The 144179-nt window shown below is 38.4% G+C and overlaps 7 protein-coding genes across 20 annotated transcripts; 5 read left to right on the top strand and 2 right to left on the bottom strand.

The window, feature by feature from the left end:
- Nucleotides 1-20823: 20823 nt before the first annotated feature.
- amigo1 (adhesion molecule with Ig-like domain 1) lies at nt 20824-26889 on the top strand. Its single transcript, XM_017467064.3, has 2 exons — nt 20824-21518; nt 21938-26889. The coding sequence occupies exon 2, from the start codon at nt 22053-22055 to the stop codon at nt 23532-23534; it is 1482 nt and encodes a 493-aa protein (XP_017322553.1). The 5' UTR covers nt 20824-21518; nt 21938-22052; the 3' UTR covers nt 23535-26889.
- Nucleotides 26890-33880: 6991 nt separating this feature from the next.
- Nucleotides 33881-42777, bottom strand: sypl2b (synaptophysin-like 2b). Its single transcript, XM_017468961.3, has 6 exons — nt 42623-42777; nt 42354-42428; nt 40633-40754; nt 40303-40510; nt 36169-36360; nt 33881-35053 (listed from the first exon to the last, which is right to left on the bottom strand). The coding sequence occupies exons 2-6, from the start codon at nt 42420-42422 to the stop codon at nt 34931-34933; spliced, it is 714 nt and encodes a 237-aa protein (XP_017324450.1). The 5' UTR covers nt 42423-42428; nt 42623-42777; the 3' UTR covers nt 33881-34930.
- A 4826-nt stretch (nt 42778-47603) lies between these two features.
- Nucleotides 47604-68619, top strand: sort1b (sortilin 1b). Its single transcript, XM_017467726.3, has 20 exons — nt 47604-48181; nt 51214-51273; nt 52015-52088; nt 52239-52341; nt 52611-52772; nt 54261-54334; nt 57390-57439; nt 58415-58542; nt 58681-58825; nt 59897-60052; nt 60713-60819; nt 61772-61874; nt 62767-62938; nt 63852-64042; nt 64403-64592; nt 64930-65046; nt 65220-65328; nt 65450-65568; nt 65664-65796; nt 66360-68619. Exons 1-20 carry the CDS (start codon nt 47936-47938, stop codon nt 66372-66374), a joined length of 2454 nt encoding a protein of 817 aa, XP_017323215.2. The 5' UTR covers nt 47604-47935; the 3' UTR covers nt 66375-68619.
- On the bottom strand, nt 68310-75746 carry ngrn (neugrin, neurite outgrowth associated). Of its 6 annotated transcripts, none has more exons than XM_017467745.3 (5): nt 75607-75746; nt 73016-73272; nt 70987-71097; nt 70744-70848; nt 68310-69392 (listed from the first exon to the last, which is right to left on the bottom strand). In XM_017467745.3, the coding sequence occupies exons 2-5, from the start codon at nt 73231-73233 to the stop codon at nt 68786-68788; spliced, it is 1041 nt and encodes a 346-aa protein (XP_017323234.1). In that variant the 5' UTR covers nt 73234-73272; nt 75607-75746; the 3' UTR covers nt 68310-68785. The 6 variants fall into 6 exon arrangements, with proteins under 6 accessions (XP_017323234.1, XP_017323232.1, XP_017323233.1 ...); XM_017467743.3 differs by lacking the exon at nt 75607-75746 and adding an exon at nt 74393-74520; XM_017467744.3 differs by lacking the exon at nt 75607-75746 and adding an exon at nt 73805-73867.
- nfyal (nuclear transcription factor Y, alpha, like) lies at nt 74853-85125 on the top strand. Of its 6 annotated transcripts, XM_017467738.3 has the most exons (10): nt 74853-74888; nt 75645-75741; nt 78956-79036; nt 80537-80683; nt 80822-80953; nt 81058-81160; nt 81885-82039; nt 82491-82667; nt 82859-82966; nt 84302-85125. In XM_017467738.3, the coding sequence occupies exons 2-10, from the start codon at nt 75667-75669 to the stop codon at nt 84362-84364; spliced, it is 1041 nt and encodes a 346-aa protein (XP_017323227.1). In that variant the 5' UTR covers nt 74853-74888; nt 75645-75666; the 3' UTR covers nt 84365-85125. The 6 variants fall into 6 exon arrangements, with proteins under 6 accessions (XP_017323227.1, XP_053536303.1, XP_017323221.1 ...); XM_053680328.1 differs by lacking the exon at nt 84302-85125 and having other exon boundaries at nt 78956-79033; nt 82859-83882; XM_017467732.3 differs by lacking the exon at nt 84302-85125 and having other exon boundaries at nt 82859-83882.
- Nucleotides 85126-87629: 2504 nt separating this feature from the next.
- Nucleotides 87630-114159, top strand: ahcyl1 (adenosylhomocysteinase-like 1). Of its 4 annotated transcripts, XM_017467729.3 has the most exons (18): nt 87630-87731; nt 87974-88172; nt 100084-100201; nt 101611-101754; nt 102413-102513; nt 103524-103626; nt 104010-104104; nt 104331-104437; nt 104629-104745; nt 105648-105711; nt 105833-105921; nt 107099-107169; nt 108169-108263; nt 110410-110508; nt 110596-110664; nt 110758-110836; nt 110930-111050; nt 111857-114159. In XM_017467729.3, exons 2-18 carry the CDS (start codon nt 87993-87995, stop codon nt 111861-111863), a joined length of 1659 nt encoding a protein of 552 aa, XP_017323218.1. In that variant the 5' UTR covers nt 87630-87731; nt 87974-87992; the 3' UTR covers nt 111864-114159. The 4 variants fall into 4 exon arrangements, with proteins under 4 accessions (XP_017323218.1, XP_017323219.1, XP_017323217.1 ...); XM_017467728.3 differs by having other exon boundaries at nt 87668-88172; XM_017467731.3 differs by lacking the exons at nt 87630-87731; nt 87974-88172 and adding an exon at nt 96110-96210.
- Nucleotides 114160-117355: 3196 nt separating this feature from the next.
- On the top strand, nt 117356-143897 carry kcnc4 (potassium voltage-gated channel, Shaw-related subfamily, member 4). Its single transcript, XM_017467045.3, has 5 exons — nt 117356-117614; nt 117896-118690; nt 134978-135914; nt 136020-136196; nt 142252-143897. The coding sequence occupies exons 2-5, from the start codon at nt 118073-118075 to the stop codon at nt 142317-142319; spliced, it is 1800 nt and encodes a 599-aa protein (XP_017322534.1). The 5' UTR covers nt 117356-117614; nt 117896-118072; the 3' UTR covers nt 142320-143897.
- The last annotated feature ends 282 nt before the right edge of the window (nt 143898-144179 follow it).

Below are 144179 nucleotides of genomic sequence, written 5' to 3'. Positions count from 1 at the left end.
AACAGATATAATCCAATCCTCTAATCGGACACAGCATTAACAATAAAGAAATCATTCAGAAATCATGAAGCTTCTCAGTAATAATAAACAGTAATGTAGTGAGGGGTTTTGAGGAAGCTTTAAATCCAATATATTAAAAAAAAAAAACATACACCACAATATGTCTATATAAAAGTCTGTCAGTAGCATGGATAGGTATAAGAGATTTATTTTAATGCAGGACAAAAGTACATTATTGTATCCTTAGCTGAAGCATACATCTGGAAGAGCATAGAGGGGGAAGGTTGCCTGCACATATGCATCATAAAGATTCAAGGCCCCTGACACCATTTGAAAGGCCTGGAATATTTCACAAGTTCAGCACCAAAGCTGTTTTGTTGTAGCCACAAGAGCAAGGACCAATGAAGCTTCCTGAAAGCAGCTTTTAAAATTTTTATACCACTATTAAATTTGGATGTTTGAACTGCAAACACATTCATAAAGTATAAGTATAAAAACATATCCCTTTCGTCCATTGGACACTGCATCGAAAAAGAAAATGCTACTCTTTAGCCTTATTCTGATGTCTGTAAGAACGTACTTGTGTTGATAAAACCTTTCAATCTGCATGGCAATTAATTAATACAGGAAGACTGAATTTCCACTAAGTTTCTTTTCCTATGAACAGATGTTTTGTCTGGCAAGATCATATGGCTGCATCTTTGGATCATTTATAGTTTATTTATAGACCATTAAATTTCATGATATGTGAATGAGTTATTACAATAGCGCATTTAATCAGACTGCAGGACCAGGCTGATTAAATGGGGCTAATGTATTTTTTTCCCCCTTCCAATAAGCTCCCAGTAATCACAGAATGGAGACACATTGATATGATTCATACCAGCAACACTGCAAAGAGACTCTCCCAAAGCACATGATATAATTTCTTGATGTACTCCCCCCCCCCCCCCCCCCCCCCACCACCACCACTAGAGGCAACATATGTTTTCTAAAATCAAAAGTGATGAGTTTGTTGAAAAACTGGAGTAGATGGGTTTTAGGCTAGATATTTATCAGGGGAGAAGAAAGAAACAGAGACAGAAATAAAATCCCTGACTAGCACCTTTAAAGCATGGAGTTATTCTAGCTCTCCATGCTCCCCAAATACATCTAGAACACTGTATACATCTTTGTTTGTACCTTGGGGAAATACTGAGAAAAGAAGGAAAAAACATGGAAACTATGAAGTCTTAACTATCCAAAAAGCCTTCAGTAAGCCCCTTTGTTGTGTATAGCCACTCTCTGCATGCTCTTGTCTTTTGTATAGCATTAAAGTATTTTATATCAGTGTTATATGTATATATTTGTGTAATTTTATAATCATAAAAGCATAGTTTTTTTTGCATAGGTGGCTTGTTAATATTTTTTTGTACTTTTAATCAAATGGTCTTTTACCATTTAGTTTATTTAATTTGATCAAATTATCATACTTGGGTTATAAGTGTCTTATTTAGGTTGGTGAAGTTTGGGCATGTGTGTAACACAGACTCTTGGCTTAGGTGTGGATCCATGTAGTGAAATTTATTTGCAAAATCTAGGTTTACAAAATGCATTAATATTACCCAACTTTGATTGCTTGGCAATCCAGATCCAGGATCAATCTCAATAAATAGTTAAAACATAGCAGGCAAAAATGTGCATAGGTGCACATTAATATCAGATAGTATAACAAATGGATAACACTTTAAAGAACACATATTGGGAGTTAATTAAGGCCTCATTATTTGTTTAATAGGGCTCAAATCAGTCTTCCTCTAAAATGTGTAATTACTCTATACTGCCTTGGTCATTATTTTAAAGAAAAATGTTTATCTTTTTATAGTGGATACACTTAAAAGTTTAAGTGGCAGCATCAGCCACTGAAACCTAAAAATACATATTATTGGACACTGGTTTAATGTCAGCCCACTTACTGCATCTATCTAGTATATTTCTCCGAGTGATTTTAGTCTTTTTTTTTAATATTACTGAAGCACTTTGCAAATTGTGTTTCATGGTTTACTGACACCCACTGGAATTAGCTCTTCTTACGTGCTAGCGCTGAGTTTTTTTCTCCCTCAGTCACTTGTGCTAGTGTTTTAAATTAAGTAATGGTTTTTAGTGAGTCCCATTATCAAATGGTGTGATGTGCATTTCCCTGAGTAGATGTGGGAGTGTAAAGTTTGATCATTTGAGTGTAAGTGTTACGGGTGTCCATCACTACTATATGAACACTTTGCTACATTTTTTTCATAGACTTATTTCTTAATACTGAGTATAATTAAAAGTGTAATTAGTGCATATAGTGAATAGGAGACCAGTTAAGATTTTTTCCTGCTTGAGGACAAAGAAAACATGGTAGATGTTCATGTGGATCCTAGTTCACTTAAAAAATGTCAAATTTATCAAAGAATCAGCAACAAGATGACATTGTGGCTATATAGATAATGACTCTGACATTGTAGCCTATGATAAACATAAGATATTACTTTGGGTTTGATAAACGTGGTGTCTAACAGTAAGTTTGTTTCCTTTATTAGCAAAAGGTACTGTAAATGTCTATCTAGCATATTAGACCACTTATATTATAATAGTGAAAATGCAGAGGAACCAGGAAATATATCGGGTTATTAAAAACTGTACCAAAAATCACATGTAATAAAATGATTGTATATTATTTCAACATGGAGTTGTCAGTGTATGACTCTTATTTTGAAACCCACGGGTATGGAGAGGGAGCCACCATGAGTGAGCCACACTGAAGCAGGCTCCCGTTCTCAATCCGTACACTCTTGGGACTTACTGCCCAACATCAGTGTCCTCTCATAGCGGAATTGAAGAGAACTCCTACAGCCATTTTTTCAAAATCTACTGGAAAGCCATCCCAGAAGTGTAGAGGCACAAAATCAATATTAATGCACATACATGTAGATATGATGCTCCAGTGTCCACATACTTTATTTAGACTTACTTACCTAACATTATCAGTGTAAGACCAAAAGTATGTGGACAATGTCTTACACCACAAAGAAGGGTGATGGGGAGAGGAAGCAACAGAGTGAAGCAGCTATGTGATAAGTGTAACTATTTGTCCTAAATGGCATGGAAGGTGAGACTTGTGGTTGCAAAGGGAGACTTACTGGTTCTTAACAGCCCTCTAGCATCCCATTTTTCATTAAATTGTCCCTATTATGCTATATTAAAAGTGCGTAATTTTGTTTTAGAGGTCTCATACAATAGGTTTACATGCATCCAAGGTCAAAAACACTTTAATTTTCTCATAATTTACACTGCAGCATTACCTCTTTTTCTCAGTGTCACAAACAATTCACTCACGCTAAACTCCTGCTTTCTATTCTGCTCTAATTGGTCAGATGTCCCAGTCTGTTTTGATTGGTTTACTGCTTACAGCACGTGTCGGAAAGGAAACACCAATTCCCATATCTGAATTTCAGCTCAGTAATAATGTCTCCAGTTTTACCTTCAATTTCAGCCAGAGTCCCATAGTGATATAAAGGAAGATCAACCCGGACCATCATTGCAAACATGACACGAACAGGACGTTTCTCAGTGATAAGTACATGTTGTTCGCAAGCAGCCAATGAAGTCCAGAGGTGGGGCTTTTTGTTACAAACCTACGTTGGTTTGTGCAGGAAGAAAGTCTGGAATTACTGACGATTCCTTTCAGCTGTTCAGACTTTTTACATTCACAAACAGCTATACAACACACCACATGAAAGGTAATATCTGAAATAGCATAATAGGGGCACTTTAAAGTCAACTGAATGTGTATTGGTCTATTGTAAATTACATCCATGATGAGTCATAACAAGAAAGTATAATTTAGTTTGAGTCTGAGGGAACCAAATGTGTCTGAAGATAGCAATAGCATAAACACACAAAAAAAACCATGAATCTGTGGTTGAACAGTGGGTAGTGTTGCCACCTTACAGCTCCAAGGTCCCAGGTTCAATCCTGTGCTCAGGTTACAGTTTGAGTGTAGTTTCACATGTTCTCCCCATGTTTGTGTAGGTTACCTCCAGGTTCTCTGGTTCCCTCCCCATTGTCCACAAATATGCCAGGAGGATATGCACTTACTTGAAGCTAAATTAATGAATATCCAGTAAAAATGCTCAACTCTGCAGCTGTGTGACCCTGTTACTCACTGAACATCCAGGCTAAAGCCAACATCCTATAGCTAAAGGCTATACCAATATTCAGTGAAGGATGTTAAATTTAGAAATGTCTCTGTCAGTGACAAGTGCTGGTCTGGACAAGCATAATTTTACAATAAGTATACAATACAATAACATTATTATAATACAACAACTATTTTCAAATGATTGTTTGTAGCTAAAATCTTAGAAACAGAGCTGTTCAGATGGATGAATTCAACCAATGTTGGAAAAAATTCTATGTTGGCAAACTGAAAAGAAGACCTACTTGTTTGTTGGATAATGCAACTTCCTGTTTATCATATGATATTTATTTCCCTCTTCCTTTAGCAGGGAAAATAGGTTTCAGTAACAGGGTTGGACATGTATGGGGAACATGGCTTACCTGTATAAGTATTATTACTTAAAATAAGTTAATTAATGTTTTCAACCCTTAAGGGACACACTTTTTTAATTTCATGTTATAAATGTTTTCATGTTCTGTTCATGCATTAATTGAAAATTTATGGTTGGACAAATAAAGATACTCTGTTGGTGTTTACATGGTTACTATTTAAATGTTAGCAAAAATGTGGAAAAACTGAGAGGATTCATTGTTCTAGTATTGATAACAGGTTTTCATTAAATGCGACTCATTTAATAATTTCAGAAAATTTCGCATTGTTGATGTATTTCAGAAAAGTACTAATGAAGTTGAGCTCATATAGAGGTACATATGTTGCATAATTTGCAAATACATAACACAGGATTCATGAAAATGAAGTAATTCACAAAATTAAAATGTGAAACAAGATACTCAGAAATACAAAATTGGACACATTTTTTTAATTTATATTATTTGTGCGATTTATATTATTTGTGCATCTTATTTTATTTATTTGTGGATTTTATTTCTGTGGAAATAATTTATTTGCAAATTATGCAATAATTATGCATTTTCAGTTGAATTTGGGGAAACCACTTGAAGCATTCGTTGTGTTGAACCATTTCAATTGCTTTTGTTTGATTTGTTCATTGCAGACAGCTGAAAGCTGAAAGTAAATTTTGACAATAAACCTGATTTGCAATGGGGGTTGAATTATTTTGATTGTAACTGTAGGTATATAGCATATAATGTATATTGATAGGAATAAATGGCTATCAACAGACAGAGAGGAAGAAATGCAGTGGAAAGATTCATATAATTTTTAATGGATTTATATTTAACATCCAGCTGTTTCACATTGATTATTTGCTATACCATATGCATAACTTATTTTTGTATGTATGATTCTCTAGCATTACCTTCCATCCAGCAAATGTGAAACATGAGCCATGTGGAAAAATGAATGTCCCCTGTGTTTATTACAATAATCTTCCACTTGTTCAGCATGTCCAAGCACTCCAGTGTGGTATCTCAGATTAATGGACGAAGCTTATAGTGCAGAGGATGCCTGTAAATCCCGTAAAGCTCATTGTAAGATCTGGCGGTTGGGTGCACGAGTACTGCAGATGATGCTCGTCTTTCCATAATACCAAGAAACAAATCTGTTTAATTTTCCAGAACAGGGGAAAGTGCACTTTTGCTCTTGTAGGAAAGGACTGATAAACAGCTGAAAGATCTATAATAATAAAATGCTCTTTTCTGCTCAATTATGCATGCTATTTCCAAAATGTGAAACTAGTAAAAGAGCAGCCTAATAACTGTGTGATATATTCCAGCTGAAGCCATTCTCTCCATGTCGTCTGTGTCCTCATTACGTAAGCTCTGTTAGTGGGTCAGGAACAGACTGTGCCCTTGTCTTGAGCTCTAAGATGATTCTTTTGCAAATTGATTTTTAAGGACACTGAGGAATACTGTTTAAACTTATACTATGTGGTGCCTATAATAGCAGAAACTTGTATGTGAATTGGGGACACAATAACCTTGAATTTTAATTTAATTCATTACTAAAATAAAATGCTGATCTGACTACATTGCCCAATTTTCTAAATATTTGCATTATAAATATTAGAGGTGCTAAATGATACTGGGTAGAAAATGCAATGAGGCCGTACCAAGCTTTTATTTTCTCAAAAAGCAAAATGTTTTTGTAATGGAAAAAACCCTCCCACAAACCATGTTGGGTGTGTATATACTCTAAAAAACACTGGGTTAAAAACAACCCAAATTGAGTTACTTTTAGCCCAATGGTTGGGTAAATATAGGACAGAAAACATTTTGCTAAACTAACTAATCCATCAAGCAAATGGGTTGTTTTTCAACCCAAAGGATGGTTTCATTTTTAGAAAAAACGCTGGTTAATTTTATTTCATAAATGGGTTAATATTTCATAAATGGGTTAATATTTTCAGGGATATTTGTAGCCTTTGAAAATGTCAAATATGCCACATTATAAACAAATATGTCAACATGGTATCTCCATTATTTATGCACAAGATAATAAATGTAGCTCATAAATGTATCGCTAGATCTGTTAAAGTGGTGTTTATATATAGACTTTGAAATAAATGACTCAGATAAGTGATATATTTAAGATGCAAATGTTAGATTTTAATCAAAGATGGATCAAACGAAGGAGATGTTTAAAACATCCAACAAACTGAATAAGTATCTTACGATCCCAGTGGGCATTAAAAACAAGTAAGCCAAAGCTAACGAAGATAGCAGTGCATTTAGTGTCATGTAAACTGGACTGTTATTGCACATTTTTGCTTTTTCTAGTGTATAGTAATGGTTTTACTGATAAATATATTGATACGAACCTTCACTCAATCACGTGTTCATTTTTAACACACCTGCATGTCTAGTTAAGGACAACACATTTTGTGCTGCTTTCAACACAATCAGTGTGTTAGTACATTTAACACAATCAGTGTGTTAGTACATTTAACACAATCAGTGTGTTAGTACATTTAGCACAATCAGTGTGTTAGTACATTTAACACAATCAGTGTGTTAGTACCTTTAACACAATCAGTGTGTTAGTAAATTTAACACATGCTGTGTGTTAGTACATTTAACACAATCAGTGTGTTAGTACATTTAACACATGGGGTGTGTTAGTACATTTAACACAATCAGTGTGTTAGTACATTTAACACAATCAGTGTGTTAGTAAATTTAACACATGCTGTGTGTTAGTACATTTAACACAATCAGCGTGTTAGTACATTTAACACATGCTGTGTGTTAGTACATTTAACACATGCTGTGTGTTAAACATTTCCACACAAAGCTATTACAAAATAACACAAAAATAACACAGATGTATTGTTTATACATTTTCCCCTACAATTATCCTAAAATGTAATTTGTTTGTATACTAAAATGTTCGCAAAATAAACAAACAGTTGCATGAAATTCAGGTGACATTTATTAAAATAATTGAAACATTTGACAGCTGTAAGAATTGGAGTTGAGGAATCTTCTTACAAATCTCCCTCCATCTGGGAAGACAAGAGTCTCAGTCCCTTCCATTTAAAAATCTGTAAAAAAAAAAAAAAAAAAAAAAAAAAAACAAACACGAGTGTTGGTTAGTTGTTAGCTATAAAATATGGACAAATTTGTCCAGAAGCCTTTGGGCTTCAATTGAGAAATTGCATTACAGAATCCCAAATTGTGTAATTTTGGAAATGTGACCTACACCCTCCCAATGAACAAAATGGCACTGTAGACTCACCAGGAAAATCTAGCTGACTTGCGAATATTATTTTCCAGCCTTTAGCATCTCACTGCCAAGTTTTTGCACTACCTAATTAAGTCAACCAACATTACAGAGATACTGGAAAGCAATACAGCATGGAAATAAAACATCCAGTATCTCACAATATGAGAATAAAGAATTTATTATACAGAAATGTCAACCTGAGAAGAGCTCTAATCAGATAATTAACTCAAACACCTGCAAAGGTTTCCTGAGCCTTCAATCTCTCAATCTCTCAGAGCTGTGTTTGTAACATAAAAACATATTTGTAAAATAAAATTTTATTTGCAAGTCTAATTTTATTTATTCATCAATTTAATTTATTTTTATGAAACTAATAACATATAATTGTGGATCTCATTCAATGCATTTGTGAGTTTGGTTAATTTTTGTAAATCTCATTACATTTATTTGTGCATTGTAATCGATTTATTTGGCGCACTTATATAGCGCTTTTATCCAAAGCTCTTTACACTGTGTCTCATTCACACACACACTCACACACCAATGGTAGCAGAGCTGCCATGCAAGGCACTAACTTGTCATCGGGAACTTGGGGTTCAGTGTCTTGCCCAAGGACACTTCAGTATGTGGAGTCACATGGGCCGGGAATCGAACCGCCAACCCTACAACTAGTGGACAACCTGCTCTACCACCTGAGCCACAGCTGAGCCACAACTGCAGTCCATAGGATGTAGAAGGGGCAGATTTTGTGTTTTGGTATTTAGTTCTGTCACACAAACCTGGTAATAGAGCCCACAAGCAATAGCAACATCTGCAGTATACATATTTTGCAGCCTCAGGTAACAAACATGGACATAAATCTGCAACAATTAATTGTTGCAGTAATTGTTGTTAATAGTAATTGTAACAAAGACAACCTTTAACCACAGTGTTTGGCCTCTGCACTTTAAAGTACTGTATTACCGTGCACGTTATCTTTTAGCACAGATCACCTGTGGGAATATTAATCACTTTATCATTTGTGATTATTAATAATGCATTGTCTGAGAGTCTCAGCTAAGCATCATTTCCACAGTGATGCATGCTGTAAGTCACCATTATAGACCCAGAAGAAAGTCCAAGAGCCATGGTCTCTCTTAATATTGTATGAGTTTCTTAAGTACATCACCATTTGGATCTACAACAAGGCCATCATTTCTACTATTCAATTTTTCTTTCACTCATTCTCTCATTCAATCTATCATTGTCAGCAGTGGGTCTGAAGGAGCAAGCCATATTACATTAACCTATTTTGCATACATAATCATCTGTAATTTCTGAGCATATGGAGGACTCCAGGCTAGAGACCATCTGCCTTGGCCTGCATTTAATAATTAAGCAGATGAGTGAAGGGTGATTGATTTAGCCCAAATCATCACTGTGCCACTCAATCCAGACAATGCCACAGCCATCCATGGCCTATAAATCAAGGAAACATAATTGACTATGCTCTTTGAAAGGGTTAGTGCGGACACCCTCTCTCTCTGTCAGCCAATCACCGACTTATACAGCTCATCTACATCTCAGAAGCCACACAAAACTTAGTGTGAAACTAAGCCAAAAAATTTTTTGACATTGGTAAAGTAAGACGTGTTTTGTCCTCAGACTTTCTACAGGATAAGAACTATTTCACATGTATTTTTGAAGTGTGAAATTCAAAACTCAATAATCCCACATATCCTCTCCCAGTCTTTTGGATGATTCAGATGATTCTGGTTCTGTACATCATAGACGCACTGTCTATTGTGGAAATATATTAGATTAATCCCAGTTATTTGCTATAAAGTAAGATCTTGGAGGCCACAGAGTATTTTGAACTATCCCAATCTGGCAACCCTGTCATTAACTGTCTGTCCGCTCCTCCTCCTCCACTCAAAATGTTGCAGTTGCAGTACAGCGAGTACAGTACACAGTGAAATGAAACTACATTCCTCCAGGACCATGGTGCTACATAAAAGACACAGGACAGTACAATAACTACTAAAACAGGACAATAGGCACAGTAAGAGGCAGGGTAGAACACCAAGGAATTTGGTGCTCTTGACGATCTCCACAGAGGAGCCGTCGATGTTCAGTGGAGAATGGTTGCTCCATGCTCTCCTGAAGTCAACAACCGTCTCTTTTGCTTTGTCCACATTCAGAGACAGGTTGTTGGCTCTGTACCAATTTGTTAGTCACTGCAACTCCTCTCTGTATGCTGACTTGTCATTCTTGATGATGAGACCCACCAAGGTTGTGTCATCGGCGAACGTGATGATGTGATTCGAGCTATGTGTTGCTGGACAGTCATGAGTCAGCAGAGTGAACAGCACAGGAATGCGCACATAGCCCTGGGGGCCCCCTTGCTCAATGTGGTAAGAAGGGGGCAGCAGGGTCTTAATGTGCCTCAAGACAAGCCTCTTGAAGCACTTCATGATGATTGAGGTTATAATCTCAGAGGTTAAGTGAATCAGGGCTTTACGGAGATTAACATTTAGGTGACAGTGGGGCTCTGCTCCACCTGCCCCTATGGATGAGCCACCACAACAACTAAGTTTTAAAAAGTTGCATTATAATCTTATAAACATAGCATGGATGCCACAGCATAGTGCCACATGCTATAGTAGTGGTCGTCAACTGGGGAAAGTTTCACATGAGGACCCAGCAAAATATTTCAGTGGACTCTACAGAGTATATAAAAATTGCTGTAGCAAATCAGATGTCTGAAATAAATAAACTGGCCATAATTCAGCAAATCAGTTTTCTTAACATGAACCAGCTCAGCTCCTGTAGCAGATCCTAGACTGTGGCTTGTTGCAGCCAATCACATGAATTTATATAAATGATTTAGCTAAAGGCAGCTCAACTGACAAGAGACTAGCTAAAGGGATAAAGACATTAGGTCAGAAAGGCCATGTCATGAAATAGCTTGTTTCAAAAAAAAAAAAGGTGTGTGCGCATGCGTGTGTGTGTGTGTGTGTGTGTGTGTGTGTGTGTGTGTGTGTGTGTGTGTGTGTGTGTGTGTGTGTGTGTGTGTGTGTGTGTGTGTGTGTGTGTGTGTGTGCCTTCTGGCAGGGATGCTGTGGTCACTGGAAATCAATTTGACAATGGACTGTTATGGTACACACATCATGCTAATAAATCTCAGTCACAAGCAGCTGCTTCCTTATCATTAAGTCTCTTTAGTTCAATATAGGGAAATATTGCACTTCATTTTCTAACTGAAAATGCCAAGCTAGCATAAGATATCTCATATTATTTTACCTTCATGCACACAGCTACTGAATTGTAAGGTTACACAATAATGATGCTTTAAATGCTTCGTAATGTAAATGATTTTGCTGTACACAACTCACCAATCACTTTAATAGGAATGTCTTTAGACCTGCTCCATCATGCAACTTTAACAATCAGCCAATCATATTACAGAAGCACAATACATACAATGCTTTAAAAAGGATTTCTTCTGTATCTGTGTATATCTCATACTAAATAGTTTTAGATTTTAAAACGAGATACAACACAAAACAAAGGCAACCTGATTAAACACACAATACAGTTTTTATTTATTTATTTATTTATTTATTTATTTATTTTATTGAAGAAAAAAAAAATATCCAACACCTATCCCCTATGTGAAAAACTAATTGCCCCTTAAACTTAAAATCTGGTTGTACCACCTTTAGCAGCAATAACTGCAAATAGACACTTCCGATAACTAGAGATCAGTCTTTTAAAGCACTGTAGTGGAATTCTGGCCCACTCTTCTTTGCAGAAGTGCTTTAGATCAGGGTTTTCAAGCATGAACTACCCATTTAAGGTCCTGCCACAGCATCTCAATAGGTTTAAGTCACTACCTTAACTAGGCCACTCCAAAATGTAAATTTAGCTTTTTTTGTGCCAGAGATGGACTTACTCCAATGCTTTGGATCATTCTCTTGCTGCATACTCAGTTTCAACTTACAGACTGAAGACTGGACATTCTCCTTTGGAAGTTTCTGGTAGAGAGCACAATTCATGTTTCCCTCAATTATTACAAGTTGCCCAGGCCCTGAAGCAGCAAAGCATCCCCACACCATAACACTACCACCACCATGCTTGACTCTAAGTATGATGTTCTTTTTGTGGAATTTGGTGCTGGTTTACACCAGATGTAATGAGACCCCAGTCTTCCAACAGTTCCACTTTTGACTCATCAATCCACAGAAAATTCTCTCAAAATATTTGAGGATCATCAAGGTGTTTTGGCAAAATTCAGATGATCCTTTATGTTCTTCTGGGTTTTCAGTAGTTTTCACCTCGCCACACTTCAATGGATGTGATTTTTGCCCAGTGTCATTCTGATAGTGGAGTCATGAACAGTGACCTTTATTGATACAAGAGAGGCCTGTAGTCCTTTGATGTTTTCTTGGCTCTTTTGTGACTTCCTGGATGAGTAGTTGCTGTGCTCTTGGAGGGATTTTGGAAGGTTGGCTACTTCTGGGAAGCTTCACTACTGTGCCGAGTTTTTTTCCATTTGGAGATAATGGCACTGTGGATCACTGTGGATCTTTGGAGTCCCAGAGCCTTTGAAATAGCTTTGTAACCCTTCCCAGACTGATGTATTTCAATCACCTTCTTTCTCGTCATTTCTGGAATTTCTTTCAATTTCTGCATAGTGTCTTACTGGATAAGACCTTTTAACCAACTTCATGCTGTTGAAAAAGTTCTATTTAAGTGTTGATTTGATTGAACAGGGTTTGCAGTAATCAGGCCTGCCTGCGTCTAGTCCAGCAACAACCGTACCGAGCAGAAAAGCACCTTAGACCACACATCACTAACACATTCCTGCAAATTCATTTCCAGATTACTATCCTGAACAGAATACTTAAAAATGTATGAGTCCAAATTGTTAAGGAGCTCCTTTAACAGATGCTAGCTGTGTAGAGAGCAATCAAGAGACCCCTGAGAGTCTCATCAGATCTCATGACATAAGTATGCTGCAAGGCTTATTGTAATGATCAAAATGGAGCAGTGTCTCTAATCATGCACAACAGTTACTTACCATAAGCACTTCAAACTCATTGCTCAATGTCAAGATCATCCTCTCCAAACGGATAGAAAAGAAGGTCATTAGATAACTATCAAGGGAAATATCTCATTTCATATATACTTTCAGCTGTAATAGACCTTGTCTATGCTCTAACCAGAGAAAAAAAACTCTTCTCCCCAAAATATGGTAGAAAATATCCACTACTAGAGTACATTTAAAGTGACATTTTACCTGCAACCACAGGCAGAGAATCAGAGCATGGGCCATGCTTTATTCTCTTTGACACACTTCCAGCTATTAGTGCAGGACGTGGGTGACTAGCCAGCACAGTCTGCAAAGTTGCTGGTTTCCTATCTGCATTCGCTAATGGACTGAGATGGATCTATCCGACCGGAATGAACATTGCTGGGGGGGGGGGGATTTAATAAGGAATTAGCAGATGCAGGACAGAAGCACTGCTTCAGGCGGTACAATTATAATAGCACAGCGTTGTGACTATAGGCTGGTTGTTTATGACAGAATGTATCTAATACCTAGCTGACAGAAAGTCAATGAGAGACTGACATTTCATGCCTTTACAGGGCTTAATACAAAGAAGTGCAATGTCTGGCATGGACAGCCAACTTCTGTTGCTAAGCACTTGAGTGTTAAAGGACACAAACAAAGGGCTGAATATGTTCTAAGCCCAATTATATTAGCTATTAGTATACCGTATGTTGTTTTGGACTCTATAAACTAGCAGCCATTGACCAGCAGCTTTGACTGTCCAAGCCTCCAGAATGCATCCCTGTCTCATGGTGGCACAGATTTTGTTTGCTGTGCCTTTGTTTATTTAGTAATTAGAGAGAATTCCTGTTGAGCTGCTTGGCTGTTCTTTTGGTGGATCAGCAGGTGGTTTCTATCCAGTTAGTGAAGCTTGTGCTGCATCCACATCACTTCTGTAGATGCAGCTGGTGAATTTATGTAGACCACTTCTTTAACTGCACTTAAAATGTGATTAGCCAACCTTGTGGGCATTAAAAAAAGGGCTTACTTTACAATTTAAAAAAAAAAAAAATACAGCTATCCTATTACTGGGAAAAAATTCAATGAATTCTTGCTTGATGCTTGATAAGCTCATGCCTATATGGTAGAAATTGGCCATTTTGCGCTTCCTTATACAAGCGCAAGTAAAGCATTTTTAAAAATAATATTAATTTTATTTACACATGGTTACACATTTGAAAATCTCACAGATATACAAGTAAAAAATAAAGGACAACGTCAGTTTGATCTTGCCAAGATTCAACAGCAAAGCTCACAAATCCAGATACTGCAGTTAAAACATTATCACAGAGAAGCAATAACAGGAAGAAAAGCTTAAAGTCAACAGAAGAGCGACCGAATATATCATTTAAAACAAGGCAGGCTTAAAAACTGCTTACTGACATGTTCCAATATCAATTTTAACAAATCCATAAATAACTGTTATAGAATACAAGATTTTATGTCTGAGCAGTCTGTCTGTTTTGGCGACTAAGCTCATAATCATTCATGCTTTTTCATACAGAACAATGGAAAATTAGATTTTTTTGTCATTGCCAAAGCAAACACTATAGAGAACTTTCTTCAGAATCTCTTGTTGGATGGGTTTTTTGGGGGGGTTTATTTGTATGAGTTGGTTTCAAGTAACTTTCACCCAAATATTTGCATGGAGAAATTATCCCAATATTGGATCATGAATGTATTGATAGAAAACGTTTCTACCATCTGTAGTTGTTGTTATAGTAGGTTCTAACAGCCTATGGGATCATGCTCTTTTGGTTGACTTTATTTTCCTCTAACAGGCTTCCAATGACAACAATATTTATTGGAGATGAAGTGATGTGACCAATAACAACAACATTTTGAGAGCTTGAAAGCGTATTTTATTATGTGATTAGAAGAAAGATGCTATTTAGACATTATCTAGATAAATGCACAATGCTGATATCCTATTGCATCTGGAAGTGCCTAGTTGCTACAGTAGGCAGGTTCAGAACATGGTGCAAAACATGACAAAAATAAACGTGCATATCAATATCTGAAAATATCTTTCTAATCCAAAATTTGGATTGCAGCCACATCAGCGGGTTTGATCTCCTTCAGGCTGTTAAGTTCAAATTACATGTAGCATACATGGAAAATACTTGAGTAACTATATTTTGTTACTATATTTACATATATATGTAGCCATCTGACTGCACTTGAATTTCATTATGAGTGCCCCTGGTTCTACCTCAGTAAAATGTTTCTGTATGCCGGAATAAGCAAAGACTTGTATAAAATGAGGTGTCTCCTTTGCTTCCCTAGAAGCCATTAACTCCATCTAATTTATTTATTTATTTATTTATTTATTTATTTTTAAATTGCTCATTTTAACTGGCTATATTTAACTAACTGTTTATTCAAGTCCTCCTGGGAAATTACAATATCAAATGTGTTAAAGTCACGTTCATCACAGCAAAATGGCCATGTACCTTCTCTTAATTAACTACAAAAAATACAGCAAGGTTTTCAAACTTTACTTCTTGAAAATGAAGAACAGAGAATGTGCATCAGATGTGTTTTGTTTTTTATGCTTTGAATCAGTTTATGGAGCCACTGTAAACTTTATCGTTACATATTATAACATAATTGTACAATGTTATCGTATTTTGTGCAGGCAGTTAGCTTGTTTTATTGTAAATTAAAAAACCTGACAATAACTTGCTGCGTTTTCTAAACACATAATAACTGAAATCAGCTTCTGAAACGAGTAAACATTCCATTTCAACAAATTTATCATCAACTACAAAGGTTGCATCCATTGATTTCAGTATATTTTCTTACTGACACGCCACCAACTAGGAAACTCGGAGCTCAAAGAAAATCCCAGGTTTCACACTCGAAATTACGACTTTGTGGTGGCTTTCATGTGCATTCAACTCGTTATTACGATCTTTCCAACATGACTTGAAGGCACCATAAATTAGTCTTGTTTCTTTGCTAATGCCAGGTTAGACTAGCATCAATTCCAGTAGCTAACAAAATGGCTAGAGAGCAAGTCTCCCTCATAGACATATTTTTAAAAAGGGGGTTCTCAAACATTTTTCCTTGTTTAAAAAAAGGCCAGATTTGAAAAGGTTGTCTATTAGCCCTGTTCTTATGCTGGTGCCTGTGTCTGTGCAGATTCATAGAGAACTGAAAGAAGTCAATGTACTGAGTTCATGAGATCCACTTAACATGACCCCATATAAACAATTCTCTACATTAGCTCTGCCACATTTTAAGAGAAAGTGAACAACCTGTATATTGTGTAAGAAAAAGTTCAGAGAAATTCTGCTCAAGTGGAAATATCAATTATGTGTGAAATTCTACTCAATTAAAAGAGGACGTATCCAGCTAAAATGTACTTAAGTGAAAGGTTTTTTTTAACTTACTTTTTTAGTGACTACAGATGATGATTTTTGAACAATGATAAATGTGACTGAATGTTTTAAACGAAAATGTAAATAAAAGGGTTCTGAGACCATTCTATTGATTGGTGGAGTACAGAATATAGTAATTGGCTGGATGAGAGGAGAAGAGACCTTTGAGATTTGTAACTAATATTTAAGGTCTAAATGAAAGTGTATAGACCAAAAAGTAGTTGATGGGTTTTTTTTTGGGAAATGTAATTAAGCAAGAGAGCAAGTATTCAGTTCAATAGCACCTAATTAAAGTATAAACGTCCCCAAAATAATAGTTAAGTATTAAGGAAGTACATGTACAATTTCTACTTTCTTACATTACAGTTGCTATTACTCAAGTATTCGATAACACAAAGCTATTGTGCTATTGCAAATAAAATATCAGATTCGGACTAATTTCAAATAATTTGCTATCAAGTACCACTGAGCCGAGGTTACGTGCATAAAGCTGGATATGAAACACTAGACTTCCTCCCAGCTTGTGTTACAGATAATCCCAGATCATATTCCCTCTCATAACCCCCCCCCCCCCCCACACACACACACACACACACACACACATCCCTGTTACAGCTGTTGGAAAGGCCTCTGATCAAATGAGAAAACTGAGAACTACCACCAAATGAAGAACACCTGCAGTGGTTCCATGACTCACTTAAATTCTTTTAAAAATAAAACTATTTGTTTTATGCTTTTAAAAGCCAATTGGGTCTATTATTCACATTGTCTTCATGACAGGTGCAGTGAGGTAGGCTCATATAACAGCAATACAACCAGCTCAGCACACACAGTGTATAAAAACAAGCACACATACACACAGGTGCACTATGATATATATGACCACTTTAGGATGAATGTCAACTGGACATAAAACCCTAGATCATGTCCTCATGTCCTTGGTCAAATTACGGATTGCTGTAATCTTGTCTTTGTTACAGCTGTCTCCAAGAGCTCCAATCATATGCATCCTCTCCAAAGATGCAATCCAATCTGTGTGTTAAATATGTCCATTTCAGCTCAATGTCTCAAGGAAGCATATGGGTATTTATAGTAAATTTATTATAATGAAAGATCAGGTTAAAAGAGGAAGGCATTATAAAGGAGGATGTAGAGGCTCATGTTTTTTTTTTTTGCTGGTGTCAATGCAGGCAATAAGAACAGAACTTCAGTATTCAAGGCCTTGTGCCAAAGTAGAGAGGGTCATCCTTTTACATCCTTCTTCCCCACCATCTCAAGCCATGCAGACATCCCATTGTCCATCAATACCACTGCACATGGAAGATCAGTTTCCAGGCAACAATATCCCATTCACAACAGGAGCTGGAGTCCAACAGATCAATAATCATTTAAATTCCAAAGTACTGCATTTACATGGTCAAGTTAACTAAACATGAGAAGTATACTAACAAACCACGGTGAGTCTCAGTCCCTCCAGGATTTAACAATTTTGGTATCACAGAAATGAACACAAAATCAAGCAAACTCATCAATATTCGGAGGAGCTTGCAATTTTTCTAAATTACAGCTGATTTCCCGCAGATTTGGGCCTAAATGTTTCATGTTATGTCAATCACAACACGCATTCAGCCAAAGCCGTCTTCGATTAACGTGCATCGAACATAAGTACAGCTAAAATGCCTCATTTACCAACAAATATCACAATTTCGCGCAATTGCAATTTTGCCAATTCAAGTAGTTTTCCACAAAAACGCACAAAAAAACTCTACAAATTGCATCGCAAATTTTGATAAAGGCACGGCAAAATCAAGCGTTTTTGTCCGCAACAATCACAGATATGAACAGATATGTTCATTAAGAGCTGTGAGACATAGTTGCTTTTGACACGTCATATTCTTCCCTTGTGTTTTTCTCTACCTTCCAAATAACCATGTAACACAAACAATGGTTTATGAACATGGCCACCATTACAACTAGCTTTGCATTAAAACCTCATTCGCAATGGCCTCAAGATTACGGTATTATAATAAGAGTTATACTGTGCCTGATCTTAAAGTTTATAAGTAATTTTGTGTGTGCAAAAAAAAAAAAAAAAAAAAAAACACAACTCTTAGTAACAGCCTGAGAGATCTGTATTCACACTTATAACTTTACACTCAATTAACTCCTGGTCGATTAGACACACATTGGCCTGTCACATCAACAGTATCTATCTTATAATTAACACTAATTAAAACATACATGAAGAGGTATCTTATGGGATCTGCTCCTTAATACTCATTAGTAAAGAACTAAGAACCTAGTGTTGTGAATGGCCCTTGAAACTGGTCTTGAAAATGATTAGCTTGTAGCTGTATGAGAAAAGCCAGAGTATTGCATTTATTTTGCAAATCTTATCAGAACTTCAATACCCACAGACATCCATCTTATTACTCATTACTCATTACTCATTAATCTGGAGTATATTATGTATTAACTAATATTGAGTTAGTGCAATGAAATAGGAACTCTGAGTAAACATGGGATTTCTAAGGCTTTCTGACAGTTTAAGACAGTTTTTTTTTCTTAATTATTGGATTTTCCTTTAGGGATTTGACTTAAAACATAACTGTAGTGGCATTTCACTACCAGCTGTTCCCATGAGAGATTTCAGGTTTATATATGATCTCAGTTTTAAAACCTTTACATTTTCACAGAAGCAAATAATATTGTTAAGCTAATGACATTTTCTACGCTTTGTGCCACTGCGGTGGATGATAAACATTTAGAAATGAGGGCAGAATGCATTGGACAAAGCCCACGGCCGAATTTAGCCTAATATAATGCTGTCTCCCAGGGTGTAATTACAACCCCCCATGAGAATGAGTGTGAGCAAGCTGTGGGAGCTACTCTCTGTTCCCCAGCTGGGCCTGTCTAATGTGAAGAGAAGAGAACTCCCTCTCTCCAATCCAGTCCAGAAGCTGGGGCTACTTAACTGCTTTCATGGTTTACTTTAATTTCAAGAGCTTCCTGACACGTTTGTGTGTCACTTGTTTGAAAAAATATGCTGTATATTGATGATAGACCATTCATAAATGAAGAACGCCAAGTCCTGTTCCAAAGCTAAGCTAATGTGGGCAGCAAGCCATAGTTATAACATTACTCTGTCACTGTATTGGGGCAAAGGGGTGTATGTTAATGTTTCTAAATTATGTTTGGTATTTTTCCTTCTACTCTATACAGTTTTTGTCAAGCTCGAGCGTCCTGATTCTTTATAGTATATTACCATGGACATGGAGAGCCAGTCAGGAAGCATACTAAATGGTACATATAGCATACATTGTGGCTGAATAGGTACTGATCTGGAACAGGGGTGTCACGCGTACAGTCCTGCGAATAAATTTTTGGAATCCATGTTCTATCTTCTTGTGGACCCGCAAATGAATATAAAAAAAATCCGATTCTCTGTTATTTTGAGTTCTGCTATGGCCTGGCATCCCATCCAGGGTGTATTGTCTTCTCACTTCTCACAGTGTTCCTGGGATCAGCTCTTGATTCACCACAACCCTGATAAAACATTACTGAAAATGAGGGAGTGAGTGTTATATCTTGAGTCCTGGTATTCCACTAGAGAGTAAAATAGAGCAATAACCTCAGGGCCATAAACTCTGGTACTGAAAAAAAAAAGTGCAAAAATATCATTCTTCATTAGCAAAGTAAAAATTTATACTGTAACTATGTTTCTTTCCAAAAGAATGGGGGGTTTTCACAGATAAGAGGGTGAACATGTATGCAATTACAAACTATGTTGTTGTTGTTGGGGGGTTTTTTTGGTTGTTTTTTTTTAGCAACACCAGCTTCATGACTAATCCCAATTAAGTCCATTTAATTTCATTGTTGTAACACTCCAGAAATGGTGCTTAAGGGAGGGGGCCAATACTTATACATGCACGCCATAATTCTGAGTAATCATTTGAAGTCTGTTTATGAGTTTTGTAAATGATATATGTTTAATATTTTTACCTTTCATTTTTGAGCAGTTGTTGATGTGTTTTTATGTAACATCCATGCTGAAAAACCCCCGAATAGAAACCATTACAGAAACTCTAATGGTTATAATGGGAATTGTATTGGTTTTAATGGAAGCTATAATGGTTATGGTGGGTCTCTACTGATAAGTGTTGGGGTTCTATTGGTGGTATGTTGATGTCTAGTGGAAACCAAAACAAACCATTAAATCCTAATACAATGTGGCTCAAAACACACTAGGCCTACATTTGTTAATGGTTTTAATTTTATTTGTAGTGGAAACCATTACAATTTCTGTAATGTTTCTAATGGGTTTTTTTTTCATCAGGGATATTGGACTAAGTATACGGTGGTCCATTACCTAAAATGAGTTTAACACCCATGTTCTAAGATTTCCGAATGAATGTTTTTTGAACAGAAAATACCCAAACCTACATAGAACAGTTCAGGGTTTTGTTTATACAGCATGTAGCAAACCACCCACTAGAATAACAATAACCACGTGACGGATGTGTTCCTGTCAGGATCAAATGGCGTATCGGTAGGATTTGGAAACGATTGCACAGTTTCAGAGGAAGTCAACGTTTGAGCAGTCTATGTGAATGAATTCAAGGGCGCAACATGAGTGTTTTGTTTTGCTTTTTTTATGCGTGTGAGAAAGGCTGAGCGAAAGCGCGCGACTGCTCATGCGCCCCGGTAAGTGAGTGCGCGTGAAGAGATGCTGCTCATCAGATAGTCAGTGTGGCGTCTGATCGGGCGTCGAACAGAGCTCATTTCTCATCCCGACACACTGCATCAACAAGCCGCATGGATCTTCGGACGCTTTGGCTAAACTGACATCTGAAATGGATTTACTGACATCTGCCATAATACGTCTCGATTATAAGAAGACCGGCGACGCGCGCGTCCTGTCTTTACGTAATGTCGTAACTATTTGCGCATTTAGCCTTGGCCGTGTTCTGCGATAAAAATAAATAAATAAAATAATAAAAAAAAACTAATTCGGCTATATATATATTTTTGGTCTCCCGGAAGAGAATCAGTGTGTCTCCATCTGGCTTTTGTTTCTGAATGGGAAAAGCGTGGCACGTTACTGTGATGGGCAATGGATAAACAAACACCGACTCTGGACTTTATTTACCTACAACCCTTGATGTATCATACCCCGAGGCGAGACATTCTGGAGGTAATCTCGGATTACATGCACAATTCGTTGTGTTGTTGTTGTTGCTTTGTTTTTGTTTTTGTTTTAGAACATTGTATTACATGGGCACGCTGAAAGATGGGACAGTGCATATGGGAAATGGTGCAGTGCAACGCTGCTGTTTAGGAGCACTACAGGCCATATCACCTCACCTTTCCTATCCGAAGTGTTTTTATTGATTGTTGTGTGCAGGACGTTGCTCTGAGAATATGAATTTGCTTTCAGAGGTAGTACGCTTCAATTGATCTCCTTTATGTGCCAACTGCTTAAATGCCTCTGGTTTGTCTGTATGCATGCAAGAGTAAGAGCATACACTTTTCTACAGAAGTGCCATAAATGTCTAAATGCACCCTTCGATTTCAGCAATACATGATCTGTTTTGTTTGGTTTTCTGTTTTCAGCTTCAACTCTGCAACTCCTTCAGCTCAATCAGCTAATCTCTTGACTACATGTAAGGAAGTCTAGTACAATTTATATCATCATCGAACTAGATTTGACTCTGAGAGAGTGGAAGATATGCCATCCTTCATGGAACTGTTCATTAAGTGGGCTGTCTGTACTTCCCTGGTTCTTATCTGTATACCTGGGACTTATGGCTCAATAGTGAATTTCCACAAAACATGCATATGTGCAAGTAACATTGTGAGCTGCTCCAAAATGAACTTAACTACTGTGCCATCTGACCTGCCCAAGTACACAGCAGTGCTTGATCTGAGCTATAATGACATCACCAGGCTACGTGCAGAGTGGACCACATACAAGCTCCCCAAACTCCACAACCTTTTACTGAGCCACAATGGCTTGCATTTTATCTCTACTGAAGCTTTTGTTTATGTTAAGCACTTGCGCTACTTGGACCTGTCGTCTAACAGCATCCGCCAACTGGACGAGTACATCTTTGAACAGCTAGAGTATCTAGAGGTGCTTCTGCTCTACAACAACCACATCTCCCAGATTGACCGCACTGCCTTCACAGGCCTCAGCAAACTACAGAAGCTCTACCTGAGCCAGAACCAGGTGTCCCGCTTCCCTCTGGAGCTGGTTAAGGACAAGACTCGACTGGAAAAGTTGAGCTTATTGGACATGTCTTCCAATCGGATCAAAGTCCTCCCCATTCAAGATCTGCAGGATCTGCCAGCCTGGCTCAGGAATGGACTATACTTCCATAATAATTCGCTCAACTGTGACTGTGAGCTGTACAGCTTGATGGCACACTGGTATATGCGACGACTAAACTCTGCTGTGGATTTCAAAGATGAAATCACCTGCATACTGCCAGGACCTGATAAGAAAATTGTGCATGTTTTTGAGCTAAACATGCATATAAATTGCAGCACATATAATGAATCAGTGGAGGAAGCATTTTTGGAGCAGTCTCTGGTCCTCAAGTGTGATACGCGGCATCGGGACATGTCCAAGACTTGGATGTTACCTGGCAATGTAATAGTATCACCTGGAAACAACCAGACTGCTGTGGTTCTACCAGATGGCAGCTTGGAGATCAGTTCAGTAAAACTCGAGGACTCTGGTCAGTACACCTGCTTCGCTGTAAGCGAATACCTTAATGAAACCCTGTATGTGTGGGTGAAGGTACATAACTTCACTTTTATTGGAAACAGCGAGACCCTCAATACAGCATACACAACTCTGGTGGGATGCTTGGCCAGTGTGGTACTGGTGCTCATCTACCTGTACTTGACCCCTTGCCGGTGCCGCTGCTGTCCAGGACAAGGGAAGTCCAAGAACCAACATGAGGATAGTATTCATTCATCTATGCTCAGCGCCACTCCAACACATGAGGATCTGGCAACCAAAGCAGAGCCCAACAGACATGTTGCCTTCATAGATCCCAAGGACCTGCAGGGCCAGAATGGGAAAGTGAATCGCAATCGGGAAGAAGAGCTGGAGGACGAGGCTAAGCATGGGAAAGGAAAGAGAAAGAAATCAGTGGCGGACTCTATTAGCTCAGTCTTCTCTGACACACCCATTGTGGTCTGAGTGGATCCTGTCAAGAGTTGAAACTGGGCAGCCTTCTATGATGGATGCAAATTGTGTGAGGCTTGTCCAGAGGCAATGAGTTGTTGAGACGTCTTTGGAAAAAGAGCAACAGAAATGCAGTTTGCACCCTTCAGCATGTGGCTAATTAAAGACAGTGTTATATAGCTTTCCTATGTGTATTTGACAAGGACAAGTTAGAGAAGCCTTTCCAGCATTTTAATCTGTAGCACTTAAGTATATACTGTGAAAAGGTCTTGCCATATACAGTAAGTGGACTTTTAGTAACGTGTCACTGAGAAGTGGGGAACGTGATAGGGAACATGGCAAAATTCATTTATCCGTGAACAGGCACTGGCAAGCCTTATTATTTAGTAAAATTTAAAACAAATAAACCATATATTTAAACCATATATTATGATTCTTAGACTGCTGAGAGTAGAAAGATTATAGCGTTGTGTCCTGCAGTCTTTAGTACTTACAATATTTATGCCTCCCTTCCCCAAATGTTAACTTGCCAGCATCACCACTTTATATATAGACTTCAGTCATGAGTCATTGCTAGAGGAGTGGCATGCCATTAAGCACCATTACGGTGAACACTGAACACTGTCAAGTGCATTTGAAAGGACGTAGCAAAGATTTGAATGTGCTTGTAGAAATTCAGCACCTCTAAGCTTATCAGTACGTCAAAACGTAGAGGAAACCTAGGTCAGTTTTAATAGCAAAGTAGTACTGGAGAAGAGAAAATCCAATTGTTGCATTACAGTTAGATTTATAGTGGTTGTTGTTGTTGTTAATAAGGGATCAAATGTAAAGTGAATAGGTGAGCTATTTGACATTAAGCCAAAGTTAAACTTCACTGCATTGCAATTCCATAGACACTTGCAATAATGTCACAAGACTACAGCTGTTGCTGAATTTTAGAACAAAACATGCTGGATTTTAGGACAAAAAGCTAAAACATCTTTTCAATAGATGTCGTCTTCTAGCATTCTGTCGCGTGTGATTATCGAACGTTTGGGTAGTTGTAGCACCAAAAATGATGATGACATGCCAGCTGCCGTGATCCCCAAGGATCACTGAAAATTGATACCAGATGCACAATAGCATTTCTTGTAATCCCCAGCTTAAGAGTAAATTAAATCAGCATGTTGTGTGCACAGCAAATGTATACCTTAAACAGTGACTCCTAATCACATTATTACTGCCATTCTCTGTCAGAAAATATGGCCTATTATTTGCACAATGCCATTTGCATGAGGCTGTCTGTCATGACAACCAGAGAGAGAGAGAGAGACATTTCCTGAATGCTAATAACCTCTTAAAATAGAATAAGGCATCTCTCTGCTTTTCTGTAGTACACCAGGACAGTCCACAATGCAAAAACCAAAACTGTTTTTCAGACATCTCTGCTTCTCAAACATTCTCAAGTTCTGGGTTATTTGCATATTTTGTTAGCTTTAGTCATTGCTGAGTCATCCATTGTCAAAATATTTTCTAAATGATTCTAAATGATCTTTAATTACACCATAAGCCCCCAAAGATGATTGTAACCTTGAACAGAAAAAAGGAGAGAGCCATGTTTTTTTTGTGGGGGGGTTGCGAAAAAGTTTAATCTGATGTTTTTATTATGCATGTCACTACCCAATGTCACATAGGCTTTAATGAACGTGATAAACACAGTGGATGAGTTCCTCAGATATAGCACACAAAATGTCCATTTCAGAATGTTGGATCAGCGTGTATTCCCACATAACATGCATTCTATGTAGCATTCAGCTGTCATACCCTGTAACTCTATCCCGACACCATAACCATTTCAATACTCTGGCTTCACGTTTGTCTAGAGTGAAATCAGACGGTAGTTTGACAGCCATATCATTCTTGTTTTCACCCAGCTTGGGTGAAGTCAAAGGCAGGCTAATTCAAAACTCATTGATTCTCAATGGTAATAATATACGGAGGACATGAACAATGGAAGTATTTTAGAGCATTCCAGTTACAATCTCTGTAATAAGGGACTAAAACCTTGAAGATTCTGTTTTCTGAAAGAGGGGCAAGCCCATCTGGTTTGCACAGCATCATCTCAGGAAAAAAGTATTGGAAAATGAGAGCAGCTATGATGGACAGCGACAGGCAGTGGGCAGTTCAGGCCTATTAAACGCCTCCTCAGCTGAAGCCAAAATCCTGTGACGTCCTCACCATCGTGATTTCTATGGGAAGAGGCCAGTGTCTCTGTTGCTTTCAAACATGCTTCACCTTGGCAAGAGACCCAACGCCCAAACAAGATCTAATGGCTTTTCAGCCATTGTCATTTGTTTTCCTTAAGTATCAGTCCTTGGATGTTGTTAGATGGCGGCAGTATTCTATTAATCTGTTTATCATTCAGCAGTTTATGGGCAGTACATCTGTGCTTTTGTCTTTTGCTTCAGTGTCTGTTTAAAAATGTTTACCTTGAAGACAGTGTTTTCTTAACCAGCAAGTCATTTTTGTCTGATTTCCTTGTTCTTCTATCAGAAGTGCCCAAGTCACTCCTGTAGTTTAATACTGCTGGCTCTAATACTGACACGTATAAGGTGTATCAATTTAATACAGCTGACTCTGATGTGCAGATGGTCCCGAAGAGCCCGTTTAAGTCAATCATGTGGGTTAAAGCTGAAAATATCCTGTGGGAAAGTAGATCACAGGAAGCATATTGGGCCACATTCTTCTTTATATAGTGTTCTTTATGCTGTTGTCTGGATTCCACTTGTGACACAAAAAAAAATGGAGCTTTTTATAACGTTATCTGTTGTAATTTATGTTTCTGTCATATGAAATCTTGAAGATATGTTTACAATGTGTCTCAATAGGTCTGTATATTAAAATAAGAAGTTAGTAAATAGAACAGAAACTTCAGTAAGCCATCACAGACTGTACCTATGGAGGCAACAAAGCACTGTATCACTAAGCAGTAGGTTATATGCTCTTTTTCAGGAATACACTGTTATATGTAGAGACGTTTGTGACAAAAAAAAACCCAGAGAACTGCCTTGACTTTACATTATGCGCCTCTAATACCTTTTCGTTAGGATAATGTATAATGTAAGCACACTAAATTGTGTATCAGTGTACCTATTTCTTACCTAGCCACTTTAATCCTGTTTGTGAATATGTCCTATTTGTTTTGTCCTTTTTTTAAGTGCCGTATACTATATGTAACATGTATGTATTATTTCACAACTCTGTATGTCAAGTATTTTATCCTGTTTAGTTTTGAATCTCTGTCTACTAGAGACTATTAATATAAAGTGGCTGTGTCTGTCTGTTGTCTACAGTGGGATATACAAAGAATTTCACAATCATTTCAGCAAAAGTGCTTGTCTTTAGTTTTTTTTTGTGAAAGGAAAACAGCAAAGAGTCAAATATATCCAGCTACCGGAAAATATCCATTAGTGCAAAGTGAATGTCTTGAAGGTAGTAAAAGCCTCACAGTGGAAAGATCACCTATGTCGCAGTAAGCATATTATGAGTGCAATATCCATCAGATGCTGCGGAGTGCTGGTCCTGTATTAGAGAGGTTCTGCAGTATCGAGTCTCTGTGGTAGACTGCAGAATGTGTCTGAAAGTAGGGTAAAGCTTAAGCCAGAGCTGTAGAGGTTTTATTACAGACACTTACAATGATGGTAAAAATTATTTGCAAAACTAATAAAAAGGTTACAGCTTCATTTTGGAGTCAGCTTCGCTTTTATGGTTCAAACCAGCACATTTACTCATTATTCCAATTATATTATTTCATATAGAAACTTCAGTCATCTTCATTAAAGTCACTTCGTAATTAAGACACTCATTTATTTTCCAATTTATCTGCAGAACAACCACGCTAACACTTGTGGTCTATCAATCAAATAATATATATTTATTAGCGATACAATTTTAGAGAATAAGGATAGGTAAAGTAGCTGTCTGGAGTCACAAGTTTTGCTTATGTCGAAGTGGGTGTCCTCGGAGGACTCTGGTTCGCTCTCATTCCCAAATACAAATTCACAAAATACGGTACATTTTATTTCACTGACACAGGATACAGCTGAGCAGTCGAAGGTTTCAGGCCCTACAGTGGCATTTTTACAATGCTGGGATATCAAGGCACGACCTTCCAGTCATCAGCAGATTGATAGCCCACTGCCTTCATCACTGAACCACCATATTCCATCTTCACTATATTCTGAAATTCCTTTATATGGAATTTCATTTGTCATTCATGACACTGGTAATTAACATAGATATGTATTTTGAACATTTAACTGTAAATATATGGTTATAGTACTCAAATATTGTCTGGAAACACATCCAATTATTGCCATACTGTTGTCAGAAGTATGTGGAAAGTTGGCCTACTTCAACAGACCTTGGTAGTGAATGACATACATGGTGGTAATGCCATCTCCTGGTCTCAGAGCATCACTACATGTATAACACTGACGGTGAATAATATAGTGAAGTGTTTGGGATTTAGTTATGTGTGAACGCTCTTTAGCAGAATAAGGTAGAACCTGAAACATTTCTATGTTTATATTCAGGCAGTCATCCACCACATGCATGAATATATACACAATGTAGTGCATTCTCTCAGTCGCATACTCTATATGCACACACACACACACACACTTATCCTTCTGGGCTGCATTGTGAAGATTTGTTCACCCTGTGATGGTCGTGTGTTGAGTTTTAAAGCAGATTACCAGCTTTGACTGTTGAAAAATGAGAAAATGACCTACAACCCATCAAAATTTCAAGGCTTTTTAACTCCATCACACCTGACCAAATTGTTAAGGGCTTAACAATCAGCTAGGAATTAGGCAAACTTAAAATGATGCTGGTCGGTGGGCTCCAGCAGAGGTGAACAAATGCAAGGCCTGGTGTGCTCTTGGCCAACTCCTAAGAAATAAGCAAAACTCCTAAGTAAAATTGTCTTTAAAAACCTAAACAGTAGTCATCTCTCTGGGGCCTCATATGCTCTTGGTGGCCTTCCTGAAAGCGGGTCTCTGAGGGGTCAGATCCACAAGTGACCTAGTTGATGGCAAATCTCTCTGTCCATTTGGGACTGAAGAGCTGCTCAGGGAGGAAGCTTCCAGGGTGTTCCAATAACAAAAGCATTAGTTGAAGATGTGGTCTTGCCAACCAATCAATGAGCAGGATCTTGTGGCATAGCTGCTGAATTCTGTGCAATCAGCTGTAATGGAGAAAAGGCTTATGGTGAGGCCATTCATGGGGTAGCACATACTGTGCAAGGGGGCTGTCCAGTTCTGCCAGAGAGAACCACAGTTGGAACAGTTGGCTACTTGGCAGTGGTGAAGACATTCAGCTAAAGCTCCTTTACAGAATTGTACAGCCCTATAGAATGGGCCTACTTGAGGAGATGTTGATCATCACAAGGTTTGAGCAAGCCAAAATGTGGTGAGAACAATGATTCCAGCTAGAGAATATTATTTGGTTCTACTGTATACTTGTATATGGATATAATGACAATAAATGTCTGTTCTGACCTTACACCTCTGTAGCACCACACTACCTGTAAGGGAAATGTCCATGGTGATTATCTCTCTCTGATTTTGTTAGGAAAGTCCTGTCTCTAACAAGCTTGTCTGTGTTGTTTGGGTTCCAATTATAGGCTGAGAAAGAATGGTTGCTTCATCAAGTCTAGAGGAACCATTGCTGTGGTTGACATTATCAGTCCTAGCATTCTCAACAGAAGCTCCTACCCCACATGGTAGCCTGGCTGAATGTATTTAAACATCATAATACTATTTGCCACATATTGGAGAGAAAGGGTGGCTAGTGTTCTGAATCTAGTTTCATGCTGATTTATTGTGTGGCTTGCTTCAGTGTTAGGCAGCTTTATTTTAATTCACTGTGAGACAAAGCACTGTAATGTGTTCAAACATGTTGGACATGTCCAAAGTGAGTATCTAGGGATAGATCTGCACAGCTTGAATTATATGTCACCCGTAGTATAAGGTATGGTCTTAAAGAACCAGTTCAACACTCTTAAATCTAGAATTGGGTCAAAATTTCCATCCTACTTCTGAATAAGGAACTTGATTGGACAGGGTGTGCAGTTTCAATTGCACCCCTGTCCAGGAGAGATCGGACTCTTTGTTACATTTGTTGGTGTTCCAAAATCATTGCAGTGTGCGTCTGTTCAGGTATGTCAAGATCTTCACAATTAGTCAGAAGCATAATAGTGCTGTGGACCTCATGGACACTTGGGTCTTATGTATCAAAATAGTTCAACTTTGCCCTACAAATTTAAGTCAATATGGTGGAATGCTCTTGTGTGATAAATTGCCTTAGCAGGGCACATGACAAGTTGCAGGAAATGAAATCCGCAACTGACTGTACAAATTAGAGAAGCATCATTTCAAAGACAATGGACCAGGGAAGGAGAATGGTATTCTCAGCAGCGCTAATTGGCACAGAACTACACTACCCATCAGCCCCAGTATGTCACATGTCTCACTAATCTCTATTACATTGTCTCGTTATGGCTTGTTAGCAGGCTTATGGAGTAACGGAATACATTTAGCAGCGTTACGTAATCAGGATACAAGAAACTGATAAATGTAGTCTGTTATAGTTATGTCAAAAAACAAAGCAATCAGATTACAGGTACATTTTATGAAAAATGGGAATACTATCAGGATTACATTTTTTTCCATTTAAAACCCAATGAAATCTTTTGACATAACGCAATATAGATAGCAGCTTGATTATAGTTCTGGTTCTCTCTTGCCAGACGTGGCTCACATGAGTAACCTCCTGGTGCAAAGTTAATTTGGTAGAAATGAACACAAATTGCTCTCTGAGATGCTTTTGTTAGGGTGACCATACATCCTCTTTTTCCCAGACATGTCCTCTTTCTCTGACCTTAAAAAAGCGTCCGGCTGGGATTTCTAAATTTGAGAAAATGTCCAGGATTCGGCTTTAGTTTCATTATGATATGCTTATGGTCCAATACTGCATCATGTGTGCGCATGTTTGCATTGCTTTAACCTTTCTCTGTAATTCCCACCTTCTCGCACACCAACTGATTGATTATAAAAGGCTTGAAGCAACTATTGGCCAAATTCCTGCCTCTCAACAATTCGCCTACTCTCAGTGAGTGTGTGAAGGTGCAGCGCTGCTGTGTATGCCATCAAACATTTGCTTGACAATAGCAGCAAATGAAGCTGTCCTGAGTTGATACAATACCCATGGCCATATAAGGTTTTTTTTTTAATTTCATGTTATCACATTGATTTGTATTACATGGCCATTCAAATGTGTAAATGATGGCAGAGTTGGCAGAAGGTACACTCGAGGCATCTAATATTTTATTTTATTCCATGGACATTCCAAAGAAAGTAGGAATATATATATATATATATATATATATATATATATATATATATATATATATATATATATATATGTATGTGTGTATGTGTATATATATATATATATATATATATATATATATATATATTTATATATATATATATATATATATATATATATATATATATATATATTCCTCCTTGCTCTGCTGAAGAAATTGCTCTACCTCCTTGCTGTGCTGAGGACGCCACTGTGTCTCCTTGCTACACTGACGATGTGGCTCTGTCTCCTTGCTCCACTAAGGACATCCTTCTACCCCTCTGCCCCACAGAGTACACCATTACGACTCACAGCCTCACTATAGGCGTCACTTTGTCTCCCTGCTACACCTCGAACGTCACTACACCACACAGCTCCACTTCAGATGTCAATGTGCCTTTCTTCTTTGCTAAGGATGTCGCTCTGCCTTCTTGCTCCGCTGAGGACGTGGCTCCTCTCCCCTGCTTCACTGTATACCTCGCCCCCCCCTCTTCATAGAGAATGTCACTGCCCCCTCTGGCTTCATGCAGGATGTCACTTCCCCCTCTGGACTCATAGAGAATGTTGCTCCCCATATTGGTTTTGTGATGGCCATCACTTCATTCTTGTGCACTGCCTTAGATGTTGCACCACCCCTTAGCTATGCAGAGGAGATTGCTCCACCTCACTGCATTGTAGAGGACATCATGTCTCCTGCCAGCTATGCTAATGGTATCACGCCCAATGAACCCTGTCAGCCTAAGGGCCCTTATAAGCTAAGAGACATCTTGCCTGGCTGTCCACGACCCCTGCTTGACTATATTTTGTGCTTCGGGAGACATGCGTTAAGGGGATGTTCTGTCATGGCAGCGCCAATATGCGCAGAACTACACTACCAATCAGCTCCAGCATGTCACGTCTCACTAATCACTCTCACCTATGTCTTCTTATGCCTTGTTAGCAGCACTCTCCAGTCTTTCAGTGTTTCATAGTCAAGCTTCTGTTGTAATTGTCATTTGTCGTGTGTGCCTCAGTATCACTTATAATCTGTATGTTTCTTGCCTCATATCCACTGCTCATGTTTATGGTTCTTGTTTTTTTGGTTGTTTTGTTTGCACTCTACATAATAAATTATCTGTACTTGCTTCCATCTCCAACTAATCTGTGACACCCCTGAACTTTTCCAAATTTTGTAACATTACAAACTGCAAATGAAATGGACTTAATTAGGATTATCCGTCATGAATCTACAGAAAATATCCCATAATGCTGAAGTAGAAGAAAAGTAAATGTAGATTGCAAAACTATTTACAAATTTAAAACGTAAAATCTGAAGTCCCATAATTAGTTGATTGGAGTCCTGTAAGCAATTAAAATGTCATGTGACCTTTATATGTAAATACAAGTTTCTGGAAGGCCTCAGAGTTTGTTAAAGAACTTACAAACAGGACCATGAACAAACAAAGTAGTTCTCAAAACAAGTCTGGGGCAAAACAAGTTCTAGAAAAGAATCAGTCAAGGTTTAGTTATGGCATAACTGAGACTCTGCCTAGAGGAGAAGGTCCACCAAAAGTCAGTGTGTGGATAAGGGGGGGATTAGTCAGAGAAGCAGCCAAGAGGCTGGGGATGTTGAAGGTTCTCTCTTCTGAGGAGTCCAAAATTGAACGCCCACAGTGAAGCATGGCTGTGGTAGCATCATATTGTGGGGATGTTTTTTTATCAGCATGGACTGGTCAGAGTTGAGAGATTGAGCTAAATACGGGGCAATCCTAGAAGAAAACCTGTTCTAGTCTGCAAGAGACTAGGATGGGGGTTCACTTTCCAACAGGACAGTGACCCAAAGCTACATACAGTAAGAGTGGTTCAAAACCAAGAATATAAGTGTGTTAGAATGACCCAGTCAAAGCCCAGACTTCAATCTAATCAAGTATATGTGGCAAGCTTATGCTGTTAAGGATCCACATGTGCAAAACTGATAGATGCTTGCAGCTGTAAATGGTTTTACCAAGTATTGACCCAGTGGAGTGGACGCTTATGCAACAAATGTCTGGGTTGTTGTTTTTTTTTTGCTTGAGTGTTTAATTAACCTTGTATCACAATAAAATGATTTTGCACTTTTGACCATTAGGCATATTGTGTAAATCCAAAGGTAAAAATCTAATTAAGCTAATTTTCATTCAGGTTGTAACACTAGAAGGTAGAAAGGTTCAAGGGGAGTGAATAATTATGCAAGGCTTTGTACTTTGATCTAGTCTAAAGCCTGACTGAAATGTTTCACCGATTTTATTTAGGAGAAAATCACTTGGCTGTTTATGTACAATTTTCTCTATAATTTTGCAAAGAAGGGCACACTGGAATTTTGACTGTAATTACATGTGATGGAAGAGTACAAGTTGTGTAGTTGTTGAGTAGTGGTCTTGTAGTAGCCATTTTAAGTGGGTCTGGAAAGCAATCTGATTCTAATGAGCTGTTTACGATATTGACAACCGTGCTACAGAGACTAATATCTGTTTAAAGGAGAAAGTTGGATCCAGGGCACACGTTGTTGACATTATTTGCAAAATAACAGAACATTTCATTCATTTTTCTAAAAGAATTTAGCATTCCATGGATGGGTCATTTCTGTATGTAATACACCACTAACCACTAATTTTTGCTGCCAGTTTTTTTGCTGCCAGATTTTGCTATTAGTAATAATCTTGGAGAAGTACTTACCACAGCACACAAGCACTAAATTGTCATAGGAATATAAAAAAAATACAGCATCAACCAACAAATTACCACCAGAATCACTAAGCACATCACAAATATGTCAATATAGACATATTTAATGTGCTTCATTGTGGAATGTTCCTTCAATCCTCACAAAACTTAACCGTCAATTTCACAGAAAAACAGTATGAATCATTTTTGCTTTCGTTTTAACAAGATTCCTAACCACATAATGAAATAAATTTGCTCTTACAATGCAATACAAAACAAAAATTTTATTTGTTAAGACACATTTGGATATCACACATGCATAACAACTGAACGAAACACTGTTTAATTTTCCTGGGTAATGGATGGACACCTAATTGTACAAAGGCATTAATGGGGGACAAATATTCATCAAAATACATAGCAAAGCAATAACTTTGCTTGAGATGATGGATAAAGAAATGTAATTGGTACTGCATTACAAAGTAATGTAATGAGTTATTACAAAGTATTTTTGGAAACTTTATAAAAAATAAAAAATAAAAATAAAGCACTTTGAATCTTGTGACCTCATTAAAAAAAACAAAAAACAATAAATGTTAAGTAAGAAATGGTTCATATCATGAAAGACCTGTAGGAAAAACTAAAATAAAAATAAAATAAAAAATGTATTCAGCACAAATTCATACTGTAATTCATATTGTGTGTTTCTGCGACAGCTGTCCCCAAACAATCTATCAGCAACTAAAGCTCATTTCATGATTCCCCGTCATCTCCTGTCTTTTAAGAACTTGGAAAATTTCATGTCAGGGGTTTTTGTGATCTAAATCCCCAAATACGATGATTTATTGAATTTTTTTGTGAAATGCATAAAGTTTTGTGAAAAGAAAAAGATCAAAATACAGAACAGCACAGAACTGATCTGCATTGACAGAAAGCACTAGGCTGAAGTTGCTGTCAATAAAGAAGGTTACACCAGTCACTAAATATCAGGCTTCACATTCATTCTTTTTCATCCATGAACCATGTATTCAATATGGCGTGTGTGTAAAGTGTGTCTATCTTTCTGATGCACATTTGAGTCATATGCGTGATTATACATATACATTTACTCACACTTGATTCCTTGAGATTGACTGAGTAATTTAGAGTAGTTATATGGCAGTGAAATAGTTTGAAGTGAGTGTACTGCACAAAGACTTTGTAGAACAAAACCATGCTTCCTGTGAGTTGTAATGTCACACAGGAAGTTTAGTCACTAAACCACAACTGTCTGAACTACAACGCATAATGTAGGCACAGCCTTTTCTCCTACTCTTTTGTCAAGGCTGCCTTGTTGCTTCTTGCTGAGTGGCTGAAGGACCGGCCTGTGTATGGAAGTGTGTCTCCTTAAAGATGAACCAGCAGTTTCCCGCCCATAAGATGAGATTAAGAAACCCAGAAATCTAGAAAAGGAGCAAAAAAGTTCTTAAGTGACAGATGTTTTTACAGTTGAATCACATCCATCCATCCATCTTCTACCGCTTACTCCTTTTCAGGGTCACGGGGAACCTGGAGCCTATCCCAGGGAGCATCGGGCACACTACAGACACTTTGGACATGCCAATCAACCTACCACGCATGTCTTTGGACTGGAGGAGGAAACCAGATTACCCGGAGGAAACGGGTGCTACTCGCAGCACGGGTAGAACGTGCAAACTCCACACACAGAGCCGCAGGAATCGAACCCACAACCCTGGCGGTGTGAGGCGAACGTGCTAACCACTAAGCCATGCCAGCTACTATGACTATTTTCATGGCAGGAAACAGGTTAAATTGTAGCAAAATATAAAGAATTTACAAAGGTTTTATAAAGTTCAACTTCAGTGTTTTTGTTTGGTATTAGCTAGTAATTTTGGTGCTAATTTTGAAGTGACTTGGGTTCCTTTTGGCAGATTTGGCAACCCAGCTACTGACAAAATGAGACCACACCTGGTCATTGGAAGCACATTTGAGATGCATGCTGTCCACTTGTGATCTGATCACCTGAGATGGATGTTAATACCGAGTCTGAAAGGGGCTGATGTTAAAACCAATTATATAAGTAATTACTGTAAATATACAGTAGGTACAGCATTTTACATAGCAATTATCTCCAAACCTGACATCAGTATCAATTAACACTAAACAGAACAGGCTGGCTAAGTCAATACTAGCCATGTTTCTTAGTTAACAAAGCATTAAATTTCAGTTATACCCACAATATTTACAATCCTAGTAGCTTCATAAAACCAATCCATGCGCTTTATGGTTAAAGTTAAATATCTTCCTGTCTAAAAACATATATAGGTGGCAAGTATGATTATTGGCTAAAAATCCCTGTTGTTGCTTGCATACTCAATCACAATTACAACTAGATTTTGAGAAACAGTTATACCTAAAATGCCTTATAAAACACAGACAAAAAAAATCACATTATTTTTTTTTACTTCATATCTACTTAGCAGGTGCCACAAATACAGAGTAAAAAAATCAGAAGTTTATGACATCACACTACCTAAAGTACTCAAAGTAGTCTTACCACTGAAGAATTGAGGGGGCCTAAAGTAGGAAGGGCGCCCGCTGTGCACTTGTTTGTGGGGATCTTACAGACATTGATTAAAGAAAGAAGTTTTGTTGGACTTGTAGTCCATTTCACATCAGTCAGGCCTTTTCCCCAGGCAGAAGAAGCCAACAGCCACAAGAATGTGAAGATTCCAGTTATTAGCAGATCCTGTGGAATCAAGGTAGGGTTTAAGTGGTCATTCATCTAAGATAACACTAATGATTGCTGTAAGCATATAATCTGCATGGTTTTACATGAACATCTACCTGTAACTTACACTGTATGGTCAAAAGTATAAGGACACCCCTCCTAATTATTGAGTCCAGATGTTTCAGTCACAGGTGTATAGAATCAAGCACATAGCCATGCAATCTCCATAGACAAACACTGGCAGTAAAATGAGTCATACTGAAAAGCTCAGTGACTTTTAGCATGGCACCGTTATAGGAGGCCACCCTTGCCACAAGTCAGTTTGTGAAATTTCTGCCCCTGCTAGATCTGCCCCAGTCAACGGTAAATGCTATAATTGCCACAAAGTAATAGACCATGCAAACACAGAGTGGGGCTGCCGAGTGCTGAAGCCTGTAGTGCTTAAAAATAACCTATTCTATGTGCATCACTCACTACATACAGTGACAAGAAAAACTATATGAACCTTTTGGAATTTCATGGTTTTCTGAATAAATGTGTCATAAAATGTGATCTGATCTTCATCTAAGTCAAGGGTATTGACAAATAAAATGTGCCTAAAATAATAACATAAAATAAATTCTGATCCCTCATGTCTTTATTGAACATATTCATTCAACATTCAACATGGCAGTGGAAAAAGTAAGTGAACCCTTAGAATTAATAACAGGCTGACCCCCCTTGACAGTAATAACCTCAACCAGGCGCTTCCTGTATCTGTGGATGAGACCTGACCATCATTCAGGAGGAATTTTAGCCCATTCTTCCTGGCAGAACTGCTTTAGCTCCGTCATATTCTTTGGACGTCTCATGTGTATGGCGTTCTTCAAGTCATTCCATAGCATCTTTATTGGGTTGAGGTCTGGGCTCTGACTCGGCCCCTCCAAAAGGCGAATTTTGTTTTTCTGAAGCCATTCTGTTGTGGACTTGCCCCGTTGTTTTGGGCGATTATCCTGTTGCATCACCCAACTTACAGTAAGAATGTAAGAATGTCTGTACGTCAGCTGAAACTGTGTAGAAGTTGCATCACCCAACTTCTACACAGTTTCAGCTGGCGTACAGACATTCTTACATTATCCTGAAGAATGATATACTTGGGAATTCATCTTCCCCTCAATGATTGCAAGCTGGCCAGGCCCTGATTCAGCAAAGCAGGCCCAAATCATGATGTTTCCTCCACTATACTGTACGGTTGGGATGATGTTTTCATGATGATATGCCATGCCCTTTCTACGCCAGATGTAGTGCTGTGTGGTTTTTCAAAATAGTTCAATCTTAGTTTCATCAGTCCACAAAACATTTTACCAATACCGCTGTGGAGTGTCAATGTGCTCTTTTGCAAACTTCAGGCATGCAGCAATGTTCTTTTTAGTAAGCAGTGGCTTCCTTCGTGGTGTCCTGCTGTAGATACCCTGCTTGTTCAATGTTTACGTATTGTAGACTCATGAACAGAGATGTTAGCCAGTTCCAATGATGCCTTCAAATCTTTGGCTGTCATTCGGGGTTGTTTCTTTACCTCAATGATGAGTCTTCGATGTGCTCTTGGTGTCATTTTGACTGGGCGCCCACTTCTTTGTAGAGTAGCAACAGTTCCAAAGTGTCTCCATTTGTAAAATGTTTGCCTAACTGTAGACTGGTGAATTTCTAAAGTCTTTGAAATCACTTTGTGACCCTTGCCAGCTTTATGTAAATCAACAATTCTTGATCGTAGATCCTCTGAAAGCTCTTTTTGGCGAGGCATGGCTCACATAAGCATGTGTTTCTTGTGCAGAGCAAACTCCAAAAGTTTGAGGGGTTTTTATCAGTCAAAGAAGCTGTAGTCCACACCTCCAAACTCATTTTCTTAACGGGACTCCAGGTGTGCCAAAAAAAAAAGAAAAAGAAAAGCTTTTTTGAGGTCATTAACGCAAGGGTTCACAAACTTTTTCCACAAGCACTATGAGGTTTTTTTGGTTGTTCTCAATAAAGACATGAAAGATCAGAATTTTTTTTGTGTTATCATTTTAGACACATTATATTTGCCAATACCCTCGATTAGATGAAGATCAGATCACATTTTATGACAAATTTATGCAGAAAACCATGAAATTCCAAAAGGTTCACATACTTTTTCTTGCAACTGTAGTTCCAAACTGCTTCTAGAAGCAACATCACCACAAGAGCTGTGCAATAGGAGCTTCATGCAATAGGTTTCCATGGCGGAGCAGCTGCACACAAGTCTAAGATCACTATGTGTAATACCAAGCTGGAGTGGTGTAAAGCACACCATCAGTGGACTCTAGAGCAGTGGAAACGTCTTCTCTGGAGTGATGAATCACGCTTCACTATCTAGCAGTCTGACGGCTGAATCTGTGTTTGGTGGACACCAGGAGAACGCTGCCTACCAGAATGCATAATGGAAATAGTAAAGTCTGGTGAAGGAGTTATAATGGTGTGGGACTGTTTTTCAGGGTTTGGATCGGCCCCTTAGTTCCACTGGTCATGTTGATGCAATAGCATACAAAGAAACTTTAGACAATTGTATGCTTTTTTGTGGCAACAGTTTGGGGAAGGCTCTTTCCTGTTCTAGAGTGACTGTGCCCCTGTGCACAAAGCGAGGTTTGAAGACAAGGTTTGACAAGTTTGGTGTGGAGGAACTCCACTGGTCTACACAGAGCCCTGACCTCAACCCCACTGAACACTTTGGGGATGAACTGGAATGTCGATGTGAACAGGAGGTCCAACAAGCTCATACAGGTGTGATGGTCAGGTGCCCACATACTTTTGGCCATATAATGTAGTTTAGTGTTTAAGTTAGAGTTTTTGGTTTCTCAGATGAAAGGGTGGTGACATACAGCCTGAGATCTACATGCATATTCATTCACACCCTCCCCCACCAGTATCTCTGAACCTGTGTCCACTGTAGACTCAGATTCCACTTCTTGGATGATTGGATGATAGTCCATCCACCTCAAAGTTCAACATGTTGTGTATTCTGGGAGGATTTTTTGCTTGTTAGTTAGTTTGCCACACACTTATGGCACATCACACCATTTTCTGCACACTGCAGAGTGGTTATTTGAGTTACAGTAACCATCCAATCAGCTTGAACCAATCTGACCATTCTCATTAACAAAGATATCCCTTACAGAATTGCTGCTCACTGGATTTTTCACACAATTCTGTATAAAAAGACTGTTGTGCATGAAAATGCCAGGAGATCAGCAGTTTCTGAAATGATCAAACCAGCCTGTCTTGCTTCAACAACCATGCCATGATTAAAGTCACCAAGGTCACATTTCCACCTTTCTGATTTATGATGTGAACATTAACTGAAGCTTTTGACCTGTATGTGCAGAATTGTATGCACTCTGCTTGGCTGACTTGATAATTGTACGAACGTGCAGGTGTACAGGTGTTCCTAATAAAGTGGACGGTGATTGTATAGCTAGTTCTCAAATGCCTCTATCTGTTCCGTCACCTCTTGCACCTGCTGTCTACAAAACACACCCTTCTACTTCTTCATTTACACATAAGTGAGAACTTCTACTGCAACATTAGTTGCCCAGAGGTTTGAACAACAAGCAACTCCATCAGGTCACTTGACCTGAAACTAATGTGTGCTTCTTTTATAATGCCACATATTGTTCACTTTTTGATAGGCACATTGCAATTGCTCGCTGATAAATTATAAACAGGAAGTGTGCCACTGGTTATAAATAGACCTACTCATTTAACCCAAGTTTTACTTTCAACTGCAATGTACACTAGAAACAAAAAACCCCACATATTGTACAAAACAAAGAATGGAAACTATTACTCTTACCCAAAAGCAACATTCTGTCACCATCAAATTAGTTTGATATAAATTTAAAATGACTAAAGTCAAGCCTAGTGCAGATTTCAGTTCATAAAGTGCTTAATACGCTAAAGCAGACTCACAATCACAGGGCCACGGTTTGACTCGCGGTATACATGCTGGTAGCCAACATACACCACAAGTATGCCAGTACAGTACAGGAAGGCCAGGACTCCAACTGCAACAAAGAACTCAGCTGAAGATGAATGATCTCCAACCAGATAGTACTTCTTCATTTCTGTTGTTCTGTTGACTTCGCAGGTTGGCACATCAAACCCAACTTGATTAAGTCTGTGTGAAACAAGACAAAGTGGGGTTTGTATTTTCCAAAATAAAGATAAGGCCAACTGAATATATTCAAAATACCTGGTAGTGTGCAGTACAAAAATGTAATAATGTTTAATAACATTTACCTAAAAGGGTATCCGAAGGAGATGTTGGTCTCATGGATAGAAGCATTCCCTTGACATTGGATATTAAAGCTTGTGGTGCCGGAATAATGACCAGTCGACGCAAATGCAAAGATGGAAAATGCCTGAGGACACGGTGCACAAAAACAAACACAGTAAGAGCAGCACATGTCACAACATAAAAAAAGAAGCCACTGAAATTGGACAAATGCCTTTGGTCAAAAGTAGTCAAATGACTGATATGTAATGATTATATGTCATAGTTCCACAGTGGAGTCAACACTTAGTAAGTAGAAACGAGGGTGGAAATTGCATGGGGATTCTGTTGAATCTTTAGTCATTAAGAAGAATACCTTAGGGACAATATGAAGGCCTCATTCACTCTCAAATGAAGGCTTAATTATTTCCTCCCTTCAATGGCATCCTTCCACACAGGAAGCTTGGGGGTTTTAAAGTCATCAGTATGTCCTTCAAAACCTCATAAATGTGGAATTAACATCTATTGTGCCTGGGTCTAAGAATGTAATGTACACTGAGCAAGGCTGGTGTATTCACCAGGGAAGCAGTGGTTTCGAAGGTACCAGTGCTATGGTGGTTAAGTCTCTGAGCTATCGATTGAAAGGTTAAGGGTTGAAAAACCATTTAGCATGGCTCTTAACCTACTCCCTAGGCACCATATTCACTCAATCCTCTGATTCTTCCAAGCTAGGATATGCAAAGAAGAGAATTTCCTCGTAGCATACATGTGTATACGTATAATGATGTTAAGATTTTCCGCCTGTGTGGCAGTTAGCTCAGAGTGTAATGTATCTGAAGGAAATACCACATCTACTTTCATGTAAAGATAGAACATTTCCACCAAATAAAAGCAAACACCTTTCCCATGGAGTGAACAAATCAACTAACTAGACTAGAAACACGATCAAATGTAACACAAAAAAAAAGAAAAGAAAAAAAGGGAAGTATCACAATAAGATCTGACATTTGTAACTCGTTTGCGTTCGCTGTGTATGACAAGAGCATTTCCAAAAACAGGGCGTGTTCAATAAACACCACAGACATATAGAGAAAGTAATGCACATCATTTCCTGAAGGTGTAAAGAAACAGTAACTCAGGCCTAAAGAAAGAGACGAATACACAGCACAATCCCAGTGCTGAATTACAATCCATACACTAGGTCTAGCAGGATGCGTATAATCACTGTAAGAGTGTAGAGTTTATAACGACGCTGGGGATTGTGGGGAAGAGTTGTGCAATACAGGTTTTACTGTACGCAGATGCAGTCTTGGGTGTAATGCAAAGAATTCATAACACTCTTTACTGTGACTGAGCTTTATTTATTTGAAAATCATTGTACTTTTAAAGTGCACTTTGACAGTGCAATACATTTACCTTTGTTTGAGTATGTCTAAAAACACACTGTGTGTTTCACTGCCTGCATTAGGCACTATTTTTCATCCATTAATTCGACTTCAATCTCATATGGCTTGAACTACACGTTTTCTTTAAGTAAGTCAAATAATTACTGTAGCTTTTTTTTTTTTAATTATTATTATTTTATTTTTTACATAACAACGTTATTTCCTAACAAATCCTGAGCTCCACAACAGTAAAGTACAACATCAGAGTTTATACTTGATTTGACGATAAGACAACAATATCATATCACTATCTAAGCCATCTTTATTCCAGCAACGAAATCTTGTGAAAATTTGCAACTTACCCATTCTAGGACTCGTATAAATCCCAGCGGCTCTTTCAAAGGTCTGATATCTAACAAGAAAGCTGACATTATTTTCTGAAAGAGAAATGGACAATCAACTGAATTAGCCACTTCACTCAACTTTATCTAGGAAAAGATGAACTGTTCTGCGTCTAGGATGTGAATACTTTCCCCCCCACACTGTTCTTAGTAGCTACATGCCTGCCTAACATTCTCCATATTACACACTGTTAGTTTATTAGAAGGGATTAATTAAGAAAACCCAATACCTCCACACCGCTGATGGATCAGATGCTTGAAAAGTTGTCACTTATTTTTTCTTTTCTTTTTTTCTTTTCTTTTTTTTTTTTTTTAAACTTTTTTTCACTTTTGGCACAGTGGTGGTCACGTGAGTCATGACGTCGCGATCTAGGGATGGACGAGTGAGGAAAAAAGTAAAGGCTCAAGAGGCGGCGCGAGACGTGGCGCGTCTCGAATGCGATTGGCCGTTGTGGAAATTATTCAAGTCCTTCGACAAGGCTGCTATGTTACTTCCGGTTTCAAAAGGATATACCGCAACATACGGAATCAAAACACGGTTCACAAGCTATTTAATGGGCACTTAAAAAAAATTAAAATAAATAAAAAACATACAGGTGCATCTCAAAAAGTGAGAATATCGTGGAAAAGTTCGTTTTTTCCCCCGTAATTTAATTCAAAAGGTGGAACTTTCATATTTTCTAGATTCATTACACATAAAGTGAATTAATTTTTTTTGTTTTAATCTTGATGATTACGACTTACAGCTCATGAAAATCAAAAATCCAGTATCTCAAAATATTAGACTAAAGAATTTATAATACAGAAATGTTGACCTTCTGAAAAGTCTGTTAATTTATGCACTCAATACTTGGTCAGGGCTCCTTTTACAGAAATTACTGCATCAGTGCGGCGTGGTATGGAGGCAATCAGCCTGTGGCACTGCTGAGGTGTTATGGAAGCCCAGGTTGCTTTGATAGCGGCCTTCAGCTCGTCTGTATTGTTGGGTCTGGTGTCTCTCATAGATTCTCTATGGGGTTCAGGTCAGGCGAGTTGGCTGGCCAATCAAGCACAGTAATACCATGATCAGCAAACCAGTTACTAGTAGTTTTGGCACTGTGGGCAGGTACCAAGTCCTGCTGGAAAAGGAAGTCAGCATCTCCATAAAGCTTGTCAGCAGATGGAAGTATGAAGTGCTCTAAAATCTCCTGGTAGATGCTGCATTGACTCTCGACCAACATCAGCAGATGAAATGGCCCCCCAAATCATCACTGACTGTGGAAACTTCACACTGGACATCAAGCAACTTGGATTCTGTGCCTCTCCACTCTTCCTCCAGACTCTGGGACCTTGATTTCCAAATAAAATACAAAATTTATTTTCATCTTCCCAGTGATTGTGGTTGTGTATTGAACCAGACTGAGAGATTAAAGGCTCAGGAAACCTTTGCAGGTGTTTGAGTTAATTATCTGATTAGAGCTCTTCTCAGGTCGACATTTCTGTATTATAAATTCTTTATTCTAATATTTTGAGATACTGGATTTTTGATTTCCATGAGCTATAAGCTGAAATCATCAAGATTAAAACTAAAAAAGGCTTGAAATATTTCACTTTTTGTGTAACAAATCTATAATATATGAAAGTTCTACTTTTTAAATTAAATTACAGGTAAAAAGTACTTTTCCACGATATTCAAATTTTCTGAGATGTACCTGTACAGTGATATGTGTTTCTGATGTTCTAATAAAATAACAAGCTGCAATGCATACCATGGCTTAGTGGTTAGTATGTTTGCCTCACACCTCCAGGGTTAGGGGTTTGATTCCCACTGTATACTACCTATTATAGATTATTATATTATATCTCCCTGTGCTGCGAGGGTTTCCTCAGGGTACTCCGGTTTCCTCCCCCAGTCCAAAGACATGCATGGTAGGCTGATTGCCATGTCCAAAGTGTGAGTAGTGTATGTGATTGTGCCCTGCGATGGATTGGCCCCCTGTCCACGGTGTACCCCGCCTTGTGCCCCATGCTCCCTGGGATAGGCTCCATGTTTCCCCGTGACCTTGAAGGAAGGATAAGCGGTTGAAGATGGATGGATGCATACCATGGGATTTATTTCTTGTTTACAGTACATTAAATATATGCAGCTTGCACTCATGATGGTTAATGGAAACCTTTCATGTGTGTAAAGACCGTCAGAATAGTTTTTGCCTTCTATATTGAAATGACAGTATAGACAATACACTACGAGAAAAACAAAGTGCTCTGGACAAATGAAAAGAAAAGTCAAATCCTGCATATCGTCTTCTCTTTGTTTGTGTAAATCTATTTGGATGAAGAGGGGTGAAGAGCCAGACTGAAATAGAGGTATGGGGCAACCATCTTCATACATGTCCTACAAACCTAGTGATACACGTATATCTCAAAAGATCCTCTTTCGAGGAATTTGTTTAGTATTCTTCATATGACATATTATAATATAAGTCTGATCTTTACAAACACCATAGTGTATCACTATCAAGACTCAACCAGAGCTCTAAGCTACAGACGAGGATTTCACAAATAAAAGCAAATTATCTACACAGCAAGAACATCCAATGTTGATGGCCCTTTTTTTCAGCACAGGATGTTCTTGCTGTGCAGATAATCTGCTTTTATTTGTGAAATCCTCGTCTGAAGCTTAGATCTCTGGTTTGTCCCATCTACACTCTGCAACACTTGCCATCAGATCTCTCAGGTCTAGTTTGATTGTCATAGTTACAATTCAGGTTCTGGGTTACATATAAACTCCTGTTTCTGCAACATTAACTTGTCTTGCCTATTTACTTAGTAGGCTGAGCTGTGTTTCACAGCTATTTGTGGCTGCCTTTTGTGTTTTGCCTTTGAACTCGATCAATCATATTTTGTCTTTGGATCATCTTTTCATCACTGTATGCCTCTGATAGCATTTACCAACTATGAAATGTTTACTGGACACTTGGATCCTCACAGTTCCAGTTTCACAGCCTAGATAAGTCTAGATAAGTTCTCTGAAGCTTTGGAACACATGCTTTGTAGTGGCAAGCACACAATGATTCCTATTATGCAGTTATCACATGATTGCAGTCATGAGATATCCAATGCTACGGAGCCTGCCCGCAAATCACATGAGTACACACAATCTAATCACCAATGGCATCTGACACACAAGATGCACAGTTAAAACACAAATAAAAGATCTGTGAAGGTTTAGTTTGATGGTATTGGTTGCAATACGTTTAATTTATGTAGTGTTTTTCTCAAACTCATGGTCGTTACACAGAGTCAAATAGAAAGTAAGTAACAAATAAATAAGCATCACATACAAACTTCTTATACAAGAAGACATTACAGAGATAAGAGTAGTTTGATAGTGGTACATTGAGCTGAACAAAATGTTTATTTTCTTATTTACATTTTTTGATTAGATTAGCAGTTTTTCTGTTTGGCACATTTACTTCTTTTTACTTCCAGTACTCACTGTACCTCATACAATTATTTGCATGAAATAAACAGAACATGTGAGAGTGTAGCCTACTATTTCAAAGTATATTATTCACACGTCTGTTCTTCATTATATGGAGTATTTTGAGGAATGCTGTGTTTGAAAACTTTTCACAAGACACAATGCTAAATGAAAAGAAGATTATAGGGAGATGTGGGCAACCAGTTGTGAACTCTGGCTTGACTCTGGGGGTTGCATAACTCAGGGCCAAGAAGAAACAAACAAGTACACACATACATTTTGAAGTGGGCAACATGATCCATCCATCCATTTTCTATACTGCTTATCTTTGTGGGTAATGGAAAACCTTGAGCCTATCCCAGGGAGCATCAGGCAGAGGGCGGGGTACACCCTAGACAGGGTGCCAATCCATCACAGGGCACAACCACATACACATTCACACACTTTGGACATGCCAATCAGTCTGCCATGCATTTCTTGGGACTGGGAGAGGAAGCCCCCCACCGGGAGGACATAGGGTGGCAGTGGGAATCAACCTCAACCCTGGGTTAGTGAGGTGAACATGCTAATCACTAAGCCATCGTGCACCTTGGGCAATATGATAATTAGAATAAATGCACATGTGTAATAATAGCTTGAGGATAGACATCGTTTTTTGGTGCTGTTATTTTGATAATGGACACCGAAAATATACACACTTTCCCCACTCTGATAACTATTGGTTACTCCAGTGAATGAATAATAGTAAGTCTATTTGCTGAATTGAAAGCTTTAAGTGTAACAAATTGGGACGATTTATACAAATTATTGATTATTTGCACCTAATATTTATACACCTGTTAAGTCATGGATGACTGCTTAAGTCAGTCCAAATACTGGTGTGAACATAAAAAAGGAAAGTGGGTACATGCTTTAGTTACATTTTGTTGAATTTTAGGGGATATTCAATAATTGTGGCACGTGAGGTTCACATGATCTCAAGATTACACAAACAACAAATAAAAAACTTCTTCATAGTGTGTTGCTTTTTGTTTTTTACTGAAGACAGGACCGAATCAATGTAACGTGTCATCTCTTTACCTAATAATTTACTTGTATAGATATCAAATTAGACAGTATTCTTCTTCTTCTTATTATTATTATAAGATCACACATGCAAGTGTATACCACATGTCTTTATGAATTGTTAGTAGACCAATGGTTCCATAATCAATTCAAATGTTCAACAGTAATGATTAAAACAGGTTTTGAGGCGGCTGTGGCTCAGGTGGTAGAGCGGGTTGTCCCCTAGTTGTAGGGTTAACGGTTCGATTTCCGACCCATATCTCCACACGCCGAAGTGCATGTGTGGAAAAAAAGTACAGACCATTGATTATTTTGTCAGGTTTTACAAACGGTACAGTGCCAGTTCAAATGAACAGTATTTTTGGGCATCTACTACAAAAAGTACAAGTTATAGTAACACTTTATTTTTTAAATTTAAATATATTTTAGGTGGGTAGATAGATCCATCCTGGTTAATTGTTACGTTGTTGTTGCTGTTGTCAGATGCCCGGATGTTGTCGGAGCACCAGGATTCTTGTCTGTGTGGTTATTCAAATGAATGCGGCGCTCAGTACCGACATCTCAACCAAACCCGACAGAGCTCATGCAAACATGAGCACAAACGTACGCACCAATCATAACCGAGTCGTTCGCCACATCAACCAATCAGCGCGAGGTCTTTGCAAGGTGCATAGATACTTTCATCGCTGTACCTTTTTGTTACCTAGTGGGGGGTCCGAGTGCAGTAGGTTTTTTTCTTACGATTATATTTTTGACATCATAATTCTTTTACAGATTTGGAATAGTTTTAGTTGTAGTTTAGAAAGCGACTTTTGTTTGCTCAAAAAAAACCAACAAAACCCTCCAACTCATTTTATGCTAGAAGCGCGCTGAGACTGCGATGAGGAGAGATAGCTCCGTGTCACAGCCACTGTGTTTTTATTGATGTCGGCGGCGACACTGGGTTACAGTCGCGTTTTGGCAATTTAGTAAATAACCAAGACTCGTGCAGGGAAAAAAGCACTAGATATCAAAAATGGCACGGCAGTGGCACTTTATTTTAGCATTATTTTTATTTCCCGCGGTGTATAGTTTGGATTTCGGCGGAACTAGGGTGTCGCGTACCGCGCACTCTCTTCACATGAACGCAGCGGGTAAGATCAGGTCCGCGGTGGAGTCTTCACATCAGCATACCATAAAAAAGAGAAGCGCAGATGACGGAGGAGACACCTGTAAGGGTCTACAGGGATACAACGACAAATTATCCAACAACACTCACATTGTAAGTTTAAACCGGCTCTTCCAGTTACTCCCGACTCGCCTGTCATTTAACCTTTGCTTTTTGCCGAACTCTCTAGTCAGGCTCTTTGACTTTCAGTTACTGTGCAGTAATAATACATTGATGTACTAATACAATTCCTCTGTTTTTATTTGTTTTGTTTTGACTTTTATCATATTTACTTTTTTTTGTTACGTGACACTGAAATGTTGTTCTACATTATATGGTACTTTATAATCTCTTAAAAACGACATATTTCCTTATGATTCCTTATATATGTGCACGCGCCCTATTCGAAACATTCTAGAAGTTTTTAAAAAGCACCATTGTAACGGCTAAATCTTCCACTGACCCTTCTGCTCTTTCCTCTCCTCCTCCTCCGAGCATATTCATGTGCTCTTTACAATAATAACAGAATAACTTTCACATTGTTGTGTGCTTTAAATGTGATATTTTTTTTTTAGATGTACTATTATTTCTGTCATACGGCGACAGCTAATAAAGTACGGTTGCTTTATTAACATGTTGCTTATTTACTTAACATGAGTAATAGCTTGTTGCGCATTTTCTTTTAGCTTCACCCTCCTATGGTAAATAAACCTATAACCTTGGACTACACTTCGGGTGAATTGCATTTTGGAGGAGATTTAGCTGCCTGTCAGTTAATATTAACTAACTTCGAGGATAGAACAATTTACATCTCCTAAAAGCTTTAAGATGGTGAAATGTGAGATCACCATTCAAACGATTTGAGGCTTTCAGTTGAGAACACAATATTAATAGCCACCATCTTTAAGATTTGTGTCTGTGGTCGTTTTTAACTACCATTTCACTTAAGGATGACGAAAAAGAAGCTTTAAGAAAGAACAGAAAGCGCTAGGCATGTCAGTACAATGAGTTTATTTAGTTTGTATCTAAACAGGGAAGTACGAGTTACACATGAAGCAGACGTTCTGCGTTCCACCCATCAGAGTCTGGGCCAACCGGCATGGCAGCTCTTCAAACCTGCTCCTCTGTCTCAGAGGCCAACCGTCACACATAAAGATTTCGGCCATGTTAATGAAAATATTCTCAACACCCTGTTTGCTTACAAGTTCACAAATTGTTTCTCTTTCAGTTCAGAGGTGGCTTCAGAGCAGCTCAGATATCTGAAGGCATCTGACTTCCAGCGGCACTTTGGGTCATTTTCTCTGGCCAGATTGAGACAGCTGGGTAGATGAGATTAGAGGATTTAACTGCTGTGTTCAGGGACATAAATGCCCTCTGGATTGAGGAAAAAAAGAGAGTATTTTAGTCTTAGGTACATGGTTGTAGACTCAACATCCATCTAGACATCTGTTGTAGACTTAACATAACGTAATGCTTTAACTCATAAGGAGTGTATATATTAAGACCCTTTTAAGTTGTTAAGAAAGGATTAAGCATGAAGGTAATGTGATAATCCATTATCATATCTAACAACTAAATAATGTAATTTAAAATCTCCTGATTTGGGTGGTACCACAAAGGATGCATCTTCTGTACTTTTAGTATGATTCTCTTTCCTGGAATGGTGTGTGTGTGGTGTACTTTCAATGAGCCAAGAAACACTAAACTACATTTTCTGAGATTTTAACAGAGGTGTTCGAGTCGCACATCATAAAAGACAATGTTAGCATCCAATCATTTAAATTGTAGGAGAAAACTGCTTAAGTTTTGAGCTTTTTCTGCTATTTTAGTCTTCCGGGTTTAAAATCTCATCATGTCACACGTCACAGGCAGGGACATGGTACCGTACTATAGTACATCGATGACGTGTCGGTGTCTCATAATTATGGATGAGACTACGTGTTTTTAGCCTCTGAGAAGACGCTGTCTCTTAATTATTCATGACAGCACGTGGTGCTTTTCTACAACAGATATAGATGAGACAGGTGTTCAAATGGGTCGCAAGTGTTTATTTCAGTGGTGTAAGAATTCGAGTGTGTTGCATGGCTTTCCCTAGACTCTGGCTGCGGGTGGTTGGTTGGCCATCAACTACCGACGCATCGAAACTGTTTGTGTGTAGCAAGCATTTTTCTCGAGAGAGCTACGAGAATCGGAGAAAGGTGGACTTCGGAATTGCTCATGAAAGCTTTTAGACTAAATCTTTAATGTTACATAAGTAAGCTGGGTATGAATATATACAGGGTGTACATAAGGGACTATGTATTCCAGCACCACGTCGGTTGTTACTTCCTCAGTTTGTGTTTGTGGAAGTCCACTTCTCGGTTAGTCGTCAACACTCGTCATCACCAGTATTTTTTAATTTGTTAATAAAGTGTCGTGTGTGATGTGCTTGCCCTGTTTTCTGATAAAGTCCATCACACCCTAGAGACAGCTTTCCAATCCAGCCATGAGAATGATTTCAATACGTCGTTCTTTTGGCAAGGAAAGATATATATATATTTATATATATATATATATATATATATATATATATATATATATATTATAAAGATATATACTAAGAAAATACTAAGTATGAAAAAAATTTAGAAGACATTTTGATAAAAAGTTTAAATTTCCCCTATGTATGGAGATATATAATATATACACTAAAGGTAAAAAAGTTGTACCCTTGAGGGGGGCACCCAAGCGACAAGGAAAAGTACAGTTTGATACTGTTATTTCTGGGAGTGCAGGGTTTGAGCTTGATAGTATTCATAGACCCTGACCTATTTGCACTACCATGAGGATGTTTAAGATGGAGACTATGAAGCACTTTGTAAGTCATTCAGATTAAAGAGTGCCTGCTAAAATCTTTAAATGTAAAATAGTTGTGAACGCTAATATCATTAACAACATTATATGTAAACTTGTCCAATCACGGCCCAGTTTCTGTAAAAGCATAGTGAAACTATGATAGAGTTAACTGGTAGCAAGTGTACAATGTGATGCTTGCTCCACCAGCAATTGTCTTTGTGCTACAAAGATTTAATTTTTTTTTTTTTTTCTGTTTTGCTATTGGTTCAATCATTGTTTAGTATTGTTAATAATTTATTTCTCACTTGCAGAGCACATTTAATGATCTCAGTGGATCAGTGGCTTTGGCCTGGATAGGAGATGGAACAGGGGTGAGTAAATAATCTTCAAGTTATTCCTAATTAATACATGTTTAATATATACTGGGGTTTAAGTTCATTTTAATGAGATGAGAGATGTTCTGTGAAGTTATTCTTACAACAATAATCAGCTGATAATTGTCCTAGTGCTCATTAGTTTGATGATGCATAACTGAACCAGAATAGACACACTTATAACTCAAGCAGTACCTTGTGGTTTTTCTTGTAAATTGCCCGAATCATTATTTTAGAAAACAGAACTGTCAGCATGTTTAGGAAGAAGTCCAAGAACTGTCTTCTTGTAAAATGAAAGCTTTCACAGGCTGGTCATCGGTTTAGCGGTGTGGTTAAGCTGCACACAAACTGCTTCCTGTTTGAGAAGCTCTTACAGCACAAAATATTCATATAGCAGTGAATTAACTGTTTGTCCTCCTTTATAGATTGCTGAATGAACAAGGTTGTGTTACTTTGTTGTGCTTTTTTTTCCCATGAGGGAGGATGAAAATTGAGTTTTCTAAATTAATGTCCATTACTGCATGCCCTCATTACATTGAAATGTATAGAAAGCTGTTAACTTTTATGTAGTTTTAGTGTCCTGGAACTATGTAATTTCCATGCGTAGCTACAGTCATCAAATTATATCTTCATTACACTCCATTGACTTTTTTTTATTATTGTGTCTGTGGTACGGAGATTTGAGGATGCTTGCTCCTTGGCAGTGCAATATAAGTTATCTCTTTTTCTCCTTGCCAGGTTGTGCTGGCCTTGACTACATTTCAGATGCCCATTTTCTTGCTACGATTTGGCCAGTCCAGACTTTACCGGAGGTGAACTACATCTTAATATGGCCAGATTTTCATACTTCTTATTGAACTGCATCTCTGCATGTGATTTTGTTTAACATGCTTTCTATTATTGTTAAATGAGTTTTTTTAAACATCTGCATGTCGGTATCTCTTTTTCTTTATCTGGATCAGCGAGGACTATGGAAAGACATTCGAGGACGTCACATACCTTATTAACAACACGTTTATCAGCACTGAGTTTGGGATAGCCATTGGCCCTGAGAATTCTGGGAAGGTGAGGGGGGTGATCTAGTAATGTCCAGGATTTGGTAACTGAGCTTAAACAATTAAAAATTCATTAGTACCAACCATTCATCAAACATTCATTTCTTTTGAAATTAAGCACTATATACGCAGGCAGGCTTAACCGGTTTGCTTGTTAAATACGAATACTACTATGCTTAAACTTTAGCACAAATACACCAGGGAGGATTTTGAAGTTACTGCTTCAATTAAGGACTGTGTTTTTTTTTTTTGTCATTTGAATTTTGCCTTTATTTCTAGGTGATCCTTACAGGAGATGTGTCTGGAAGCAGTGGATCCAGGATCTTCCTGTCCAGTGACTTTGGGAAAAGCTTTAGTTCGTTGGACCTGCCTTTCAACCCTCGCATGCAGATTATGTATAACCCCGAAAATTCCAATATCCTTGTGGCCATCAGTCTCAAGGTGAGAGAGAGAGAGAAAAAGAATCATGATGCACACATTTTGCAACCTGCTAAATCGTCTGTGTTCACTCATATTGGTTTTATTCACACTTCATCTATGACAGCCTCTTGGTTTTATCATCACATATAAGTTCTTCTCTTCCTTATCAAGCATAGATGATTCTGAAGGACTTTTGGGACTGTTGTTGTACTTTTTGTTCTTCTTGTTCTACTTGTTCCCCTCCCTCCTCCTCCAGAGCAGCCCAAACAATTCTTTGAATGCTGTTATAACATATTTGGTACAGAGATAGGGCATGCTCTGCACAGTTTTGGGGTGTGTCCTTAGGGGTGTTTCCAATTCCATCGTTTTTTTCCAATTCCTTTGGGCAAATCAAATCCAGCAGTCATGACGAAACCTGCATATTGAGTTGTAATATTTAAACATTTCAAATATATTGTTTACCTCTCTACTCCTCAAAAGAAAATTTTAAAGATTTTTTTCATGTCTTCATCCATCTTGATGCACACACTATATAGACTGAGCAGCATAACAGTAGCTTTTTTATTTATATATATTTTTAGGTTTTTAGTCATTATTCACTAATTAGTCCTGCTTGCAAAAGTGTGCTTAGACCCCAGTCATCACTACCTGTTATTACCAGTCATTACTACATATATTATGTTTGGTGTTATGCCATGACGCTCTCGAGTTTTTGAACCTGATTGGTCAGAAGGGTTGAGTCATTTTTTTTCTGACAGTATTTGCTGGCTGTAATTCAAACGACCTTAATCTGCTCGTTCCAATACATCGTTCTGGTTTCTATGGTAACAACTCACAGGGACTTGTATGATAGATGCACCACATAATCTAAATCTAATAATAAACAGATAAAAAAAAAAGATGATTTGTTATTTAACAAGATCTAAGCTTTCTGTTAGGAGACGTTTATATAACTTTGGCGTCTCAGATTTCAGCATGTTGTAACAGCCAGTAAGTTTTCTGCCATGATAAAGTCTTGGGGACTGAGGAGTTTGTGCTTCCTGGTTCTCTCTAACATGGCAAGCTGCATTATTTTTTTTTGTCTTTTTAATCTTAAGAAATAGAGAAAGAGAACAAACTAACATCTCGTGGTTGTTCCACAACATTACATGCAACTGTAAACTGTTAAAAAGCATTAAATGTTGTTCATTAACAAATTAAAAACAGCAATCTTTGGAAAACTGCTGTGGTATAGGAGGAAAAAAAACATTTTCTGTTACTGGAAAATAATCCAGATTGGGCTGGCAACAATAAGTTCGCTTCACGTTGGGCAGCATCACATCATTGTGCTGTGGATTGTTCTCCTATAATAGCTCGGCTTGCCATGTTTTATTCCTTACTTATTAAGCTTCCAGTGAACTAATACAGTTAATACAAGATTGTACTCTTTGGGAATGTTTCTTGTTCATGTATTAGCTTGCAATCTTACAAAAGTGTTTTCAACTGGGTTTTTTTTTGTTGCTGTTTTAGAATGAGCTCTGGATTTCAGGGAATTTTGCTGCGACATGGAAGAAAATCTACGAGGCTGTGTGTGTGGTGAAATGGTAAGAGCCTTTGAGCCATTGCAAACTTGAGCCTGGATGGTCCTGACTTCAGTTACTAAAATAAACACTCCAATATAGCTCTTGTAGCACAGGGGTGATAAACTCTCTGCTAAGTCATCTTGTTTCCTACTTGACACAACCTTGTTAAGTCAGTTGAAACTTTATCTATAAAGAAATAGCTTCATGTCCATTCACAGGAATTGTACAGGCTTTTCCTCTCTTAAAAGGAATATTCTCATGTGTTGTGACCTTACACTAACAAGAACATGATCTAAGAACATCAATACTCTAAAAGAATGTATTGTAAAATAAATGTTTGACTAAAATGAGTAAGTCAGGGACAAGCTCTCTTTGTTTAACTTTATATATCAAACAAAGGGCCAGTAGTAGGGCTGTTTACATTTGAGTTTCTCTGTGTGTTTACCTCTATGGTGAAAATATTCTGCTGCCCTGTCGCCAGTGCAAACTCCACTCCACTGATAGACGTGTCCTTGCCTAGAACAACTTGTAAAATAGGTCAGGATCAGGTTGGCAGCTCTGCCAATACAAGAATCAAAGCTTCATCGCTAAGGGAACTTTTGAAAAGAGTATTTGACACCCAGGTGTGCGAGAAGGCTCATGTAACCTTCCTGCATTTCAGTAGTGAGACGTCAGAATGAGTCGTCAGTTTCCTTTTAGATCTGCAGAGCTGTGTGTGAGGGTCTCCATTAGAGACAACTGGCCTCATTTAATTGTAAATCCTTTGCAAGAGCATCGACAACCCCAATTCCAAAACAGTTGGGATGCGGTGCGAAATGTAAGTAAAGGTAAATAAAAACAGAATGCAGTGATTTGCAAATCTCATAAACCCATATGTTATTCACAATAGAACATAGGAAACAAATGTTTAAACTGAGTAAATATACCATTTTAAGAAAAAAATAAGGTAATTTTTAATTTTGTCTCAAAAAAGTTGGGACAGGGGCAACTAAATGCTGGAAAAGTGTTAGTAAAAAGAAACAACTGGAGGAACATTTTGCAACTAATTAAGTTAATTGGCAACAGGTCAGTAACATGATTGGGTATAAAAAGAGTAACTTAGAGAGGCAGAGTCTTTCAGAAGTAAAGATGGGATGGAATCTGGATGAAAGCATATGTTGCTCCAAAACCTGTATATACCTTTCAGCATTGATGATGCCTTAACAGATGTGCAAGCTGCCCATTCAATAGGCACTAATGCACCCCCGTACCATCAGAGATGCAGGCTTTTGAACTGAGCGCTGATAAAAAGCTGGATGGTCCCTCTCTTCTTTAGTCTTCTTTAGTTTCGCGGACTATGGTTGAGTTTAGTTTAGAGTCCATGGTTTCCAAGAAGAATTTCACATTTTGATTCGTCTGACCACAGAACAGTTTTCCACTTTCCCTTAGTCCATTTTAAATGAGCTTTGGCCCAGAGAAGACGGCAGCGTTTCTGCCTCAAGTTCACATGTGGCTTCTTCTTTGCTTGATAGAGCTTTAACCAGCATTTGTGGATGGCACAGTGAACTGTGTTCACAGACACTGAGTTCTGGAGGTGTTTCTGAGCTCATGCAGTGATTTCCATTACAGAATCATGCTTGTTTTTAATGCAGTGCCGCCTGAGGGCCCGAAGATCACGGGCATGCAATTTTAATTTTCACCCTTGTCCCTTCCACACAGAGATTTCTCCAGATTCTCTGATGATGAGATATTCATAGTCTTCACAATTTTACACTGAGGAACATTATTCACAAATTGTTCCACAAATTGTAGATGCAGTTTTTCGCAGATTGGTGAAACTCTGCCCATCTTTACTTCTGAAAGTCTCTGCCTCTCTAAGATACTCTTTTTATAAACAATCATGTTATTGACCTATTGCCAATTAACCTCCAGCTATTTCTTTTTAGTAACAATTACTTTTCCAGCCTTTTGTTGCCCTGTCCCAACTTTTTTGAAACGTGTTGCGTCCATCAAATTCAAAATTACCTTATTTTCAAAATGGTACTCAATTTAAACATTTGTTATGTTTTCTATGTTCTATTGTAAATAACGTATTGGTTTATAAGATTTTCAAATCATTGCATTCTATTTTTGTTTTCATTCATTTACATTTTACACGGCATCCCAACTTTTTTGGAATTGGGGTTGTACAATACAACAAAGAAATGTTGTATAGGTTAAAGAAAATCCAGTTCGTTCGGAAAAAGGTTTATGTCCTATGAGAGCTCTCAAGTTTGTGCACATTTGCACACACAGAAACGCGCTAATGTAAACCTCAAATCGTGTAATCGGCATGAGTTACTGCAAATTTTTATACGGGTTACATTAACAAGTTTAAGTAACTTGTTTATTTCAATTGCGTGCACAAATCTCTTTACAAGTTGTTTTTAAGTAGATTTGTTTGAAAAGTTCATTTTAATTACTTGAAAGAAATCAATCCAAAAGAACTGGCTAAGCTACATTACTGGAAAATGTAGCACATTCCACGTTTAGGAGTCACTCTAGCTGTGCTGTGATTGCACTTGGTAATTACGGGCGATTTTCCATTTATACATACACACATGAGTATGAAGAAGTTCAGCATTGCAGAAACGTCTGTGAACATGGCTGGAAATCTTCGTTTGGTTTGCTGTACGAAAACATTTGCACACAACTTTATGTAAAGATTGATAAATGAAGCCTAGTTATGTCCAAAGGTTTGTGTTACTTAAGCGGCCTGCAACCGTGCTGTGGTGCTTAAGCTGCAGTTAGTAGTTAGCTATGCTAAATCAACCTACTTACAATTAATTATTTAGTAACTTAGAATAACTACTAACCAACATCCAAGTCCATTATTTAAGCTTGTGGCCCGTGATTTCTCCTTCCAAGAGACGAGCAGAGAATTTACTTGCTACTTCTTTCAAAGCACAATCTTTATTCCAGCAACCAAATTCAGGACATTTGTTTATATTAAAATGAAGCTGTACCCCTCCTGTGGGAAGGTGAAGCAGACTGCACATCTTTAACATTAGGGATTGTGTGTGTGTGTGTGTGTGTGTGTGTATGTGTGTCTTTGCAGGGGAGAAGACAATACACTCTTCTTTTCCACCAACCTGAATGGATCCTGCTGTGAGTAACATTTATTGTAGCAGCGTTGATCCATGGTGTGGCAAGATGGGAATGCGTGAAATTGTTTCCTTACTTGAAAGCTCTTCAATAAATTAATGCTCTATAAAGGAGTTTCTGAAAGCTCCATTTGATTACCCAGGTGTTAGCACCAAACATGATAATGTGATCACATGAATATATTTACAGAACCATAAAATTGTGCAGTATGCAGATATATAGTGAGGTTTTATCTATAACTATTACTATGCTAATGGCCATTTTAATCACAATTTTTTTGTGTCTGATGTTTTTAGTGATTGCTGAATGTATCTTAAAATAAGCGAAAATTCTAAATATGGTGTTCAAGAAATGTAAGAGATGGCATCTTGTAAAATCACAGAGATTTCTGTCTAGATAGGATTAAAATGATCATATCACCACTGGGATTTGAACGTATCGCCCACATACTGCTGATCCAGATGGAAATAAAATCACAGTAGTATCTCTTAAATATAGAATTACCCCAACTTTAATACCCCAAATGAATAGGGCTAAATGGTGTATTCCTGTTATTTGGCCCCATTGCAATTAACCTTAATATACTTTGCTAAGGAATTCAAAGAGAAAGCACATTAGGATCTCTTGTCCATTTTTTTTCTCTCCTCTTAAAAAAAAAGAAAAGGAAAAAAAAGTAAACTGCGCTTAACTTGTTCAGTGTAATCCATTTTGGATTTGTATGGTTCTTTCTTTTATCTCTCTTACTTTTTCTATTATGGAAATTATGAAAAAAATGTGTATAGCAAAGCATGTAATTACATATTTACTTACTACTAGATAGTGATCTGTCTTGAAACTCCACACTCTCTATGATGAAATGTGTCTTTAGTTCCTTAGTATAATGAAGTCACTGTAATTCATCCCCAGAGACCTACACACTGCAGCATTAAGACCGTACCAGAAAAAACAGTTTAGACTCACCGTGTTTCTGTTTTACAGATGACAGGGGGCAGCTCGTCCTGATGAAATCAGTAGACCATGGAGAGACATTTAAGACAATAGCTGAAAAGATCTACTCCTTTGGGATTGGTGGCCGTTTCCTCTTCGCCTCAGTCATGACTGGAACAGTAAGCATTACACCGTCATAGTATGAAGGCGCTGTATGTGTAAAGATCTCAGTAATGTTCGCAGTAACCTGCATATGCACAATTTATTTCCATGAGAGTTTTATGTGGTGTCTTGACTAAAAAACATGTCTCACTTAGGGAATGATGCGGATGATCCATGTGTCCACAGACCAGGGTGAGGAGTGGAACATAGCTCAGCTTCCTCCTGTAGGTCATGAGCAGTTCTACTCTATACTGGCAGCCAATGACGAAATGGTCTTTATGCATGTAGATGAACCCGGGGGTGAGATTTTTTTTCTCAGTCTGTTGTTGCAAAGTAGCATAATAAATAAGTATTCTGATAGTATATCAGTAAGATATTTTTCCCTATGTTGAGCATGTAAATAATTAATGAGGGCAGGTGGCTTTGTCCAATCACAGAGCACTACTTCGTCCAATTACAGAGCAAGTATATTGTGCCAGTGAAAGTCTCAGTGTCAGCGTTTATAATACCTCAGGCACACTTAATTAGTAGCGATGCACCGAAAGGAAAATTCTGGGCCGAAACTGAATATTCAGGACGCACTTGGCCGAAAACCGAAACGGAAAAACCCATTTTAAATTTGGTTTTTTGTATTATTGCGTTAATATTAGACTTTTTAATTAATTTCATTATTTTAATGAATCTGAATTGAAAAGCTACAAACCAATGAAATGATCACATTTTTATTATTTTATTATTATTAACACAGCAAAACAAAAACAATATTAAATATATTATTCTTCATTCAGTTCTGTAACAATCAAATTTAACAGATTTTTATTTTATCCAATTATTCAAATAATGTAACATTAACTATTATGATATGCAAAACAGCAGTCAAGTAATGAACTCGGCAACTCGGATAACTGTCGGCTAGATCGAAAATGAAATCTGAGCAGTGAGGGGCAGGACAGAGCATGGCGGCTTATATTTTTGGCCTTATTTGTCTTTCGGCCAAAAACCTAAAATGCCGTTTTCAGCCGAAAATGTTTGGCAGCCAAAATTTTGGTGCATCCCTATTAATTAGCATTAATTAGTTAGTGAGAAATAGTATCGATGTTATAGTAGCACACATTACATTAGAGAGCTATCTACAGAGCTATACACTGATATAAACAGTTACTTTTGTGTTGTGACGATGCATTGAAGTGATAAGCAGTGGCCTATTGATAGGACTCGATAGATGGTACAGTATGGTACAGTAGGTGTGTATATATGCTGTTTTAATTAAATCTGTAAAGACTTTAATGTAGGAAACAATATCATGGAATAATTCTATTAAGTATATGATGTAGTATTATTAAAGCTCACATATTGTCCTGCTGTCCTCAGACAGTGGCTTTGGTACCATCTATGTGTCAGACGACAGGGGCATGGTGTACTCCAAATCTCTAGAGCGCCACCTCTACACGGCTACAGGAGGCGACAACGACTTCACAAATGTCACATCACTCCGAGGAGTGTACATGGCCAGTGTACTAGCTGAAGGTATGATTATAGTTGTGTCCCAAATGATTTACTATACATTATGCACTATGTACTCTACCATCAAGTGTATACATTTTACTAACATTATTTTACCAACTGGAAGTATAAGCCATTTTCTAGTCAATGGCAAATAATGTCAAATGCACGTAATGCGACGATGCTAGCTTTAGCAGTATACTAAAACGAGTCAAAGTAAACAAATTTCTTCATTTCACTGTTTGTCAGTATTACCTTTTATGCCCAACATGACCTTTTTTTTATTCCGAGTAAATTTGAGCCAGCATCAGCACTAGCCCCTAACCTCTTCTGCTACATAAGCAAAGTTACGACCGTCGAGTGTATGAAGCGTCCAACATTCCACACTTTGTTTTTTTTTTTTTGGTTGAATAAGTGCATCGTCTGGGTACTTGAAACGCTCTTCTTTTTGTTGGAATTTTCAGTGTGAACGCACTACTCACACTATGTATACTACAAAATGGCACAGAATAGTGCGTAAGTGTGTGATTTGGGATGCACGTTGAGTGTTATACATATATTAAATGGTAGGCTAATATATGTTCGAATATATGTGTTTTATAGCATGATTAGTCAAACTAGTACAGTTTTACAAACCACCTTACTAGACTACTGATTGATTTTTTCCCCCTCCTGCTCTTGTAGACGACTCTGTGCAGACCGTGGTGACGTTCGATCAGGGAGGCGAGTGGGTGCCCTTGAAGAAACCAGAGAACAGCCAGTGTGATTCCACAGCTAAAGATACAAATAAGGTGAGGGCCCATGAAAGATAGAATCCCGATTTATCGGCGAACAGCACTTTACTGTATCATAGAAACATGCAGGAAATTATTTAAAGCTACAGGATGTACAATTTTGGAATTCTGCCCTCTCCGGTAGAAAAATGCCATTCCAGGCTAACTATGGAAGAACCCTTCATAACATGGGTTGTGCACTTCTTCCTTCACTGTGTGTATTAATCACACAGCTGCGAGTCTACGTATTCGGATAAACTTCATGGCTGTGTTCCAAACTGTGCACTACAATGTACACTAAGTAGTATACTGAAATAGTAATGACACCGGTGATGTAGTAATGTCATATTTAGTACAGTAGTATGGAGTTTGGGATGCAGCCCAAGTATTTGTGGCTCACCATTTGTTACCACGACTGATAACTTTTGAAATACAAAAATACAGAAATCCACCAACACATTAGTCACTAGCTAGCAAAATCACTTGACAACGATATAACTTTCACAATAGGGATAAATTACATGACTATCATCTATCATTCACTAGTTTCCCAACAAATTAAGGGATAAAGAAATGCCTTATCTAATCAACAAGCTAAAATATTTCTTACTCGCTCACGTCCATTTGCTTAGCTTACTCTCTCTCTCTCTCTCTCTCTCTCTCTCTCTCTCTCCTGATTGGCTGTGGCTCCCGCCAGTCACTTTTGTGCTTGATGACGTTCTTATGTGGCACAATGACATTACACAAATCTGAGCTGGCATATGACAAATGCATACAAAATTTTATCCAGTTACAGCCCGACACCCCTGGCACAGTCTCACTTAAAGCTACAGTATGCACTGTAGCTTTAAATAATTTGTCTGCTTCTCTGTTGCTTGAGTTGTTTGCAATAGAATGTGGATTTTCTAAAACATTATAATGTCTAGTATATTTGTGTGCATTAATCTGCTTTTCATTTCTCCCCTTACAGTGTAGTCTTCATATTCATGCTTCTTACAGCATCTCCATGAAGCTGAATGTTCCAATGCTGCCTCTGACTGAGCCTAATGCGGTGGGACTGATAATTGCTCATGGTACTGTTCTCACATACACGCAGTCATACACTCACGCAGCTTTGTAGCGTAAATTCACATTTTGTTTACTGCACACATGGTCAGTAGGTCCAGCCGGACTCTTCTAGCTCCATTTCCACTAACAAGGTGCTGGTGCTGAACCCTAAACCATGCTGCACATTTTCAGTGCAAAAGACTAGGCACTTGGTTTGTAAAATTGGTTCGGTTCCAGGAACAAAGTTCTTTTTTGTTACTGGCGTTTGCAGTGAATTAAATAGGACATGCATTGCTAATGCTAAATCTAGCAACAAACCTGACCCTGTAGGATAAGCGGTATAGAAAATAGATGGATGGATTAGTAAGATCTCATATCTGATTTGGCTTGAAACAAGTGGAAACTTGAGCTGGTTTGCAAAAAGATTTGCTGGATTCCTGAACCTGCACTGGCTCCAGCACAGACACATTGTCAGTGGAAAAAGGGATGATCCTCTGCTGACAGTTGTTTGCCCTCAAGCTAATCGAAGAAGAGCAACACATACTAACCCTTTGGACAGTGTTTGACCTCAATCCATGAAATAGATGTACTTATGTCAGATACGATTAGGCCCTCTAACTTTTGAATGTAATTGAAGAAATGGAATGAGCAAACTAAGGCACTAGCTTTATCTTGGAAGTCTGTCACTCATAATCAGTCGTTATTGCATTTTGTATGTTCACATAATACACATACACATCTGCACACTTAATTCTGGGATACACAGTTATAAAGTCACGTAATATAGCCTGAGATAAGTATCGAAATTACTAATACAGGTACCAGCAGAACTCTATAGTGCCTGTAGTGGGATAACAGTATTTGCCTGTCTTTAATTCGCCCTGGATTTGACACTGTCAGTACTGCTCTCACTTTTAGGCAGCGTCGGCGATGCCATCTCAGTGCTGACTCCCGATGTATACGTGTCTGACGATGGTGGCTACACATGGCTGCGCGCTCTCAAGGGCCCCCATCACTATGCGATCCTGGACTCAGGAGGTTTGCTGGTGGCCGTGGAGCACAATCCCAATGTGCCAATTTCTGAGATCAAGTGAGTACCATGGCTAAATGTTGAGTTTGGTAAAATAAAAAAAGTATGTTCATGAGATGAGATTCATGTGCACATGACATTCATGTGCTCCCTTATCACCCTTAATCTTTGGGCTTTGCTACCATTAATGCAGTGGTTTTGAGGTTTTGATGCCCATCGACATTGCCATCAATTATTGTCATGGTTCAAGTGAATGATTAAAACTTTACGCACAAACAATTATAGATTTTTTTCACGTTTCTCTAACAAAACTTTAATTTTTATTTAAGTTTCACTGAAACGTTTTGATTATTTATTCTTTTTTTTTCTTTAAAATCATATATGGCAAATGTATTGGCACAACTAGAAACAACGCAAACAAAGCATCACCGCGGAAAAAAAATCTAATAAAAGAATCACCCCCCCCCCCCCCCAACCATATCCTGTTTCCTGGCATATTAACATGAATTTGCACATCTATAAAACCCCGTTGTCGCCCACCAGCATGGAAAAAAACGAAGAGCTTTATACATAGAAAAGATAAACCGTTGCAAAATTTGGTCACAGCAACACAAAATCGGTGTTCTGCTACATTCATCTCAGTATCTGATTTGAACTATATTTAAAACGTGTGGTGTCTATTAAAGAGAGAACTTTGATGAGCTTAAAATGTTCTACATGAACAGTAGAACATGTTGACTTTTGTGTTCAAACAATTCTGTAATTGACTTTGTACTGGAAAAAATATTAGCCCTTTTTTCTTTTTTTAAATAATATCGATCTTTATAAGATTTTCTGTTTTATTTGTTGTAACACATTTATTTAGCATTTTTATTGTTTGAGTCAGTTCTGAGGAAATTTTGCACTCGGTTGTGTGGGCCATGAGTCATAAAAAGCTGCAAACCTATGTACTTAACATTTTCTCTTTCATCAGATTTTCCACAGATGAGGGCCAGTGCTGGCATGTGTACAACTTCACCGAGGAGAAAATATACTTCACTGGGCTCGCCTCGGAGCCGGGGGCTCACTCCATGAATGTTAGCATTTGGGGCTACAGAGATTCCCTGCTAAGCCAGTACTGGGTCTCCATCACCATCGACTTCAAAGAGCTGCTCACTCGTGACTGTAAGTCATTTCAGATTTGGTCTTAGAGATCTCTTGCACTGTAGACTTTAGTTATCAAACATGCATGATTGGGCTGACCAAAGCCTTCAGTAGCAGCCTGGTCTGTTCGAAGTAAAGTCTGCAGGATGGTGCTTCTTCAGCATTGAGGGTGATGAGTCATATAAAGTATCTAAATATAATACAATCTGAAATCAGGGCCAGTACTAAGAGTGAGCAGTCTACTGTAACATTCTTTGAAAGTGGCTTTCCTTCATCATGCTAAAACGGAACTGATGCAAGTGTTAAAGTTCACATTTCTCTGACTCTCACGGTTGCCTGAATGAACCTCAGTACATATTATTCTTGATTTCTTATTGTCAGGTGATGATAACGACTATGTGCAGTGGCTGGCACATTCAGATGACATCAGCGATCCTACTGATGGCTGCATGCTGGGTTATAAGGAGCGTTTTCTGAGGCTCAAGAAGGACTCTGTGTGTTGGAACGGACGTGATTATGTCATCACCAAGCAGCCCACGCCTTGTACCTGCACACTAGATGACTTCCTTTGGTCAGTGTCCACACAAAATTTGCATATTTGCTTAAAGATTCGTCTTTAAATGTCTATATTTGCAAAAATATCATATGAACAGCAGTTAACATAGTTTTCAGTCTGTTTGTACATTTTATCTGGATGTATATTTATACATTTTTTTTTATTTTGGGTCTAGCGATGCACACCTCTAGTGTAATATGTTTGACTGAACAGTGCAAATACTTCCATAGGAGCCAGAACCTCATTCTAATTTACTCTAGTGGATTTGTGTCCAAAACAAAAACGGAAGAAATGTGAGATCTTATCACTTTAGCGTTCAAAGCTTATTAATGCTTTTCTCTCTATCTCTCAGTGACTTTGGATATTACCGTAAAGAGAACAGCTCAGAGTGTTTGGAGCAGCTTGAGCTCAAAGGCCATGATCTAGAGTTCTGCATCCATGGCAAGAAGGAACACCTACAGACCAACGGGTAATACGCCTTCCTTCTCTCATTTACTGCACTATTCTGCCGTCCTCTGTGCTCTCACATGTGTTAGCTGCAAAACATTCGGTACATCTTTTTTTTTTTTGTATTGACAACAGACAGAATTGAGGAAACCACATGACGTACTGTATTGCTATAATAACTCTTCCTGTCACCAGGTATCGGAAGATTCCAGGAGATAAGTGTGAGGGTGGCCAAAACATTGAACGAAAAGTGACTGATATGAGGAAAAAATGTGTCAGCGATCTACTGGATCCACAACTGCAGGTGAAAATACAGAAAGATCAGGAATATAACGAAGTGACATGAATCAGATAGTAAACGAGTGTGTTTTGTCAAATCGTCCTCTAACTGCATTTGCTGTGTTTTAATCCAATGTTTCTGTTAGACTCAGGAAGCAGAGAAACCCAAGCACTCTGCCGTTATTATCGTGGCGGTCATCGCCGTCCTGCTGATCGGTTGTGTAGCTGGGGCTCTTTTTGTGAAGAAGTACGTCTGTGGTGGAAGGTCTGTTCGCTTTCTTCCTTGAATCGTTCTCGTAAATAAACTGTTGTGCTCTCTACGTGCGAGTTATTTTAATATCTCTTTGCTGTGCTTTGCAGATTCCTGGTGCACAGGTACTCAGTCCTGCAGCACAACGCCGAGGCTAATGGCATAGATGGATTAGACGAGCCTTTGGATACGAACGTGGTAACCCCACACCCAAAGGTCAGCTTCCACGAGGACTCGGATGAGGTACGGTAACAGTCACCCACAATGCACCAAGGTTACTGGGTTAACACAGGTGCCAATATCTACAGTTATAGTTATAGCATCTATGATGTCAGTCAAGTATGTGGGATGTGAAAGATGTACATTTGCTTCTAGTAGCAGTTACTTTCTAGGTGACCTGTGAATTAACAAGCCTCCATCTTGTGAACCAATAGAAACCATGATCTCTTTGGCCTGTAAAAAAAAAATGGAGGCGATGCTTATTATTAAGTAGCTGTAATTTTCCACAATGTTTTCTGCTACTGTTGTGTGGCAGCATATGAAAAAAATATTATCCGGCTTCTCCACTTATATGCTCTAGGGGTTTTGTGGTAAAATATATTTTTTTTCTCTATGCCTGGTAGGATTTTCTTGTTAACGATGTCGGCACATCTGGGTTAATAGTATCAATGTGACCTAGGCAAAGCAATGTTTCCAGGAAGCGTAGAAGGATTTTTGCATTTTCCACTTGCATTCAAAGCATTCTTGGATGAATCCACCACTCTGAAATCAAGTCAATGTTTTTTTTTTTTTTTTTCTTTCTGCAGGACCTTCTGGAATAACAACAGTGAGTCAGCACCAGCAGAAACTGGGAGCTCTCTGTCTCCTTTAATGCCTCAGGCATCTTTGCTGCTGTTTCTATTCCTGCTCTAAAGCACAACCCAGCCTCGAGTGTCTTCAAGCCTCGAATAACTTCGCTCTAGTTCCTGCTTCTTTAGTAGGAGTGAATTGCAGTTTTGTTACAAAAGCATCTCATGAATTTAGCTGTGCAGCCAGTGGTTAAATGACTTGAGCTAAGATAATCTCTTGCCTAGGGAGCAGGCTCCATAAGAGGACACTATCTCAGAATTAACAGCGGGGTATTTGTCGTGGCACTTAACTCTTATACAGAATGCTTCATCTTCTTTAGTAATATATGCAGTTCAGAATCAGTGTGGCCAAGTGTAGTGTATGAAGTTAGTCCAGGGATAACAGTGAATCATATCGCCTCAAGATTGGACAGAAGCATGAAATATGACTGTGATATTAGATATATTTTTGATATTAGATGTTTTTCCCCACCTCTGTTATTTGAATATATGATCCTATCAAATATAGAAGGTTTATCAAGTTGAATCACGTTGATCAGAAAGCAATACGATGCATAGATACAGCGCATCTGCATGTATCAGCATACTCATAGGCCATACTTTTCTCCATTTCTCAAAAATGGGGAAAGGACTAATTTAGTTTACTTCGAATAATGCTACTGTGTAGACGGTCATTATAATACTCCTTGTGGCTGTATAGATTATAGACCCGTCATTTAGAAGGTTAACTTATTTTACCCAGTGGAAGGGAAGAATTTAAACATGGACTTGTGTAAAGAAACGTGGTGGTTGTATGTGTAAGTATACTGTATATGTCCTGAGATAGTTTTATAGAAGACAATAATTTTGTGACGTTTTTGTGATGCTCAGCAGTTTTTGCACTGTGAAATAGAAAACACAAGGTAACACAAGGCCGACGGCTGCTTTTGTAAAAACGTCCAGTTGCAAGCACAAACCTGACTTTCCAAAGCCCTGCTTCTAGACGGGAGTCATAAAAAGTGTAAATGTTCTATCAGGGTAAACGTGAAGGAAACTCGTCGTTACACTCGAAGGTAGCACAAATATAATGTCTGACTTTTCCACATTTTGAGTTTGTATACTCAGGTGAAATTACCAGTAATTCCAAAAAAATTTAGCAATACCTTGTATTATGAGTAGCTGACCGTGAGATGTGAGATTAACGAATGCAGACCTGCCCCATTGTGTTTAACTCACGACGATGAAAGATTTCTCCCTCTCTGTAACAACCCAGGCTAAAGCTTTCGTGATTTTTTTTTCTTCTTCTTTCTAAGTCTGACTATTCAAATCAGTAGAACGTGACGCCTTTTCAGAACTTACAGACCTAGTTCATTCAGTGTTTGTTTGGTAGATTTTAGCTGCAGTATAACAAAACCGTTCTGTCACCTGCCTATTTTTGGTGACCCTTGGTGATTCCTTAAATGAATGCTTTGTAGTTAGCCGTTTTCTTTAGTATTTACAAAGCTGAAAGATAACTACAATATCTTCTTTATATATATATATATATATATATATATATATATATATATATATATATATATATATATATATATATATATATATTACACGACAGTTCATTCTCAGTTACACAGATATTAAGAGAAGTAATAATGGTGTGTATGTTCATTCAAGTGCCTAACGTGAAGGTATGTTTACCTTCAGACAAATAACTATTAAGCCCATCTTGTTAAATAATTAACTGTAAGGAGGCGGATTGTTGTCTCTTTAATCATTTACTCAGTAGTCGGAGGTGTTGGAACGGATTAATATGTCGCTTGATTTCTCTCCGTAAGGATCATGCGTGAAAACTGAAGGATTCTCATGAGGTTGAGTTTGATCTGTTACAAACAACTGGGGCTTAACAGTTTGTGATTTTTGGAAATCTATATATTTTCCTTTTCTCTGTTGTGTTTTAGATTTCATTTTAAACATGTACTTCTATGCATGCTATCTTAGCAAATAGGTCACATCGCACTCGGGTGGCGTTCGGGGTTAAAACTTGAGAGGACGGCAGCAGCACAAAGACTACATGGGTTTCCTACTTGAAGTAAAAATGTTTTGCTTTCTGGGTTGTAATACTTTTCTTGCCTTTGATAATCAATGTAAATACCATGAAGCTGGCTTTGTAAATATAAAACTGCAATACCTTTGTATTGGCCATTTTTGCTCTGTATATCTGAAATAAATAGACTCCACCCCATTTCTTTTTCTATTCCTCTGACATGACATTCATTTTATAATGTAGAACTATTTCTTACATTTGCATTTTATATACAAGTTCATGTACCGTTTGAGGTTAATATTTAATTATTATTTCAAACGTTCCCTGACAGTGCATTTAATATTCAATTCAAGAAACAGTTTATTTAGATCCTGTACAAGAAGTTGCCATCGCTGTCGTAAAACTCCCTGCCCTTTTGTTCTACTGCGCTGGGTTTTTCCTGGAGTGTGTGGATAAGTTCCTCCAGTCCTTCGTCTGTGAAAACCACTCCATCCCACTCCTCTTCCTCCTCCACTTCTACACCTCTCTCTTTAACACCTGTCGGCTCTTGCCTCACAGCAGGCTGCTCCTGTAATGTCCCCTGAGCCACTGCTGATATCTGAGCTGTCCTTATTGAAGGGGATGGAACGTTAGCAGCAGTTGGAACCAGTCCTGTCACACACTCTGTAGGTGTCAGAGCTCCACTGGTCAGGGCAACGAGTGTGCTCGTGTTCCCAGAGGAAATCAAGGCTGGTACACTGCTGGTGGGTAAAGGCAGTTGTGATTGGCCTTTTTGTGACTGATTCGTTTTATCGTTCTCGAGGAAGGTCTGTCTGACTGTGGTTAACACTGTGGCATCCTGTTTAAGCCTCCTCTCTGGAGGTGGGGTGAACTTGCTGTGAAGGACTCTGTAGATGACATCAGTGTTAACGGAGAAACCCTCCGCTAATCTCTGCACCGTCCATTCCTGTGGTGACTCCTGCTTTAGGTACCTGAAAACAGATCTTCAAGTCAGTTACTTCTAAGGAAATGGTTAATAAAACCTTCCCCAATATCTGTATAAATCAGATGCTGAAACAGCTTTAATATTCTCATCACTGTATAAAAGCACTGCATGTAGATCATTCCAGTGGCACGATTTGGTGTTTTCCCTGCTCTAAGGCCCTGTTTACACTAATGTGTTTTCGTTTTGAAATGAAAACGATCCTCATCCACACGAGGATCGTGTTTCAGAAACAATCTACGTCCACACTACATGACCAAAGACACAGGTCACATGACCATTCATGCACACTAGGCATGCGCATACATGTGTAAACAGCAAGTTGGTTGCTAGTCCAAACCGGAGTTCCATGTAGGCTTACGCCGCTTGAAATGAGATTTGTTTCTGATTGCTCTAATCATAGCTTGCCTCTTGCGCATGTAGGTAGCTGCAGTATTATAAAATACAGAATTTAACTGCACAATGGCTGCTAAGAATGACAACAAAGCAAGCAAAGTTTGCAGTTCAGTCTCCGTGTTGTGGTGCACATGATCAAGGTAGCGTAATGGTTACATGGTAGGGGCTTGACGAATCAGGGAAGGATACGCAATGATCCAGAATAGCTAATCCGGGCGAAATGTGGACGAAGCTACGCCTTTCTTTTCAAAAGTCTTCGTCTTGGTCTGTTTACACTGAAACACGAGCCCAGAGTTTTCAAACTAAAACGGGGTCTTTGGCGTTTCCAAAAGTCTCCATTTTCGAGGGTCGAAAACGCCGGAGTAGTGTAGATGACAGGTGTAACCGTAGCAAAAGTTATGCGTTTTAAAACGAAAATGTTAGAATTGGGAATGTTGGCACCTGGCTAGTTCAATCAGTAAAGCATGACGCTTGATCTCAGGGTCGTGGGATTGAGCCTGATGTTGGGCTCCAATCCCAGCCACTGGGGTAGCACCACACTCTCAGTGCTGGTCCCAAGCCAATTAAAATAGGGAGAGTTGCACCAGGAAGGTCGTCAGGCATAAAACCTCTACCAAATCAAATATGCGGATCGTAAATCGGATTTCTATAATGAGATGTGAGATTAATGAATGCAGACCTTCCCTAGGGTGTTTAACTCATAATGATGAAAGATTTTTCCCCTCTTTGTAACAAACAAGGCTGAAGCTTTCACAATTTCATTCAACTTCCTAAGTTTGACTATTGAAATCAGTACGTGACGCCTTTTCAGATCTTCACTGTTTGAGATCAAGTTCACTCAGCCAGTACGTTTACATGGACAACAATAATCTGATATTAACCCGATTAAGACAATACTCTGATTAAGAAACTACCATGTAAACAGCAATTTTTTTAACTGAGACCTTTTAGTTGGACTCATGTTCCACGCACATGAATTGAATTGGGCTTTGGCTGAATGCGCGTCATCATGGTCACCTGATCCGTCTTGGTCCAAATCTGTGGAAAATCTGCGTTCATTTTTGAAACAAAAAAAACGCAAACTCTTCAGAATATTGCGGAGTTTGCTTGATTTTGCGTTAATTTCTATGATTGCAAAATTGCAAACTCCTGGAGGGTCTGATTAATATAGAGGACTCCTACAGTACCTGATCTGCTGAATGGCATCCCAACTTAATCTTCTTTCCGGGGCTCCGGCGCTGCTCAGCTTCCGCCGGATCTTGTGAAATTTGGCAGACTTCTCTCTTTTCCTCTCCTCTCTGCACAGTAAGCAGATAACAGAAACAAATAATCAGTGACGACTGGAGAGTCGCTAGTTGAGCAATGCATTATATCACAAGTGTTTAGAGTCTGTAATACCCGACTGCCTTCATGCCATGTTCCCTCCGAATGCCAAACATCACAAACAGAAAACTTGCACCACTGTCATTCAAACCAAAAATACTAAATGTTTGGCCTTTTTATGTAATTTATTGACAACATACGTATAGTCAGTCTGCTTTTTGTTTCCCCTCCCAATGCATTTGGGGGAGGGGAGGGGGTGCTTTTTGCGTTCATCTTATGTAATCACAACTTCACATGGAGAACACAACACCATTCACCATATTAAAAAAGAAATTATTTTGGTGCTATTATGTGCAGCAGTGGAGCTCTTCTGTGTTCCACAGAATCCCCTGCCACTCATGGTACACGTGTGTTGTGGAAAATAATGATGTCGTCATCAGATAAAACATATGCACGGGCTACTTTACTTGCTGACGGAGTGCAGACCAGAGTACTAGTTGCGTTCTCATTCCTGGGAATCGTGGCACAGTTTCAGTACTGCGGTGCGCTTCCCGGTCCGCATGACTGCTTTCACATGACCAATTTTTCACGCAAACCGTCCTCTGTTTCAAACTAAACTGCCAGTGTGAAAGCCCCCTTAAGGTTGTGCACCAGGATTGGGATCCTGTGGGACGCAAAAAAATCGTCACGATTCGGGCAGATTATTCTTTCTTGCAGGTGAGATTTGGTGATCAGATATGAAGCTCAAGGGACAAACAAAGGCCATGTTCATTAACATGAGAGTGTATATGGCTCTTGCACCATTCATACATCATCAGTAACTCTGGTCATGGTCACAGTAGTTTGTTAGAGTGTAGTACAAACAAAAGTAACTGCAGGAACAGGAGGGATTAGTCAAGAGTGTCTGTGAAAGTTTTCAGCATTACTTCGAGAGCAAGTGGGAATGGGATTCAAAAGACAATCCTGCGCACTCCTCTACTCTGTGTGATCACCTGACACGGCTGTCACTGATAGTTTGTATGAATCTACAGCCTTGGATAAACAGAAATCAGCCCCAGCTTTGCCTCTTCATACTATTGTGTATTTTTCTTACAACCGTTGTAGGCACTGTTCATATCACCTTAACGTCCCAGTGAAGCACCTCGAAACACGCAGAATCATTTGGTGTTGCCGAAATTTAAACTAAACCAGGAAGTCACAGTGGGATGTATCGGGTAGCTCCTCCCCTTTTGAAATAGCCATTAACGTTTAGCTTTGTTTACCCCACCAAAGCTGTACTTGACAGTTAATACCATGGTGTGACACTTCGGATTCTAGAGAGCATTTGATTGGACGGAAAATCGGACGAGAAGCCAACGTGCAGAATGATGTCATCAAAATTGTTGCTCTGTATTGGTGGTAGAGAGAGAGCTTATAGATCATTGGTTTTCAAAGTGGGAGCCACGGCCACCCTGGGGACCACCAGGCGTGCCAGGGGGGCCTCAACAATTTTGGTATGCCCATCCCTCCCACTATTCCTAATGTAATGTAATGTAAAGATGCAAGATGTTATTATTAATTAAAAAAAGGGGGATGTATTCAGAAGTCTGTATTTTTAATGAGTTTTAAAGACATCTTGCAAAAGGGGGGCCTCAGTCAAATGTTAATGCCATTTGGGGGGCCTTGCCCTGGAAAAGTTTGGGAACCCCTGTTATAGATAACCTTAAAGCAAACATTCGTACAAAAAACCACAAAACTTACATTTTGTTTTCATTGGGACTTTAAGACATTTGTTAAGCGCAACTAATCTGACGCTGATGACAAAAATGAAACCTTATACTGATCTACGAAAGTTATACCAGCCACCCTGTACATAATCGTGCTCACATCCCAAATTACAGCCACAGTACTCACTTCACAAGAGCCTCCAGTTTGGATTCCACTTCATCCATGTCAAGGTCATCCTCTGAAAAGTCCTGCTGCTCTGTCCTTCTGTTTCCTGAGAGGGAATGACTGTGAGTAGCAGAAGCCGTCCAGCTCCTGGCACTGCGACTGGCATGGCGACAGATCAATACTGGAAGAGAAGCCAGCCTCACTGCCACCGGGCCGGCCATGCTGAACATTGTGAACATGCTGATTCACCAACAGAGTCTGGCACACAGGATGATGAGCTGTGTTAACAAGACAGACAGACAAATAAATAAATAAATATTTCTTAACAGCAACGACATGAACGTCTTAGTTATATAGTATTTAGATCATAGTATAAAGACCAACTCCACTTTTATTGGGATTTTATTAAATACTCGAGAAACATATTCATGCTATACTATACAATGTAAACTGTGTATTAATTTAAGAAAGCGACAGAAAAACAGCCAGCTTACCAAAATGCCTTATAATGGCAAAACCCCGTAACAAGTCAAAGAATTTCTTTTTTTCTTAACTCAGTAAATAAAACACACACGTGAATAAACACTTCCATCAGCGCTTCTCCATGTTCGAGGTTATGTATGTTGCACCGGAACTACTTCCCGTGCGCAGAGAACACCCACCATATTGGAAGAGGCAATTTGCAAACCAACAAGGCTAGGAAGCTGAAAAATACGGCCCAATTCGCGCATTTGCGCACTATTCTATATTGTTTTGTAGTAGTGTGCGCACAGTGAAAATTCCAAGTAGAAAAAAATGCACTTTAAATACCCGGTTGATGCACTTGATAAACCGAATTTTTTTTGGACACTTCATGCACTCAACTGTCGCAGCTTTAATTACGTGCATAGGGGGCGGGGCTATCTGACTCCGATGTTGATCTTATAAAATTCATACATTACAGGGTTGAGTACATATTGCATAAGTGCATAGTGCGTCATTTGGGACACAATTATAATAATATTTGCTATAATTTATTTTTGTTCGGTCGATTTTTGTAAACAAATTAATGAGTATAACAATACATTTTTAACAATAAATATGTTATAAATTTTGGAATTTACTATCTATACTGCCAGCAGCAGTGGGACGAGTTGTAGGCTAAATGTGCATTTATGTGCCAGGCTTTTACTTCTATCGACAAATAATAATAATAATAATAATAATAATAATAATAATAATATTCATAATCATCATAATCATCATCATCACCATCGTCATTATCATAAATAATTTTAGAGGATACATGGTAGTATTTACATAACAGATATCAGCAATAGCAAGATTGTAAAAAAAGAATTACATTTTTAAAAATCAGTTTAATAAAAGATTATGTGAAAAAAACAACGATATATTCACCATAAATTGATCAAGAAGACAACCGCAGCTACTATAAATTACACTGTTATAAACAAACCAGACAAACTAATCCTTGTACTAGATCACAAATCCATCAAATCAACGACATTATACTGAAAAGTTGTCCCTTCTAAAATGGCGGCGCAGTTGACGTATTTGGCTCAGTCCCAGTGACGCGTGCCCGTTTGTTGCGTTTCCGCTCCGTTTCACAAGCAGTCTCTTCTTTCTGAGTATTTTCCCCACCCGTCTTCATCGGAGTTCCGATTGGCTAACAGTATCAGACCTTCTGCACTAGGATTGGCTTGCAGCATCTATCCAATAGGAGGACAGCCAATCTCGGCTCAGAAGGCGGGATTTGTTTGAATGCGGGTGGAAAACATTAACGTTTCTTCTCGGCGTTGTTCATTTGCGCCATTTTGTCAGCAAAGCTGTGGTGATTGGATTTTTGAGCTCTGTACTGGAGCCAATCAGAAGGGAACCGGACAGCTGAGAAACGGTAAAGAGTGCGCGGCTCGAGAGGAATGGTGCCTCACTACACCGATTGGTTTGTCATTGACCAACCAAATGACTAACTCGACAGAAATTCAGAAATCAACTCGGTTCCGTGAGGAATAAGAAGCGACACGGTGGGGATGTAAACGGGGATAAAATGGAGGACGCTGTGTTTGAGCTCGCGCTGGCGTTAGAGCTCGCGACACAACAAAAGAGCTCATTTAGCTGGTTAGCTCCTTTATCTAGTATAGTTTCTGTACCTAGTTAGCAAACAGAGACGCTAACCAGTTAGTAATTTAACAGTCCCTGTAAAAATAAATAAATAAATAAATAATAACCACCAATTTCCCTCGGGATTAATAAAGTATCTATTCAAAATTAATCCTTGAATGTAAGAATCAAGCAGTTAGGTTTGTTGTGTCGTTTATACCTAGCATACTAGCTATTGTGTTATATATATTTATATATATATATATATATATATATATATATATATATATATATATATGTATATGTATAATGTGTGTATATATAAAACAGCAGCAAAATAAAGTTCTTGTTATTCTTACTACTTAATCACTTGGACTTAAATGTTATAAACTATAATTCACATAGTCAGAGATGCAGATGTAGCTACAATGAGATCAGATCCTTTGGACAGTTTGAGCCGGATTGTGGGCTGAATAACTTGTCATGCTAAAAAGTCTGGCCTGTTTCCATACCTGTGTAATGCATTAATAAAATGCTCCTTCTGTTCCAGATCTGTGAAACTGCTGGAGAAAATGGAGCAGTACACCTCCACGAGCAGTGGGGAGCAGATAGTTGTACAAACAGCGAATGGACAGATCCAGCAGCAGGTAAGCAAAAGAGGGGAAAAGTCCACCTTTGGTCTTAATGTAACTATAAAGCGAGTAGAATGACAAACATGTACAACCGTCACGTACAAACACAAATGGCGGGGATGCATCACTCGCGTTTCCGCTCAATTTTCAATGCAAAATCAATATCAAAGTTCAAAGTATTTGAGAAACGTCACAGACTGTGATTTTGTTAATGTCCTGTATTCGCTTGGCTGTTTTGTCTTAAGCCGGGTTTACGCTGTATGATTTCAGCCACGATTTGGGCGTCTGAGACAAATTTTGAGAATCCTGAGAGATTATAATCCTAGGCCAAACTGTAGTCTTTGATCGCTAGTTAGACACATTCCCCGACAGCCGATTAACATCCGTTGTGATAAAATAATTTTTCCTCCGATTAAATTCTGGCAGTGTCAGAAGATTTGAGGCACATCCTGTGGCTTCTCCTACTCCGTACAAGTCTTCTTGTGTGTGTCTTGACCATCGTACAGTCCTACATTAATGACAACCGAGATAATACAGTGTGACATGGTTTAAGCCGGGTGCACACGGTGTGATTTTTAATAGTCCTTTGCGACTGTTTCTTGTCAGACTGTACAAACATGATCCCCGCTGTAAGCCATGTCATACAATAGGATCTCATTTGTTATTAACGTCAGACTGTACGACGGTCAAGATGCACGCAAGAAGACTCATACGGAGTAGGAGAAGCCACAACAACTTAATCGGCTGTTGGGGAACATGTCAAACTGGCGATCAAAGAGTACAGAGTTTGGCCTAGGATTATAGGAATCTTCTAGGATTCTCAAAATTTCTCATACGACCAAATCGTGGCCAAAATCGTACAGTGTGAACCCAGCTTTATAAAGAAATCGGTGTTACAAGCTTTTACAGCAACAAAGAAGGAAAAAATTACAATGGACTGGATCAGGACGTAAATGGGTTAAATCCAGTTCAATACAGACTCAGCACTTCGAGTTCGTACAGACCTGCCAACCTTCCCAGTATGAGTTATTCCTCAAAAATAAGCAAAATAAGAAATCCTGCTTGATTTTTGCACTTAAAAGGTGTGCCGACGTAGTGGCCTCGCATACTGTCAAGGTAAACTGAATATTTTGAGTTCATTAACGAGAAATAAAATCTAGCAATGTGTATTTGACTTAGCAACCGTTAGACATAAGTAACATCAGTTTCAACTCTTAACACTTTACAAATAATAGTAATGCTAACTAGAAAGTGATTCTGAGGGACATTATACAAGCAATTTATAAGAGGACTATACTGTTTTTTGTGTCATTTTCACCTTCCTCATCAGGGAAGCTATGCATTATTCCTCTTTTGGGTTGGCAGGTTTGTTGGTATCAGCCCCGGTGCATCCCTAGATTGTGGTCTTGGGTGTGTGTTTATTTTATTTTTTTTATTTTTTATTTTCCCCAATATGTGCAACATACACTCGCTGAGCACTTTATTAGGAACACCTGTACACCTAATCATCTGTGCAATTATTTAATCAGCCACTCATGTGGCAGCAGTGTACTGCATAAATCATGCAGATATGGGGAGCAGCTTCAGGTAATGTTCACAGCAACCATCAGAATGGGGGGGATTCTCAGTCCCTGCGTCCGAAATCGCATACCGTGACAGTACATACTGAATTCGATGCAGTATGTACTGCACGGCGGTTGAAACAGTACGTACTAATCAGTATGTGTGTGTAGTATGACTACAGTCCCAGACATACTACATCCACCATCTTAGCATTGTCCTGTGACTTTCGACGTCTTCACAAACACAAACATTTTTAACAAGTTAATAATTTATTCAGGTATTGTTAAAAAAGTCCTGTTTAACCAAGGTTTAATATTTAAAAAGAGCCGACGCTGTCTTCCACAACTTATTAATTTTTTTTTTTTCTGAGCTCATCCGCACCAGTCCATAGTGTCCATCGGTTACACACGCCAAAATCTCGCCAGAAGCAGCACGCCATCCGGGTATTTCTCACTTATTGAGAATTCGGACACACTACCTTTCTGGCGTACTGATTTTCAACTACTGTGTAGTAGGTAAGTATGCGGTTTCGGAGTCAGGTAGTGATTTTGACTGTGGCATGATTGTTGGTGGCAGACGGGATTGTTGGTGACATTTCTACAACTGCTGATCTCTTGGGATTTTCATGCACAACAGTCTTTAGAGTTTACTCAACTTTTGATGAGAGAGGACAACAAAGAATGGCCAGGCTGGTTCGAATTGATAGAAAGGCTGCAGTAACTCGGATAACCACTCCGTATAAGTGTGGTGAGCAGAAAATACGTAACCTGGAGGTGGATGAGCTACAACAACAGAAGACCATGTCGGGATCCACTTCTGTCAGACAAGAACAGAAAGCTGCGGCTGCAGTGGGCACAGGCTCACCAAAACTCAGTTGAAGACTGGAAAAATGTAGCCTGGTCTGGTGAATCTCCATTTCTGCTGAAGCACACAGATGATAGGGTCAGAATTTGGCTCTAACAGCATGAATCTATGGACCTAACCTGCCTGATGTTAACCATCCAGGCTGGTGGAGGTGGTGTAATGTGTGAGGAATGTTTTCTTGGCACACTGGGCCATTTAATACCAAACAATCATCGTATTAATGCCACAGCTTATTTGAGTACTGTTGCTGACTTCCATTCATGGCCACGGTTTATCCGTCGTCTTCTTTTTCCAGCACGATAATGCTCCGTGTCACAAAGCGAAAGTCGTCTCAAACTGGTTTCATGAACATGACAATGGGCTCAGTGTTCTTCAGTGGCCTCCCCAGTCACTGGATCTGTCCAATAGAACACCTTTGGGATGTGGCAGAACAGGAGATTCGCAGCATGAAAGTGAAACACTGGCGGGAATTGTGTGATGCAGTTATGTCAACGTGGACCAGAATCTCAAAGGAATGTTTCCGACATCTTGTTGAATCCATGCCACGGAGACTTGAGGCTTTAAAAATAAATAAATAAATAAATAAAAAATAAAGAGCAAAAGGAGGTCCTACCCAGTGTATCAGTATCCTGTTCTTAATAAAGTGCTTGATGAGTGTACATAACTAATTTATAGGCTTTATGCATCCAAGACAATAATCCAGTAGCGTACCCCTTCACCAGGCCAACACTAGTTTTTATACCCCAAGAACCAGGTGTAAAGGTGAATCAGGAGTGATCTGGTTATATGGGCTTATTCACAGGGCACAGTCACAGCTGTACAGCTGCAGACCGAAGCGCCTGTCGTTACAGCAGCTGGTCAGCAAGTGCAGACGCTCCAGGTAGTTGTGAAAACTCCTAAGCTCGTAACTGTCGCCTGTTGCATGCAGCTTGTGTCCGTGTCGCTGTGAGCTGACCAGCATGCCTCAGTACTGTGCATAATGGACCAAGCTCCAGTTTCCAATGCCATGTGTTTCTAATGCTGATACTGCAAAACCTTTTTACTTTTTTTGTTACTCTGCAGCACTGTTGGTTGATCGAATTATCTTTAATAGCAGCTTAGCATAGATTAAGTGCATTAATATAAATCTAATGTGTTATTGTTTTTATAATAACAACTCATAGACAGGGACTTGTAATGGTTGGTGCTCAACATCCTAAACAGATTTAAAAACATGTTATTGAGCAAAGTAAAATGTATAGTTGTTGTTATGGTAACTTTTTCTGTACGCAGATGTTTAACATTTCTGGAAGGAGTCTCCTGTGTCAGTGCTTTGTAACAGCCACTACTCGAGAGTCTTGAGGGCTTTGAGGTGTAACATGATGGTTTGTTTTGAATCTTATTAAGTCAAGAGAGGGGAAGAAAGAGAAAAAAAATTGTTATGGAAAGAATGATGATTCATAAGAGGCAAGTTGTTTTCTTTTGCAGATGTTCCACAACATTAAACTTTACTATAGACTGATGAAAAGAATGTTGAGCTGCAGGGTGGTAATGCATCACACCACTTGTCGTTGATTATGTTCCTGTAATTGCATACCTTGTCGTGTTGTTACTTAATTAAAGAACAGTGCTTTCTGGAAACTCAGCCTTGATCTGTTATGAGGCAGGACGTATTTTTTTGCCTTTTGTAAACATTTTTCCTTTTGCACATCATGTGGCTTACCTGAGGTGTATTTTAAACTCGGATGTATATCCAACGAACGGACAAAAGGGAGGAGCATAGAAAGCTTTCTCTTATCACTGTTGAGCATTTTTTATGTTTGCAGGACGTTGCATGATTCTTCATCTGCTAAATCAGCTATTATAACGATTCCATGTTTTGTCTGAATGCTGTGTATGAGTAGAATGTTGTACCTATAACTTTATAGTAAAGCTGTGTTGAATGCACCCCCTAATGCATCATCTTCAGCATGTTCGAATATTGACCATGTTTGTCCTAAACATGTGAACAGTGCAGTCCTTCATTCAGTGTTCATTACCTACTCATGCCTCTTTTTGCTTTTGCCTTCAACTGGTGCATCACGATCACATTTACTTCTGTGGTATGATAGATTAATGCTTCCCAGCATGGGTCCTGGAGTCCTTTACATTTTAGTTTGTTTCCTGGTTAAATACACCATCCGAGTTTGCTTCTTAGCTGAATAATTGGATCAGGACAAAACAGTAAAATTTGGAGGACACTCCAGGCCCAGGGTTGTGAACCTCTGTGATGCATCATCGCCAACAAAAATGCACAGCCTAGATATTTCTTTGTCTAATGCATGCGAAGGTCTGTTCTCATTTACTAATGACTTTATTTGTAGGATAGCGCCAAACTAACTGTGTTGCTTGTGCCTGTGTGTAGGTCCAAGGCCAACCGCTTATGGTGCAGGTGAGTGGAGGTCAGCTGATCACCTCCTCAGGGCAGCCCATCATGGTACAGGCCATGTCTGGAGGCCAGGGCCAGACCATTATGCAGGTGCCTGTCTCTGGAGCTCAGGGCTTGCAGCAGGTAAGAACACACAAGAACTATCTGAACTAGAATAATCTACCAAGGATATCTCTTGCTTGTACTACAGTGTACAAAGAGCTACAATTTTCACAACATGCTCGTTACTGTGTCTCCTGCTTCGCTGTCCTTGGTGCTCAGATCCAATTGGTGCAGCCAGGGCAGATCCAGCTGCAGGGAGGGCAGACGCTGCAGCTGCAGGGGCAGCAGGGGCAGGCTCAGCAGATCATCATCCAGCAGCCCCAGACCGCTATTACTGCAGGACAGAACCAGGTCAGACATTCAGTCTTCCTTCTTACAACTTCATGACCTAATGCTTTGTTAGAAAGTAAATGGTCATAGCCAAATGTATTAAAATGTTTTAATATGTGTGACAGGGCCAGCAGATTACAGTTCAGGGCCAGCAGGTTGCTCAGACTGCTGAAGGCCAGACCATCGTGTACCAGCCTGTGAATGCAGATGGCACTGTGCTACAACAGGGTATGTTTTCTTTCTCGCACTCTCTTTCTCTCTCTCCTCTCTGTCTCGCTCTCCTCTCTCTCGCACTCTCTCTCTCCTCTCTCTTGCTCCCCTAATTGTTGGAGCTACTTGAATTTCATTTAATGACTGTTAAACAATCTTTGTAAATCAGTTACAAATTAAGTGAGCACTTGAATGTTAATGAGCCCTTGGCAGTTTGCTCTTCAAATTGTTTTACTTAGTCTGCTTCTAAAAAGTCCCATCTGGCCTGGTATATGAAATTAGACAATCTGTCGGGTCAAGCAACAATTTGAATTTGAAGTTGATTTTTTTTTTTTCCTGATCTGCTTCTTGTAGTCTCCATTTCTTTATTATATTAGCACGCTGTAAGTCCTCAGCTGCTTTCGGAGAATTAAAGGATTGTTGCACTCTAGCAACAGTTCTTGGGTGGTAAAGCTTTGCTGCTCAGTTTAGATTTGATTTGTTTTGAAGAATGATCATAGTTTACTAATCTAGGTGAGAGGTAAAATATAAAAAAGCGTACTATGAATCATCATCTTTTGTGACTAGTACAATACTGTATGTACCTGAGAGTTAAGAAACTTATTAAAATACTAAAGGCTGTTATTCCTTTATTGAGTTTGGTTGCATGTTATTCTGTCTTGCTATAACAAAGTAATACAATTTAAATAAGAGATTAATACTTGGACTTCTAACATTTTGATGTTTGCATGTAATTCTTCAGGCATGATCACGATCCCTGCAGGCACACTGTCTGGCACACAGATCGTTCAGGCAGCAGGGGGTGCCAACACTTCTACCACCAACAGTGGGCAAGGCACAGTCACAGTCACACTGCCAGTGTCCGGCAATATGGTTAGCGCTGGAGGGATGGTCATGGTAAGTGCTGAAATTCATTACAATACTATACAATACATCTTTATTACTCCCTGCACTGTGTTAATTTTATTCTATAATATATAATGTCAAAATTCACAGTTTCTCTTAAAGCTGCTGTCTGTGTATGTAAAGTTAGTGCTAAGTTCAATCATTTAAAAGGCTTTGATCTCTAAAATTTTGGGAAATTTGTGGTAGGTCAGAATAATTCGGTTGTGGATAATTTGGATATCACAGGATCCTCACTGTTTTAATGTTATGTAAATTAGAAATGATCGGGAAAGTGAGCTGAGCCTCTCCTAACAAATTAGTCATACAGCTGATCCGTGGTTGTCGTTGCCACCACAAAGTGGTGCTTCCTCACCTGTCCTTGCCAAAATTCCAGGAAACTCATATTTCCTGGTACCGGATTGATTATGTTAACATGTTTTTGGCCCATTTGGGCTTGTGTCAGATGGTGCCTGGTGGAGGAGGCACGGTACCCACCATCCAACGAATCCCGCTGCCTGGTGCTGAGATGCTGGAGGAGGAGCCACTCTATGTCAATGCCAAACAGTACCACCGCATCCTGAAAAGAAGACAAGCCCGTGCTAAACTGGAAGCTGAGGGCAAGATTCCTAAAGAGAGGAGGGTAAGTGACAGATGTCAGGCAATGACATGGCATAACATGGCTAATTGGTGTAGTATATAGAGTGCAAAAGGTTTGCTAATATAGTTTCTGTACTAGCTGTGATAAATGTAGAGTTCTCTAATGCTCAAATTCTCAGCTGTAAATGAAAAACTCAAGTCTATTTGACCTAATTCTTCCTCTTATTACTGCAGAAATACCTACACGAGTCACGGCACAGGCACGCCATGCAGAGAAAGCGGGGAGATGGTGGCCGCTTCTTTTCACCGAAGGAGAAAGAAGAAATGGCTCTAGCCATGCAGGTGAGACCACAGGAACAGGCCAGAGTCAAACAGGAGGACTTCCACAGAGTCACCGAAATCACAAGCTCACACTGGCAAACCGTGCCTCTTGCTTAGCTGCTGTTCTCTGCTCTCATTGACTGCTGAGTGCTCCTCTTCCCTTGCTTATGCATGCATTGGCAACACTCTGTCCGCATCCATCCTTCTTGCTTAGCTGAAGCATTGCTTTCTCAAACTGTTTTTCACAGGTGCTTTTGTGGTGTTGTTTTTTTATTTTTATTTGATTTTTTTCTGAAATGCTGCTTCATCAGCATTTTAACACCGGACAGTTTCACTGAAAGCCAAAGTTGCTGAGCTAAAGTCGGCAGAGCTTTTTGTACATACTGGTGAAATAGGATACTAGTCAGCTCTGTAGCACCCAAAAGCACATAGCCCACCATCATTCTTTATGTCTTTGCTTTTAAATATAGTGTACAGTTACAGAGTTATGATATTGTTCAAATGTTCGGGGGGGGGGGGGCTCTGCAAGTACAAAGTTTGCATTGGTGTTAAACAAAAATTAAATATCCGTTATGTTATTTGAATGTAAAAATGAATTTTGCTTAAAGAATGCTTACTGAGATGTTTTGTATTAAAGCATCTGGGCTCATGTTACCCTTTTCTATAAAAGAAACCATTTCCGTTTAGGAGAACAATGAGAGACTGTGTTAGCACAGAGAATGTCACGATGCAGTGTCTGTAAAAGAAGTTACTTTCCTCCTGTCTGTCTGATTTATCATTTATCCATCACATACTGCATTCCTGTTTAATTTTTGTGTTCATTCTCTGCCTGTATTATTATTTTTTGTTGTTGTAATCCTTGCACCCTGCTTCTTTGTTGCCATGTGTTGTGATTTTATCCGTTTTTTGAATAAATTACTCAGAACATTAAAATGTTCACCAGCTTGCTCCCAAAACTTTATTGGCTTCACATAAAACGTTCATTTTTCTTTTGTGTTGTTGCATGCCATTCTCTCGTCTAATCATTCATTCATTTTATCAACCACTGGCTATACAAATGTTCAGTCTTGGGTTAAAATCTTTATATAAAGATAAAAATGTATCTTCTTTCTGTGAAGATTTCCACAAATTGGTCAGTGAGGAAATATAGCATAAAACATTTGGTCAATTATTAGCCTATGTAATTAGCCTAGGGTGTGCTTACCTCAACTCATTTCATACACAGCTGTGTGTTCGCATATATTGGTTCATGTTAACTAGTAAAGAAACCGATGCTGAGTCGAGTGTTTCTGTATGAATTATGTGCGTGTAATAATTTAACCAACTGCTTACACAACCCTCCTTCCTTGTTTGTAGGAGCAGCAGGAGCAGAATCAGGCAACAGAAGAGACAGTGGCCCAGATAATACGGGTATCATAGCAACAAATGGCATCTTAAAAAAAAAGTGTTTGTCACTTCTAAATGCAACTGTAGATTAACAGGGCGATACAGTGTGTATCTCTCCTCTCGTTTTGCCATTAACACTAGTGACAAGCATAAAAAGCGTTTTTTTTTTTTTAATGGTTAGTGAATATACTTTTCTGTTCTTAGGACACAAGCTTACATAATGTGACTTCTTCCTGATAAAAACCTTTGAACAAAATGTACAGTGACCCTTTATACATGTTATTTTACAGTAGTTTAGTTTTATAATTTCATCTGGTGTTTATGCATCATTTTAAATGTAAGGATGGTGAATCTGTAATGTATGTAGTGTGATTTGTAATGTTTATTTTATATATTTAAGCTTTAGTGCAAGACCATATTTATCTTGTATTAACGGAAATTTGCTGTGAGTATAGGTGGGCCAAACAAATCTTTTTGCAAATTAGTCTATTAATCAGGGGATTTCTGATTCTGAGGCTTTCAGCCTTGTACATTATTACTTGTAATGTGAAGACTTTGTAACTTTCAAATTTTGATACCATCAGGATTTGTAATCTGAGAGAGGTCTTTTGTAGTGGCTTTGTTAGCCAGTATGCCTGCTCGACATGTCTTCCCTTTTCACTTAAAAACAAAAACAAAAGAAACCTTGTTGTCATGGCAGGCAAATGTATATATTCTTTTGATGAACAATGTTAAACACTAATCTCTTTTCAGATGATGAAATTTTGATTAAATTATGCAGTGGCACTTGTGCACATGTTGTGTAATAGTTTTTTCTTTCTACTCTCAGCGCTGTTGGAGGCTGTAACTGATCTTAATTAAATCAATTTGAGTTCAGTCCTTTAATCTGCTTAGCTCCATGGACCGAAAGTAGAGATTTTAGTTCACTAATGTATGCACCGTTTTCTTCACGTTGCTGGTCAACCACTAGCTTTTTACTAACTCGAGGTTAAGAATGTGTTGTTTTTAATGTCTTAAGTTTGAGCTTCTCTTCTGTGTTAAATTTTGTTAAACATGAGAAAGACCTGTTTATTATTGGAGTGCTTTTGTATGTCAATATTTAATCTTAGACATTCAAACTGTTGCAATGTTCAGTTACTGCCAAATAAAAAATAGTGTAGTCTAGGTATACTTTTCCAGTAAATAGCATTATGTGAGATATTTAAAATCCATGCTGAATGTGTGTGTGTGAGAGAGAGAGAGAGAGAGAGAGAGCATGAATTCTGTATTTACATTTCAATTGCAAGACTAAGCTCTGACTGGCTAATTCACAAGAAAAAAAAAAGGTTTTGAGTGATTATATTTTTATATTTAATGTAACCAGGCAGTACATAAACCGGACAGAAATTCCCGAATGCTTGTTCTAGGTGTATTTGAAAGTGTGCTCTGTTTGTGTGTCTTTCTAACAACTGAGTAATGTTAACTAGAGATCCCCCTGTAATGATGTGTATCCTGTCTGTCATCATGAAAGCTAACATTTTGGCCACATGTTTTAGCAAGCATCAATATTGAATGTATTTTGAGTTATACAGGTGTGAAGTAGCCATGTGCCATTCTATTATTTGTTACTAAACCACTGTCAATTTACAGTTTTATTTTAAAACAGGTTTATTCTAATGCGCTTATTCTAATGTTATAGTTTCTATAGAAGTCACTTATATGGGGATGTGTATGGTGGACATGTGACGTAAATGAATACAAAAAAAAGTGTGTAGTCATGGATAATAGTTTTACAAAACAATTAGTTCCAGTCCACTAATTTGATTAGATGTGCTTGCCTATATTTATTATAATAACCACACTGATACATTTCAGTTCTAGCTGAAAATAAATTCCAAATCTAGCCGCTGAAACCCTTACTACAGTATAGGACATTGCAAAAGATACATTTTTCATGACTATAACTTCTGACTTAGAATATGAAATCTCATCAGATGAAGATGAAAAGGAGGAAGGGAAGAAGCCAATTTCACTAGATGTACTTTTAATGGAAATATACAAATCATTGTGAGCTAGCTAGACAAAGGTTAACCAGTGAGGTGGCTTCTTTGAGGTCAATTTCCATCCGTGGAGCAAAAATAAACAAATTATTCGTGTACAGTGTGTCTGAAATGTCAATTACTTATATTAAGTTCTTATTTCTAACACTTGTATAAAAGCAGCATAACAATCACAATAGTGTGGTTATACTGTATATCATCACAGAAGTGATTACCTGTAGGACTTGACCTGCGTTCTTGTGCGTATGGCCGAATCGCGGCCATGCTGATAATCAGTATAACCACACTTTTGCTTGTGTGCCCTGATTAAAGAAAGAAAACAAAACAATAGAAACGGTTACAGAAATTCTAATGGTTTCCACTTCAAATGCCATTACAAACCAACTGTTAACCATTAAAACCATTACCATTATTGGTCCTTAATGGTATCCACTAGACATAACATGCCACCAATAGAAAGGTTACAAATTCTATGAGGGTTTCTAGTCTTTCTCTCAGCAGGGCAGTGTTGATTAAATATATGTTTTCTGTGAGGAAATGTTCAGAATTTTGTTACAAAATAAAATTCTTTCTTTTCCCACCAAAAAAAGTCTTCAAGGAGTGCTTTACAGTTTTTTGTGTCTTATTAACGTCAGGAGAGGAAAAAAAAAGAGACGCTGGTGGGGTTGGGCGACTGTTTATAGCTGCTATAACAAGTGATAACAGGAACTAACTTGTTTTGTGGACGCTTCACAACATTAAACCTAACTGTAGCCGAACATATGCTTTGAGGTGTTGTCCTTTAATTGATTAAAAAAATAATAATTGCAATTGTAGAAAAATTGCTGCGGGAGAAGAGTAATTAAACAATTCGGGATATAGGCTACTGTTATTGGAAAAGAATTAACTTCGAGATGATTATTTTCCTACCAGCAAATCCCTACGCGCGTTAGACGTCCGTTAGATCGGTTGAAGCGTCTCACAGGCTGAACAGACTCATGCGCAGTGTCCTAAATGCTTTTGTTTTTTTTTTTTTTTTTTTTGTAAACCTGTATATCCCCTTGAGGAACTGGAGGTTCACAAGGGCTTCGCGCGTTCTGACGTCACCAGAGTGCACACTTTTTTAGAGGACGCAGGGATTTAGACACTATTTGGTACACTGCCTCAACTGTTCCTAGCAGCAGCGTTTTCGCTTATGGTGTGAGCTAATGGAAAGCCACGCCCATCCCACGCGCTTCCTCTGCGTGCAGGTGCTTGGGTGCTTTGCCTTGAAGCCCCGCCCACAGCTGATGCTGCCTCTCGCGAGCCGGACACTCAAACGCAATAATCAGTGATCAACCGTTTGAGACGCAAAATCAATTTGTGGATAAATAGGTCCAGCGGTATGTATAGATATTTCAAGGACACTTATTTTTGTCTTTCTACATCGCTTTTTTTGTTTTGTGTGTGTGTGTAAGCGCTGTCGCCTATATCCCTCGAAGTGGTACAGAATTAGGCTTTAGAGGACATCACGGAAGGTTACAGTATCCGACTCGAACAAGCTGTGAGATAGGCGCGAGCGATTAAATTTTAGAAAGCGCTAACAGGTTTTTTTTTTTGTTTGTTTTTTTTTGTTTTTTTAAAGCGTCATTTATTAGACTATCATGACGGATTCCGTCGTGGACGCGAAGTCGGAGGTTAAGCAGGCCAGTAAAGAATTTAAGGAGAGTGAGAATGTGGCGGAGAAGTACTCTGCGTTGACTGTGTGTAAGAAGAGCGAGGCGAGCGCAGGCGAGCTGCCCGCCGCATTCACTGCGGTCAGCACACACAAGAGCCTCAAGAAGGTAAGAGATGCTTCACCTCAAGCTGTTATTCCATAAACACTGCGTGTATTCATTCACAACACGGGGAGATGGCTGCAAGGGTCAGGGGAGATTCTCTGAAACAGCAGCTAAACCCGGAACATTCACGTTAATCCTAGACAAGTTACCTACAGTCACTGCAACTCAGCTACTCTAGTGCTTATTTATTTATTTAAATCGCATTGATTGTATGCTACCATCAAGGTTTAGTCCTAATAATTAATCACAGCAGAAGTGTAAACCAGCAAACATTTCATCTTACAATATCAGGTTCGTTGAATGGGATAGATTTGAGTTTAAATGACAGCACTTTTTTTGTTTACATTACTGCCAAGTGAGTATCATTTACATACATGTATATGTCATACAATTCATGGAATTGTGTCATGTTATTCCAGTTTGATTCCTTATTAAAGATGCCTTACCCAAAATACCTTCCCAAGAAGTGATTGCGGAAATAATGCTCCTTTACTTCATAGACTGTGGGATTGTGATGCAAATCATGTGGCTGGGTTTACCAGCAAGGGCGCTGGTGTTTGTGCACTTCTAGCCTATTAGGACGTTTCCTTTTTCTTTTTTAAAACACCTGTACACTTACAGGTATAGTCTGAAAGACAAGTTGGAGAAAAAAAATAAATAAAAAAAATGACTTCCTTAAAGTGAAAAGTCTGGTTAAGAAATTGAACTGTAATATATAAGTTAGTAGACTAAAGTGGTTAATATGTAAAGCGTTAGTGATGGCTTACGACATTTCTGTTGACTGCATTCACTAGTCTGATAATAAACTCCCTGTGTAACCTGTAGGAGACTTTGTAGATATAGAATGTAAAATATTAGATGTTGCCACTGTATGATTGATTGAGGAGTATCACAGCTGTGTGTGTGTGTGTGTGTGTGTGTGTGTGTGTGTGTGTGTTTGTGTAAAATCTCAAAAAATTTGAATATTGTGGAAAAGTTCCATAATTTAATTAAAAAAGTGGAACTTTCATATATTATAAATTCATTACACATAAAGTGAAATATTTCAAGCCTTTTTGTTTTAATCGTAATGATTACGGCTTACAGCTCATCAATTAGCTCAGAAACCAATAATCCAATATTATTAGAATATCTCCAAAATATTAGAATAAAGAATTTATAGTACAGAAATGTCGACCTGAGAAGAGCTCTAATCAGACAATTAACTCAAACACCTGCAGTGTTTCCTGAGCCTTTAATCTCTCAGTCCGGTTCAGTACACAACCACAATCATGAGGAAGATGAAAGTAAATTTTGAATTTCATTTGGAAATCAAGGTCCCAGAGTCTGGAGGAAGAGTGGAGAGGTACAGAATTCAAGTTGCTTGAAGTCCAGTGTGAAGTTTCCACAGTCAGTGATGATTTGGGGTGCCATGTCATCTGCTGGTGTTGGTCCACTGTGTTTTCTTAAGTCGAGAGTCAATGCAGCATCTACCAGGAGATTTTAGAGCACATCATACTTCCATCTGCTGACAAGCTTTATGGAGATGCTGACTTCCTTTTCCAGCAGGACTTGGTACCTGGCCACAGTGCCAAAACTACTAGTAACTGGTTTGCTGACCATGGTATTACTGAGCTTGATTGGCCAGCCAACTCGCCTGACCTGAACCCCATAGAGAATCTATGAGAGACACCAGACCCAACAATACAGACGAGCTGAAGGCCTCTATCAAAACAACCTGGGCTTCCATAACACCTCAGCAGTGCCACAGGCTGATTGCCTCCATACCACGCCGCACTGATGCAGTAATTTCTGCAAAAGGAGCCCTGACCAAGTATTGAGTGCATAAATTAACAGACTTTTCAGAAGGACAAAATTTCTGTATTATAAATTCTTTATTCTGATATTTTGAGATCATCAAGATTAAAACAAAAAAGGCTTGAAACATTTCACTTTATTTGTAATGAATTCAGAATATATGAAAGTTCCACATTTTGAATTAAATTACGGGACAAAAATAACTTTTTACACGATATTCAAATTTTTTGAGGTGTGTGTGTATAACAATAAAAAAAAAATTGTGGCTGAATGAGCACAAATCCACAGCCACGGTCAAATCTAGTGGAAAGCCTTCCCAGAAGAATAGATCTTATTATAACTGCAAACAGAGGACCAAATCTGGAATGTGATGTTCAAAAAGCACATATGGGTATGATGGTTAGGGAACACAAACCTTTTGGCCATACAGTGTATTTTTCTTTATAAAAGTGTATATTGTTAGATAGATGCATATATATATATATATATATATATATATATATATATATATATATATATATATATATATATATATATATATACACACACACACACACACACACACACACACACACACACACATGCAGTCCTCTCTGAACTATTGGAACAGCAAGGCCAATTCAGTTGTTTTTGCTGTAGACTAAAGACATTTGGGTTTGAGATCAAAAGATGAATATGAGAAAAGAGCTTATAATTTCAGCTTTTATATCCTGGTATTTATATGTAGACGTGTGAAACGACATAGACCATTGCACATTTTGTATCAGACCACCCAATTTTAGGCGAGCAAAAATATTGGAGCATGTGTTTCTTGTTACCCAGGTGTGTCCTGTTAGATTGCTTGTTTAAGCGATAAATAGTTCTGAACATCTACTCTTGGTTTTAGCCTTCAGTTTCACTTGGGAAGACTGCATTTGTTGTTAAAAAGGATAAGCCAACATGAAGATCAGAGAGTTGTCTACGAGAGAAAAACAAGCCATTTTGAAGCTGAGGAACGAGGGGAAAATCAATCATAGGAACTGCACAAACATTGGGCATAGCAATACAACAATTTGTAATGTCCTCAAAAAGAAAGAAAACACTGATGTACTGAGCAACAGATACCAAATGGGTCGGCCAAGGAAAACAACAGCTGATGACAGGAACATTGTGAGAGGTGTGAAGAAACACCCAAAAACAACAGTCCTTGACATCACCAACAGCATCCACAGGGCGGGACTGAAGGTATCACAAAGCCCAGTTCAGAGAAGACTTTGAGAGCAGATGTATAGAAGCCATACACAAGATGCAAGAGGCTCACTAATCTTTATTGATGATGTAACTCATGATGGTAGCAGTAGAATGAATTCAGAAGTTTACAGGAACATTGTGTGTGCCAATTTACAGAGAAATGCATCCAAATTAATCGAGAGGAACTTCATCATGCATCAAGACAATGATCCAAAACACACTGGCAACACAACAAAGGATTAATCAGGGGGGACAAGTGGAGTATTTTAGACTGGCCAAGTCAATCACCAGACCTAAACCCAGTTGAGCATGCATGGGAGAAACCCCCTGAAACAAACATCAACTGAAAGAGGCTGCAGTAAAAAAGCCTGGAAAAGAAATCCTAAACTCTCGTCCTATATCATCTTTTGATCTGAACCTTTAGTCTTTCGTGTATAGCACAAAAAATGAACTGGCCTTGCTGTTCCAATAGTTTTGAAAGGGACTGTTCATACACACAGTAGAAAAATTATTACCCTGCAGACATCTAATGATTCTTATTACAGTGTGCGAATTTATGCAACAAGTCCCCAGAAGGTTGTGTGTGTACTGTATGTGTGTTCACAAGCATCCGTGTGTCTGCGTGGGCAAATCAGCTCCACGTTTCAGCCCACTCGCTTCTCAGCTGATTATACAACAGATCCAACAGCAGATTCCTGCTGCTCTTCAACATTACGTTCAGTGCCACATGCTTGTAGACTGAGTGGATTTATGTAAATTGAATTAAAGATGTTACCAACATGTACTTGTGACCGTTTATTACAAATAATGGCTCTGCATTAATGAAGGAATAAATCATTACTTTTGCAAAGCACTTCTTCTAGACACCCAAATCCCCTTTAGTCCTGCCTAAACCACTACCTTCTGAATTACCTAATGAATTGTAATGGTGAATTTGGGGCTTGACTTTTGCCTTTGTAATGTTTTTGCATATTCATTGTGTGTTTGTATTTAAAATAGAACTAAATAACTACCATGTCATATACTGTAGAAGAGCCAGGTTTTTTCATTTCCATCCCTCTGAATAACCAGCACTAATTTACAACAGGTCTATCAAATAACATTGAATCCAAGACTCCCTAAACCTTCAGGCAAAAATCTTCTCCAATCACTGTTCTGAAAATTACAGGGGCCTAAACAAAACATGCACTGTTTCCTTTCTAAGCATTAGGGCTATTCTCTTTCATTACAGGAATTGTGGGAGATCATTTCTGTCTCAGTATAAGCAGTATTGTTGTGATTTGGATGACTTGAACTTCAACAAGGGTGCAGTTTTGGTCACACACACACACACACACACACACACACACACACACACACACATTGAGAGTGCAGAATTGGACTGAGAAATATGACACACGGATTCTCAGGCTGGAGTTGGAATGAAGCCACAGTCCAGCTCTACCTACTGAGATCTCATCGCTGACCTTGTTTTCTCCTTCTCCTCACTGTTTTATTTTTTTTCTCAGTTCAGATATTCAGATATTTTTACTGACACCAAAAACTGTGTCTTGTACAACTAGACCTACTCATCTTCGAGATATTAGATTTGATTTAACTTGTCCATTTCTTACAAAGCTAATATGTAATGTTTTCTAGGGTTATTGAGTGTATTATTTGATAACAATAAAACACATTTCCTAAAAAATATTTTAACAGTAAATAAACGTCTTTTTTTAGTCTGTGGACTATATATGGGAAGCAATGAATCTGTATTGAATAGACCTATTATCTTTGGGGCGTTAGTTTTCCAACTTGCAAGCTTTCTTTGAAATCTGAGGTTTCCTGAGCTATTACTGTTCTTTTACATGATATGTAGTCATTTGAGATGGTTTAGAGTCAGTCTCGTTGCATTAATTCATGGAATGCCAGAAATGCTGAACACAGATGAGAAGTCAAATATTGTGCAGGTGTAATAGGAAGGATGTAGATGGCATATTTAACAGGGACAGTCCAGTTATTATGCTTTTTCTAGACATAGTTGGAAACACTACTTGGCAGGCAGAGTGAGAGACAATCCATATTCATAAATCTGAAAACAAAAATAGTGATCAGCAGAAAGGCTCAGGGATGGCGTCAGATACTGAGGTAAGCTAATATCGTCGGCATAGAACTTGGGGCTGAAAAAGTCCCACAGAGGTTAGAACAAGGTCTGGCAGACGTTCAGATACTGAAATAAATATGTGTAATTCTCTGTGGGCATGGTAGGTGGAGCACCAAGAGTCACAGGTTAAATTGGGGCCAAAAAATAAGGTCAGTGAAGCAAGCCAGTGGCTCAGGGAATTCACATGCCAGCAAATCAACGAAGCAGGCCTGTGGGTTAACGCATCTCGCACTCTTGTTAGTCGGGATCCACCATCACTGCTGAAGGGGATAAAATCAGTTTTATGCCATGGAAATTATGGCATGAAGAGCAGAAGCTGGTATAAAAGGGACCACCTCGAGTTCGGCCTACAACCAGCCAAACTCTCTATATCTGAGCTGTAAAGATGGAATCAGTCACCAAAGAGAGTGTTACCCAACTCCAAAGAGCCATTTGTGGGTTCTTCACTCTCTCAACATACCTTTCCTATTAGTGACTGTAGTTATTGAGTAATTCATTACTGAATAATATGTTTTAAGATGAATAACTGAGTAATAAGATTGCAAGGACAGGAAACAATGACCAAATAGGAAAAGTGCAAACCCAAAGGGACCGATGGGATACAAAGTGTAGGAAGCCAACACTGTTAGTATTAAGGTGGATGGAAGGTTTCTATTTTTTCTTTTTTCTTTTTTTCATTTTTTTTCCTTCCCCACAAAAATACCACTGAAACGTATAACTTTTGAATTACAATCGTAATATAATGTCTTAGAACAAGTGTAATTTACAATTAGTGCTAGAATAAATATTTTTATTGTTATAAATATTTTATTCTACAGTGTACATAAGCTCTTAAGCCCTGTGGTTGACTGGGGTGACATCTGGGGTGAATTCTCCTGCTTTGTGTCCAGTGTCTCCAGGATTGTCTCCAGCTCTAACCAGGATAAAATATTTACTGAAGATGAGTGAATGATAAACCTCCAATCACTCATTAACTGCGTTCTTCTGGTCAGGGTCGCAATGGTTCTGGAAATGATCCCTTTAACACTGGGTGCAAGGCCAGAGATTTCACCTTGTAAAATCTGAAAATTGTATGCGACGCCATTGACACCTAGAGGCAATTTCGCATTTGCCAAACCGCCTACCTGCATGTTTTTATACAGTGGGGTTAAACTGGAGAACCCACAGGAAACCCACTAAAATGCTACACACTGTACGCACACCACCCATGCAATATATGCATATACTTGTATGCACTGAGATTAAATACAGGGGATACAAGGCAATACAGGGACTCCCTAGCACCAGGGTGAACTAAGTAGCAGAATTGTGCAAAGCTTTGCTAATTACATAAGATTCTAAACCATTTTAAGTCAAGTCAAGTGGCTTTTATTGTCATTTCAACCATATACAGCTGGTACACAGTGAAGCGAAACAACGTTCCTCCAGTATCGTGGCGCTACATAAACCAACACACTAACCACATGAGACGACACAGAACTAAATAAGACCTACACATTAGTGCACGTGCAAACAACACAAGACCGTACAGTAGCTGCTAAACAGGACACTGGGCAGAGTAAGTGACAGTGTAGCGCTGACCAGTACGCAGATCTAGTGAGAACGTGTCAGATATAGCACGTAGTGCAAAAAGATTTTTTGTGCTCTCAATTTTCTGATTTGCTTATGACCTTTCTTAGCTGTTTGCATTGTCTGTTTTGTTTAGTTCGTTTGACTTTTGTTTACCGTATGTCCACTTTGACTATTTTAGCTCATGTCTGTTCACTGTTTGCTTGATCTATTGCCTGCCTATGGTTTTGAGAATTGCCTAGTGCATTTGGCTTGTTTGCCTTGCTTGTTTTTAATGAGCCGAGCCTGTCTGAATCTGTCTGATTGCCATTCATGTCAGTTTAATTCCGTTGCCTTTTGCTTAGATGGATTTTAAGAAGCAGCAGAGCCTGAAAGCCTGAGGGAAGATGTGTTTATAGTCTCCGAGGTTTTAATGCCCCTGATGCTGTATCACCTTTTGCAGTCGGTGGCATTAAAAATTAAATGCCATGTAGGCCATGATGTGAATGGTCTATGCAAATAACTAGATTAGTCTGCTTTATTAGAAGTTGTGTTTTCTACCTTCACTCATACAGAGCCTACACAACACAACATGTTTTTGGTTGCCACATGAAGATTTGTGTATTTCATAATTATGTCACTTGTTTTGATATATTTTGTAAACGATTATGGTGTCTACACTGAATGTCCAAGGCATAGGATTATGTGAAATGGCTGAAGGCCAGGACAGTATCAGGTATTAACAGGGTCACTATAACTAGTGACATTGGCTCTCTGCTAGCTGTCTGTCTTTACACCATGCAGCCTGGGAAATTGAAATGAGACTACAGTGAGTCTGGCCTGATTTTTTAAGAAATCGTGTTGTCTGTCTGTGTGTGTGTGTGTGTGCGTGTGTGACCCAAATAAAATGCTTTGTAAGCAGCGAGGTTTATTTGCTCCCGATTCCTTTTTTATTAGTTGCTTGGCAGGAGAGCCTCGAGGTTTAATATATCTAAGGCAGTCAACTGCCACAAACTGACATACCCAGAATTTGCATAGTGGAAGTGGACCAGAGTAAAACCACAGTGGGTGATTGTGAGATTGTGTTTTTGTGTGTGTGGGGGGGGGGGGGGGGGGGTGCTGAGGTGGCAGGTGATTCACGAGTGGTATATACTTACCCCTCACTTCCCAAAGATACTTTTTTGCAACGAGGATCATTGCCCATCCTCAGGAACCTCCCCCTGTGGGAATATTGTATTTATATACAATGGTAACACTATACAAGTGTCAGTACAGGGATTAAACCTAGTGGCAGGGAACATGGATGACTCTGACCATACACAGGTATGTGGTGTTATCTCTACAAAAAGCAAAGATATTTCTAGTCATTTAGGAATGAGGCGTTTAGAGTGTCGTAATTAATTATTAGGCACTCTGATCCCATTACTTGATTAGACTTTGAATAAGGCCGGGCTCATCGAATCAGCTGAGCCTAATTAGATTTTCAGTTTCCTTAAAATGAGATTTTCCTCTTCAGCTGAGTTTTACAGTTCCTCAATCAGGATGATTTGAGGCAGATTTTAATTAACACACAGTAATAGTGCATTTGTCACAGGCCTCTAACTTGTCAAATACCAATATTGTCATAAGCTGCTGTTTTATGCTAAACTTTAATAATGAAGCTAACAGAATTCCCTAAATCAACAACATTTTTAAAATTTGATTTCGTTGATGTGTGGTTTTTAAAATAATAAATGAAATAAAAAAAAGAGCACTGGAACATCAGACCTTTACCTGAAGGGATCGATTTTATTATTATTTTTAATTAGGAAATATTAAGCTGCATGTTGTGTCAATTTTGCATGTCAAGTTCTGCAGTTTTGACTCACAACACCTTTAGTTTTCTCTTGTTTTTAGACTAACGCCTTAATCATACATGGAATTCAAATATTTCCACGTTACTGGAAGTTTACAGTTACAGGGATTTTAGTCTATTTTCATTTCTTCCTCCTCCCTACTCTGTAAAAATCTAAGAAAGGGAAGCCAAACATTTATCTCTATTTAGTCATGTCTCCTAGATTTACATCTCTCAGAATGATTCAGAAGGCTTTAGTTTCAACCCCTTGTCCGCACATTTCTTTGAATCGGACCGGTCACCACAGTCTTATGTGGGACTCTCTACAATTTGTTTTTAGTAGAGATACCACATTAGATTAGATAAGGACTGCTCATTTAGGAAAACCACACACATTCATATCTAGTTTCAGCAAGTCATGTTAAGGTCAGAGAACTCTAACATGAAGTGTTATATGAAATACTGAAAGGGTTGTGTTAATGCTGGTTACTGTAAATGTGGTTGACGATGTGGTTAATGTCATAACTTCCCTTTGATTTCTTTTTTTTTTTTCTTTCATGATCAACATTATGGACACATGCCCATGATCTCAAGACATAATGTCTCAATCTCAAGTGATAGCTGCTTGTACATTTATCCTTGTTGTAATCTAGGTCATCAGCTAAAGCCTTTCTTTCTCTTATCTCATCTATTTTTTATCTGTATTTTATTAAGCAAGCATTCATTTATGACTCCATAACAGCTTGGACATTCAGTCATTCATCCGATCATGTATTACTTCTTTGTCAGTAACCACTTTATCCTGGTCAGGGTTACAGTAGCATTGTAGTAGTAGAACTCAGCAAAACTCAGCAGATGTGTAACTCAGCAGAGAGAGTAACCCGAGCTCAGGATCGAACCTAGGACCCTGATCACTTTTTAACCTGGTAAGAAATAGATTCCCTCGTTCCCTGATAGATTTTGGTGTATAAAATCTATTTCTATAAAATGAACAGAGTGACAAAAAGCACTACGTTTACAGAGTACATATAGCAAAACAGCTAACAAAGCAAAGGAAATAAGTGTGGAAAATGTGTCGGATGTCACAGCATCTCTGGATATATTCCTGCAAGATCCAGTTCCTTTTGATTGTGTGAGACTAGGTAATGACCACTAATGACTTAATATATAAATAAATGTAAACGAATAAAACTTTTATGATTATAACTAAACAAGGTGGTTTTTCTTCTACTTTATGCACTGAGATTTTTCACAGTAGTATTGTCACTTTCTTGTGTAGCTTGGATACCAGTGAATGTTCAACACTGAACAGTGGACTTTATGATCCCCATCCACATGTAGAGAAGGAATTCAGGAGGTACTAGTCTTTTATCCTTAGTCATTATGAAACCTGGGTTAATTCCAAAATCATGGACCATGCCAAACGTATACCATGTGTTGGTATACACTTGTATGTTTGCAGTAGGCTTGCATGGTTAGATCAGAAGGCTTTCAGTTTTGCTTTTTGGTCTGGTTCCTAAGGCCGTAGGTCCTTTAGCTAAGACATTTGTGTCAGATGTGACCTCCCATTCAGCCTGTTGAACACCATCCTCAAGAGTGGAAGAACCATTAACCATTGAACAAGGTTAAATCAGGATTCTGAACTGGAGTCTATTTGTAGTTTGTTTCCAGGATTGTCATACTCCATACACTCATGGTCATCAGGTGTCATTATCAAGGAATTGGAAACAGTTGCTTTTTAAGTGTATGATGCTAGGTTCCCCATCTGCTTGCAGTTACTTGTGAAACTCTGTTCATCTGCATGAGGACATTTCACAACTAGCTTTTCACAGATCTTTACTCAGTCCACTGTTCTTGAGTCAATTACATTTGAGACCAATTTGCATGTTTGAGTTGGGGTGGGTAGTTCATGGACAGGTATACTTATGCTTGCAGCCTTCTTTGCTGAAGAGGTATGGACTCAAGGGCTTTCTGCACCTTTATCAGGCTCCTGCATTTTCTCAAGGGTGATGGCAAAACTTTTCATGTGTGGTGGCAATTGCAAATAAACATATTGCTTAAACTTTAATTGCCTTTTATCCGCTTAGTATCCCTGTTGCTTTAAGCTGCCACTTGCTTTAGATGCTGTCATTCTGAATCAGCAGCTTCCCGGAGCTTTTGGATTGGGTAGAGTGATGCGTAGTGTGTTTGCATAGCTCTGAGTTCTGAGAGATGAATCAATTTTGTTTCAGTTGTGGACATGACTTAGTCAGGAGCATCGCATCTCTCATCTTAGCATCTCAAAGATCTGCTTTAGCTGTTGTGTTAATTCTGTTGTTTCTATCTATATAGACATCTGTTCACTTCTCTTTCAAATTGCAAGACTTCCTCAATGTGAGCTTACTTTTTCTTATCTTGAAGTTTCATGTCCTCTTCTAAGATTGCTAATAATGTCTGACTTTTGCTTGCTAGAGCTGTAGATGAAGCATTTTTGTTCACTATGTCCAGTTGCTCTCTGACTTTGGCTATAAAATTCAAAGCAAAATTTCACAATAATTCTCATAGCAGTAAGAAACCTGCAAAAAAGCAGAGCTTAACTCTGGGATTGATTGATTGTGATAGCACTTTCACATGGAGTGAGTAACATGCAAAAATTTGTTAATACACAAGCCAAAGCAACAGCAGATACCAGCAACTAGCAGTGACCCCAGTTATATACAGAGAGATGTACCAAAATGCTAGCAAAGTGCTATCTTAAATTATAGCAGCAATTGCGTTGGTTGGGTTTTGGATCTCATTTCTTTGGACCTGAGATCTTGAATCATCTTCTCTTCAGTTGCTTGAAAATGTTCTTGAGTTTAGTCTTGTCCTTGGTTGGCTTGCCAATTGTTAGATTTTGGTGTATAAAGTCTACTTCTATATAAATAAACTGACTGAAAAAGGGGCAGATGGGTACCAGTAGCCCAGTGAAGTATAAACATCTATAGCAAAACATCTAGCAAAGTAAAGCAGCAAGAAATAACCCAGGCACATATTTATACAAGATGGATCTATATGCATCAGTTCTAACACATAGCATACACTTTCAAACAATTATAGGAACTGAAGCGACTCGCGCAAGCAACCCTATAATACCCATATTTAGCACTTTTGCCTCATAACAGTACGCATTAAATTATGAGTCATTACAGTACATGGAACAGGTGGCAGGATTTAAGGGTGATGTTTTCCCCACTGTATACTAAACTATACCTAGTAGTTCATTTAGTTGCTGGCAGTGAATAACTCTAGCTGTGGTACTTTCTGAATAATGACCCTTTTGTCACTTGTTAATAGGATCATTTGACCACTGATTAACTCTACATTGCTTTTTGACCCTGCAGCAGATTCAGTTCGCCAATCAAGAGGATAAACAGGAGTTCAGCAAGTTCCCCACTAAGACGGGCCGCCGCTCACTGTCCCGCTCCATCTCCCAGTCCTCCACTGACAGCTACAGCTCTGGTCTAAACACAATCTCATCCCTTACTACAAAATGACTGCCACTGAATTAAATAGAACAGTGTTTCCCAATCCAGAGTCCATACACTGTGTATAATTTGCTCTATCCAAGCATAGTTATACCCGATTAAGAGCAGTGGTAGTTCTGTTTATGTGTAGTGATGAAAGATATGACATCAAAACCCAGAACTAGAGAGAACCACAATTGGGGCCTTATTGCTCCAAGGGTACCTTTTAATGCTTACCCTGTGCTCTGATTTCAGCTTCCATCCAGTTTCTATCCAGTTGGCACCTGCTTATCTGTAGTGTTATTTGTTTCTTTCCAAGTTCAGATCTTTAGAAAGACCTGATCAAAATAAAGGTATGTTTGATTAAATGAATTACTTTGTTCAGGTGGTTTTTTTTATTATTTATTATTACCTCCAAAGCCTGGATAGAGCAAAATCATGGACAGTTAAGGTCTCCATGACAACTGGATTGAGAACAGTGACATAGCTATGTAAAATATAAAGGTACAGTACTGTGCAAAAGTCTTAGGCACCCTATTTAAAAAAAATTTTTGTACAAACTTTTTTTTCAGATTTTTATTTTATTACTTCTACATTATTGAGTCAATACAAAAAAAAAAAACATTTTAGATTTCAAAACATTATATTTCCAGCACAAAATGAAATGTTATATAAAAATGTTTGTATGTCAGTAAAGAATGCAGCATATTATATAAGAAACCACTTTTGAGACAAAAAAAAACATAAGGAAGGCTGCTGTGTTTTGCTGCAAAAATTAGAAGCAAGCCAAAGTCTCCAGATGAACTGTTGCTGGTTCTGCAAGATGCTCAGTAAAACATACCAGTTAATTTCCTTATAAAACTGTACAAACCACCCGAGTCTACTCCATTTTTTTTTTAAATCAATGGGTCATCACACCAAATATTGAGTTTGTTTAATTCATTACTGTTAAATGTGTCTGTATTAATAAAAAATACTTTTATTAATGTAGAGCAGTAAATTTCATTATTTCTGAAGGTATCTTTGCTCTACAGCATTTCTTTGCATGTGTCTAAGACTTTTTTCACAGTAACTTAAATCTTTATGCTTGGATTATATATGTAAGATATTTTTCAAGCATCAGTGAAGTTATTTTGAATGTTAATGAATGTTAAAGCATTCACTGGTAGACCATGGCTTAATTAGAAAATAAGTAATTTCAGAGACTAACAACAATACATTTGCTAAAAGGGTTTAATAGAATTTCATATATATACTGTATGAATTGGGTATTAAAAATCCTTACAAAGCTGATGCTTGAACTTATTTCTGATAGTCTTTACATGTTAACATCTATCTATCGAAAAAAATATACTGCTAGGACTACTCACTAGGACATTCTGTCCCTGTGTGCTGATCCCATAGCTGCCTCGTACACAGACAGCTCAGACGATGAGACATCTCCTCGAGAGAAGCCTCAGGTCAACTCCAAAGGTAGCAGTGACTTCTGTGTCAAGAACATTAAACAGGCCGAGTTTGGCCGAAGGGAGATCGAGATTGCAGAACAAGGTGAGACTGTCTCTTGTATCCCACTTAGTCCTAAAGGTCCTTTAAAAAGTTCACTGCATATGCAATACACATACTGTAGTGTTTAGAGCACGATGTTGTAACTGTATTCATATTTTCATTGTTAATAGCTTCTGAATACCTACTAATCAGTGTTTAATTTCTTAAATTGTAAGGATAAATTGTTGTCATTGTCTGATTATAATACTTAAAGGTGGATATTAATGTCATGTTTCACTTCTGTTTCTGCAATATACATAGCATCAGTGCTAATACCACAGTAATTGTGAGAAAAATACAGTTTGGTTTTGAAAAAGCTGAGAAATTTGTATTGTTCTTCTAATTATAGTGCAGAAAGTGCTCTCCAGTGACCTACCAGGACTGGTTAACAGCTGCTCATGGCAGCAGTATTCAGCTGTGGTTATTGTTTAGCTCGCTGTCTCCATACATATGTTTAGAACATGCATTTCTCTTATGAAAGCTTCAATAAGAAACACTTTTATGTATATTGTACACTTCAAAGCTTTATTTAATGCAAAAATCCCATTTTAGCCATTAACCCCTGTGCCCAGTCTGTGTCCAGGACATTATTTAGTGCGTGATTTGCAGTCTGATCCTCTGGTTCATCATTAAACCCATTGGTCTATCTCATTTTCCTCAGATATGTCTGCTCTCATCTCATTGAGAAAGAGGGCTCAAGGAGAGAAGCCTCTTGCTGGGGCCAAAGTGGTCGGCTGCACTCACATCACCGCACAGACTGCAGTATGTTCCAGTTTGCTACTAGTACCCACTTTCCGTTTAATACGCTTCTTCATTCAAAAATTGAAAAGAGCTAGTTTATTTGCATTGTTGAGGAAGCTACTTTGCAACTGTAGCTTGTCACAGTGCAAACTGCTAATGCTTTAAATTGGCTTTACACTGTGATTTTCAACATGATTTTCCTGTCAAAAAGAGACAAAAATCACATCTTGTAAAAGAATTATTTGGTTCTATGTGCATCAGCAACTGATTTAGTGCCATTGTGACCAAAGTGTGACTGAGTGCTGCTACAACGCTTTCTGACAAAATGTGGTAATGGATGGAAAAATGTCCTTATTCCCTCAAACTATGTTTTCAGCGCAAGCCTGGCTCAAGCTGATTGATGACATAAGCAGATGTAGTCATTTTCTTTAATCACAGGTCTACCATGATTGCATAATCTAACATGGAGAACACGTTATCGCATGGTTTGTTATAGAATTCAACCAAGTTTTATTGGGATCACCTCATACTGCGTGTCAAGTAATCCTAAAATTGTGAAAATTCCACTGTCTTAAGCCAGCTCAAAGTACCTAAGCTGTTACCAAACTACCATTTTGATGAGGTAGCTATACAACACGCTGCTGTAATATTTTCCTTTAATTCTGCAGCTAATTTATTGCGCAAAATAAAATGTACATGCTTTGCACAGTGTACCCCATAACAAAGAGAGTTTGTTTTCTATTTTTAAATCACGCTTAGTAAGTAGCAGCTAACATCAATTAACAGTCATCAAAAACAGTTTTGGGATACATCTAGCTGGCTAGTTTTGCTGATATACAATGAAAAAAGTAGCTTGTTATTAGAAAAGTGGCATACTTTTGAAGCTAGTAGCATCACTACTCCCAGCTACACTATTTATTTCATTAGACCCCAGTTTACAGGGATGGATATATGGATGGACATGTGTTTCCTAATCCTAATGAGCTTTTTTGTTAGTATCCTTTGTAAAATCTTTCCTGTGATTTGTTCAGGTCCTGATTGAGACGTTGGTGGCTCTGGGTGCTCAGTGTCGTTGGGCTGCATGTAACATCTACTCAACTCAGAATGAGGTGGCTGCTGCCTTGGCAGAAATAGGTAAGGCTAACTTTATACTGCAGAACCAACAGTACAGAATTTTGTGTTTTCCTTGATTTCAGCTAACCATCAAGCCCTGCAGAGTTGTCTTGCATGCACTAGAGCAAAGTAAACATTCAACTCTACAGTGCTTTGGCCCGACTTCAGCAGAGTTTGAGCACCACTGCACTAAAGCCTTTAAGTCTACTATGCCCATACATACATTTAAGCATCTATGGAATGCATGCGATATCCTGAGCTATGTGGATTGGTACTTAGAGTTATTTTTTTTGTTTTTTTTAAACATACAGCATACAGTATGCTTTTATAATAATCAAGTTGTTGTGTATCTAGATTTATATGTATGAGTAAGCCTGTTTAAATAGTGTGCCTTCTTTTAATAGGAGTGGCTGTTTTTGCTTGGAAAGGAGAGTCTGAGGATGATTTCTGGTGGTGCATTGATCGCTGTGTCAACACAGAAGGCTGGCAGGCAAACATGGTATACAGTTCTCTTGCATTGACCTGTCAGGAAATTTCATCTTAATGTGCTGAATGCTTTATATTGAGCTTCAAAGACGTCAAGGACGTAGGAGTTGATAACTTTCTTGATATTATTCAGAGTCCATTGATGGCACCCAGTGATAGGGATAGTTTTTTTTTTTTTGATCTTCCACCACTGAATGCTGTCGTTTGACTGATTGCATGAATTGGTGTTGTTCTGACAGATCTTGGATGATGGTGGTGACCTCACACACTGGGTATATAAAAAGTACCCCAGTGTGTTTAAGAAGATACAAGGAATTGTGGAGGAGAGCGTCACTGGAGTTCATAGGTGAACAGTTGCTCAATGGCAAAATTTGTGGCAGCCTGGGAAAACTCTTCACATTGTAAAGTTTGACATTTACAGAACTATACATTATATCGTTTTCTGAACTGAAGTAAGATCCTCTTTTCCATGTCTCTCAATCACAAGTTGCGATAATATATTCATTATTATTTGATTTGGTCCATTTATGTTTTCAGACTCTACCAACTCTCTAAAGCCGGAAAACTGTGTGTCCCTGCCATGAATGTCAACGACTCTGTCACCAAGCAGAAGTTTGACAACCTTTACTGCTGCAGGGAGTCCATCTTGGATGGGTGAGGCTTTTGGATGCTAATATGCTGGTTTTACCTAATGCTAAATTTACCAGTATCTGGTACCAGTACCAGTATTTGCAGTGTTGACTAACTTCCCACAAATTAAAGCCAATTAAATTCCTTAGATAGTGATCTCAAAGTATTAGTAGTCAGAGACCACTTTATCTATAAATAAAATTCTATGAACCCCCTCATTACAGATTTATTTGATGAAATATTCAAATATAAGTCTCATTATTCAAATGTATAAAATAATATTCTAGCTATTTATTGGAGCCACCGAGCTGTTTGTTTCTGAACTTTACTCTGACAGAACATATGATATCCAAGTGACCTCTTAAATAAGCTTGTGATTTCTACCACTATAACACAATTAAAAAAAAATAAAAATCATGCATCCCTTGACCAAGCTTCATGGCCCCAGGGAGTCCCCAGACCCCAATTTGTGAACCACGGCACTATATTCTTACCCACAGTACCCCCCAAATCCGATGTGAAACCAATGCATACTATTTCTACACTAAGTGCCTCAACGCGTAGTGGTTTATTTCAGCTCAAAATGTACATTGTTGGGTTTTGTTTAACATCCACTGACGCCAAATGTCGCTTTTAATACAAGTTGTTAGATAATTTGTAACATTCAAATTGTTTATCTAACTGGGGTCATGCAGATTATGTGTTTCCAAAGTGCTCACTGGTCAGTGTTGTCAGAAATCAGTCTGATGCCTCCTTTACTGCTGCCTCCTATACGGTGATCTATATACAGTATAAATGTCTTATATAGTAACTACTAAATTGTGAGGGAGTGACTTTGTGCACAGCATCAGTGTGTCATTACTTCCTTAACTGTCACACTGCTGTGTCTCTGCACTGACCGTTATCTGTCTTTTCTCCATTTTCAGTCTTAAGAGAACCACAGATGTCATGTTTGGAGGGAAGCAGGTAGTGGTTTGTGGCTATGGAGAGGTAAGTCAACACCAGCTCATGTTAAGAGGGGTCGCAAAAGCACTTCCTGTCTTGAACCTTGTATACAGTATCTGATTGTCACATTTGCAATGTATGAGTATACAATATTTTTTGTATGTAGGTGGGCAAGGGTTGCTGCTCTGCTCTGAAAGCTTTGGGAGCCATTGTGTGTGTAACAGAGATCGACCCGATCTGTGCCCTCCAGGCCTGGTGAGATACACACGTTTTTTTTTGTTTTTTTTTTGTTTTTTTCCTTTGACAATTAGGATTATTTTCATTTCTATGTTGGCTTAATCAACTCCTGCCTAAAGTACATGCAAATGAACAGTTTATCATATATAGTAAAAAAAACAACAACAATGTTAACCTGTCAATTGTGGCATAAAAATGGGAACCAGGAACAAAAGGCTTTGCTTTCATCGCTCTCTTAGCAGCTGCAGTAGTGTTTAATTTGCATAAGCGAAGACTCTTAACAATGCAATAGGTACAGTTATCTAGATTATAGGAGTGCATCATGGATAAAAATATGAACTCATAACTTACAGGGAAGCCAAAGTGCTCTGATACACCAGAAGGTAAAGGTTTGGGGTAATCTTCTAGTTCCTGCATTTCTGCCGAACACAGCTGTTGCTGTTTTTCTTGAGCTACTATGGTAGTACACTAGCGTGCTAGTGTATTCGCTTGTTTCTTTAAAGCCTCGTCTACCAAATTGATACAAAATGCCATATCGTTACCTTCCTTCCCTGTTAAATGGCAGGTTTTTGTGATGTAAAAAATTAAACCAAGCTAATTCGTGTAAGGTTTTTTTCACTTTTAATGATGTATAGCAACCAACAACATTCAAGTGAATAGCAAACAGAAAGGTTTTAGGGAAAAAAAAAGAAAGTACATGGCACATTAGATGTATCATGGAACACCGGGAAAACCATCATCAACAAGTGCAAAAAATGGAGCACCACAGTGGCTAGGGTGGCTAGAAGGAAGACCACTCATGCACTCTCGCACTCACTCACTTACTGACACAGAAATGGCATCTAAATTTTTCTAAAGCATCTAATCAAACCATGTGCAAAAATGTTACGTTCTGATGGGACCAAGGTAGATCCTCTGGGCATAATCCTTAAAGATATGTTTGGTGCATAAGCATATTTGGTTTGTAACCAAAAGAACACCATACCCATAGTGAAGCATGGTGATGGCAGATTGATGCTATGGGGCTGCCTTTCTTCTAAAACCTGCAGCCGTCTGTTTGACAGCTGAAGATAAATTTTCGCTTGTACATGATCTTGCCTGTTGCTAAATGTATTATTTTAACATATGTGCTATCTTGTATCTGTTAGATAAGACATAAAGGCAAATATCTATCTAACATGATGTTACCCTGCAGCATGGACGGCTTTAAGGTTGTCAAGCTGAATGAAGTTGTGCGTCAAATGGACATGGTGATCACGTGCACAGGTAGTTAACAGCTTGTGTGTTTTTCCATGTTGTTCCACTGCAACATCCAGTGCTGTCCTCTCTTGTGATTTGCACCTTTAATCAGAGCTCAATCATAGCACCCGATGTTGTTGTTTCCAGCCTTTTAAGAGTGCTTGCTGACTGCAGTGTTTGTTTGAACTGTCTAGGGAAAACTAGTGTTTGCACTCAGTGTCATGAGATGTGAAAGGTGAAGACCTTCACTCCATTTGGACCGGGAGAGTATTTGCATCAAATGTATAGGCTGCATGAGAAAGGAAGCCCTTTATATTCATTGTTCATATTCATTCAAGTGGAAGTGCCTCCATGTATGAGCTGTTCAGCAAATCTTAATCTTCATAATGTCCTCATTCACAACTCCATACATTTATATACTAATGACCTCTTTTAAGGGACCAATGTGATTTAAATAAAAATGTTGCTATTTGACAGATTTCCACTGATTTAGTCACCTTTCTGTTGACAGCTCCATGAAGTGCCATTTCTGCACCTAGTGTTCAAAAATGGGAACTGCAACAATGGAAAGTGCTGATAGATGCCCACTGGGGCATTAATTATGCTGCCCCATGCTCTGGGGGAGGAGCAGCAGACAGACAGCTAATGATAGGGTTGCCAGGGTTGCAGTTTTTAAGCCAGATTGGGCAAGTTTAGGAATACTCCTAACCACTGGGGTCTTGGCGATGAGAACAGCACCTTTTGTACTGAAAAACAAACTGCAAAACTGTGTGCTGGATGACTATATGCTGTTTACTACATATTATGGGGTTACTTTAAAAATACAGTAGATAATAGCCTATTACCTAAGTCAACTGTGATAGCCTCTCAACTTAATTTTGTTTGAGGCTAGCTTGTTCTTAATGGCGTCCTGCCATCCTCAAAGTTATGGTCACAAGCCTCTGCTGCTAATATCTGCACATAAGGGATGTACAATATTGTTTCCACAGTCAAGTTCATGAAGGGTGATTACATTCGTTTTTGCAGGGAATAAAAATGTGGTAACCCGAGAGCAGCTGGATCGTATGAAGAACGGCTGCATTGTGTGTAATATGGGTCACTCTAACACAGAGATTGATGTGGTGAGTTAAATAGAAGCCGTTATATTGCATTACGCACCTATACTCTTCTGTATGTCTTTTTGTAAATTTTTATACCGGATATAAAAGCAGAGCCACCCCATGCCATATTGTTGTTTGCCTGACTAATTCAGCAAGGCTATTCCTAAGTTAAGCCTTTTGTTCATAATGTGTGGGTGAAATATGCATCAAGAGCTAAGCAAGTGTGAGTATGTGAGACTAAAGGACTTTTAAGTCAACAGTCTGAAAGCCTCTTATCTGGCTACTACTCTGTTCAATGTTATAATAAGATGTGTATGTGTGCTTGTGTGTAAATACTTCTACATCCACATTTTTGTTTTGGGCTTTAATGTGTTCTACATAAAGTATATCAAATGCAACCCCAATTCCGAGAAAGTTGGGACAGTATGGGAAATGCTAAAAAAAACAAAACACAAAAAGAGTCATTAGAAAATCCAATTCACCCTGTACTATAATGAAAACACATTATTAACACATTTATTTGATGTTTTACTTTTTTTTTAAAAATATACACTCATTTCAAATCTGATGACTGCAATACACTCCAAAAAAGTTGGGACAGTTGACTGTGTAACAACACCGTTTCTTTTAATAACACTTATTAAGCATTTAGGCGCTGAAGACACCAGTTGGTTAAGTTTAGCAAGCGGAATTTCCCACATTCATCCATTGTGCATTTCTTCATGCTGCACAACTGTACAGGACCTTCACTGCCTTATTTTGCGCTTCATAATGTGCCACACATTCTCAATTGGAGACAGGTCAGGACTGCAGACAGGCCATGCTAGCACCTGCACATTCTGCTTACGCAACCATGCGCTTGTAATCCGGGCAGAATGTGGTTTGGCGTTGTCCTGCTCTGAATGGCAGCAAAATGTGTACATATCTTTTTGCATTAATGGTGTCCTCACAGATGTGCGTTACCCATGCCATGGGCACTGACACACCCCCATACCATGACAGAGGCTGGCTTTTGGACCTGACGCTGATAATAGCTTGGATTGTCCATTTCCTCTTTGGCCCAGATAACACGACGGCTGTTTTGTCCAAAAACTATTTCAAATGTTGACTTGTCGGACCACACAGCACGATTCCACTGTGCTACTGTCCATCTCAGATGAGACCAAGACCAGAGAAGTCTGCGGTGCTTCTGGACAGTGTTGATGTATGGGTTCTGCTTTGCACAGTAAAGACTTAACTTGCATCTGTGGATGCAGCGGCGAATTGTGTTGACTGACAAAGGTTTACCAAAGTATTCCCAAGCCCATGTCAAGATATCAATTACAGACTCATGACGGTTTTTAAGACCGTGCCAGAGATTTGACCAGATTCCTTGAATCTTTTAATTATATTGTGCACTGTAGCAGGTGAAATGCCCAAAATCCTACCGATTTTGTCTTTGGGGAATGTTGTTCTCAAAGTGTTGGATTATTATCTGATGCATCTGTTGGTAGATTGCCAAGCCTCAACACATCCTTGCCTTTTTTTGAGGGTCCTTATATACTATGATTAGATGATTGCCTCACCTGTTTCACATCACCTTCTTATTTCAACTTGTCACATCGCTGTTAGTCCTAAATTGCCCCTGTCCCGATTTTTTGGAATGTGTCGCATGCATCAATTTCAAAACAAACGTTTACCTTCAAAAAAAAAAACAACTATGCAGTTGATTAGGTAAAACATCAAATACCTAGTCTTTATAAATTTTTTGTTTAAATACAAGTCAAAGTACATTTACAAATCACTCCTCTTTGTTTTTATTAGCATTTTCCATTCTGTCCCAACTTTTTCGGAATTGGGGTTGTACAGTAGTTGCTAATGTGTGAGTATTTGTGTGTTGGATGTGACCTGCTGTGTTGTATGCTATTACATCTTAGTGGGAACCAAACTTCTGGGTACATTTGGCAGGTCTCCATCAGGAGAACTGCTTTTGCTTTAAAAAAAAAACAAAAACTAATTAAGAACTAAAAAAATTATTTCCTTTTGGTTACAGAGGTTAATGTTAGGGTTACATATAGGTGTAGACATAGCATTAAATAGTTATGTGAATGGAAGGTCCTCACAAGGGTAGTAAGACAAAGGTGTGTGTGTGTGTGTGTGTGTGTGTGCGCATGCATGTTCTCTTTAGGCAAGTCTCAGGACCCCGGAGTTGACGTGGGAGAGAGTGCGCTCTCAGGTGGACCATGTGATCTGGCCTGATGGGAAAAGGGTCATCCTGCTGGCAGAAGTGCTTCATCATTTCTCTTTTATCTTTCAGTAATGTACCAGAAATGTCATGAAATGAAGGAAATGGCTCATTATATTCTGTTTTCAGGGGCGCCTTCTGAACTTGAGCTGCTCCACTGTGCCCTCATTTGTGCTTTCCATCACAGCCACAACACAGGTTTCATACAGACTTCTTTTTATTGAGTTGTAGTAACAACATAAAAGCAATTAAAAGACCGACACAGCATTTTTATATATCTGTGTGTTTTAGGCCCTCGCACTAATAGAGCTGTACAACGCACCAGAGGGCCGCTACAGACAGGATGTTTACCTGCTGCCCAAAAAGATGGGTAAAGCCAGCACTACTGGGCAAGTTATAATAAAAAACATAAAAACTGTGAACAAATATGAAATTATGAAGTATGTGTCCGTGTGTGTTTCAGATGAATATGTGGCTAGTTTGCATTTGCCCAACTTTGACGCTCACCTTACGGAACTGTCAGATGAACAGGCCAAGTATATGGGCCTTAATAAGAATGGACCTTTTAAACCAAACTACTACAGGTAACAGCATTCATCTCAGCAATACTGTTAAGTACCACATACTTAGTGCTGTTTAGTTTTTTAGTAGAATAACTAGTTTAAACATTTAATGGAAAGCAGTAAGAGAAAAACATGTATTTGTCTCCCTCTACCGTTTTTAAAAAGATGTTTAACATGCTTAACCATTAATGATTCTTTTTTGGCTAAGTAAGAAATGGTTTTTGTTATGTTTTGTTTCATAGTAGTGTTTCACGTTACCACTTTTGACTAGTGCCCTGGACTCAGTTTTGAATTTTTTGCAGGGAGAATTAATGTATACTTCTTTCTCAACTTTTATTGTCAAGTTCTTTAATCAGACCAGAGATGTTACACATAATGAACATTATGTGAATACCATCTGTGAAAACTCTCTGGCTCTTGGCTGTAGTTTCTGGTCTGATGAGCAACCTTCAGATAAATAATTTGCATAGATGCATGTGCTTGGATGCAGCCATCCACAACAGAGGATCTGCTACAGAGGCTGAGATGGTTCATGTTTAGAAAAGTAAAGTAGCCGAATTCCAGTCGTGTCCACCCCCCCACCCACCCACCCCATGATTATCATATAACGTACGTACTATATATAGTAATATAGTACTCTGATAAGTCCAGAACTGAAATACTGGGTGAGCATCCAGACTACAACCTGTCAGTTGGCTACACCTGACCTATAACGTTTACAATTAGTCTTTAGTCATATAAGAGGAAAAAGGTCAAAGTTGGATAAATCATATACAGCACCAAAGTACAACAGAGGAATAATAATAATAATGTGTTTACATTTTCAGATATTAGTTTCTATGAGTCACAAAGACCTTCATCAGGAATGAAGACACCTGCATTATTCAACGAGCCAAGAGATTTATTTTCTATTTACTGTCCATTTCTAGAAGAAGAACTTGATTTTAAGTGAATGTTCTTATAGTGTCCTTAAACACCAAATAATCGATTGTCATACATATAATCTATACCTATAATTATACTCTTCTAGCACTTAATTAGAAAACTTATTCTGTATGGATTTGTTATGTTTAAATCATATTATAAGAGGACCATATAATTTAAATTGTGGGTGGTGGTGAAGATTTTTGGGGAGCATGTTTTGGGAAATAATCCTATTTTTAACTTTATTGTCATTTCAGTGCTTTTATTATGTGTTGTATGACTTCTCTTTATGCTAATGGAAAACCAAAAACAGTCCATACACTGAATTATGAACCCATCATTTATCTCATAATTATGAACCATTTACCTGGAAAAAAAAATCTGGATCAAGTCATCTTTAGGTGTAGGATTTTTTATGTTTATTTATTTATTTTTTAAATATACTCGCTTTTAAAGCACTTCATCTAATTTATTTTAATATGCAAAAAATTGACAGTCCCCCCCCCACCAGAATAATATTTTATAAAAACATTACATGAGAGTTCTGCAGAATGATTTCAGGCCTACTTTGTCTTTGCTATATATGCTGTGGTATGTATATTACTCCCAAGGGCTAGAGTGCTCAGATACTATATATTAGTTATACACACTGGGAGTATCACTACAATATGTAGCCTGTATGACATTAATACAGCTTCCTCCATCTTTTTAAATAATATTTGATGGCCTTTGACAAACTTTTACTCCTTTTTTTTCCTAATTATATTAGCTTAGTATGAGTTGTGTGTGTGTATATATACAGGTGCATCTGAAAAAAATTTGAATATCATGGAAAAGTTCAATTTTTCCGTAATTTTATTCAAAAAGTGGAACTTTCATATATTCTAGATTCAGTACATATAAAGGGAAATATTTCAAGCCTTTATTTTTGTTTTAATCTTGATGATTATGGCGTACAGCTCATGCAAATCAAAAATCCAGTATCTCAAGATATTAGAATAAAGAATTTATAATACAGAAATGTCAACTTCTGAAGAGCTCTAATCAGATAATTAACTCAATCACCTGCAAAGGTATTTAAAGAGCCTTTAATCTCTCAGTCCGGTTCAGTACACAACCACAATCATGAGGAAGATGAAAGTAAATTTTGCATTTCATTTGGAAGTCAAGGTCCCAGAGTCTGGAGGAAGAGTGGAGAGGTACAGAATCCAAGTTGCTTGAAGTACAGTGTGAAGTTTCCACAGTCAGTGATGATTTGGGGTGCCATGTCATCTGCTAGTGTTGGTCCACTGTGTTTTCTCAAGTCGAGAGTCAATGCATCATCTACCAGGAGATTTTAGAGCACATCATACTTCCATCTGCTGACAAGCTTTATGGAGATGCTGATTTCCTTTTCCAGCAGGACTTGCACCTGCCCACAGTGCCAAAACTACTAGTAACTGGTTTGCTGACCATGGTATTACTGTGCTTGATTGGCCAGCCACCTCGCCTAACCTGGTATTGTCAAGAGGAAACTGAGAGACGCTAGACCCAACAATACAGACGAGCTGAAGGCCGCTATCAAAGCAACCTGGGCTTCCATAACACCTCAGCAGTGCCACAGGCTGATTGCCTCCATACCACGCTGCTGCATAAATTAACATTCTTTTCAGAAGGTCGACATTTCTGTATTGTAAATTCTTTATTCTGATATTTTGAGACACTGGATTTTTTTATTTCCATGAGCTGTAAGATGTAATAATCAAGATTAACACAAAAAAGGCTTGATATATTTCACTTTATGTGTAATGAATCTAGAATATATGAAAGTTCAATTTTTGAATTAAATTACGGGAAAAAATTAACTTTTCCACGATCTTCTAATTTTTTGAGATGCACCTGTAATAGTAATAATCAATTACTATTCGTCATAAGAGTCATAATCATTTAGGCTATATTCAGAAATCAGCCAAGCAAATAATTATTTTAATATTGATTTTTAATTAAATAAAGTTTATGAAATTTTGCTAGCAGACATTTTGCAGCGTGCACACACATGCACTAATTCATATATAAAATTAACAAAACACTCTTAAACAATTATCACTGTGATTGAGTAGGCCTGCTATTTATCTACCAGTTCTTACATGTTAACATGTTTCTCATGTATTAAATAACATTCCCTGCCTTGTTTATCATTAAATGTTTGTTCTGTTCCAAATCTGAATCTGTCATTTCTGGTCTTGATTTATTTTTTCTATTTACTCTCCATTTGTAAAAGGGAAAACTTGATTTTAAGTGAACATTGTTCCTCTTCATACAAATTACACTGTTATACAATGAAAGAGTTGTATTATTTTTCACCATTTTATTTGGCATCAAAATCTGAAACGAGAGCCTATCACTAGGATACAGAAATGTCATAACAAAAAACAGCAGTGGAGTGATTGCTGTTTTGAATGTGCTGAGAATCATTAATGAGCCTACTGCAGCTGCCGTTGCTTATGGGCTCATTAAAGGCTGAAGAGGGGAGAAAAACATCCTGATCCTTATCAGGGTGGAGAAGACTTTGACCACCACATGGTCAACCATTTTGTGGAGGAAGAGAATGCAAGATCAGCCTGCAAGAGAACTTCACACTCAGGCCAGCATTGACTCGATTTATTTATTTATTTATTTTTTAATCTCCATCACTGTGGCTTTCTTGGAAGAACTAAATTCTTTTAGAGGCATCCTCTTACCAGGTAGAAGCCTTGAGAGGTGCCAAAAAAAAAAAAAAAAAAAAAAACCCAGGTTCATTATATTGTTTTGTAGGTAGCTCTAAAAGAAACCCCAAGATACAGAAACATCTGCAGGATGCCTTCAATGGCAGGAACAAGAACATCAGTCCAGATGAAGCCGTGGCCTATGGCACATGAGCAACACTTGTGAAAATGTGCAGGACTTACTGCTGTTGGATTAGCTCTGCTAATGTTGAGTATTGAGATTGCTAGGAGAGTCATGACACCCCTCAGCAAGCACAACACAACCATCCCCACCAACTTTCAGCAAGTTTGTACAACAAGGTTAAATTGTGTTGTGTATCTGATTGATGTCACTTTTGATACTAATGCTAGTGGACAAGTATACTGGCAAAGAGAAAAATATCACAATCACCAACGATAGGGGTTATTTGACCAGAGAAGCAACGGAGAGAATAGTGCAGATTCATAAAGATGCATGGGAAGTTTATTAATCAGTTGGAGAACAATCAGCTGAGCACCACTGGAAGGAATTTGAAAGTGTAGTTAATCCCCTAATCTCAAACGTGCCCCAGAACAGAGTGCCTGCTATGGGAAGTTGTGGAGCTCAGGTACAGTGTGAAACATAGGGTCCTACAATTGAAAAATTGATTGAGATGATGGAAACTGTCTGTGTGGAGTTTCTGTGCATACTCTCCCTGTCTTTGCATGGGTGTCCTCCAGGTTCTCTGGTTTTCTCACACTGTCTAAAAAACATGCAGATATGTTTCTTGGTGTTATGCTAAATTGCCTCAAGGTGTGAATGAGTGTGTGAATGTGTGTGTGTGGCGCCCTTTTGCTCTACTCTGACCCGGACTTAAAGTGCAAAGAGCCTAAAGTGGTTACTGAATAGCCATCCATCCATTTTCTGTACCACTTATTCTACACAGGGTCACAGGGAGCCTGGAGCCTATCCCAGGGGACTCAGGGCATGAGGCAGGGGACACCCTGAACAGGGTGCTAACCCACTGCAGGGCACATTCACACACTACAGACAATTTGGAAATGCCAATCTGCCTACAGTTCATGTTTTTGGACTGGGGAGGAAACCAGGGTACCTGGAGGAAACACCTGAAGCATGGGGAGAACATGCAAACTTCACTCACACAGTATAGCAGCGGGAACTGAAACCCAAACCCTGAAAGTGCAAGGCAAACGTCCTAACCACTAAGCCACCATGCCCCGGTTACTGAGTGAAAGGAAATAATTTGCAGAATTTAGACAATAAAAAGGTTGAATTACATTCAAAGGTACTATAAAATGTAACAATGATTCCCTCAACCATCCATCCATCCATTTTCTATACCACTTATCCTACAGGGTCGCAGGGAACCTGCAGCCTATCCCAGGGAGCATGGGGCACAAGTCAGGGTACACCCTGGACAGGATGCCAATCCATCGCAGGGCATCACACACATTCACACACCCATTCATACACCACGGGAAATGCCAATCAGCCGGAGTACCCGGAGGAAAACCTGCAGCACCCTTGCATCATGAAGCATCACAAAGCCACCGTGCCCCGGTAACTGAATATGAATGAATGGAAATGATTTGCACAATTTAGTCAATAACAAGGTTGAATTATATTCAAAGATACTATAAAATGTAACATAGGTGCAAAATGATTCATTCAACCAAACCACCTGAAATCAAAACTAATCTTAAATCTTTACTGTATGCACTAGATGGCACTGTAGGACAACTCACACATACCAGCAGGGAAGCGCTTGGAAATCAAGCATATAGGCTGTAGAAGCAGGCTACTTGTTGCATTTTTATTATTATTATTATTATCAATATTTAGAGAGGCACCAAATAACGCAAAAAGAAAAATTTCTCCATACATGCATTATGTACTCTCTCCCCCTCTCTAAACAAACAAACAAACAAACAAACAGTTATCCAGACAGCCAAAACTGTCAGATATTCCTATCCTTGTGAGAATATATGCCCCCCTCCCCCCACAACACACACACCCTTTTTTACTTCAGTAAAAGTCTCTGTCCAGGATTGCAAAAACGGTACAAAACTCTTATTAGTGTTATACTAAATTGTGTAGATTGAATGTTTTTATCCATCACAAACATCCACACAACAATTCTCACCACGCTCAAACCTCTCGTGCTTATCAAACATAAGCTAACGTTTCCCCAAACTCTTCAGCTCTCGTTCCTCCCTAGGTATTTCCTCTGTTTTCATTTTCTTTCATGTTTTTTTTATTTATTTGAACGGCATTTCTTTCTTGGTTGAATTAAATTGGATTTCATTTGCAGGATCATTTTCATGGCGCCATGGCCCAAGACAGGGACTGCTCAATGCGCACATGAACAAGAACAATCTAATTAAGTACGGGAGATGGAAAAGAAAAGAAAAAAAAAAAGGGGGGGGGGGGGGGGGGGGGGGTTGGTTGATTTACAACACCACATCTGTCTAAAAACCAGTGAATCATTATTCCAGTCACACATCCGTTGACTAACTTTACAAAACAAAAACAAACAAACAAACAAACAAACAAAACAAATAGGTTGGAGTAGATGTTAATCATGGAGCCATAAAGAGATGTGTCACCGATGATCCATAGACTTACTAACCTACAGTAGCCTACATTTCAGTGGTTCATATGAATTCTCCCTTTTCACACAGGAGGGAAAGAGTTAAGCCGCTGTTGCCGATGCTCAATCCGTCCCTCTGGGCTGGGGCTGTGCTGAGGGAGGATACTTGAGGGGATGCAACAGATCTCAAACCCAACAAACTGCCATCGACTCATCCTTCTCCTCCAACACTGAACCATGGAGGAGTTTTATTACGCAGGTTGAAGACGATCTTGGTGATCTCGATCAGTGCATTTCTTAAAACTTGGACACGTCCTTTACGTATTTTAGAGACAATGCACATGCAGGTGAGCGTCCTTTATGATATTTATTTATTTGTTTATTATTATCCAAGTTGCACAGACACATAGCACATAGCACTAGTACACTATTAAGTTTTACGCGCACCGACGTGTGTGTGGAGTCAAAAATTGTCGGTATTTAGCTGGTGAAATTCCCGTATATGGTTGTTTGGATGAGATTTATCTTTTTAATGGGATTGTGTGATTAGATGATTAGATGATTAAGACGTTGTCGGGAAACAACCCGAAGTTGCCATCCTGATGTCGCGCCTCTGGTTGTGTTGCAGGCGGTGCTCTTGAATAACAGGTGGTTTGTCATGTCTTCGAGGCCTTAGCGACTGTGATGCCGCACTCATGACACCGGTGCCGATGACGGCAAGTCCTTCTCCTAGTTCCACTTGTCTTGTGATGCTGTAATAATCAGATAAGGGAGTGACCGGCGGCTCGCCTCTCCATCCAAATCTATGATCAGCTCAGTGTGTGTTTCGTCTTACCGCGGGCGCAAGTCGGGCAACAAACCTCCGTCCAAATCATGTCTGAAGGAAGAGATGGCCAGAGCCGAAGACTCGGACAAGATCATCCTGAACGTGGGCGGCACGCGCCACGAGACATACAAGAGCACGCTTAGGAGTATCCCAGGCACGCGCCTGGCCTGGCTAGCCGAACCGGAAGCGCAGCTGAACACCAACTCGGAAACGGGACAAACGCTCGCCACCAACGAGTACTTCTTCGACAGGCACCCGGGCATCTTCGCCTACGTGCTGAACTATTACCGAACTGGGAAGCTTCACTGCCCGGCGGACGTGTGCGGCCCGCTGTTCGAGGAGGAACTCGCCTTCTGGGGCATCGATGAGACAGATGTTGAGCCATGCTGCTGGATGACTTACCGGCAGCACCGCGACGCTGAGGAGGCGCTGGATATCTTTGAACCGCCCGATCCTGAGGACGTCGACGACGACCGGGACATACCGCGGCGCTTCGGGATCGAGGACTGTCCCGAGCGCTCCAGGGGATGCTTTGAAGTTTGGCAACCCAAAATCTGGGCACTCTTCGAGGACCCGTACTCATCCCGCGCCGCCAGGGTAAGAGCACCATCCTTCAGAAAGCCAGTCGTTAGTCCAGACTAGAGCGGTGTTGTGTCCTCCAGGCCATGAGTGTCTAATGGAAGACATCATTTGCCGCCTAAAAAATGCGCATCAATGATGAATTAAACTACTGAGTGACAAAACATTTTAAAATTGCATTAGACTGGTATGTGCTTTGACCTTTTAGAGATAATAATAATAATAATAATAATAATAATAATAATAATAATAATAAATCACGATAAGACGTGGGACGTTCAAATAAAAGTACCTCACGCGTCACGCGCGTAAAGATCCGGTAGCAACAGGTGCGGTGCTGTAGTCGTAAACAGCGTTCAATTTACTGTTGGACTGAACTCTCTACATCTATTTTCTATTCATAAGATTTGACTGTGTATCATGTTATTTTTGTATATTAGTTAAATTGTGCGTGTGATGGCAAGTTGGGAAGCAGAGCTGCCAAGTCTGAGTTAGAAACGCAGCGCATAAGCTAAACACAATGCCAAAACAAATCAAGTCCCTCGCAAATTCTCCACACTACCGTGTATTGCCAGAGGTGTTGTACTGTTTTACAAAATTATACCTCTAACAAATCCAATAAAAAACTCACACTATCTGTTTGTTCTTTCATCCAAGTCCTAAAATGGTCTAATTTGTTTTTTTGTTTTGTTTTTTTACACTGTGATATGGGTTATAATATAGAAATAAATGATTTTTACTTTATATGCAATTGACTGTGGTTACAGTAGCTTCTTTCTAAAGATTTTACCTGTTACATCAGTTCACTACATTATAATCAATACCTCCTGCTCCACTGTGAGACTGACTTGAAGAACATGGTCGCTGAAGATAATCAAATAAATAATCACAACTGCAACACATAACATGCAATTGCATCCGCACTTACTGTTTGCACTTAAAATAGCATACCTAGATTCATTGAAGTAGATTAATGTAATGAATGTAGTATGTGACGAACACCCCCACCAACAGAAAAATGTGGGGGGGGGGGGGGGGTGTTAACTATGGGATTTGTAATATCCCATAATTGAATACCATATTTGAACTGGTACAGTAGACCAGTTCCTCAGCAAGCTCATAGACCTGGAGGTGCAGGACAGATTTCAGTTTTAAGTGTCACATTTACTTTGGAAAACATATTCAAGTAACATAAAATACATTAATTGCACCTGTATGTGTTAGTGTTGGTGGTGAAATAATATTATAAACAACAGTTAAGTTTTGGGTTGCCTGTATATATTCATATTATGTTTATAGTATTTGTCCACATTCATAATATACATTGAGTTGTGTGTTTTAGGTAAAGTCAAAAAGCAAATTATGGCGCTATAATTACCAGAGGAAAGTTACAGAAATAGCTTTATATCAACATGCATGTCTGTGCCAGTGTCGAAATAATGTTATAAGTGACAGGTTAGCATTAGAGGGCTTGACTGTCTATATTTATATTTAGGTTTGACTTAGGTGTGTGGATACAAAGACTCTGAGGTCTTTTTGGCATTACAGTTGCCCTAACTATTTCCATTATTTGCTATTAGGTGTGTGTCAGGGTAGACAAAAAGCAGAAGGCAGAAACATATAAACTGTTAGGTGGTGTGCATGTGCTGTAAAAAATATCCTTCTAAACATTTGTATTGTAAGCAACCTCAGACCCATTAAACTGCCACACTATGATTCATACTGGATAAAAGTAATGGTCTAATATGGTTCTGATGGGTTGCTGTAACTGTTCCTCATTTAGATGCTAAAATATATAATACCACAGAGTGGCTGAACACTCAAATCAGAAGTTTCGTTTTGTTGATGAATTTTATAAATACATTTTGTTGGTTAAAAGTTGATTATTCTTCTATAACAGCATGGTAATTAACTTTTTTTTTCTTATAATAGTAATAATAGTAATACACTAGTTCAGTAACAACACATTCACATGTACTTATATGGCGAATGCTCCCAATAATCAAAGGCTAATAATAAACAGATTTTAAAAATGTATTGCAGAACAAAGAAACCTGTTTAAATGTTGAAATGGTGACGTTTTCTTTTCTTTACGTAAAGAAGTATGTGTCCAAGCTTCTCAACAGTCAGTAAGTTTTCTACCATGAGAGAGTCTGTAGGACTTTGTGCTTTCCAAAGTAACAGGACAACAGGAACTAATCTGTCTTGCAGATGTTCCCTAACTTTAGAAGGCAACATGATTGTGCAGAGCACACATTACTACACTGACCTTAGGAACATGGAGCTCTCCCATGGTAAATTAAGAAATAAGGAGAGAGGGCATAAGAAGACGGTCAGTGGGGGCATGCAGTATCTTAAAGGACACTCATGAAGCAGGGCTGGGAAATATAACGATATAATATGATATTGTTAGAAATTATGCCACAGTACACGTTGCTGAGATGTGCTGATATATATATATATATATATATATATATATATATATATATATATATATATATATATATATATATACCTTGTAATATTTTTAAATAAATACAGACAGAATGGAACTTGATTGCAGCTGATTTGATGTTTAAGCAATAACGCAGTCGCAATCGTGCGTTTATACTGAATATCAGCACATCTGTGATTTTATGCAGATATTTAGTATAACTTCATGATTGCAAGTGCTATATTGCTTTTATATAACAGTTCTATCAACAAGAAATTAATATCGAACAAGTGACATTTCAGACACAGTATGGCCAAATGTTCTTTTTATTTTTGCTCCACTAACGGAAATAGATCCCAAAGAAGCCACGCTCACTTTATAGCTTATTGGCTAGCTTGCTAGCTAGCTCATATTGATCTGTCCATTCCCATTAAAGATGCTTCAGATAAAATTGTCATCCTTTTTCCGTTATATCTTCACCTGATAAACTTTCATATTTTAAGTCAAAAGTTATACACCTGAAAAGTATCGTTTGCTGTGTTCGCTGATGATTTCACTAACTCTGCTGCGGTATGGCCCCTACACAGTACTGTCAGGAAATCATTAACATTATCTCTCATTATATCTGTGCCTATACCGTCCATCTATACAGCATAACCATATTTCTCCCAGTGGGCCATGGTGGGTACTATAGTGGTCCATCACTTAAACAATATTAAACTGTAAGTGCCAAGTGCAAAAATAATTAAAATATTGTTATTGCATTATGTTGAGGAATTTTCATGTTTAAATGGAAACTCTCTAATATGCAATTCTTAGACTTGAACTTGAAAATTAAAGTTGAGGTTAAGAAAAACAAGATTAGGGTTAAGGTTAGGGATGGATTAGAATTCCTACCTTTTCTTACAATGTTAGCCGTTATTATGATTTGCAAGAAAAAAAAAAACCAAACACCTCATCCTTGCTGCTTCAAATTCATATGAATTTCTCACAAGATCAGGTTTGACGGCTGCCTTGCAAATATTATGCAACATAAAACAAATTCCACCATCTGTTTTACAATAGTACACATTAATAGTATACACCTCAGTGAATTGCCAAGTCTGAGCACTACATCAGTGAAATATATATGATTTAAGGTATTATCTATAGGTTGTGTTTTCTGAGGTGATTTGGCAGCTGCTTCATTAATATAAAATTAATATAATACCCGCTTAAAATCTATGGATGACAGGGCTTTTTCACTCTATGCTCCTTCCCTTTGGAACTCTCTTCCTATCGAACTTAGGGAAGCTCAGACCTTTGGAATTTATAAAGCTCAACTCAAGACATACTTTTTTAAACTTGCATTTGACTGTTGATGTATACTTTTATTATTAGTATTATTATGTTGTACAGTATGTGGTGGAAGCTTTGGTGGCCAGTTGTGTGAGCTGGCTGAGCTACTTTAGTGTACTTTATATACCCTGTTACTGTCCGAGTGCAGAATACGCATAATACCTACTGCGGATTATAGCGCTTAAATTAATGTTCATCATGAAAGATTCAGCATGGATCAAATGCCATGTTTTGGTGCCTGGTATGAATCTGTTTTTATGCATCTGTGTAATTGTAAATGCGCATTCATTTGCACGAGTCTTACCAATAGCAGTTTAAAAATTTGGACAATGTGTTTTGACTAGGAAATAAATATTTTCTTTATTTGAGAAAAGATAATTCACATAATTGATTCTTCAGCTATCTAGTTCAAATAATCGCTTTCAATTTAGATATGGCATTCATTTGCATTACAGAACAATCCATCATGCCGTCCCATTTTCCCTGTCTCTTTCTGTTTCTCTGTTTCTCATTTCACCAATTTTAAACCAATCACACAGTCTGTATTTATGCCCGGTATGACAGTATTTATGTCTAGAAAGCCCTCCATATTCAGAGTTGGCTTATACAGGTGCATAATGGAACTAATTCAAAACACCAGGGTTTGCCAGATGTTTCATATTTAAAACTACCAGGACATGAGTTTTTCAGTTGTATGAAGCACTGTCCTGTAAAATTCTGTGTATATAAGATTGCATTTTCCCCTTTTGCTGTTAACTGCAATATGATGTAGCATAAAAGCAGGAGACATTAAAAATACAGGTTACCACAAGTTGGTAATATATGAATGGGAAGCAAAGATTCAAATAAACATCTAATAGTAGATGTCAAATATAGTGACTAATTGTCTTGATCAGGATATGGAAAGGATCCTATTCATGATAATCATGTTAATCACATGATCACTGCAATTTTCTCAATTTACCAATATTGGTTCCACTCACATTTATTGGCTGCCAGCCTAGAAAATAGCACATCCTATTTTTTGCCCGATACCCTAATATTTTGTACTGATAGCAGTAGAAAGTTAGGCTGGAATAAAAAAAAAAAGCTAAAGTGAATAAACTGGTCATGAAAACAATAATTCTTTTTTTTTGCCCATGGTATAGTGTAATAGATAAGCTGACCCAGTAGCCATCTGCTATGGTTGCGCTCATGTTAGACCTAGGCGGAGTTCCTAATTGAATTCTAATTATCAATGTGTCATATAAAATTCAGACCTTAGACATGTATCGTCTCGGATTAAGATGCCGTCTCCTCTGATCTCCTGTGTGCACACCAAATTGAAAAAAAAAACTGTGGCCTCTACAGAGATGCGCCATACAATTAATAAATTAATTCATATTGTCATATCTATATACAGTGCCCTCCACTAATGCTAGCACCCTTGGTAAATATGATTAACGAAAGCTGTGAAAAATTGCCTTCATTGATGAACCTTTTGATCTTTTGTTAAAAACATTCACAAAAATACTCTGCTCTCATGGATATCAAACAATTGCAAACACAACACAGGTTTATCAAAAAATAAATCACAGTTTTGTGCACAGTTTTGGTTTTAAGTCCACATTTTGCATGCCTGAGTCAGCTCTGAATATGCTCAGTTGTTTTGTGAATATTTCTATTTCTGTCTAAGTTCCTCAATTAATTTAAATGGACACTCTGTGAGCAGGCATAACTGTCTATGACAGGGCTGATTCATCTTGAAAACAAGCAATCAGGAAGGGAGGGGAAGAGCAGACATACACTGCTTTGGATAAAAAGCTCTTATGATATACAAAACATTCTATAATGCATTCAATGTCTCTAATGTCATGGAGCCAATGGATCTCCGACACTAACATCTTGGCTAGTTTGCCTCCTGTGGTCTGTGGCCGTCTCCCATCGTTGCCTGGAGCATTATCATCTGGAGGGCTTATGTTTCCTGAATAGCTGCTTCTCGAGGTGGCTAATGCAGTTAGGAGCAGAATTGAGGAGGATAATCAGTAAGAAGTGTAGCACATCTGAGGAGAGAGGGGAAAGGGAACTATAGAGTATGGTTTTCCACATAAAGTTCAATCCAAGTCCAGGAATGAACTGATTTGCAATGTAGGATTTCAGTTAAGGCTTAACTTAAAGTTTGATCAGTTCCTGACATTCTGAAGTTTCACTCGACTCAGTGTGGAACCAGACAGCAGAACACCCACACATCACCTGTGTGGTTAATGCTGTACGATCTACATCTGTTATAGAAATGAGTGCATTTGTCCTCCTTGACATGCACTTTGTTATGATGCAGAGCTATGGTAAATGTCATTGCTCAAACATTAGCATTATGGTTTTTTTTTGTTTTTTTTAACCATTCTATGACTCATTTAAGTGATCTGGATCCACTCTGCTAACTTGTGCTGCAGTTTGAGAGAATTACTTGTGTGCATGTGTGTGTGTGTTGTAGCTCTACCTCATCATTAGTGTGTTCCTGCTGCGGCTCAGCCGTAATTAATCACTAGCTGGGTAATTGGCTAAGGCATGAGGCGCATTCTCTCTTTGGCTGCTCTCTGCTTGCAGGTGTCTGTTCCTATCAGTTATGCGCTTAATTCATTCATTCAATGAAGGAATGAATAGGCTGCTGCATTTCATCTGCAGGCATCAATAAAACCTCTTTTGTCTGATCTAAATACAAATACAAATTAACATTACAGGCACTTTTAATGAAGGGTACCTGAATTTCCCTAGCTTTGCTGTCCTATGATAGCCTGCATGGACTATGTTTTTAAAGGACTATAGTATTCGCCAGATGTTTTTGCTGTATCTTTGAGTAGTTTACTGTAAATGTATGCTTCTTAAGAACTACAACATCAGAAGTAGTGCACTGGATGGTAGAAAATGATCCATATGACCACAATGTAAACAACCTTGGGCAATTTACTCTCCCAATCCATATTGTTTGGTTAGAGAGCTTTTGCTACCCAGAAGAATGTGAGGTTAATGCTCTCACAAATGTAAGAAGTGCCATAAGAGGAACAGATAACAGTGCATTCTATACCATAAGGCAATTTGGGCCATTAACAGACACTTAAGTCTTTAAAGTAAACGTTAATGCATACTTCGTCTTAACTTTGAACTTTGCAGTTGCTTTGCTTTTGATGACTGCACTGAGGAAGGAATGCTGTTATGCTTGGGTGTCAATGCAAGTTTTCTCAGTAACAGGACAACTACATAAGTGCTTCATGGCAACTGACATAAACCCACATAAATGTTTAGAATGGCTCATTTCACCAGGAGTTAATTGCCAACATCTGCTTTTGGCACTTTTGATGCCAGTTAATGATTTCTCTGTAAAATTTTAAGTATAGTGTTCATAGGGCTACCTGACATGAAGCTATGCAAATATTTAAAAATTCTTATTTCAACGCTTGTCAACTGTTATAACTATTGAGTTTTGTCAATTGTAAAATGTAATAAACATTTTATTAGACATCACATCACGATCCTATCAGCGTGAACAGGGCTAAACTGATTTTTAGAAAGCATTTATTCTTTTCTTTTGCAAGCTAACGTGTAAAAAATGGGAACTGCAGCAAGTGCTAATTAGAGCCCCACTGGAGCAGGAATCATGATATCCCATACTCCCTCTATTAACATTTTCATTAGAGGAGGAACAGCGGACAGGACTGTTAATGGGGTTGCCAGATTGAGCTAGTTTTAACAAAATACTCCTGAAATAAACTGGAATTAAATCTAAGACATTTCTGCAAACAAAGGCAAATTGTAAGCACAGACAGTGTCTCTATGATGCACAGAACCATTTATATTATAAAATATATTACAAGGATTAGAAGAGGGAATGGGTGATTTTGGAGTGGATAATGTCTATACATCAGAAATCAATGTATACCACGGTGACCTTGTTTGCCAAGCAAAGGCTGATTAAAAGAAGAAAAAAAAATCTCTGTCCCTATTCCAGTGCCTGATTTTTTTAGGCTAGTTTCAGGTCATAAATTTTGCTGCAACCTTATATAAACCTGGCCTTTTGAACACTGTATGCTGGACTTTATGCTAGACTATATGCTGGATGACTGTATGTTGTGAACTCTCAACATGGTCACGAGCTTCTGCTGTTCGTCTTACAATTTTACAATTACAATTTAGTATTGATATTAGTGTCATGTTGAGCATGCGATTGCAAGAAAACCTCATAGAACAAAATAAGTCTTAGTATCTTCCTCTTCTAAAAACGAGGGGAATAATGTAACTTGTAATGTATACTAATTATATATAGTAGTATGTAATTTAATCATTATAGGTAGACATTTGTATTGTTTGAATTCAGTATTCTGTCAAATGTGTAGCTGACAGAATGAGCAGGGACTGTCTTCAGTAGGTGTAACTGTTTTTAAAGGGACAACCTTCTTAATTACAAGAGGGGTCATGTGGTTCATGTGAAATAGCATGAGGCCATGGACAGATGCACTGATGGCAATTACTTAACTACACATGCACTAATCCCCTGTCATTTAACACATCCCAAACCCACCCACCCACATGCCTGAGCAGTCCCTTGTGTACAGTATGTTATGATTAGTTCTCAGAGGGGCCTTTTATGAGCACAGTGATTGTGTCTTCTTGGTATGCCAGGAGCTTGTCAACATCAATCCCAGAGTGCTTTGGAAAAGCCTGTGGGAGGCCCAAGCCTAACTGTTTAGCACTGGAATAAACCATTTGGCATTTAGGTAAACCAAAAGCTGAGGGTGGTATCCTGCCTTCCTTATGGTAATCGCCCACAGTGTTACTAATACTTGTTTCTGTTTTTTTTCTAATGAAGAGCCTGATACTTTATTTGGTAGACAATTTTTTTTCAGGCAACCAAAATATGTGGGAGTGTGTTTAGATAATTAAATCATTATGTAAATGGCACGATATATTGGCAACATGCTATATGTGCAATAATGACATAGTATAATAATAGTCATGACCAGAAATTTGAGACTGACACCTGCAAAACATAAAAAAAAATTAGAACAAAATGTGATTTCAAGCAAAATGCATGACTACTGATATAGATCTGGACGAATAGCTCTCACCTAGCTCTCTGTAATAAATACATTTTTCACAATTTAGCACAATTTGGCAGTCTAAAGGGCAAATTGATTCACAAAAGCAAGTAAAGAACATTAAATCATCCACTGCAGAAAAAAAAAAAATCACTTCACTGATTCCAAATACAATTTCTCACAGTATTATCTGCCATCTGGACATCGTAGAAGTGACAGAAGATTTTTTTTTTCATTTGCTATATTAGGTTTGTCTGCTGTATTAACATCAAATGACAACAAATGGCACCAGTCTATTTATTTTGGGCAAGGCTTAATGTCAGCATTCAAGTGAAGAGCAGTATTAATTCCTGCACTTCTGTCTGATAGATTGATGTAACCACAACATGTAACAGTGAAATATACGTTTTGTATTTTGTAAATAGAATGTGCTTTAAAAACATTGGAATGCAATTTGAGTGTGAAATTGAATGAATATTATAGGAACATTTTAGTTCTGGTAATGACTCTTACAATTTCATGGTTTGCTGGCCACATTGTGAAATCTTTTTCTGCATGATGTACGGTGTGTTTCAAATGAAGAAAAAAATATATCTTGCTTCACTTTTACATTCCTCTGTATTCCACTTTATGGCCAAAAGTATGTGGAATCCTCACCATAACCCCTATATGTGGGCCTAAATATTTGCCACAATTTTGGAGGCACATGATTGCCTAGAATGTTTTTCTATGCTGTAGCATTATGATTTCACTGGAACGAAGGGGCTTAGCCCAAACATCTTCCCGTGTAACAACGCTTTCCAAGGTTAGGTTGAAAGCATTCAAGCGGCCCTGACCTGAACTCCACTGAATACCTCTGGGATGAATTGAAAAGCGGACTGCTCCCAAGGCCTTCTCAAAAAACATCAGTGCCTGACCACACTAATGCTCTTGTGGCTGAATGAACCCAAATCCCCACAGCCACGACCAATATCTAGTGGAAAGCTTTCCCAGAAGAGAGGAGGTGGGCATAATTTTCATGATTTTGGAATAGGATGTTCAACAAGTACATATGGGTGTCATGCATGAGTGTAGATTTGGTTTGGACATTGGAGAGTTTGAAATGTGAATGGGTGTGCTTCCCGATATTTTTTATTAAATTAAAAAAAAAATCAGCTTTGTTATATCTGCAGAGTCATTACATAATTATCCTCTGCTTACCTATCTATCTATCTATCTATCTATCTATCTATCTATCTATCTATCAATCTATCTATCTATCTATCTGTCTGTCTGTCTGTCTGTCTGTCTGTCTGTCTGTCTGTCTATCTGTCTGTCTGTCTGTCTATCTATTGTCCACAGACATTCATGATCAAATTTGTGATCGAAAAATAAATTACGCAGGGCATACGCAGTTTCCCCGGAAACTATGCTCCTGTTGTCATGGTCAGGTGTCCATATACTTTGGGCCATATAGTGTGTGTGCAGATATACTGTATAAATAAATGTATTTGGTCAAGGTAAAATAGTTCAAAACCTGAATACTGATGAAAGGCTTATGGACAAGATTTTTATTGACATTATAGAGCTGCAGATCACAGATTTCTTCTTTAATCTTGTCATCTATTACCTCTTTAGAAATATGTAACTCTTTTTGTTCTAGACATAATATTTAACTGTAAGTGGACTATTATCAGTCACTTGACATTCTAAGGCAGAGGTATTCAAACTGTGTGTGTGGGGATGGGGGTGAGGGATAAGATTGGAAACATCAGAAAATGAATATTTATATGATTGTATCAGACCTGCCAAGCTTGACATATTTTGCATATGAGCTCTGGAGTATGCTAGAAATAGTAATCCCTCAATAATATGGCAAAAGTGCAGCCTTCTTTTTTCATCATAAATAAATGGCAGATGAGCAAATCAGCATATGAATCTCTCATCATCTCCAGTGATCCCACTAAAGAAGATGCTTTGGTGCAGTGTCCTCACTGTTTGTCATGGTAAACGGAGAATAATTTGAGTCTATTAATGTGAAATAAAATCTATGAGTGTATGTTCAACAAAAGACAAGTATTTAGCTGACATCAGTTGACTACAAACAGAAAAAAAACAACTCCTCCCCACCCCCAATTTAAAAAGACTTACAGCATAGTGTCAAATCTAATACTTTATGATTAATTATAAAGGTGAAGGTAATTAGAACGTGATTCAAACAGCTGTTTGTTTCCTGGTCTCCTGCACTAATCAGTGCTCAGACACTTTCAAACAGTCTGAGTCTGATTTTATAAGTAATGCACAAGACAACCTATCCATTTGTTGTGATAATTTGAAGGAAATTTACTAGCTTCGTGTTTTAAAAATTGTCTACTGGTTAGTGAAAGAACTAACAAGCAGCAATGCTGTAAATGTGTGGAATTTTATCCTGCTTGCCAGATGGTCGGGTTGAGAGGGCTAATGCATTTCAGTGATATTGAATATTGTTATTCCCAGAAGTCTAACTCAGATTGGGCAAATCATTAATAGAGCAGGAATCCCAGAATGACCAACAGGTGCTAAACCTGCTGGGTAATATTCCAAAGGCAGGGTGATGCATAATGAACAGCTGCCATAGGGGACAATGTGTACCTTTAACAGACTATCACACACACACACACACACACACACACACACACACACACACACACACACACACACACACACACACACACACACTCAAACGGTAGTGTATCTGTCAGGCCTGGAGCCTCTGCTGTGGATGTTACAATAATAGTGGTATTGATGACTGTTCCTAGATTAGAAACATCAGGACATGTTGTCCTTGACCCGATTGAGATAGTGAGGACCAAATATCTGTAGAAATATCTGACAGTTATAGAGATATTAGGCAGATCCTCATGAGGAAAACTGTTTTTATCCCCCCCCAAAATGTTTTTATTTAAAACAGTGATTTGTAAATGTACTTTGACTCGTATTTAAACAAAAAACGTATAAAGACAAGGTATTTGATGTTTTACCTAATCAGCTGCATAGTTTTTTGAAGATAAACACTTATTTTGAAATTGATGCATGCAACACGCTCCCAAAAAGTTGGGACGGGGTGATTTAGGACTAATAGCGATGTGACAAGTTGTGTTTCGTGAAGGTGATGTGAGACAATTATCTAATCATAGTATAAGGAGCCTCCAAAAAAGGCCTAGAACTTTAAGAGCAATGTTGGGTCAAGGTTCGCCAATCTGCCAACAGATGTGACAGCAAATAATCCAACAGTTTGAGAACAACATTCCACAAAGACAAACTGGTATTATTTTGGGCATTTCACCTTCTACAGTGCACAAAATAATTAAAAGTTTCAAGGAATCCAGTCAAATCTCGGTGCGTAAAGGGCAAGGCCGAAAACCACTTCTGGATGCACGTGATCTCCGATCCCTCAAATGTCACTGTCTTAAAAACAGTCATCTAATGGATATCCTGACATGGGCTTAGGAATACTTTGGTAAACGTTTGTCAGTCAACACCATTCACCACTGCATCCACAGATGCAAGTTAAGGCTTTACTGTGGCAAGCAGAAGCCATACATCAACATTGTCCAGAATCGCCACCAACTTCTCTGGTCTCGGTCTCATCTGAGATGGACAGTAGCACAGTGGAATTGTGTTGTGTGGTCCAACGAGTCAACATTTCAAATAGTTTTTGGACAAAACAGCCGCCGTGTTCTCCGGGCCAAAGAGGAAAAACGACCATCCAAGCTGTTATTAGCGTCAAGTCCAAAAGCCAGCGTCTGTCATGGTATGGGGGTGTGTCAGTGCCCATGGCATGGGTAACTTGCACATCTGTGAGGGCATCATTAATGCAGAAAGATATGTATACATTTTGGAGCAGCATATGCTTCCATCCAGAGCAGGACAACGTCAAACCACATTCTGCCCGGATTACAAGCGCATGGTTGTGTAAGCAGAGAGTGTGGGTGCTAGCATGGTCTGCCTGCAGTCCTGACCTGTCTCCGTTTGAGAATGTGTGGCACATTATGAAGTGCAAAATAAGGCAACGAAGGCCCGGTACAGTTGCACAGCTGAAGAAATGCATAATGGAAGAATGGTGGAAATTTCCGCTTGCTAAACTTAACCAACTGGTGTCTTCAGCACCCAAATGCTTAATAAGTGTTATTAAAAGAAAAGGTGATGTTACACAGTCAACTGTCCCAACTTTTTTGGAGTGTTGTAGTCATCAGATTGGAAATGAGTATATATTTTCACAAATAAATTAAATACACAAAGTAAAACTTAAAATAATGTGTTAATAAGTGTAAGTGAATTTTATATTTAGTGTCTGCCAAGGTAGTGTTTATCATTTTCATATATTCATAAACTAATCTAACAACTACATATAGTGGTTTGATTTCAACTCAGCTGGTAAGGTATAAGATATCAGATACATGTACTACATAACTCTCCAAAAAATGTGAGAAGTATGCAATTCCATTTTATGTGCCCATTAGAAGTTAATCTAGTCTTAAAAATGAGTAGAACGCCTGTTACTAAGGAATATGGAGAGCATGTTCTTATTTACAAAGCCTGTTATAGTATGAAATGTATTATATTTTCAGTCATTGCATTTTGTAGACTTATTATTTCAAAAAGCTATTCTGTCCCTGTAGATTTTCATCCCTCTATTTATGAATAATAATAAAAAGTGTAATAAAATAATTTAGTGTACACATTTTTGTTCTGTTTTAATTCCGTTTAATTTTGTTTGTATTTTTAACGAGATTTGGTGTCTTAGGTGAAGTGCTACACTGTTATATAGTAACCATTTAACTGGAGCCTTAACTTGTCTCTAAGGCCACTGTTTAACATACAGAATGAGAAACTGCAAGTTCATTACCTAGCTAAATAAGATTTCTCAGAGATAATATCTCTGTGTGTGGATGAGACACGTATATTTAAACAGCTGCTGAAAGACTGTTCTGTCACCATGATTTTCACTGAGGGGTTTGGAGTTCATCCACTGTGAGGACAGATGTAAACACAAACAAACTCGATCACATTGAGCCCACATTCTCAGCTTGTTGGCTTCTTATCCTCATTATACAGACATGCCACCTGCTGTGCAATTTTGTTCATTCTCTTTTTCTTTTCTTTGTACATTCATCGCATTTGCCCCATTCTTCCTTTAGTATTCACGTAGTTGGGCTCATCCACCAGCTAACAGCTTTCTCTTGTTTATGTTAACCTATTTAGTAATATTTCTTTGTCAGTAAAGGTTGCTTGGTTCCTTGGATAGGTGCCAGTTATCCATTTTACATTACAAAACCATTACCTTTTTATTGCTATTACAATATTTTTACAGATGATATTTAAACCTGTGCCTGTCTTGTTGTCAGCATATTAACCATAAAGGAACCTTGGTAAACACTGTATTTTGGTCTTCCTTTGGAGAAAAGATTTTTAGCTCGCAGAGCCCATGATGTGTTTACAAACAATATTTTGCCATTCCCTAGCTATCCCACATAGGATTCTTGAACATTCTTAACTCTTGTATTGAAGAGTAGCTAGTTATGAAACTAATGCCATAAAAAAGTTACATCAGTATGCTGCCATACAGGTTAGGCAACATCAGCCATCTAAATTAGTGTCCAGTTAATTTCAGCAACACAAATAAAGGTTAATTAATTTACATTTGTAAATATATTACTTAGTTGAATGATTTTAGTCAGTGCAAGCAATACCTTCAAATACAATCAAAATATTACATCATAAAATGTCTTTATGCTGTCTTTCGAATGGGATGATATTTATCATGGGAGTCTGTAAATTCTGCTTTAAAAGCTGTGTATTGGTGCTTTCACATACAGTATTTACTGTATAAAGACTTTATTTGTGATAAATAATTTTATTTGTGTTGAGCCCTGGTGCTCGCTGTTCATTTGGGTAGTGGAAAACAAGCATGTCATGTTATTTGCAGGCGAGAGAGCTGTTAAATCAAACTGTGAGGTGCAAAGTGAGCCAAATGACAGGTGCAATGCTACAGAATTGTGATGTCCTAGATCTACAAGTAAAACATGGAACTAACTTTTGGATATGATACGCAAAATGTTTTAAACTAGTTATTTATGTAATTGTCTAAATGCTGTCTAAAGGTCGGTGTTCTTAATGATTTTTTGGGATGTCTATGTATACTTGGCAAAAGTTTGTTTACATTTATGTTAGCATATTTACTTTTTGCTTTTTGCTTTGTTTAATTATGTGCAGTGGGAAATGCAACAAACCAAATAGCAACCAAGCCGCAGTATTGATTTCGCTTTGTTTTGGGCCCTGCAAGTGGACTAATAGGAGTGAAAGTGGCCCAGTATATAATATTATGTATAAAGTAAAGCCCAATAAAGAGTAACATTTTATTATTTGAAAAATTAATAGTTACTGGATGTTTTATTAACAGTACTGTTTTCTATTAAGTACTGTATTGCACAATCTAAAGGCCAAAATAATGTTTTATTGGTCCCTCAAGCTTCCCTAAATTGTTCATGTGATTATTAGCTTGTCTTTGTTTCTGTCACTTTGTGATAATTAACATTGTTGTTGTACTGAAATGAAGGCCAGCCTGCTGTGCCTAATTAAGCTCAGGAAACCACAATTGTTCCAGCTAATGGAGAGATGTTTTCACACAGCATGACTTATTGTTTCTTATCATTTTTTGTAGTTTATCTGGCTGTTTTCATATTCATGCAATATAAATATCTTTTATAGATACATCTTAGATATATCTTATCTTAAGAACGATGGTCAACATGGCTTATTATGTCATTGATTTGCAGATTTCTCAACCATTCCCCTCAATTTTGTTTGAATTTGAACTTACTATAACCTGACGAGAGATATTTTCATCGTTTGATTTAAACACTAGGAATATGATACATAATTTAATTTTATTATAAAATCTTGGCAAACCCATATATTGTATATTGTATATATTGTATACATTACCCTACATCATGTTGTACAAGAACATGGAATCGTTCGGTGAGTTAAAAAGCTAGCATTCGTAACATACATTTTACACAGCTTACATTTAGTATGCGCTATTACCGTTGCATCAACATGTTCATAGCTGGCCCCAAAAATGAGCAAACAATAATGACAATTTTATCTAATATCCAACTTCCATCTAATTTACTAAATAAAATGTTTAAAATATTTATTAAATGATATGCTGAGCTTATTCTGCATGTACATGTACTCCTTCCCATCAAGTTGCTCCAGTTTCTTCTCTTCTTTTTCTTCTTCTCTCTAAATATGTCATGTGCTACAAGTGCCTTACAGTGATGAAGATTTTGCCCTTTGTGGTTAAATTACATCTAGATTAATGTAGGTTGTCACTTTCAATGTATCTCAGTTCAGCATAGTGCTCCTGTAATAAATATGTTTACTATTTAGAGAAAGAGAAACTTTATGGTAATATGGTGGTTTTGTATCTTGCAGATCATTGCCTTCGTCTCTCTCTTTTTCATCTTGGTGTCTATCACTAACTTCTGCCTTGAGACCCATGAGGCCTTCAATGAACTCCAGAACCGTACCAAAGTGATTTTGGATGGCAACACTACCAAAGTGGTGTACACTCTGGAGGTGGTGACGAATCCTGCGCTCACACTGGTGGAGGGCATCTGTGTGGTGTGGTTTACATTTGAGTTCCTGGTGCGCATCATCTGCTGTCCCGACAAGCTGCTCTTCATAAAGAATTTGCTGAATATCATTGACTTTGTGGCCATTCTGCCCTTCTACTTGGAGATTAGTTTGAGCGGGCTCTCCTCCAAAGCCGCCACAGATGTGCTTGGATTCTTGCGAGTGGTGCGTTTTGTGCGGATCCTGCGGATCTTCAAGCTGACCCGTCACTTTGTAGGGCTGAGAGTGCTTGGCCACACACTGCGTGCCAGTGTTAATGAATTCTGCCTCCTCATCATCTTTCTTGCTCTTGGTGTCCTCATCTTTGCTACAATGATCTACTACGCAGAGCGCATTGGTGGAGACTCTGAGGATCCATACACGAACAGTCACACCCATTTCAAGAACATTCCGATCAGCTTCTGGTGGGCTGTGGTCACCATGACCACGTTAGGTTATGGGGACATGTATCCTCAGACCTGGCTAGGCATGATGGTTGGTGCTCTGTGTGCATTAGCAGGAGTTCTAACCATTGCCATGCCAGTCCCTGTTATTGTGAACAATTTTGGGATGTACTACTCCCTGGCCATGGCGAAGCAAAAACTGCCTAAGAAGAGGAAGCGCCACCACCGAAACCCAGACACAGTGCTGGACTCAGCCTCATTTGGAAAATCTGAGAGCAACTCGCACAGAAATAGCACCCAAAGTGACACATGCCCTCTTGCACCTGAGGAAAACATTTCAAGGAACCGTTCAGGTAAAACACTTGCATAATGGATATGACAACCAATGAAACCATACAACATTCATATGAACTGACGTAGACAATTGTGTGCTGTGTTTGCTTTTGGTTTTCCGTTAGACTCAAAGCAGAATGGCGATGCTAATGTAGCTCTATCAGAGGACGAGCCGCTCTCTCCCAGTGAGAGGTGGTCCCTCTGTCGCTCACACAAACGAGACAAGTGCAAGAAAGAGGGTACCTCCTTCCTCCTAACTTCTGGAGACTTTTCCTGCAGCACTGATCCCACTATGTGTACAGGTACAGAAACCAGCAGAACCACCAATCAGGCTTAAATAGCAGCCTTAAATAAAACAGTAATATGAAATAAAATGAAATGTAAAGTAGCTTAGAAATAGTGCTATTTTTAGGGGGTTTAAATATAGGCAGCCATTCCAAAATGTATTTTTTAAGACAGGCAGGCATTCCAAAAATAGCAATGCATTGCTAGAGTTTCAGGACATTTTATGGGTTCAGGAATCTTCAGCCGCATTTTGTTAGTCTGTTCAAACCATCAAACTGCTGTCGGAGAAAGGTATTTGTTCATTGTAAAGATCTGAACAATTAACTTTATATACATATGTCTAATCATGTAATTAACAATATTTTCTCATAAACCTTGAGGATTACCTCAAATTATTTGTATTGGACTTAGAAGATATATTGTAATTCTACTATAATAAATGCATTGAATATCATTGTGCCAGTTTCTATATGAACTCAAAATGATTGTCTTTTGAAAATTTACAAGACCTATGGTGAAAGCTAACTACATTGACCAGTAATTTAATAAAACCAATGTAGGAGTGAGTGAGCAGTAAAAGCAGGATGAAGACGCGTGTGCATAAAGCATCTGATTCACGTGACATTCTTTATTACCTAGTGGTGTCATGTCAACGTCTTTTGTCTGTCTGATTCTTGTGTAATCCATTACAGTCCTCTGAGCTTGATAGGTTTTGCTCTGGTAGATTGTAGAAAGGCTGTCACTGGAATTAATGCTTCTAACACTGCAAAAAAAAAAAAAAAAAGAAAGAAGATATGATCATTAAAAAAAATATGATCATTAAGCTGTGTAAATGCATACAATGTGTAAAAATATATAGAAATAGTCTTAATAATCTTAGGTTTGTTTACTAACATTCTAATAAAAAAGAATATGAGTTGAATTTGCCTATATTCAAAATGATTGTACTTGCTAAGATATTTTTTGCAATGAACAAATAGTGCTTGAGTGAACATTGCATCTTAGAAGTTTTTAGACTGATAAAATAAAAAGAAAGAGAAGGAAGGTCTGTAAAGACAAATATGCTGGAGACCAGTGTTTCCCAATCCTGTGCTTGAAGCCAGCATTTTCTTATTCTCCTCATCACAGCTGAGCTAAGTAATCAGTGTGTGCTGATCGCCTTTCCCTTTTGTATTGGGTTGGTAACAGGTTTTTGTTTTATACACAAAGCCAGTAATTGAGAATCTGTAACAGAAACCCAGACTACACTGACCTAACTTTAAACCATAGGAAACCAGTCAATAACTTTTAAAACATAGTTGTGGTGACTTTATTTACCCAGTTAAAGTCTCATTGAGATTAAACATCTCCTTTTCAAGAAAGACCTGGCAAAGAGGGCAGCAAACAAAATTTCAACAAATAAACAGACAGTGCAGTGATACAGTATAGTTAGCTTAACATCCTAAACAGAGCAGAGAAAGTACAATTATATTCATTTACAGATGGAGCCAGCTTCCGTATTCTTTAATACTGGTTTGAATTCTCCCAGTGAAACCAGTTCAGCTAGATTAAGGTCCTTTTGTACAGTGTCCCTTGCTGCAGGGGCAGCATATACATTTAATTACTTGCTGAAGGACCTTCTGTAACATGTGTACTGCTGCTCTGTACTCCATATTGTATTTTCTCTGCATTCACTGTAAACTCATCGAGAGAGCAAGTAACCTGCACAGACATGTTGTGATGGTTGATTTCTCTACTAGAAAAGCCGTGTAATTTCCCCTGCCAGTGCTGAGAAAGATGCATTCTGAGTAAAAATAGCACCAGTGGCAGCTGTGGCCCTGGCAGAAAATGAATAGCAATTAAAGGCACTTGCTCTATGACCAATCCTCTGTATGCTGTTTTATCATTACACATGCCATTACCAGGGGTTGCCACAGCTATTCAAGACTAGCCCATAAACTTGTCCAGTGGTCAACTAAATCCAGTACAATTCCAAGCTTTCTCAAACCCAGTGTTTAACTCCAAAATCATGGCTACCATTGCCAAATATATTGTAATATTAACAAGTAACAGGGTACAGTTTTTATTGAAGCAGTATTTAAACCCTACATTTTTCTAAAGGTACTAATATAATTTTGTATTTTTACATATATGGGCTTGAGTGGTATGAGACTGAGTACAGCAATTCACTGGCACAAAATATAAAAGTAATCAACCCTGTTCATTACCAAATGTACTGTTCTATGTGTCATAAACACATGAGGGACACTCAGGTTGTCTGCAAGCAACTGTTTTTACTGAATCACATCCGTATACATACATTATGCATAGAATAACACAATCATTAGATAACCAATTGGTGTTCATCACACGTCTCCCCTTTTTAAAGGTTGGTTCTTCACCAGTATAAATAAACAATGCTACAACATTTTGAAAAAGGGATTTGCACCTCTTCATTCTGTTTCGTTGCTTGAGCCATTTGCCGCAGCATTTGGAGTGAAGCAGGAGTGTGTTTCTTTATTTAGGTAGCATAGGCTTCAACCTCTACCTCCAAGACTGACTTTTCTGTAATGGACAAGGCTTGTTTTGACAGAGTATTGGTGATGAGTAGGGACTTGCCTGGGGTGTACATTGCCACTGGATTGAAGCGCAGAAGTGAATGGGGACCTTATCCATTTTTCTGATTTATCAAAGGAGCACTTTGAAGGATTTTACTCCAAAGAGATACCTTCACAGCTTTTCACAGGACAAGACAGATGCCTTTTTCAATTGGAGCATATTTCTGTTCTGCTGATGTGAGAGCACAAGAGCAGAAGGCCACGGGGACCATCTTTCCATCATGCTCCTGGAGCAGTGAGCTGCCTATTCTATAATTACTAGCATCAGCATTGATAACAGGCGACTTCTTTGCGTCATAGTATGCAAGGATTGGAGTTACGACTAGCATGTCTTTCACTTTTGCAAATGCCTCTTCCTGACTCTTGTCCCATGTCCAGGCTCTGTTAGATTTCAGCAGATCATTAAGTGGCTGGAGCTGTGAGGTAAGTAGCGGCATAGATACTTAATCAAGCCAAATATGTGTTTGTGCTCAGTCTGATTTTGTGGTCTACAGATGTCATAAATGGTACAGATTTTCTCTGGCTCTGGGCTGAACTCCTTCTGGCTGAGGACACATTTCTCCTTTCTGAGCTATAGCCCTTAGACTTGACTAGTCTGGAACACTTCACAAACACTCTAGTCTGGAACACTCCTCAGTATGACACTTGGATTGCACAGTGATTCTTTATTTTTCAGACTTTTGTAACTTTCCTGGGGACATGGTGGTTTAGTGGTTAGCACGATTGCCTCACACCTCTAGGGTTGGGGATTTGAATCCCAAATTCATGTTCTCCCTTTGCTTTGGGGGTTTCCGACAGGTACTCTGGTTTCCTCCCCTAGTCCAAAGACATGCGTTGTAGGCAAATTGTCTGTAGAGTACGAATGTGGCGCAGATGTGTCCTGCGCACAACAGCTGGCACTCCATCCATGTCGAGTTGTTCCCCCGAGTTCCTTGGGATAGGCTCCAGGCTCCCCCGCAACCTTGTGTAGGATAAGTAGTATGGAGGATGGATGGATGGATGTATGTAACCTTCCTTAGATATCACTGTAGCATCTTCTCCAGAGTTCATTTTCAAATCACCCTGCCTTCCATGAAAATTTTGACTCTTCATGGCATAAACAGGTACACTTTGACTCTGCACAGAGCCTAGGTACATTATGGGCCTGGTATCCTTAATATGTTCCTGAGATGCTACTTCTTATACTGTTATTATGTGGAACGCTGTAGCAAAATGGCCAGCTTTTTTGCACTTCTGGCATTCTGCATTTTTGTTGGAGCAATATCCTTCTTGATTATGTGTTTAATTTCATCTTGTGCATTTTTTTCTGTTTAGGGCCCAAAAATCACAGATCCTCCACCATACTTAGAGTGGGGATTATGTTCTTTTCTGTGTAACCATTTTTAAAAAAAAAGAAAATTTTTTTTACACCAAGCCCACCTTGAGCACCCAGTTCCTGTCAAAGTTTCAGTGGTTTGTAGTGAACTCTAGGAAGTTATGTTTGTGTTTAGATGCAAGAAAAGGCTTTCTTCTGACATGGCTTCCAAATATTTTGTTGGCACAGAGGAGGCATCTGATTGTAGATTTGGTGATACCCAAATGCTACTATCTTCTGCAAATATCCAACTCTGATCCTTTTTTCCTCTCTAACCATCCTCCTTATTGTGCATGAGGGCAAAATACAGTTGTGTTCTCTTTCAGGCAGGTACCTTATAGCTCTGGTTGTTTTAAATGATTGATTTTTGCCCAGACAGTGGATATGGGCACGTAGCTGTTTTTAAAAAAAAGCCATTTCCTGATTTATGAAGGTCAGCACACTTTTGTCTCATTTCATTTACTCATTCTCAAACATTTCCTTATATAGATGAGTGAATAAAGGAATTTTGCCTCCGTGTTACCTCTATTTATACATATTTATACACCAGGGAAACAGGAAGTCATAGATGACTGCTGACTACCTGAGTAATGAATCACTCAGGTAAACTTAAAAAAGTAAAATATAAATGGAAACATGCTTCAGTTACATTTTGCACAAAGGAATTTGTAGGTGTGGCAATAATTGTGAAACATGTAGTGTTGATTTTAATGTTAAAAAAAAATAGAATACATTTCCTTTAATTAAAGGATAGATTCAGATTGAGATTAAGCTAATTAACCACAGACACGGTTTTCCATAACCGTCTTTATCCATCTTTACCAAGGGTGCCAATAATTCCAGAGCTGACTGTATAACTTACATCTGGTTTTCACCTATAAATAACCTGCCTGAATCGTGTCTGGCTGAGAGCGGCACTGTCAGTTTCAGGCTGCCTGCTTTCTGATGGAAGTATAATGATGTGGCAGAGCAGACAGTTCTGAAGTTCAGCAGCAGCAGGAGCAGCACCAAGCAGATGCGAATTATGGATGTTCTCCTGGTCCCGAGTGACATCCCTCTAATACGCTAATTGCTGCTAATAGGTTTTCATAAGCAGCGTTGTTAAGCCTCAAGGCTTCCATAATCACTACTGTGTGGTGGGATTCGCCTGGGTGCATGTGAGATCCAAGGGGGTCTGGTTTAAATCACAGAACAGCAGTGTATCTCTGTGTACATTCTTAGATCAATACATGTGGACGGTTGGCCCTAGAACACTGCTCAGCTTTTCAAACAAATTGTTGCTGTGAGATCCTATTAAAAAACACTCTTGTGCATGTATGTATGTTATTTCTATGGTTGATAGGTGAAAATGGACCATTAAAGTGCGTGTTGAATCAGTAAACTAGATAAACCTTGTGCTGTCTGTTCCAGTTAGTGATGTGTCATAAACAAGTCGACTCTTTTAAGTGAACATTTGGAGGCTACTTGAAAATCTGAATAGATTATTTTGCTGAAAGTTGATCAGTATTCTGAATTTATGATTCTGTCATTAATATTCTGTCAATCTGCTACAGTGCAACTGTGACAGAAATACGTTAAGTGAATCTAACATCTGAGTTGTTTGGCACAGCATAACGATTATAGCCACTTCTAACGAGAATGTCAAGATGTGTGAGGATATGACTGCACTCATGCACTAGATAATTTTAAGTGAAATGAGTATGAGAAGAAATGGACAGGAATCTTCTTTGAATTCTCCTTTAATGAAACAACAGCACAACAGCCGTTTTTACATTTATTTAAATAGATTTTTATAATAAGCACAATACCAAGTATAATTCTATTTTGTTCCTCAGAAAGTTGAGTACATTTTATTTAATAATTTAAGTGTTACAAAAAAACAACAACAAAAAAAACAACTTTGGCTAGTTTTGGAAACAAAAGAACTGGCAAGGACCTGTTTTGGATTCGACAATGCTGGCTCTTATTGGTAAAATGAACCGAGCTGGAATTCCCACCATTTGTTTATATGGTTATATAATGGAAACAAATCAAAGTTGACAGTAAAATATAGAATCACATGGCTGAGATAAGCTTAGATTTTTAACTTGTTCACTGTTCGCTACTTTTTTCCGATTGCAGAGAGCTGCAAAGACGCCCTTACAGCCACTGCTAGCTACGGCCAGCCAGAAGTGACTACGATGACATGAAGTGACATGATTAGATGAACAGGAGAGATCCTATCCGTCAGACATCCTATCCATTTGTGTGCGTTGGACTTGCAGAGTCTTTCATCCAGCAGTCCCACCCGTATACACAACACAAGTCCCCTTTCTCTAAAGTACAACACATTTGTCTGCATCTCAGCATGTCTTTGCATGACCTCACTCTGTACGGCGTACCTTGACAGGTGTACTTAATATTTTGGGCACATCCTAATTGTATGTACTGTATGATGTTTTAAAGTCACTTTATCAATAACTTTTGTTAAAAATGAGAAATCTTTATTCTCATGCAAGCAATATTTTCTTTGATCTGCAGACATTTTGAAAACGTCACATATTTGTGCGCAGCAACATGTTGAGGTGTGGGATGTATAACATCAATGTCATATTTTCAAAAATGGCATAGTATAATCAATAGTCTCATAATGCAGGGGTTCAGGAGCCTGTGTTGGGCAAATACTTCATGAAGTCTTTGTATTGAACAGGTGTAGCTCTATAAATTATCAACCTCCTTGTGATACAAATTGGGAGGTTGGATTTGTTTTGACTAAAGAATAACATTTGGAACAGGTCTGTATCTGATTAGCATTATGCCAGAGCTTTGTTGTAGTGACAGCAAAGGACCCTGTAACTAAAGAAGGTGCCATCAGAGGCCTTTTGTCTCTGGGAAAATTTATAGTAAGTTGCTTTGAGTGGCCATTTTCAAGTTATTTTGATTCGACATTTCTTCTCCTTTTATAATATGGATTATTATATTTTGGATTATTATTGATTATAATATGGATTAAATAAAATGCACCTTTATTTAATAAATGTATCATTTTTATGGATATCAATTAAACGTCCAACATCCAAACATTTCATCACTTCATTATCTATGTCCATTTGTAATGTCACTGGTTGAAAGTGGACCAAGCAGCATTACAGTGTGTATGTACATCCTTAGTGGACAACCTAAACCTCCTTTACTATATATGTGCTATATTCTGTTCCCGCTGTGCCTATTGTCATGTAATGGAGGGGGAAAAAATCATATTCTGACACATGGAAAGAAGTATATAAAGTATAGTCTTTAAAATAGATAAAAGAATACTTTTAGTCTTTTTTTCTTATTAGTCTGCCATAGCTGCCTTATGTTTATGAACCAAACAAATGTTCGTTTTATTTTAACATACAACCCCACATTTAAATTACAAAAATACTGTTTGTAAATAAAAGCACACTTGTATGTAGCACAGTATGTTAGACCATTGCGTATATTATAGCATATTATTAGCATAACCATGCCACAAATACATTATATCATATTAGGGTAACTATGTATAAAACATAAACAGAGATTATTTTTTCTATTGTATTTATGTTTTGGCTGCCTCCCCCAGTCACCTGTGTGTGTTCCGGGGAAATGGCTGCTCGTATGGAATTGTATGGTACCGTGCAGTAACTCTTAATAAAACTGTATAATGTGTCTTGGTGATGCTGTTAACATTTGGTATCATGTAGTCATGTTTCTATGCACCTCTGCTGGAATACGATTCAATAAAATATTCCCTAATCCACAAAGTTGGAATGGTTCTCATGTACTATAATCCCCATATGAAGCTTCTCCTCGTGCAGTTTAGAAAGCAGAGCTGCACTCTGGTGTGTATTTTGGTACATTGTCGTAGTTTTTGTGTGTAAAACAAGAGCTGCGTCAAAGCCTTCTTCTATCTGGCCGCATGCAGACACCAAAAGCAGCAGTATACACACACGTCACCATGGCAATCAGGACAAATAAGCCCTTCTAATTATTGTTAAGCTCACTTGTTCTCTTGTGCTTTGTCTCATTGAATCTCTTTTATCTGT

This window comes from Ictalurus punctatus, chromosome 5 (assembly GCF_001660625.3).
Source record: "Ictalurus punctatus breed USDA103 chromosome 5, Coco_2.0, whole genome shotgun sequence".
Taxonomy (NCBI): Eukaryota; Metazoa; Chordata; class Actinopteri; order Siluriformes; family Ictaluridae; genus Ictalurus; species Ictalurus punctatus.
The sequence above is the reverse complement of the archived record's forward strand: the minus strand, read 5'-3'. Positions and strand labels throughout refer to the sequence as shown.

Bases quoted from the DNA above. Each gene is read 5' to 3' on its own strand.
- amigo1 (XM_017467064.3), top strand. From the start codon at position 22,053: ATGCCATCCTTCATGGAACTGTTCATTAAGTGGGCTGTCTGTACTTCC.
- sypl2b (XM_017468961.3), bottom strand. From the start codon at position 42,422: ATGTCAGCTTTCTTGTTAGATATCAGACCTTTGAAAGAGCCGCTGGGA. The intron at 40,755-42,353 runs GTAAGTTGCAAA...CCGTGTCCTCAG, and splicing joins TTATACGAGTCCTAGAATGG to GCATTTTCCATCTTTGCATT. The intron at 40,511-40,632 runs GTAAATGTTATT...TGTTTCACACAG, and splicing joins TCCTTCGGATACCCTTTTAG to ACTTAATCAAGTTGGGTTTG.
- sort1b (XM_017467726.3), top strand. From the start codon at position 47,936: ATGGCACGGCAGTGGCACTTTATTTTAGCATTATTTTTATTTCCCGCG. The intron at 60,820-61,771 runs GTGAGGGCCCAT...CTCCCCTTACAG, and splicing joins CAGCTAAAGATACAAATAAG to TGTAGTCTTCATATTCATGC. The intron at 64,043-64,402 runs GTAAGTCATTTC...TCTTATTGTCAG, and splicing joins AGAGCTGCTCACTCGTGACT to GTGATGATAACGACTATGTG.
- ngrn (XM_017467745.3), bottom strand. From the start codon at position 73,233: ATGTTCACAATGTTCAGCATGGCCGGCCCGGTGGCAGTGAGGCTGGCT. The intron at 70,849-70,986 runs GTACTGTAGGAG...AAATGAACGCAG, and splicing joins GATGCCATTCAGCAGATCAG to ATTTTCCACAGATTTGGACC. The intron at 69,393-70,743 runs GTCTCAGTTAAA...ATCTGTTTTCAG, and splicing joins AACATGAGTCCAACTAAAAG to GTACCTAAAGCAGGAGTCAC.
- nfyal (XM_017467732.3), top strand. From the start codon at position 75,667: ATGGAGCAGTACACCTCCACGAGCAGTGGGGAGCAGATAGTTGTACAA. The intron at 81,161-81,884 runs GTATGTTTTCTT...GTAATTCTTCAG, and splicing joins TGGCACTGTGCTACAACAGG to GCATGATCACGATCCCTGCA. The intron at 82,040-82,490 runs GTAAGTGCTGAA...GGCTTGTGTCAG, and splicing joins GCGCTGGAGGGATGGTCATG to ATGGTGCCTGGTGGAGGAGG.
- ahcyl1 (XM_017467729.3), top strand. From the start codon at position 87,993: ATGACGGATTCCGTCGTGGACGCGAAGTCGGAGGTTAAGCAGGCCAGT. The intron at 88,173-100,083 runs GTAAGAGATGCT...TTGACCCTGCAG, and splicing joins CACACAAGAGCCTCAAGAAG to CAGATTCAGTTCGCCAATCA. The intron at 101,755-102,412 runs GTGAGACTGTCT...CATTTTCCTCAG, and splicing joins GATCGAGATTGCAGAACAAG to ATATGTCTGCTCTCATCTCA.
- kcnc4 (XM_017467045.3), top strand. From the start codon at position 118,073: ATGATCAGCTCAGTGTGTGTTTCGTCTTACCGCGGGCGCAAGTCGGGC. The intron at 135,915-136,019 runs GTAAAACACTTG...GTTTTCCGTTAG, and splicing joins CATTTCAAGGAACCGTTCAG to ACTCAAAGCAGAATGGCGAT. The intron at 136,197-142,251 runs GTACAGAAACCA...TTCCGATTGCAG, and splicing joins TGATCCCACTATGTGTACAG to AGAGCTGCAAAGACGCCCTT.